This window comes from Suncus etruscus, chromosome 5 (assembly GCF_024139225.1).
Source record: "Suncus etruscus isolate mSunEtr1 chromosome 5, mSunEtr1.pri.cur, whole genome shotgun sequence".
Classification (NCBI taxonomy): Eukaryota; Metazoa; Chordata; class Mammalia; order Eulipotyphla; family Soricidae; genus Suncus; species Suncus etruscus.
In genome coordinates, this window is record NC_064852.1 from 100,460,071 (window position 1) to 100,600,253 (window position 140,183).

The 140,183-nt window shown below is 34.9% G+C and overlaps 1 protein-coding gene and 2 non-coding genes across 3 annotated transcripts; 2 read left to right on the forward strand and 1 right to left on the reverse strand.

Moving 5' to 3' along the window:
* Positions 1–29,183: 29,183 nt before the first annotated feature.
* LOC126010063 (small nucleolar RNA SNORA51) lies at positions 29,184–29,316 on the reverse strand. The gene has a single exon (XR_007496202.1). It is a non-coding gene; the product is annotated as a small nucleolar RNA SNORA51 (small nucleolar RNA).
* Positions 29,317–37,750: 8,434 nt separating this feature from the next.
* SCN7A (sodium voltage-gated channel alpha subunit 7) lies at positions 37,751–121,302 on the forward strand. Its single transcript, XM_049773378.1, has 25 exons — positions 37,751–38,089; positions 60,613–60,851; positions 63,730–63,841; positions 66,685–66,775; positions 69,681–69,809; positions 70,981–71,069; positions 75,609–75,815; positions 78,152–78,221; positions 80,341–80,482; positions 84,259–84,465; positions 89,337–89,439; positions 90,476–90,714; positions 92,697–92,870; positions 94,687–95,043; positions 96,644–97,081; positions 101,726–101,828; positions 102,815–102,969; positions 107,641–107,814; positions 110,464–110,571; positions 112,014–112,292; positions 113,223–113,276; positions 114,818–114,955; positions 116,235–116,339; positions 117,343–117,613; positions 119,904–121,302. The coding sequence occupies exons 1-25, from the start codon at positions 38,077–38,079 to the stop codon at positions 120,968–120,970; spliced, it is 5,064 nt and encodes a 1,687-aa protein (XP_049629335.1). The 5' UTR covers positions 37,751–38,076; the 3' UTR covers positions 120,971–121,302.
* Positions 121,303–127,295: 5,993 nt separating this feature from the next.
* Positions 127,296–127,459, forward strand: LOC126010662 (U1 spliceosomal RNA). Its single transcript, XR_007496678.1, has one exon. It is a non-coding gene; the product is annotated as a U1 spliceosomal RNA (small nuclear RNA).
* The last annotated feature ends 12,724 nt before the right edge of the window (positions 127,460–140,183 follow it).

The window sequence follows — 140,183 nt, forward strand, 5'->3', positions numbered from 1 at the left end:
ACTACTTGAGCACTGCTTTGCACAGGGCCAGTAAATAAATTCACCTAGACTTACTACTAAGATTGAGGTGATACTCTTATGCCCCTTATGAGCCTTTAGCTCAGCATATAGCATGTGCTCATTGAATGCTGGATTGTAATAATTGTCAAGACAAAACTGTTTTGAGTGCCTCTGCTACTGTGTGCTATCTTCTAATAAATTCACTTATCGTTTTTTAAAAATAATTTTTATTTTGACCCAAGTGGATTACAAATCTTTCACAGTAATATTTTAGGTACATAGTGACATTGAATCAGAGACATTCCCACCACCAATGTTGTCCTCCCCTCCACCCCTGTTCCCAGCATGCACCCCATATCCCCATCTTTTGCCCCCCAGGTTGCAAGTATAAGTGGTCCCCTCTGTGTCTAGCTTGTTGTAGATTGTGTATCGATTCTGTTTTCATTGGCTTTGGATTTGGAGTTTAAGTCTGATCATTTTTTATTTCTACTCAATGTTCATACGACTGTTTGGTCTTGGTACCTTCCATTATTTCCCTTCCCTCTCAATTTATGAGGCAGAACAAGATAGTTCAAGTTCTGTGGTTCTGTTTGAAGGAAAGAAAAAAAAGGAGGGAGCAAAAATCAAACAAGCAAAAACTGGAAGGAGTCCTTCTAGAGGCTATAAAGATCAATGTAAGAGAAGAACGGGAAAAAGGAAGAAAAAACATAACAATACAAAAAAAATCAAACAAACAAAAAAACGTTTTTCACCACAGCAATAAATACAACAACCAAACAATAAGCATAATCCCGAAATAAAAACTACAAAGTAAAAAAAAATAACATAAAAACTAATTTGTGCTTTTATTTATTTATTTTTTTGCATAGGCACAGTAAATATTTGGGAAATTAGAAAGGGAATTCCCTTGGTCTAAGAGATACAGGGTTTCTCAGCCCTTGAAGTATACTATTATGGGTATAACTCCCCTAGGTCCTCTTGTGGTGTCTGGAAACTTTCTGCTCAGTTGTGTATGATAAAATCAGGCCTCTGTAACTAGAGATCTTGGTATTTGCACAGGTCATAAGATAGAGCCTAAGATGGAGTCTTTCTTTATGGTTCTAGAGTTCTATTCCATCACTGTTTTAATCAGTATTCTAGTTGGTGGTCTTTGTTTTAGCACCAATCCTAGGATGAAGCCTAGGATAGATTCTTTTATTATGTTTCCAGAAGTTCTGCTCAGTTGCAGTTGTCTTAGTCAGACCTCTGGAATTAGAGATCTTGGTTGTTGTACAGATTATAGGCCAAAGCCTAGACTAGAATCTTTTTTATTGGTAGCAAGACACGTTCTGCCCAGTCATAGTTGTCATACTCAGTCTTCTGCAATTAACAATCTTGGCAATTGCACAGATCAAAGGATTACATGTCTTCTGATTTCATCTTATTGTTAGGTAGTGAGATAAAACAACCTGCTCTTAGATCAAGTTGTTGTGATTTCCTCATTATTAAAACTGGTGCATGTTGGTGTTTTAGCAGTATTAAGAATGTTCCTGCCAATCCATGAGCAGAGAGAGAGAAAAACACAGAATGGTCTCACTCATCTATGGGTTTTAAAAAAAATGAAAGACATTCTTGCAATAATAATTTTCAGACACAAAAGAGAAAAGAGCTGGAAGTTCCAGCTCACCTCAGGAAGCTCACCACAAAGAGTGATGAGTTTAGTTAGAGAAATAACTACATTTTGAACTGTCCTAATAATGAGAATGTATGAGGGAAATGGAGAGCCTGTTTAGAGTACAGGCGGGGGTCGGGTGGGGAGGAGGGAGACTTGGGACATTGGTGATGGGAATGTTGCACTGGTGATGGGTGGTGTTCTTTACATGACTGAAACCCAAACACAATCATGTATGTAATCAAGGTGTTTAAATAAAATTAAAAGAAAATGTTCCACAGGGAGTTTGGGTCCTGGAGCTTTTGTGGAGAACTGTGTCGGTTCTATGTCTGAGATCTAGGGTTCAGGGTTGGGCGGTCACTATCTAATCATTGGAGGAGTCTAAGTCACATGACATATGTTCAAGGTGGGAGATGCCCCTGTATTGTAAAATGTATGAGTTCTTATTCCTAGTAGATAAAAGCTTGATTCTATATGTAAAATTTCCCCTTTTATTAGTATGCCTTTGCAAAAAGAAATGGTGCTATGTTATATTGCTGGTGCATTTGGGGATGAGAGTGTCAGGCTCCGTCATCTCTGTGCCCTGGTTTTGACCTGAAATTTTATCTCAGGCAAGACTTTTTCTTGTAGATTTTTGTACCAAGAAGAACCAAACATATGAAGTTAAGAAAGAGAAGAAAACAAAAACAAGAGCAAAAAAAAAAAAAACCATATATATATTTATATACACACATATACATAAAGGAAAAATAAATAAAAATGAGTTTAAAAAAAGTAATTAAGTGAACAAAGTGATGCAGGAGACTACCTTACATTTGAGGATAAACAGATTAAGAGGTATTATTATAGAGGTCTTAAACTTATAAAGGAAATATTGACTTCCCCATTGTTTTTTGAGATATTCTTGTGGGGGGTGGAATTCAGGGCACATTTTCATCACAAACCCTGGTCTTATTGAGGTTGAGAAACGATTTGGGGCAAAAGGTCTCAGGTAGAGTTCTTTCACTGGGGTTCCTTGTCTTTTAAGAATACTCTTAAGAGGGGCCGGAGTGGTGGCACAAGGGTTAAGGCGTCTGCTTGCCTGTGCTAGCCTAAAACAGACCACAGTTTCACTCACACACACACACACACACAAACACACATACACACCACACCCGTGTCCCATATGTTCCGCCAAGCCAGATGCGATTTCTGAGTGTATAGCCAGGAGTAACCCCTGAGCATCACCGGATGTGGCTCAAAAACAAAAATACAAAACCACAACCACAACAACAACAACAAAAAGTATGCTCTAAGGAAGATCAGAATGAGAGTGGTAGCACAACCACAACAGGTGTAGGATGCTTGCCTTGTTCATGATCAAGACTGGGTCAATCTTTTATTTATTTATTTATTTATTTATTTATTTATCTATATGTTTTTGGGGGCCACTCTGGTGACGCTTCCTACTCCTGGCTATGCGCTCAGAAATTGCTCCTGGCTTGGGGGACCATATGGGAAGCAGAGGTTCGAACAGAGATCTGTCCTTGGCAACCTCCTGCAAAAGCAAACACCCTACCACTGCACCCCGCCTGGGTCAATCTTAGGCTGCCTACTATGATCCCTTGAGCATTGTCAAGAGTGATCCCTTACTACAGAGCCTGGAGTAAGCCCTGAGTATCATGGGGCGTTACCCCAAAACTAACAAAACATGAATGCTCTGAAAATTTTTGAAGGATTTTTAACTTGATTTCAAACATGTAGAATTGTATGTTTTTTTTAATAATTTTTTTATTTTGAATTATGAGAACAAAAGATGCAAAGGAAGAGGATAAGGTAAAGTTACAGTGGAAGGACAATCACCCATAACATAATTATCAGAAGAAGTCCCCTTGCTGATATCTTAACTTTGAACTTTCACCAAAGAAAGTTAAGATAAATAAAACAGAATCCATGTGCAATTACTTTGTCCCTCAAGTTCCCAGATTGTAGGACATTATAATATTTCTTAACAAGGCAATCTAAAGCCATCACTCTTACATAACTCCTTAAACATTAGAGGCATAGTATTTTTTACATTTCCATGTACATGCATATTAGCTTAAGTTAACCTCAAATTTTAAGTGGGTGCGTTTTAAGGATTAGAGTCAAAGGAGCATAGTAAAAACGGTGTTAGAGTGGCAATTGTTGTTTGCATAGGCCCACCAAAATATGAGAGGCATGGAAAGGAATAACCTTGGCCTAAATACAAAGAGATCCTACCCCTGAAGTTTCCTGGCATAAGACCAGCTCTAGGCCTCAGGCAAGTTATCGTTCGATCCAAGACATTGTCCGTAGCGCCAACACACTTATCACACAGTCTCTGTTGTTGGTCTCATGTTTCTGTATTAAAGATTCTGGAATCTGCATGTCCTACATTGAAGTCATGATGTGGAGTGCCTTCTCGTTTCACCTCACCATGAAAGGGCAATGCAGGAAGCCCTGTCCTGTAAGCAGGTTGTTGTTGTTAAGTCTTCTCAGTGTTAAAGGAAGTCTCTTTTGAGCAGGACGATGTCTGAGCAGTGGTAGGGTCTTCCGTGGTAGAGGATTGCTTCCAGGTGATGTTATAGACAAACCTCACCATTAAGGGGCAATACAGCAAGCCCTGTCCAGTAAGCAGGTCATTGTTCTTGTTGTCTTCTCAGTGTTAAGGGGTGTCTGTTTTGAGTAGATCGATGTCAGAGCAGCTGTAGGGTCGTCCCTGGTACAGGAATGCCTCCGGGTGATGTTATATACAACCTTGGATGTTTTGTAAATGTCTTCTGTAGATCAAGGGGTAAATGGAGAATGCCCATTCTTCTGAGGCCTGTGCCAGGTCTTTATGTCAATGTTCAGGGTGTAAGGTCTCATTGCACTACAAGATTTGTGTGTTCCCATTTCTATTAGATAAGAACTTATTGGTATGTATAGTATTTTCCCATGTTAGTGTGCCTACGCAAACAAGATATAAAGCCACGTGGTGCTATCAGATATATGGGGGCGTAAGAACATTTCCAACAAGACCCATGACTTGGTTCAAACATAAGTATTAAACTGAGGGATTCTTACACACCAAATTCCATATTGAGCAGTTCACAAAGAGAAGATAAAAGACATGGGGGGGGGGATCATCACTGTATAAGAAAGTATTTAGCAAAAGTTATAGCCGTCAAAGAAAACACCCATAAAATGTTGAAAAGATATGTGTCCTTTTTATCCCTTTTAAAATAGTTGGGTGGGTGTTAACTCTAGGGCACCACTTTGGTCTGTGACTTAGGACTCAACAGTACTTAAGTTAGAAAGGGTAAAAAAGGAGTAATGATGATAGGAGTTAAATAAGTTAAAGAGAAATATGAACTTATGAAGGGGTATGCAAAAGGGCAGAGTACAAAATGGACATTCTGCATACATAAAAACATAATTCAATGATAGTGAGTACTATTAATGTTTCTTGTGAGAGTACTATTATTGTTTCTTGTGAGAGTACTATTAATGTTTCTTGTGAGAGTACTATTAATGTTTCTTGTGCGCGCGGGGGCGATTGCCCACGCGCGATTTTGAAAATGTAGACTGGACAGAGATTACCAGTGCCAGCCAAACCTCCTCCTGCTAGACTCCCGGCTCCCAGGAAGGAGAGATCCTTCAGGAAGCTGGGAGACCAGAAGTTCAGAGCCCCACCCTGACCCTCCCTAAGGAGCTGCATGGATAGTGGGGGAAGGCCTAGGGTACCTTCAAGCTCCACCAAGGGACCCAGATCACCGGCTTGCCCAGGCGTGTGGCCCAGGGAAGCCCTGGAGATCTGTATTTGTTTTTTTGAGAATTGTATGTTTTAATGGAGGGGAGAATAGTGTCTTGCATTTTCTAGTGTCAGGGATTTAATTATTATGACCTTATGTTTTCCTTTTACTGTACATTCCAGAATCATTACTTAAGTAAAACTCTCATTGACTCACTGCATTAAATATTACAGAAGGATAGGCCGAGATGCCCCTAAACTCTAGGAATCAAGTAAAAAATTCATGATTCTTTGAAATTTCAAAACAAATGAAGAATAAGTAGATCATAGACATATATGAAGTGAAGTGAATAGTGAGAAATTCACTAAAATGGTAATGGTAATCAATTATTTAAGATGTCAAGCAATATTCTTTTACAAATAGCACTTTTCTGCTTATGATTTAAACATTATTTAACCTTTCTGCAATAAATTCCTAAACTAAGTCTGTGCTGATATATTGTATATGATATAAATAAACTTTTCAACTCTAAAAATTTTAAGTAACTGACTGTATGTGAACACAGATAATATTCTTCTGATACCTTGTAAGGTAGTTTTTAGTCAAATTATAGCATTTGTATATATGTAAAGAACTGCAATTGGAGGCTTCTCAAAAGATCAATACTTGGGCACTTATAAAATATAAATGTAGCTTAAAAAGCTTTTTTAAATAAAATTTGAAACATACAATTATTTCTGATGGCTAAAATGTTTTATTTTTTCAATTTGATATAAATAGTAAATTTTTGCAACTACCTTTTTCCATCAAAACATATCAATTTTTACTTATGTTCTGAGTACTAAGAACAATTTGTCTTATTTAAAAATTTTAGGACTAATTTTATATATATATATATATTGAAGTCTGCTGCCGTAGACTTCAATTGTGGAACTTTCCATGAAGCACATGCTGCTGTGACTATTTCAATGAAGTGAGTTTAATATCCTCCCTCCCAGGGCCAGAGTTGTAGCACAGTGGTAGGGTGTTTGCCTTGTGCATGACTGATCCAGGACAAACCCGGGTTCTATCCCCGGCATCCCATATGGTCCCCCGAGCCTGCCAGAAGCGATTTCTGAGTGTAGAGCCAGGAGTAACCCCTGCCCCCTGCCGGGTGTGACCCAAAAAACAAAAACCAAAAACCAAATACCAAAAAAAAATTTAAAAAATTTAAGCACTGTGATTTATAATACCATTATTTCTTTTTTTATTTATAATACCATTAAATGGTTGTGTTTTGTAATTAATGTTCTAATACCTACTCTCCACCAGAGTGTATACTTCCCTCCAATGTTTTGTCAGAGGCTTCTACAATCCACATTCCCTCAGGCTCCTTGTCATCAGTTCTTGTAGATTCTTTCTCAGGTTCTATTGTCATAACTAGTATGCTTATAGCTATAGCTAAACTGCTACATGATACTGAAATTTTTGCTTTGGTTAGAGTTTAGCCATCACATAGCACACACACACACACACACACAATCACTTAAAATTAAAAAGCTATTCATGGGGCAGGAAATATAGCACAGTGGTAGGGCATTAGCCTTGCACGTGGCTGACCCAGGACGGACCTTGGTTCCATCCCCTGGCATCCCATAAGGTCCCCCAAGCCAGGAGCAATTTCTGAGTCCATAGCCAGGAATAACCCCTGAGCATTACCAGGTGTGGGCCTCCCAAAATAAACGAACATACAAAAAATTTATTCATCATTAAGCTTCAAGTATACAGTGTTTTAACACCAATCTCCTCATCAATGTATTTTATTTTATTTTATTTTTATATAATTTTTATTTTGATCATAGTGGCTTACATATTGTTGACAATAATATTTTAGGTACATATTTACATAAAATCAGGGGGGATTCCCATCACCAAATTGTCCTCCCTACACCTCCGTTTTTGTCCTACCTCCCATTTCCTCTTCCCTCACCCCAGGGAGGCTAGAATATGTGGTCCCCTCTGTATCTAACCTACTACTTAGTAGTCTTGCACCTGTTTGGTCTTGATGCCTCCCTTATTTCCCCCTCTAACTGGAGGCAGGACTAGCTAGTTCAAGTTGCGTGGTTTTGCCTGAAAAAGAGAAAATAAATAAACTGGGGTAAGAGTCTAATACCCCGAAAATGGGCGGAATCCTTCTGGAGGCTCTCATCATCGATTTGGGAGATGAAGGAGAAAAAGAAGGTGAAACACTCCACCAGTACCAAAAGAAGTGTCAAATATCCAGTGAGGGCTCCAGCTATATCGATAAGCACCACAAAAAACAGACTAAAAAACAAAACAAAACAAACAAAAAACAAACGAAAAAAAAAAAACACGCCATGGTCTTGAAATGAGAAACATGGCATAGCATATAACGTAAGAAAAGAAAGGAAGAGAAAAAAGTAAGTATAATTGGGGACACCAATTTCAATAATCACACCCAAACAGAGAAATTGACCAAAATAGATAGGTAAATAAAAATAATAATAACAATAATAAATGAAGGTAATATATATATATATATAAATAACCAAGGCTTTGTGCTTTTTGTGTTTTTGTTTTTTCCCTCCTGCCCTGGCACAGTAAATATTGGGGTCATTTGAAAAGGAATTCACTTGGCCTAAGAAATATGGGGTTTCTCCGTCCTTGGAGCATACTGTCATGGGATCAACTCTAGACTTTGCTCAGGGTCATTTACTCTCCCGGTGGTGGTTTTTTTTTTTTTTTTTTTTTTTTTTTTTTTTTTTTTGGTGTGTGGAAGACTTCTGCTCTGTGTTTAGAGGTCTCAGTATCTGCACAGATCCTGAGGTAGGACTTGTGATGAAGTCAGTCTTTATGGTTCTAGAGGTTCTGTTACTTCAGTGTAATTTTAATCCATCTTCTGTGGTTGGTGATCTTGGTCTTTGCACTGAACCTAGGATGGCACCTAGGATAGCGTCTTTCTTTGTGCTTCCAGAAGCCCCATTTCGTTACAATTGTCTCTGCCGGACCTTTGGGACTGGGGATCATGATTATTGTGCAGGTCATAGTTCAAACCCTAAACTAGGGCTTTTTTGTTGGTCCCAAGATGTATACAGTCTGGTCGTGGTTCTAGCAGCCAGTCATCTGTAAATCACGATCTTGGCTTTTGGACCTACCAAAGGGTGCCAAGACTTCTGGTTTTGTCTTGTCGTTAGCTGGTAAGGTAAGGTAATCTGCTCTAAGGTCAAGTTGTTCACATTTTCCTCATTGTCAGGATATCATGTTAGAGCTGGCCTTTGTTGTTGACCCCGCAGTATTAAGGCAGTCCCAGCTGGAGTTTGTTTCCTGCAGCTGTTGTGAAGATCTGTGCCGTTTCTATGTCTGGGATCCAGGGTTCAAGGCTGGATGAATGGTATCTAATCATCTGAGGTTTAAGTTGATTCCACATGACATATTTTCAAGGTAGGAGATATCCCTGTATTGTAAACAACTCTGAGTTCCTATCTCTAGTAGATAAGAGCTCTTTTTTTTTATCTGTAAGATTTCCCCTTTATTTAGTGTGCCTTTGCAGGGGGAAGTGGTGCTACATTATAATGTCGGTGTATTTGGGGGTGGACAGAGGGGATAACAGAAACAGGTCACATACCCAAAAACGATAAAAAAAAGGAAATAAAAATGTATGTGCTCACAAATGTATATGTAGGACAAACATTTAAAAATTTAATTAATTAATTTTAAAAAAATAAATAAAATGAGTTAGCGAAGTTTTTAAAGGACCAAAGTGGTGCAAAAGACTACTTTACAATTGGGGGAGAGCAGGTAAAGAGGTGGTGTATTACAGGTCTTATGCCTATATTGGAAGTACAGTTTTTCCCATTGTCTTTTGGGTTTTTCTTGTGGTGTGTGGGTTCCCAGGCATCTTCCTATCACACCCCCTGACCTTCTTCAGATTGGTAAAAATTTGCAGCAGGGATGTCTTGGAAGAGTTCTTGCATTGGGGATACTTTTGGACCTAGGTCCGGTTTCAAAAAACAGTCCACGTTAGGGGGAGTTGGTAGGGAGGGCCTCGCAGCATGAGTCCGCAGGGGAGTTGGCTGTCTTTTGTTGCAGGAGACGAGGTGTGGGTTTAACTGGGTGTCCCCTCGCCTGGGTGCTGGGTACTGGTTCGTTGGGTAGGAGGTCGATCTTGATGCCTAATAGATTAAGGACTGAGGGTGAAGAGTTTTAATATGGTGGGAGATCTGGATGGGATTGAGGGGTGAAGGGATAGTTGGATTTCCGGAGGGGAGAAAGGGGAAGGTATATGGGAGGGGTATGAAGGGAGAGAAAAGAGAAAATACCTTAGAAAGAAAAGGAGAAGAGAAAGGGAAAAAAGTAAAGAGAAGAATAGAAAAAAAAAGTAGTGAGAAAAGAGGAGAGAATAGCGAGGGAATGCTGGTTTGGTTGAATGTGTTCGAAGAATAGAGCCTGTAATTTAAGTCTGTACATCGCAGGTGCTGCTTCGGTGGTCTGACTGGTCAGGTGCTTCAATTCCTAAAAGAAGGTATAACCTAGAGATAAAGTGTATGTTAAAGAGTTTTCTCGTGGCCATCTCGTAGTGCAAGCAAGGTATGGTATCTCGTGTGGTATCCCAAGTTGCCATCTTAGTTTGTCCGCCCTTTGTATCCAAGGGCGCCTGTGGACAGAAAAGCTGAGAGGTTATTTAAAATATAGTAAGATAAAGGCATTAAAACATAGTGTTATGGTATGTTGCATTGCAGTCCGTGATTTCCCGTGGTGTTCTATACTTGTGTTCCTGTATACGAACTCTAAGGGATTATTGTGGGCCTTTTTTGTAGAAGTCTGATTACATACCTGTTCTCTCTATGCTGCTGTTTCTGTTGTTGCTGTTTTCTTTGTGGTATAATGTGTAGTCAAGAGTTTGCATTGTTCCTTTTTCATGTATTTTGGACACTGCTCCCATGTATATGTTGACTATTACAGTGTTCGAAGTTTCTACCCTGTTAAACCCTGTTATTTGATTGTTAGGTATTAGTTGTGTATAAAATATATGTTCTAGGTGTTTCAGAATAGTGCTACCATTCTGTGTTTATCTTTTGTCTTCTGACTTACTTCGTTTAACATAACATGGTCTAGGTCCATCCATGTTGCTGCAAAGTCTGTGATTGTATCATTTCTGACTGCCATGTAATATTCCATTGTGTATATGTACCACATCTTAATGATCCATTCATCTGTTGTTGGACATAGAGGTTGGTTCCAAGATTTGGCTATTATACTGAGTGCTGCGATAAATAGTGGGTGCATACGTATTTTGGGATGAATGTCCTTCCATCTTGGGGGTATATGCCTAGGAAAGCAATTGCTGGGTCAAATGGCAGCTCAATTCTGAGTTCTTTGAGCACTCTCCAGACTTTTCTCCATAGATGTTGGACTAGGGGGCATTCCCACCAGCAGTGGATGAGAGTTCCTTTCATACCGCATCCCCGCCAACAAAGGTTGTTTCCATTATTTTTGATGTGAGCCATCCTCACTGGTGTAAGGTGGTATCTCATTGTTGTCTTGATTTGGATCTCCCTGATGATGAGTGAAGGTGAGCATGTTTTCACGTGTTTGTTGGCCATCCTTCTGTCTTCCTCAGAGAAGTGTCTATTCATTTCATCTCCCCATTTTTTATGGCTTTATTTGGTTTTGGGGGGCTCAGCTTTCTGAGTGCTTTGTATGTTCTAGATATCAGCCCTTTATCTGATATGTCGAGTGAAAAGATTTTTTCCCATTCTGTTAGCTGTCTTCTTGCGTTAAGTAGGGTTTCTTTTGCCATGCAGAAGCTTTTAAGTTTGATGTAGTCCCATTTGTTTATATTTGATGCTAACGTTCTTGCCATTGGTGCTCCATTCTCAAAGACCTTTTTGATATATAGGTCTTCGAGTGTTCTGCCTATTTTATTCTCGATAAACTTTATAGATTCGGGTCTGATTTCAAGGTCTTTGATCCATTTTGAGTTGACTTTTGTATAAGGAGTGAGGTATGGGTCGATTTTCGCTTTTGTACATGTGGTTTTCCAGTTGTACCAACACCATTTGTTGAATAGGCTTTCTTTGTTCCATTTCAGATTCTTGCCTCTTTTATCAAATATTAGTTGGCTGTATATCTGGGGGTTTATGTCTGGGAATTCTGTTCTGACCCACTGGTCTGAGGTCCTGTCTCTGTTCCAGTACCATGCTGTTTCAATTACTATGGCTTTATAGTATAGTTTCAAGTTAGGTAAGGAGATGCCTCCCAGCTTTTTGTTTTTCAGTATGTGTTTGGCTATCCTGGCTCTTTTGTGGTTCCAGATGAATTTTGTGATTGATTGTTCTATTTCTTTAAAGAATTGTGTCTGGATTTGGATAGGGATTGCATTAAATCTATATAGAAGTTTGGATAGGATAGTCATTTTGACTATGTTAATTCTACCTATCCATGAGCATGGGATGTTCTTCCATTTCTTTAGATCGTCTTCAATTTCTTTCTGAAGTGTTTTGAAGTTTCCCTGGTATAGGTCTTTCACTTCTCTTGTAAGGTTGATTCCTAGATACTTGATATTTTTTGATACTATCTTAAATAGAATTGTATTTTTAATCTCTCTCTCCTCAACTTCATTGTTTGTATATAGAAACGCTACTGTCTTTTGTGTATTGACTTTGTATCCAGCCACTTTGCTGTATTGGTTGATTGTTTCTAGGAGTTTTACTGTGGACTCTTTCAATGTATTTTTATTTGGATCTCTTTTACCTAGTACCTTTCAGGTCTTTTGGACAAATATATTTGCTAATTGCTTTTTCATAAGGATTGTCTTCTTTCCTCTGGGCCCCCAGTGAGTCTTATATTATTCCTCTGAATTTATCTTTAAGTTCTCTTTTTAGCTGCTCATTTATTTCCAGCCTGTTTCACATATTTTGCTTTTTCCTGGAGATTTTTATGCACCTTATCTCCCAGTTCACTGACTCTCTTTTAGAAGCTATTACACTGCTGGTGAGGCCTTCCAATTAGTTTTTCATTTTGCCTACCAAGTTTTCTAGTCTGTCTTTTCTGTTGAAAGTTTTCTTATTTCTGCTTTCATATCCTCTTATTCACTGTCCATGTCTATTCCATTGTCTTATGGTTCTCTGAGTTCCTCAAAGTTATTATTGGAAAGGTTATATAGCTGGCTAATACTGGTAGGGTCTTCCTGGCTACCATCTTTATTCACTAAAAAGCATAATGAGGTTCTCCATTACTTTCCACTGTGACTTTTACAGTCTGGAGTTTTCTTATATGTTATGTGGCATAGTGACTACAGTTAGGATGTTTTTGTATGCACACAGGGAGGTGTAAAGAAGTAAAGAAATGCAGAACATAGTTGAGTGGTCCTGCTTTTCTTGGGCTTATTGACCTGGTGGTGAATTGTGCTCATGTGTCACAAAGAGGACCTTCATGCTGAGATACCTCTGTTTCTTGGGATCCTTGTAGCAATCTCTTTTGATAATAGAATTGTTTTTATCTCTACCATTAGAAATTTTTTTAATTTTCTGAAGAACCTTCTATCTGTTCTCTTAATGATCTGATCACATTATATTGTAATTCTATTTATTTAGCTGTATCTCTCTTATGCAATTTTAATTATCATAAAGAACATAAAATTTTTATGAAGGCATAAGGTTTGCCTTGTGCCTATCACAATATCTGGAATGCATCAGGTATTCTGCAAATCTCTGTTTACAAAATTAATGAAGAATATTTTCTTTATGTTGGTAAGTGAATAATTAAAAATGGAAAAGATAGGGGCCGTAGAGATAGCATGGAGGTAAAACATTTGCCTTGCATGCATAAGGTCAGTGATTCAAGTCTCGGCATCCCATATGGTCCCCTGAGCCTGCCAGGAGTGATTTCTGAGCACAGAGCTAGGAGTAACCCCTGAGCACTGCCAGGTGTGACACAAAAACAAAAAATGGAAAAGATAAACTAGTAGTGGGAATATCTGATCGATAGGCCTATAAATCTTAGGGTCTTACTCTGGTATATAACTGAACAGACATGTATGATTATAATTGGCTGTCCACAGGCCATATGTCCATATTTTATGACCTGAAAATTATATTATAAACATACAAACATCCAAGGAAGAAAAAAAGCTTTGGATGGGGGACAAACCCTGTAAAGCAGGGGTCTCAAGCCCGCGCGCCCTCCATACAACATTTTGTGGCCCTCGGCCAGCCTTCAAATATAGCAGTATTCGCGATTATTCGCTTACCGAATATTCGCAATAGAAAATCACATTAGTAAGAAAAAAATCGCATTAAACATTTGCATACCCCAAACAGAACTGCTCGGGGTATGCGAATGTTTAATGCGATTTTTTTCTTACTAATGCGATTTTTATTGCGATTATTCGGTAAGCGAAATCCCTTATGCAGCCTTGCCTCACCCTGACTTTGCCTCCTGCGGCCCCCAGATAAATTGAGTTTGAGACCCCTGCTGTAGAGTTTTTATCACTATCACTCTGTAACCTTATGTTACTCTGACGAAATAATCATAAATTCTATAATAAGTAAGTTGAGCTGCATACTATTTGGTATTATTACAAGTTCTGAATATCTAATAATATCTGATGTCCCCTGTTCTTTATAATTAATCAGGACCTCATGGGAAAGACAGGCTAAATTAATAAATAACATCTTGGTAATTTATGTGAATATATATAGATATAGAAAGAGAGACTAAGTAATTAATGAGAGAATGAAAAAGTAATTGTATTAGGGGAGGAGTGAGACTAAAATAAGAGAAGGTAGAAAATTAAATTTTACATATGAATATAGTAAATTAACTAAAATATAATTATAAATATTGTCAAAATTACAATTTGGATGAAAGTACATCTGAATTAGTTCATTGTACATTATCTTTCCAATGCAAAAGTTTGAGAATAAAGGGAAAGTGTGTTGAGGGGGATGTAGACTTTAGAAATAATAAGGCTAATTTGAACACAAGGGGGCAGTACAATGTTTTCTTATTTAAAATGCCACAAAAGGAAAATTTAATTTGAAACATTTTAATCAGTCAAATTTGTTCAATGTTCACTACATGAAGAGATTATTGAAGAAGTGTTGGGAAAATTTTTATAATGAATGTACAAGTAAATAAATACACAGGTAATAAACATTTCAAATACAATAATTATAAAATCCATCATTTTATGCTAACTTGAGTCACTGCTGTCTAACTCAACTATAACCAAAGGAGCTACTGTTTATCTTGCAACAGCAAACTATATTTTTTAAAAAATAATATATAATTGACATTGTATTTATTCAGGTGTACATCAATGTTCTATATATAAGTATAGATATAAATATATGGGCATATGTATAACTTGACATGATTTTCCAAGACAAAAAAATCCCATATAGTTCTAAATTTTTTATGAAAATATTTAATATAAACTCTAATAGGAACTAGACTATGATATTATCTTTAATTTGTTAAATCAAAACTGATATATAATAATTTCAGCTGCATGACAATGATTTGATATTTATTAGTTATTATAATAAACCTAAACTTTTGTCACCACTCATAATTGCATTTGTCCTGTGATATGGACTTCTAAGATCTATACACTTAACTTTAAAATATGTAGTATATCATTACCTACAGTCACCATATCATCATATATCCTTGAGTTACTTATAATATCACTGAAAATCTGTACTTCTTGACATTTTAATTTTTAACTTAATCTACCTTTGTCACCAATCTATTGTCTATATCTATGAGATTGATCCTATTTGCTTGAGTTCTATATGTAATACAGTATTTGTAGTTTTTCTGCTTGACAATCTCACTTTGCACAATACTCTCAAGATCCATCCATGTTATTGTAAACATTAAAATTCAAGTTTTTCTGGCTGAATATTACTTTCTATATATCATATTTTGGGTTTACACTTACTTATTAATATTTAGATAGTTTCAATATCTTAACAATTGTAAAATAAAGCTGATATGAACTTAAGGTATAATTTGAGTTAGTGTTTTAATTTTCTTCAGGTAAATACAAAGAAGTAAATTGTTGGCTCATATAATAATTCTATTTTTTTTTAGGAACCATATGCTTGGGGGGTCTTGGTTGATTTGTGTTTTACTTTGGTTTGGGGGCCACACGGGCAATGTTCAGAGCATAGTCCTGGCTGGTCCCCCAAGCCTGGTAGGAGTGATTTCTGAACATAGAGCCAGGAGTAACTCCTGAGTGCTGCCGGGTGTGACCCAAAAACAAAAAAAACAAAATAAAACAAAACAAAAAGAATTTTAACTAATTCCTCTTTTTGATAATATATTATTAGTCAATAAAAATATAGCAATTTATCAATTGACTTTCTATACCAAATTATATACTTCATTAGGATATTTCTAACAAGTTTTTAAAATTGTCTCTATAATATAATGTTACCTATAATGATGAAGCTTCACTTTCTCTTGACCAATATTGATGCCATTTACTTTTTGGTTTTGTGTTTGGTTGCTTTATTTTGGTTTTTGTGCCACAACTGGCAGCGCTCAGGGGTTACTCCTGGCTCTGTATTCAGGAATCGCTCCTGGCAGGCTTGGGGAATCATAAGGGGTGCTGGGATCAAAACCAGGTCCATCCCGGGGAGGCAGCATGTAAGGCAAATAACCTACCACTGTGCTTTCACTCCAGTCCAATTTACTGTATTTTTCTATTTGTCTTGCCTATGATTCTGGCTTAGTATTTCAGTTACTTTGTGAAACAAAATTGACAAGTGTGTTCTTCATTGTTTTGTTCCTGATCTTAGAAGCCAAGCTGTTGACTTTCCACTGTAAAGACCTTAATTGATCTTAATTTATCTGATCTCATTTTTACTATATTGAGATAAGTTTCTTAAACTCCATTTAGAGATTTTATTGTATAAATGTTGAATTTTGTAGCATTTTGTCAAATATCTGAGTTTACCAAACATTCTGAATTTATCAAAAAATTGTATCAGTATTTGATAAGCATTGATATGTTTTCATTATTTCATTATTAATGTAAACAATGAAATGTTATCAATAATAAAAAACTGATATGTTTACCAAAACATACAAAAATTTTTTTATCCCTCATTGTGTTCTTTTGGTGTATCACCTGCTGATAAGAGTTATAGATGTTGAACCATAATCATGCCTTTATTTATTTTGATTTTTAAGCCACATGCAGTGGTGTTCAGGGGTTAGGTCTGGCTCTGAGCTCAGGGATTACTCCTAATAGGTTCAGGAAATCATATGTTATACCTGGAATCAATCCCAGGTCAACTGTATGTAAAGTAAACAACTTAAACTCTGCAGTCTCTCTGGCTCCTAAACCCTCTTCAACAAATTTCAGATAACTAGCATGCGTTGTTCTTTCAATGTACAATTCAATACAATTTGATTTGCTTTCCTTACTTGAAAATGTTTGTATCTAATGTTTTCAGGGATGCTGATTTCTTATTTTCTTTTTATATAGCTTCCTTGTTTGGTTTTAAGATCAAGGTAAGATTGGTTATATAAAATTAAGTTTATGTTAATAGCTTTACTTTATTGTTAACATAACAAATTAATAATAACATAATAAATTTATGTTAATAACTTACATACTATTAAGTTTATGTTAATAACTTTTGGAGAAAACTGAAAAAACTGAGAAAAAATAGTTTTCATTTTCTTTAGTTTCTATTTTATGAAATCTACTTTGATTTTTTTTCTAGGGATTTTAGCTTTTTTTGTATTTTTATTTATTTATTTAACTAGAAGTACTTATTTAGAATTTTCATGTTCTTAAGGTAGGAAGTTATCATTTTGAACTTTGATCTTCAATGAGAGCAAAGTGCTTAAACTATGTTTTCTTGAATAGAATTCTATTTCCTTTATGCGAATGCTACTGAATAGATGCCAATAACTAATTGAGTCCTATTTCTTCCCAACATTCCCAGTTCTTTAAATCAGAGAAAGAAAATGTGGGAGGTTTTATTTTCAGGAAATAGCTTATTCATGTGAAAAAATCCAATTAAAATTATAAAGCTAAAGGGCAGGAAGAAGCTTTGAAACTAACTAATCATTCTCACTATTCTTTTCAGACAAAGTAATAGGGCAACAAAAATGCTTTTCAAAGACCACACACTCCAATATGGTAGCCACTGGCCTCATGTTCCTTTGGACTTTGAGTAAATAAATGCAATTTTATAAAATTTATCAAGCCCTGACACTTTAAACATTAATAACCACATAGGATTATTTACTATATTAAACAGACTGCATGGAATATTTGTTAATTCAGGAAGCAATTTTAGATAACACTAGGCTATATAATTGGTATAAAACCAGGTGTCTTTTGTGTTTCATTTTGTTTTTTGTTTTTGGATCACATCCGACAACGCTCAGGGGTTACTCCTGGCTTTACACTAAGAAATCGCTCCTGGCAGGCTAGGGATCATATCAGATGCAGGGATTCGAACCACCATTCTTCTGCATGCAAGGCAAACGCTCTACCTCCATACTATCTCTCCAGCCCCAAAACCAGTTGTCTCTAAGATGATCTGCAAGACAATTTGAATTAGAAAATATGGCATCAGCGAACACAAAAAAAAACATAAATTCAAGAAACAAATAATAACATAACAAGGATTAGGAGGTGGAAATTTTGTGTCCATTGATTCTGGCATTAGTAACTTTTACAACTATAACTTCTAAAGTGCCCTTCTACTTCCAGAAAATTTGTTTGTTTCGTACTCGTTTTCTTTTTGGACTACACTCAACTGTTTCAGGGTTTATACCTGGCTCTGTGCCCAAGGATCACTCCTGGTGGGGCTCTGGGGACCATCTTATAATATCGTAAGATCTGAAAAAGAAAATTAGAAAAGAAAATAAAGTAATAAATAAAAGTATCTGGTTGATAAAAAATAATCAGTATAAAAATTTAACTTGTGTAGTGCAAACTTTGATTAATCCCAGTACTGTTTTAATATTCTTTATAAATTTATTTGTATTAAGATCAAAAGTAGGCAAAGTGAGACAGTGCAGTATAGAGCTTTAGTAATTGTAATATATTTGTTACATATTTAATCTTATACTTTTATTTTATACTTATAATGCAAAATTATTTTGGGGTTTTGTTTAAATTTCTTCATAATTATTTTTCTGACTTTCTTTCATTTCCTTAAAATATCTAAACTTGTTTCTGTAATAAGCCATGGTTTGGAGAAAGCCTAATTGCAATAAGAGTCTATTTCCTTTCACCTGTATATTTTGCTGTAAAATAGATATTTGGAAATTGTATTGTTGCTTTGTTATTGTTCTGATTATTAATAAATAATAAGTAGAAAATATCCCAATAAGAATAAACATAACATTTATTAAGAAATTACTATGTAAAAGAGCCCTATATTCCTTGCATAATTTAATAATGCCAATGACTTTAAAATTTGGTATGTTTTGCTAATTTTTTCTGTGTTGCCACTAGAGAAAACTATCTAATTTACCATTTATGAGCATTTTGGTGCTCTGAATAGATAATCAGCTATTTACTTATGTATTATTTGTTGTGTAAATTGGACCCTTGTCACCAGTATATGAATCCTTTTTCAAAGCCCTTTTCAAGAAGGCACTCTTCCAGCATGGCTACATAGCACTAATTAAACCCACATCAATTATTTTCATAATAAGGTTATATGAATTTAAGAAAAGCACTATAATCTTATCTCCTGGCATGTATTTATTTCATTTTTTCTAGAGGAAATACCTTAATAAATTTTCTGCCTTTTCAACTGTTGGCTAAGTATCCTAACACTGTTCAACATTTCAGTAAAATTCCATATGCATTCTACCTCCAGTATATAGTTTTTCTTGGAACATGCTGTTCATATTGCATTCTGGCACATTCATTCACATCATTAGAAAATGCCTCTGCATTTTTCACATTTAAATTCTTTTTATTGAATTCCAGAAACACGTTTGCATTGTTTCCTTTATAGCAGGGTCTCAAACTCAATTTACCTGGGGGCTGCAGGAGGCAAAGTTGGGGTGAGGCAGGGCCACAGAAGGGATTTCACAGAAAAAAATGTCCTCAAATGTCATTATTAACAGTTTTAATTATTTATTCTGAACATGAATAAAACATTGAGTGAAGATCATGAATAGTTCTTCTGAACATGGCATCTTTTACCTATTCCTTGCTGCCAGAGACTTGACAGTGCTTCTCACAAATCTGAACCACATTTGGCTTTAAAGAGGAAGCAGTTGAGACTCTCAGTATAGCTTAAAGATGATCATCATTAAGTCTAGAGTTGTACTGTTCAATGTGGAGAATAACTTTTCACACAAACGTGTGCTCCCAAAAAGGCACATGGTGCCTTGAACATTTGGGAAAGCTCAGGGAAGCTGGGGGGCAATTCTCTCAAAAATTGCCCATGCTTGTCTGCTTTTCCACTAATCTCCCTGAACTTGGCTTTGAGATCAGAGTTGCATTGCAGGTCAATGAGCTCCATTTGAAGCACAGGAGGGGCATCTTGCACATCAAAGGAAAAGGGGTCCACAAAAATTTGGAAAGTGGCTCTGTGCTTTTTGAAGTCTGCAAACCTGTGATCAAATTCCTTCTCTAGCTTAAAAATAGCATCACCATATTTCTCACCACTGAATGGTATGCCTGCATCCACAAGTTCCTTGCATGCTGGGAAATGGCAAAGGTTTGTCTGAGAGAGCTGGAATTTCCATAACACAAGTTTTGTGGAGAATGCTTTCACGTTGTCATAGGCAGCACTGATAAGCTGCCCTGTTAGTATATTCAGCTTATGTGTGATGGCAACAAGAAAAGCTAAGTCCATGAGCCATTTGTGATCACTCAACTCAGAAATAGCATTCCCATCCTTCTCCATGAAGGCTTTCACTTCTTCTCTCAACTCAAAAAATCTTTTCAGAACATTTCCCCTGCTGAGCCAATGTACCTCGGTGAAATAGAGCACATCTCCATATTCTGACTCCATTTCCTCTAAAAAAGCACTGAACCTCCTGTGCTTTAAGCCCCTGGATCTGATTTGGTTGATGCATTTCACAACAACAGACATCAAATTATCACTCGGCAGGCATTTACAGCAAAGAGCCTGCTGATGGATAATGCAGTGAAAAGCAATGGCCTTCTCTACACCCTCCTCTTCAAGTTTTTTTGAACAGGTGCCACCAGTCCATTTTTCCTCCCTATCATCGATGGCGCTCCATCAGTTATTATTCCAACAAACCTCTTCCATGGCAAACCTGCATTCTCAATGGCATCACATAGATGCAGAAATATCTCATTAGCGGTTGTCTGGCCATGTGTTGGAATTATTGTGAGCAGCTCCTCTGTCAATTCAAAATTGCAATCAACACCATAGACATAAATTGTGAGCTGTGCAGTGTCTGTTATATCTGTACCCTTGTTTAGAGCAAGTATGCATCAAAACATTTGGCTTTCTCACACAGTTGATAAATGTCACTTGACATGTCAGAAATGTGCTCTGCCACAGTGTTGGCAGAAAGGCTGATTTTGCCAAATTGACCTTTCTTTTCCAGACAGATAACACTTGCAGCCTGTAACATGCATTTTTTAACAAATTCTCCTTCTGTGAATGGTTTCCCTGCCTTAGCAATCATCTCACTAACCATGTAACTAGCTTCGACTGATGCAACATTCTCTTTGGTTGCTCTCTTGAAGAAATATTGTTGCCTCATTATACATGCTTTAAGACTGGCAACCCGCTTGGTTCTCTCATTTCCTTGATATTTTGCACATTCCTCAGCATGTTTACGGTATTTTCCAGTGTATAAGACGACTTTTGAAACAAAAAAGTCAACTGAAAATTGGGGTCGTCTTATACACCAAGTATATCCCGAAAAATGTTTCAATATGCCGCTAAACAAAAATTGTCTGAATATTGCCACAAAACAAATTTTCCAACTCAATCCTGCACCAATCACTGCAAGGCTGCTCAGACCGCCTCTCTAACTCAGCCAATCCAAGCAGGCATTTTATGCATGCAAATAAGACAATGTTCTGGACTGGAATCTACAATGTAAAAAGCCTGCTCAGATTGGCCAGAGTCAGAGAGGAAGTCTAATACAGTATAACCTTTGAACCTTTGCTTGTGATTTGCTCACTGTGGTACATACAGTTGCAGCACAGGAACATTCTGTCTGATACAGCGAATATAGGCCTAACCCTATGTTTTAACTGCAAAATTAGGGGGTCATCTTATTCGCCCTTTCACGTTGTATTCCTTGTGCACTGAAACTTTCTCTGAGCATATAAGACATGTGGGGATGCCCCTGTGCTCAACAAAGAAATACTACTTTTCCTGAAACTGTCTGTGCTCGTCATCAATCTTTCTCTTTACTGCAGGCTTTGATGAAGTCATGATGAAGGTATGACAAAATCTAATTCTGTAATAAACTTCTCTCCCTTCTCTCCCTTAGGCCTTCGATATTGCAAGGGATAGCAGGCAGGAGCAGTGGAAATGATGTCTGCGCTAGGCGCAAAGTATTCGTGATTATTCACTTACTGAATATTCGCAATAAAAATTGCATTAGTAAGAAAAAATCGAGTTAGTAAAAGAATCACAAAAAAATCACATTAAACATTTCCGTACCCCAAACGGAACTGCTTGGGCTATGCAAATGTTTAGTGCGATTTTTTTTCTTACTAATGCGATTCTTATTGCGATTATTCGGTAAGCAAATAATAGCGAATACTGCAATATTTGAAGGCCGGTCGCGGGCCACAAAATGTTGTACGGAGGGCCATAAATGACCCGCGGGCCGCGAGTTTGAGATCCCTGCTTTATAGGTTACTCATACTTTCCAATAATCTTGAGTAATAAAAACAGTAAATGTACAATATGCTTTTTATAAATTCTTTGTGTGGAAAATACTGTCTTTTGCATATTAGACTTAAGTTTTTTTTACAGAAATTTGAATATATCCTGCATTTCTTTCTGTATACCAAATATGTTATTTTAAATTCATTGACTAGAGATTGGAGATATAGTACAGTTGGTAGGATATTTTCTATGCACAAGGCCGACATAGGTTCAATTTTCAACACCTCGTGAATTCCCCAAACCCACTGGGAGTAATCCTTGAGGGCTGTGACAGCAATAAACTGGGTATGGTACCCAAACAAACAGAAATCCTTTGTCATTTAAGTACAAACTTTTTTATTTTAAAATTTAAATACATTAGCATAATCCCACTAGTTTTACTTCCAAGATCATTTTTCTACTTCAGAATCTAATACAAAATTTTACATTATGGGGGCCAGAACGATAAAACAGTGGTAGAGCATTTGCCTTGCACATGACTGACCCAGGACCAACCTGGGTTTGATCTCAGGCGTCCCAGATGGTCCCCGCAGCCAGGAGTGACTTCTGAGTGCATAGGCAGAAGTAATCCTTGAGTGTCACTGGGTGCCCCCCCCCAAAAAAAAACACCAAAATTCTGCATTAGGTTTATTATTGTCTGCATTATGTCTATTATTTTTATGTCATTATTTTTCTATAATCATTAGTTCCTTGTTCTTTATCTTTAATAATTATACATCTTTGGAGGCTGTAGCGGTTACACAAGTGGTAAGATGTCTGCCTTGCCTGCACTAGCCTAGGAGGGCTGCTGTTCAATACCCTGGCATCCCATATGGTCTCTCAAGCCAGGAGCAATTTCTGAGCACATAGCAAGGAGTAACCCCTGAGCGTCACCGGGTATGATCCAAAAACAAAAACAAAAAAAAATTCTACATCTTTGAGGAATAACAACCAGTTGTTTTGTAGAATAATATTCAAATTGATTTATTTTCTAGAATATCATAATTACTTTAAATATGTATATATAACTACTATAAAAGAAGAATTGATATATTTTGTACTTTTCATGAAGAGCAGTATATTTTATAGGTCAAGATCATTTAACTATGATCATTTCATGTTTTGACATTTTATATAATATTTTATGATACATTTTAATTAATATGTGTTTTATAACCAAATTTTTGTGACTCTGGGGATACCCTGTTTATCCCCAAAATATAATTTTAAAATATTTTATTGATAAAAATCATTAGGAAGGGAGTATAGAAAGTTACTATATTAAGCCCCAATAATTTTCCTGATTATAACTATACTATGTTAGTGTAATATTTGTTTTATAATAGCAAACTAATATTAATACATAGGGACTATGAACTAAATTTTTGTTTTTATTCTAAGTTCACATCCAAAGGTTCTCAGGGACTACACATAGCTTGGGGGTAGGGGTTGCTCCAGGTTGTGTTTGGAAGACTTTATGGTGCTGGATATCAATCCCAGGTCTCTTAAAATAGAAAAAATATTTATTTATTTATTTATTTATTTCGGTTTGGGGATCTCATTCGGTGGCACTCAGGGGTTACTGCTGGCTCTGCACTCAGAAATAGCTTCTGGCAGACTTCAGGGACCATATAGTATACTGGGGATCAAACCTGAGTCTGTACTGCGTCAGCAGCATGCAAGGCAAATGCCCTTGCCCTGTGTTATCGCATTGACTTGCACCGAGTCTCTTCTATGCAAAGCTTATCCACTAGAACTATGAACCATCTCTCTGGCCTCAGATTTCTTTAATTCTTATCCTAATATTATATTTTTTTATGTTTTGGTATCCCATCTAAACTGAAACATATATATTTAGTTGTTCCTGTTTTGATGTCCTATAAAGCTTTGAAAAGTACTTATCAAGTGTAGTGAAGGTTTCTTATTTCTATTGAAAGATGTCTGTTGTTACTTTTTTAATTGAAGTTAAAGGTTTTGTGGTGATGTTCACAGAAATACAGAGTCATTTGTATTAAGCTATATCAATATTGCATACTAGCATGTGACTGAGATGGTTATTGGTATTAATCTCCAAACTGAGGCTACAGTTTGTTGGGATACTCTATTATATGCTTTGGAAGAGTCTGTCCAGTTTCCACTTAAAGAGTAAAGTATTATACTCACCCATTTTTAGTGTGGAAAAACTATATAAATTATTTAGAATTCTACTGTATAGGAAATTTGTCTCTTCTCCTACATTTGTAAATTTATTCAATTATTTATGTCAGTTGGTCTCATGGATAATTTATGGTAGGGTTATAATACAGCATTCCTTTGCTGCTTAAATTGTTCCAGCTTTGGACATTACTAGGGTTTTATTTTCCTTTATATATTTTATTTTATTTTATTTTATTTAAACACCATGGTTACAAGGATGTTCAAAATACAGTTTACAGCTTCTTTTTCACAGAAAGTTGTTCATGATTGAGTCACAGTAATACAATGTACAGAAATTTTACTAGTGTGCATTTCCACCACCAATGCTCTAGTTTACCTCTTACCATCCTTGATGCCCTCTTACCTTCCACACACCCTCACCTGCCTGCTTCTGGGGAAAGCATTTTCCTACTCTCTCTCTCTCTCTCTCTCTCTCTCTCTCTCTCTCTCTCTCTCTCTTGCTCTAGCTCTTGCTCTTTCTCTTTTCTTATTTGACACAGTGGTTTTCAATACTGTTAATGAAAGAGAGCCATGCATTTCACTTTCCTAGTTGACCCTTCTCTACTCTAACTGTACTCTCTGCTCTTTGTGACCAGCTTCCTTTCATATACTGCTCGTCAGAATCCTCATATCTATTGTCTCTTGATATAATTTCAGCACTGTTTTTTTTATTTTCTAGATATCCCACACATGAGTGATATTATTCTATGTTTATTTCTCTCCCTCTGACTCATTTTACTCAGCATATTACTCTCCATATCCATCCATGTATAAGCTAACTTCATGACTTCATTTTTCTAATGGCTGCATAGTATTCCATTGTGTAGATATGCCACTGTTTCTTTAGCCATTCATCTGTTGTCAGATACCTGGGTTATTTCCAGATTCTGGAAATAGTGCTGCAATGAACATAGGAGGCCAGAGGGCATTTTTGTATTGTGCTTTTGATTTTCTAGGGTGTATACCTAGTAGTAGTATTGATGGATCATATGAAATCTTCAGTTTTTTGAGGACTATCAATATTGTTTTCCAGAAAGGCTGAACTAGATGCCATTTCCATAAATGAGAATTCCCTGTCTCTCCACATCTATATCACTCTGGTTGTTTGTGTACTTTGTGATGTGTGCCAGTCTCTGTGGTATGAGATGATAACTCATTGTTGTTTTTATTTGCAGCTCCTGATAATTAGTACTGTAGAGAATTTTTTCATGTGCCTTTGGCCATCTGTATTTCTTTTTTTAGAAAATGTCTGTTCATCTCGCTCCAGAGTGGGTTTATATGACACCCTCATAACTTGGTAACAGCAACAACCTGCTTTCAGGGCTGGGTTCTCTGCATTGCCACCTAATGGTGAGGTGAACCAGAAGATGTTCTGTGTCACCCTGACTTTGACATAGGATCTGTACCAAAACCAGGATCTCTATAGAAACCTGACCATGACAACCATGATTTTCCTGGGACCAAAGAGAAAGACTTTGGGGTTAGACAACTTAGTATGCCAGAAGCCTGTTGATCTTATGCTAGGATGCTTTATGGGTAAAGGTTTTAGGACAAAGTTTTTTTTTAATTTCTATTTTCCCAATATTTTGCTATGCCTATGCACAAAAACAAAAACAAAAACAAAAAAATAATAATAAAAAAAAACACTTCCACACACACTCGCCCCTTTTTTGTTGTTGTAATTCTTTTGATCTCTTTTCTTTTCTTTTTTTCTTTTTTTTTCCCCTTGGTTTTTGGGCCACACCCATTGATGCTTAAGGGTTACTCCTGGTTCTGCACTCAGAAATCAATCCTGGCTTGGGGGATCATATGGGACACTAGGGGATCAAACTTCGATCTGTTCTAGGCCAGCCATGTGCAAGGCAAACACTCTACCACTGTGCCACCACTCCGGTGCCACATTGTAACATAAGGCACCTCCAGATGTATCTAAAGATTTTCCTGGAGCCGTGAGATGATAAATCCCCATGAAATATTTTAGCCAGCATGCCCATTGGTGGACGTTAATGATACCCCCTACGGGGATTGCTGGCAATATTTCTGAAATTGGTGACAGATAGTGACATTACAATTTCTTATTATTTGACACATTCTCTCCCTTGTAAAAACTACGGCCTCAATCAATGACTCTGCTCAGGGAAATTTTTCAGCACCAAAAGTCTACAGTTTCCCTTCTGGTCAAATAAATCTGCATCTCAAAAGCCAGGCCAGCTAAGGGCCAGCAAACCCCCCTTTCTGGTTTCTGCTTCTAAGTGGTAAACAGTTTCTATCTTCCTTGCTAGTTGCTATCCGATCAGCCCCCAAATCATAGCAAAACAAGTTCTTCATCTTTTGTCATAAGATCCTCCTTTTTAAACTAGCCACATGCCCTTCTCCTTATCATGCTACTTCCTTCTTCCAAGCTTGGGATTCTTTTCACCTGTACTTACTGTTTTCTTATATGTATTTTAGGGCCTACTGTTATTGTGCCCCTTATTCTATGACTCCAGCCTTTTGTCAAAGTAGAAATTCCTTTCATGTCTGAGACTGGGTTGACTATGTATATATATTACCAACATGGGAGAGTAAAATGGTATCATGTCTATTGAAGAATCTGGTCCCCATACAATTTATTTTGTGTGATTTTATTATTTCATATTTCGCTGCCCATGCAACCCACTCTCCCTGAAGTGGCTTCAGTGAAACCCCACTGGTGCTGTAAGACAGAAGCTGCCTACAGCACTTTGGCCCCTCTTTTCTTAAATTAGAACTCCTGCCTTTTTCATAGAACCTTGGGATATGTATTACTTTGTTTTATCACATATTCCCGTATTTTTCTATAAAAACTAAGAGAAAAGAAACAAAGAAAGACTGGGTGTCAGGGGCCAAGAGGTCTTGTATGCATTGGCAGGGAAATAAATAAGAACAGAATTAAATTTCCAAGCAAAAGTCAACAATAATAGAATCAAGGGACCCAAATATTAATAATCTAAACTTAAAGAGGTCTATTATACTGGCAGGCCAGGAGGCAAAGGGTGGTGGTATAGGATGCACTCTGGGTCCATTGGTAGAAGGAAGTTGACACTGGTGGTGGGAAGGGTCCTGACTCATTATATATCTGAAATTCAATTATGAAGGACTCTGTAAAGCACAATTGTTTCAATAAAATAAAATTAAAAATATGTCTGATCTTTTCCCCTCCCCCCTTTTTTTGGTTTTTGGTTTGGGGCCACACTGGTGGTGCTCAAAAGTTACTCCTGGCTCTGCGCTCAGAAATTGCTCCTCACAGGTGTTGACACCATATGGGATGCCAGAAATTGAACCCGGGTCTGTCCTGAGTATGATGCATGCAAGGCAAATGCCCGACCACTGTGCTATCACTCAAGTCCCTCTCCCAACTTCTTGATGGGGTTAGAGGCTTTTTCCTAGTTAGTTTCTGACAGTACCTTATATATCTTAGATAATAACTTTTATCAAATGGGTATTGGGTGCCTAGTTTCTCCCATTCCATGGGAAGCTTTTGTATCCTAGTCATGTATCCTTTGAAGTGCAGAAGGTTATCAGTTTAATGTAGTCCCATTTATTTAAGTCTTCTTCCACTTGCTTGGACAGTGTTGCTTCCCCCTTGAAGATGCCTTTAGTTTCAATGTCATGGAGTGTTTTGCCTAATTTACTCTATGCACTTTATGGTTTCAGGTCTCATATCAAGGTCTTTAATCCATTTTTATTTGATATTTGTAAATGTTTTTTTTTTTTTTTTTTTTTTTGGTTTTTGGGCCACACCCGGTAACGCTCAGGGGTTACTCCTGGCTATGCGCTCAGAAGTTGCTCCTGGCTTGGGGGACCATATGGGACACCGGGGGATCGAACCTCGGTCCGTCCAAGGCTAGCGCAGGCAAGGCAGGCGCACCTTACCTTTAGCGCCACCGCCCGGCCCCGATATTTGTAAATGTTAAAGAGAAGTTTGTGTTAACTTTTTACATGTAATTAACCAGTTTTATCAATACCACTTGTTGAAGAAGCTTTCCTGATCCACTTTGTATTTCATGTTTGTATACCTGGGGGTCAATTTCAGAGCTCAATTTGTTTCCATTGATGTGAGGGACTGTCTTTGTTCTAATACCATACTGTTTTACTGACTATTGCTTTGTAGTATAATTTAAAGTTTGGAAAGTGATGCTTCCCATCTTCCTTTTCCCAAAGATTGTTTTAGCTATTTGTGGAAATTTATTGATCCAAATTAATTTCAGGAGAGTTTGATCTATTTATTTAAAAATTGTCATGTGTGTCCTTACAGAAGTTGCATTAAAACTCTATAATGTTTTGGGAATATTACTATTTTAATGATTTTGATCATCCCAATCCATGAGTAGGTTATATGTTTTAATTTCTTTGTGTCCTGTTTTATTTCTTGAGCAGTCATTTGCATAGGTCTTTCACATCTTTAGTTAAGTTGACTCCAAGATAGTAGATTTGGGGGGAGGGCACAATTGTGTGTGGGATTATTTTTTAATGTCTATTTCTTCTCTTTCAATATTTGTATACAAAACACCATTATATTTTGTGTTAATTTTTATCCTGACACTTTACGTATAAATCTATTGTTTCTAGAAGCATTTTGGTACAGTTTTGAGGATCCACTAATATCACTCCTGAAAATATTAAGTGGCTACAAATGTTCTGAGATTAACTTAAAAAGTGGATGTGAATGGAGAAAAAGAATTTAGAAAACAAGTTTTTAAATGTTACAGTTTTCATTTTTTTTATCCCCCAATTCACAATACAGACCAGGCAAAGGGCCTGTGTTGAAGTGTATATGGGATGCATTTACTGTACCTCCTCTTTCTATACAGTCAGTGTAAAGAACACAGCCTGTGGTAAGAATTGGGAGGCCTTATCTTTTCTTTTCTTTTTTTTTAATTAATATATATATATATATATATATATATATATATATTCCTTCACCAGTGCAACATTCCCATGACCCATATCCCAAAGTTTTCAATTCAGTATATCTTTTATCTACTCTATGTTTAATTTATTGCTCCAAACCACTATAATTCAAATTTTTTTGGCTTTCCCACAACCCCACTGAAGTTTTCTATAATTCAAATTTTTTAGAAAACATACTACTTACATTGAGGGTGAGGGAATTTATCAGGGTTGGATATAGCTGAACCTCCTGTGACCCATATTATTTTAAAAAAATTTCCTGTTTTTAGAAAACATACTACTTACATTGAGGGTGAGGGAATTTATCAGGGTTGGATATAGCTGAACCTCCTGTGACCCATATTATTTAAAAAAAATATTTCCTGTTTTCAGCACTTAATTTTGCCTAGTTGCAAGATAACCAGACATCTTCAATTCTGAAATTCTTCTAATTTTAGCACACAGGATTAAATTCACTATCATCATTATCATTCTTTATAGGCAGGTCTTTGTTTGCTTCACTTCTTCCTTCAGAGCCAGTGCATTCTGGTTGAGTTTTAGCATTGTTGACCTATCAATTGGTGACAAGGCAGTGTTGAAATCTCCCACTATTATTGTATGTTATTAATGTCTTTCTTCAAATCTATCACCAACTGTTTTAAATATTTTACTAGATTTTTATTTTGTTTTGCAATTTTGTAAAAAGAAACAGAAAAATAAGACAAGTAAGATATTTGCTTTGCATACTACTGAACTTGGTTCCATTTCTGCCACCCTATTTGATACCCCAATTCTCACTAGGAGTGATATGTAATCACAGAGATAGAACAACCTCAGTTGTTAGCAAAAAATAATTCAATTGATAGGGTTTTAACAGTGCTTTTGTCCACTTTTGGGCAATAGAGACTAATTGATCAATTTTATAGAAAGAACATATGGTCTAATATGTTCTATTGAGAATAGAATTGGTGAGTTTGAAAACAAGTTATATAACATCTCAAAACAAAACAAAAGGAAAAGAAGAGTCTTAACATCAATTAATAGAACATGGGGAAAAATCCTCAAAATAAGTGGACAATAAAAACTTTGGGGTAATTTCAACAGAAACAAATAAGAATAATTGGGGTACTAAGAGCCAGGAAGAAAATCCTATAGAAAAGGAACAGTCAAAGATATAATGGCTAAGAAGTTCCATCACCTCAAGAGTGCATGCTTTACAACCTGGATATCCAATGAGTACCAGCTAAAAGAGATAAAAAAAATCAACCAAGATACTTCCTAGTCACAATGATAAAAACCACAGATAAAGAATACTGAAATATTCTGAAAATACTGAAAATAGAATACTGAAAGCATCAAGATAAAAAATTACATACAAAGTAGCATCCTTATGATTTGCAGCAGATTTATCACAAGTGAACATTCAAGCCTAAATGAGATATAGTGAAAAAATCAACGAAGTGAATGCCTCACCAAAATTATTTCACCCATCTAGATATTTGTTCGAGTTTGAAAAAAGGATGCATAGCTTCACTGATAAACAATTGCTAGCATAACATACCAGTTAGTTTACAGCTAAATTTTTAATGCCTATGACCCAATTTTCAAAATTTAAGTTGCTTTTATAGATGACTGACCTTACAATATTGTTGGAAAAATCCCTTAAAGGCTGGAGTGGTAGCACAGCAATAGGGTGTTTGCATGAAAGGAATCTGACCCACAACAGATTAGATCCCCGGCATTCCATATGGTCCCTCAAGCTAGAAGCAATTTCTGAGTACAGAGCCAGGAGTGACCACTGAGCATTGCTAGGTGTGACCCAAGTTAATAAAAAAAGAAAAGAAAAAAATTCCCTTAAACATAAAGTATTACATAAAATGTCTTTATGTCTCTGACAATGAGATATTTTTTTTTTGGTTTATAATTACATATGAGTTTAAAATTTTCTTTATTTTAGGAAGAAAGGTCATTATTATTTTCTTTTCTTATAATAAGCAATTTAAAGTAATTACATAATTACCAATTATGAAATGTGAGTCTTATCATCTTTAGAATAAATATATTTATTCTTAAATTTTCAAGTCTGTTTTAGGCCTTGTATTTTCGGTGATAGTTTAATCAGTGTCCAATTTAATTGGCAAGTATACTTTACAAAGAATTTTAGTTCTGAAAAGCTCTTTCAACTTTGAAAAGCTTTACTTATTTTTCTCCTCTTTGCTGTTTTTTCTCAAGACATTCCATCCTCCATTGTACAATATCCCAATCTAAGAGAAGTCTTTCTTTTTATTAAGTTTTTAAAAAGTTTTGGGTCACAAAGTCTTCTCTTTTTTAAAAAAAAAAAAACCTTTATTTTTTTTGTGAACAATAAGTCACATGGAATTTTCTGGTCCAGAACACAGTTTATAAAATATTGCATCATTCAGTGGTCCTTATTCTCTGAAGAGCGTCAAGTGACTTTTGAAAAGAGATGGCCACTACAATTCCAAGTCTGACCTATATAAATTTCCAATGCTATTGAATCATCAGGAGATACACAATTAAAAAGTTGCTCATGATTGAGTTCCAGGCATACAGTGTACAACAACCTTCACCAATGCAGTTTCTTGCCACCAATATCCCAGATTTCCCTTCCAACCTTCATGCTGCCCTCTTCCCTGTCTGCCCTGCCTGTATGGCTCTTATCTCTCTCCTCTCTTCTCTCTCTTCTCTCTCTCTCTCTCTGCTCTCTCTCACTTTCTCTCACTTTCTCACACACACACAAACACACACACTTCCATTTTTTCTCTTTTAGACACTATGGTTTTCAATATTATTACTGCAAATGTATCATGCCTATACTTCTCTTCTTTCAGCATCCAGTTATCTTCCAGAATAATCATATCCAGCTATCATTTTCATAGTGTCATAGTGGTCCCTATTGTCATTGTGGTCCCTTCTCTTTCCTAACTTCACTGCCCCTCTAATCGTGGCAAGTATCCTACTATAAACTGGTCTTTCTGGCCCTCTCTCTTGTCTCTGAATCCTATTCCCATACCATATATATTTTTAATAATCCATAAATATGTGTGATTATTCTATATCTATTCCTCTCCCTCTAACTCAAATCATTCAGCACAATATGTTCCATATCTATCCATGTATAAGCAAATTTCATGACTTCAGTTTTCCTAACAGCTGTTTTATATTCCATTGTGTAGATATAACACAGTTTCTTTAGCCACTCATCTGTTCTTGAGCAATTGGATTGTAACTAGATTCTGATTATTGTGAGTAATGCTGCAATGAACATAGGAATGCAGAGGGCTTTTCTGCATGATGCTTTTGGGTTCCTAGGGCATATCCCTAGGACTCGTATTGCTGGGTCATATGGAAGCTCAATTTCAAGTTTTTTGAGGGATATCCATATTGTTTTACAAAAGGGCTGAACCAGTCAACATTTCCACCAGCAGTGAATGATAGTCTCTTTTCCCCCACATCCACACAAGCAATGGTTGTTCATGTTCTTCAATGTGTGCCAATATCTATGGTGTGAGATGATATCTTATTTTTTTTTTTTTTTTTTTTGGTTTTTGGGCCACACCCTGTGACGCTCAGGGGTTACTCCTGGCTATGCGCTCAGAAGTTGCTCCTGGCTTCTTGGGGGACCATATGGGACGCCGGGGGATCGAACCGCGGTCCGTGCGCAGGCAAGGCAGGCACCTTAGCTCCAGCGCCACCGCCCGGCCCCCGAGATGATATCTTATTGTTTTGATTTGCATCTTTCTGAAGACTAATAATGTGCTGCAATTTTTTTATGTGCCTTTTGGTCATCTGTATTTCTTGAGGAAATGTCTGTTCATTTCTTATCCCCATTTTTTGATGGGTTAAATTTTTTTTCTTCCTATCAGTGCCTGGTATATCACAAATATTAAAGCTTTATCAGATGGGCATTGGGTAAGCAGTTGCTTCTAATCCGTAAAATCTTATATCCCAGTCTCATTTCCTTTGAGGTACAGAAGCTTCTTAGTTTTATGCAGTCCTATTTGTTTATTTTTGCTTCCAGTTTCTGGTCGGTGCTGTTTCATCCTTGAATAAGCCTTCAATGTCATAGAGTCTTCTCGCCTACATTTTCCACTATGTACCTTATGGTTTCAGGTTTATTTCAAGGTCTTTAATCCATTTTGATTGGATTTTTGTGCATGGCATTAAAGGGCTCTGTGATCACTTTTTATGCATGTTTTTTTGGCATGTTGTTTGCCAATTTTCCCAACATCACTTGTTGAAGAGGCTTTCTTTGCACCACTTAGTATTTTTTTGACTCTTTATCAAAGATTAATTGATCTTTTACCTGAGGCTCTCTCAAAATATTTGTGTCCATGCCTTTATTCCAATATCATGCTGTTTTAATGACTACTACTTCATTGTCCAGTTTGAAATTGGAGAAATGATGTCTCCCAAAATTTTTTCCCAGGAGTTACTTTAGTATTCATAAAATTTTATTGTTCCATTTGAATTTCAGATGTGTTTGATCCTTGTGTCCTCTTTTCTATCTTGAAGCAGTGGTTTGTATATTTCTTTATAGGTCTTTCACTCTTTAGTTAAGTAAACTCCATGTTTTTTGATTTTCTGAGGCACAATCCTGAGTCTGTTTGTTTTAAGTGTCCTTTTGGTAAATAAAATCAAGCAAAAGTTCAGTCAAATAGGAAACTATTTTGTAGCCAGAAAAATATTTAAATCAATGAGTTATAGAAATATTAATATATATTTAGGGCCCGGAGAGATAGCACAGTGGTGTTTGCCTTGCAAGCAGCCAATCCAGGACCAAAGGTGGTTGGTTTGAATCCCGGTGTCCCATATGGTCCCCCGTGCCTGCCAGGAGCTATTTCTGAGCAGACAGCCAGGAATAACCCCTGAGCTTCGCTGGGTGTGGCCCAAAAACAAAAAAAAAATATTGATATATATTTATCAGTGTTTATGAAAAATAAAAAAAAACAATGAACAATTTTCATGTGCTATACACTCAGCTGACATGTCTACATTGCATATGCTCTATAGTCTTTTTCTGTACATTCTACCAGGAAGCACATCCTAGAAGGCATTTCTTTAGAAAATTTAGTATTCATTATTCTATAACCTCTGTTCTAAACACTTCTTTATTTTAGCAGAGTATTTACAATCTATGTTGTCATTCAGAATGTGTGTTAGTGGAAGAAGATAAACAATTGATATTCAACATGTTAAAGTTATTATTAGCTATGGCCAAGAACAAATTTGAGAATTAAATAAATGGAGGAAGAAATTATATTTAATGGATATTATATTCAAATAGTTTTTCATATTTAAAATGACAAAATTGTTTAAAATAATAACAAGGGTTAAGATGAAAGAAAATGTTAACTAGAAAAAAATTCTTAATATAAATATGTCAGAATACGACTGTTAAACTGCTATATTAGAAGATAAAAATGATACAGTAGATAAAGTTTTAAAGGAAGAGTTTTGATTTATTTGTATTTGGAAAGAATGGTTCTCTTGTCTTTTATCCCCCCTTCCTTCCCAAGGATAGATATTTTACCGAGAATAGACATGGAAATGTGGAGTGGGAATTAAAAACATAAGTCTTTGTGCTGTGCTCTAGCATGCATATTTTGAGGTTAGAATAAAAGAAAGTAATTCCTCCAGAAAATTAGGTAGTTCAATTACAGTTTAGGACAAGCATATCTAGAGTGTCTACCCAGCTGAATAAATACTTTGGAAACATCACCTTTACTTAATGACTAAAATTCTTAAATCAAGCCTTTGAAAAATGAACAACTTACAATGAATGAGAAATTCAAATGGGTTGGTCACCAGCTCATTTTTAGGAGTACTATAGTTGCCATTATTTTCAAATCCAAACTAGTAATATTATTTAATAGTGGTGGAAAAAAACATCATCCTTGAAGAAAATCAAAAAAGGGTCCACAAATCAAAAGATAAAGACAGTCTTATTGTTATTATTATTATTGATAAGAAAATCTTGGAATCAACTGTCTGCTAAACAGCAATAGTTTTATTTATGAAGAAGATAATTTTTAATCTTGAAAATATTTTTGTTATTCAATTTTAAAAATAACTATTAGGTTTGAAATTACTTTTTTTGTTTTGTTTTTAAATAATATCTTTATTTAAGCACCATGATTACAAACATGTTTGTACGTAGGATTCAGTTATAAAAGAACATCCCCCTTCACCAGTGCAACATTCCCATCACCAATGCCCCCCATTTCCCTCCACCCCTAACCCCTGCCTGTTTTCAAGACAGGCATTCTACTTCTCTCACTCATTAACATTGTCATGATAGTTGTTAATTTAGTTACTTCTCTAACTGCACTCATCACTCTTTGTGGTGAGCTTCATATTGTGAGCCAGACATTCCAGCTCTCATCTCTATTGTTTTTGGGTATTATTACAAGAATGTTTTTTATTTTTCTTAAAATCCATAGATAAGTGAGATTATTTTGCATCTATCTTTCTCCCTCTGTTTTATTTCACTCAGCATAATAATTTTCATGTCCATCCAACATATAGGAAAATTTCATGACTTCATCTCTTCTGACAGCTATGTAATATTTTATTCTGTATACATACCACAGTTTCTTTAACCATTCATCTGTGAAGGGCATCTAGATTGTTTCCAGATTCTGTCTATTGTCAATAGTGCTGTGATGAATATAGGTGAGAGGAAAGCATTTTTGTATTGTGTTTTTGTGTTCCTAGTGCTGGAGCATATGGGAGCTCAATTCAATTTCCAATTTTTGAGAAATCTCTATATTGTTTTTCATACAGGCTTGCAAAGCCTAGATCAGGACCAAAAGCAAGGAGGATAGGGACCCGGGATTTAAAAAAAAATATTTACAGATGCTTAGAGCTTTGCTGAGTGAGAATAAATAAGTCTGGTAGCTCCAAGAAGAAGTTATTTTTTTCACTAGAAAATTCAATTTTATTGACTTGAAACCACATAAAGTCACAAGGAGAACTGATCATCCATAAAAAATAAAAGATACTGGGCTTGAAAGATAGCACAGCTGTAGGGATTTTGCCTTGCATCAGCCAATTCTGGACGGATGGTTCGAATCCCGGCATCCCGTACGGTCCCCCAAGCCTGCCAGGAGCAATTTCTGAGCACAGAGCCTGGAGTAATTCCTGAGTGTAGATGGGTGTGACCCAAAACAAATAAAATAAAAAAAGAGAGATTCTTCACACTATGAAATTATTATTTGTAATTTGCAGGATAATATGGTATTCAATTTTATGTTCTTATTCAGAAATAGATAATGCATTTTTGGATAAAATCATATGATGTCTAGACTACTTTTAAATTAATCAAAATGGGAAAGTGGGTATGAATAGACCATAAGATAAAGTTGTCTACATATTGACGATATTGAGCAGCAGACATAGTTTATTATACTCTTTCATATTTGTATTTATGCTTTACAAAGTTTTCAAAACAATACGTAATTTAAGCAAAGAAAATCTATGCAAAACTATTCTGTGAACTATCAGTGAAGCCATCTGGTCCCTAAAATAGTTGTCTTAAACAACATTAAATAGCTTCGCTTTCTCCCTGTGTTCTATACCTTGAAATATAAAATTGGAATCTTATAAATATACATGTATCTTTTTCTCTAGTCGAATGGAATGCAGAAATCTTTTATAATGAAATTTACGTTTTCCGAACAAGATAGAGTTTGGGATAAATTTTCCAAATTCCCTTTGAGAAAGTAAGTCCAGCACCTTTTCACTTTCCCAAAACTACACCGCTGTGAATCAGAAAATACATCATTGATGGCTGTTTCTTGTGTTTCATATCAGTAGTGTGGAAATGAAATCAGTAGTTCCAGTCGTTCTTACACAGCTTCACATACACACACAACACACACACACACACACACACACACACACACACACACACACACCTGTCCAGATTTTAATGCTGGAGGTAAAGCAGAATTTGCTCAGCTTCACATACACACACACACACACACACACACACACACACACACACACACACACACACACACACACACCTGTCCAAATTTTAATGCTGGAGGTAAAGCAGAATTTGCTCTAAACGACCATCCACTCCTACTTCCACAAAGGATGGCAGCTCTTTGCCCTTTATTGCTTAACTACACCCCTACCTTTCTTCCTCTTCCTCTCTTACACTATCTGCCAGACCTTTCCCTACGCCCCCTCCTCACGATTAGGGCTTCTCGGGTCTCTTTCTTTCCCCGGCAGCTGCCTCTGCTCCCTCTGCTGCAGCCCCGGCAGCGGCTGGTCTCTGTCAACATCACCCCGCCCACGCCTGGTCTGGACGTTGAAGTCTCGCCCTGGCCGGGAGATGCTGGGGGAGAGGGTGGCGCAGCTGGGAGACCGGAGAGGGGGTGAAGAGGGAAGCTCACAAAAACAACTTGCAAGCAGCGGGCGCGGCTCCACTGCGCATCTGGCAAGAAGGGGTCTCCCGGTCAGTGTCCGGGCAGCCTCCCATGGCCACGGTTTCTAGAAGGCAAGACAGTGGGGTGCGTTTTTTTGCCTAGCCGCCCTGCTTTGGGTGGGATTAACTGGTGAAGACACACACCAGCCTAGCAACACCTCCTAAGCAACCAGAGAGATCTGCAAAGAAAGAAGCTCAGGAAGAGAAAAGGTCTCCAAGGAGCCCTGTTTCTCAGGGTTCTTGCAGGGGCTGGAGACCCTTCCCATGATGGCAAGTAGTAAGTATCCTTTTCTTGCTCTGCATCCAATCCTAGGATGGTGTGAGCAGCCATAGATTGGCTAGCAGTCTTTCCCACACCTGGTCTGCCCAATATGGTTTTAGGGTTCCCAGAAGGCGATTAGGATTCTGACCATGAACTAAGAGCTACTTCTGGAGTAGCAGTGGTCTGTGATGCTTGCTCTGACCTATGCATGATCAAGCTCAGTTTTCTCATTCCATCAGGTAAGCTCCTGAAGCCATGATGCTCTGTTAGTATAAAATTGCTGGAAACGTTGTACGGTAATGACTGTTAGATTACGTGACACAACGACAAACCTCCAGGAATAAAAGTTTATGCATGATGGAGCCTACTTCCTAGAAATTTTGTCTGGTGATTTAAAAAATGTTGCATTTCTTGTAAACACCCTCAATATAAAATCAGAGGCACGATGTGATGAAAATGTTGTTCTCAGTCCAAATAGCTGGGCTTCTTGGCTTTATCTCCTTCAACAGGTATGCTGTTGTTATTTATTTTCTTTATTTGGCTTTGTTAAAGGCAGATCTTTGTTAAATGCATGCTTTCTGTAGGTCTTCTTTAAAAATGAGATTTATTGTGGCTATGATTACATGATGCTTCTAACATTGATCGGTAGGGCACATGATGAAGGCATGCTAAACATTTCACTGATGTTTTTTTAAGTGAAGAGGATAGACTCAAGTTTGGATACTGGCCAGAAAAATTCTTTATAGTAGGAAAAGCATAGGTAGTACTTTTGATAGAATATATTTCATCTATTCAGGAAAGCAATTTATGGCAAATTGGAAGGAAGGTGGACTGCAGTAGATCAGGTGCTAGGTACCATATCTGCTGTGAGCAGCTCAATTTAAAGTTTCTGTAATCCAGCTCTGTGTTTTACAAGTAGAAATGTTAAGGCCCACAAAAAGTAACTTGATGACACTAACATGATAATCAATAATGAGCTAGAAGTTCAGTGAAGAAGCTTTAAGTATTTAGAATAATCAAATTTTATTTCTCTTTTCATGAAAATGAAGCAAATTATTTAACTTCTGATTAAATTGTTTTCTATTTGTGAGCAATTCACCAAAAAACATACATATCCTGGTAAAGTATAAGTGACAAAGATTACATAAAAGAGTTTGTAAAGGTACTATATATAACTGTTGCTTGTATAAGCAGTTTCACTGTTTTTGTCCACTTCTCTATTCTAGCTCTCATTTTGATTACCGTTTCAGTATAAAAATAAAAGGGTCCTTGACAAGCCTCTTGCAAAGCAACAGAGAACATGAAATTGCTTTAAGTGCATAATTTCTTCTACTTCTACAGTTTAGAGTCAGTTCTAAACTATGAATCTCTGTCCTCTCTAGATTGTGTTCTTTGGCAAATGAGTCATATATTTAAACATTGCTTATTCTCAAAATATACTATATTCTTTTCCTTGACTTAGTTTTATATTTTCTTTAAGATTTGTTGTCTTTTAGGATAAAATCATCAGATATATTGTATATCCTTGAAATAAGTTTTTGTTCATTAATAAAGACAAAAATAAAAATTTAAGCATGAATATTCTCGATTACAGGGACTTACTAATTTGTGCATTCAGGATACAAATACTTCTTTTCCAGTGCTATTTATCAAATGGTAGGAGGGAAACCTGAATTTGGACATAGATTGAGGAAGAGGAACTAACAAAACCAGATGACATGAACAGGCCCCTGGCCCCCTGCCATGCATCAGTCTCCTTTGAAGAGCAGGAGGGTGAACAGGATTCCTTAGAATTGGGCCTATGTCTCAGGGTCAAGGTTCTGCTGTGGAAGAGACTTTGGTAGGACAGTTGAAAGAAAAATCCCGTTAATTTTTCTAAGTGTCATCATTACTGATCTATGTACATGAAGAATGAAAGTAATTTCAAATTTTCGCCCAGAGAAAGTTTCCTAATACACCTCATTCCCAGATACCTAGTCATCTACTATCATATCATTGCATGGAGAGAATTCATTGCTCCTGAGTTAGTTTCCTTCTCTTCTATCAGTGTAAACTAAGGAGGACAAGTAAGGGTTCAGCACTGCAATACTGAAAATGAGACTCTCTTAAGGTGAAGAAAATTTTTATCCAAGGGATTTTAAAGTTGATTTTTCTGTTCCTTCAACTCTCTTGCCCCAACTGATTTAATTATTTCCATTTATTTGTTTAATCATTGTTATTTAGGGACTAGGTTTAATTTTAGGATATCCTATGCTTACAGGAGAAGCCTCATTATCCTAGCAAGCAAACATTCCTATTATAGATACAGCATCTCTGACTGGATTGACTCAGCCTATGTCTGGCTGGGGATAACTAGTCCTGTGGACAGCTCTCATTGTGCTGACATCTAGGTGTCAAAGAGACTATCTAGCATCCAACAAAAACTGGGAGGAAAATGCCAAAATTAAGACTCGGAGATAACTTAATTTAAGTCTGAGATTAAGAGATTTGGCATTTGCTTGAAAAATAATATACCAAGGATGCTGATTTGGGAATTGTATTCTCCTGTTGAATTCATAGTATTGAGAGAATATTCCTTACCTTCTGGTTCAAATGCCACAGCAAGAATCCTTCTACACCAGTCTCATTTTATTCTACTCTACCTGAGTATGGTGTGTGTGTGAGTGTGTGTGTGTGTGTGTGTGTGTGTGTGTACATGTGTGTGTGCATGCACGCGCGCATGTGGGGAGGTGTACTTGTATGCATGGGTTGTGTGAGAGAGAGACAGAGAGAGAGAAAGAGAGAGAACAAGTGGGGATTGTGCACACAGCCCCACATATCCACATATGTGAGGCAGGTATTCTATCAGGTATTCTATAGGTTAGCTATGCCTGTAATGTTAACCATTATCTCATTTTCTGAGTTCTAAGAGATATCTGGTCTAAGACTTTGAAGATAGGCTATAATTTTAGCTCTAGCCATATATATCTAGTTTCAGGTTAATAAATCATAAGTCATTTCTCTAGTTGTTTCTTTATTTGAAAACAAGTTTGGCTTCTGTGTTGGTTGTATATTTAAAAACTTAATTCTTAGGATAGGAATTGATTCTGGAAAACAAGATAAACTAAGAGACCAGGAGCAAAGGTAATTAGTTCTAAGAAACATGGAGAAGTCTACTGTATGTATGCATGTACTTTGTTCTGGAACTTTAAAGGAAATTGTTTTCTTCATACCTTGTAGCATCTAAAACTATAAGCCTAAGGTTCTCAAAACTGCTGATGAATATGGAATTTTATACATATGGGACAGTAGATAACTCAAAGGGCTGGAGTCAAGGGCTAGAATATTGTCTAGTTTTCAAGTTTGATCCCTGACACTACATGTCTCCCTGAACACCACTGGTTTCAACCCAACATGTTCCCCATTAATATCACTATTGGTGGACAATAGCATTGCTTGGTCCAACTGAAATAAGATCTCTGGCCTGTGCTTTGAACCATCCAGCTGTGAGAGTGTCCCCAAGGCTCCCTTGAGCAATACTTGGGAGGTCCTCTCCCAGACATCCCCCACTTCCCACACACCCCCCCCAACATAGAAGGAAAATAAATTAAAAGGATAACAAGCTCTCCTTTGTATTCCTCTAACAGGGGCAACACTACATTCCTCCCTCTTGAGTTCTTAAATGGCCTCTGGCCAGACTATTCTAGTTAAGAGTCTGACTAGCTGAACTAGGGTCACAAGAACATTTCGTTCTGGGAAGATTCTGGCCTTTCTCCAATATTCTTGTTTTGGTGGACCAGACAGGCACAGCTTGGAAGGTATTACAATATCCATAGAAACAAGAGACCCTGCTAGTGAACCATGAGGTTTCCATAGAGAAGATCAAGTGGGCATACAGAAAACCAAGGCAGTTCTCTTTTATGTTCCTGGAACACTTTCTTCCCTGCCCCATTATTTCATAATGGATCACACTGGTTAGATTCCTTTCCCACAGATTAATGGTCCAGTATCCTATAAGACACTCATAGATCACTGAGATTTCCTTAGGTTAACTATTTTTTTCTTTAAGTTGAAACCAGATGCTAGGATTGTGTCATATGAAACTGTTATACAGAATTCTTTCCTTTAGTATAAGTGGTGCCATTAAATGTGTGTGACCTGCAATCTTGTTCCCTGGAAATAAGATATTTGTTAAGATATCAGCTCCTGGTTATTTTAATGACCCATTGCTAAAATCCAAAGTTACCAAATATGGAGGAAATATAAGAATTTTTCTCTTTCAGTCTTTGCTGGTGCTTGTTCATTTGTCAAGGTTGTTTTCCTAGTCTTTGAATCTAAATAATACTTAGGTTACACTTTTTAAGGACTAGGCAAAACAAATGACAATGCATATTTTAAGGAGTTTCTTATTTACAATTTTGCTCTGCTAGAAGCATATTCTAAGAATGTGTTGGTTGAAATTATCAGAGTTATGATTTGAGTCCAAATTAAGTTAGTATATTGAAAGCCAAAAGTCTGACCTGGGAGCACAATACAGCTGCAGGCAGAATCCAAACCCAAAGACAAAGGACAAAAAGTCAATTAAGATTGGCAAATTAAACTACCACGGACAAGAAAAGGAGTAGGAGTCAGATAATCTAATCTAAACAGGAAGGAAGGAAACAACTCGAGTGGAAAAATAATCCCAAAGCAGAAAATTTAAGTCCTTTGAATATGGAGGGAAGAGACAGCTGCAGAACTCCAGGTGTTATTCTGGAAAATCTGCCCTTTATTATTAACCCTTCAGTTTGCAATCTTTCCATTTCTGGAATTAATCTTATGCATATGCTGTGAAGTATGCTTAAACAATATATCAGTGTTAACCATAAATTAACAGAATTTCTCAACACCATTCCAGTCTCTTTATAAACATAGAAATTTTACTTCAAGAGAGAAATTTTTATGCTTGCACTAGTATATATAACACTGCATGTAGCCCATTAATGCATTTTATTCTCAACACTACAACTGTTGTTATAAATTACTCACTAAATTTATTTGAGAAATGATGTGTCTGTCTCATTCTTTATTTCTAAATAAAGATCTATGTTATCAACATATTAGAATTTAGTGTATTATCCCTTAGAGTAGATTATTTTATTTAATCTAGGATTTTAATAAAAATATTTTGTGATTAACATATTCATTCTACTAGACTTTAAAATTACATAAGAATATTCATAGACAACTCAACTGATGGGATAAGGAGTAAATGAAGGGTTTTTTTTTTTTTTAGAAACTATTGTCAAATAGTTTTAGAAACTATTGTCAAATTGAAACCTCGTATTTATACTCTCAACTTCTCAACTAAACTATGTTAGTATACCTATTTCATCCATATTCCATCTGCCAAGATTTTGGGAATTTTAGCCTCATTGAGAAGTATCTCAATTATGTATTAATAGCTTTACTATTTAAATTGTTTTGATTTTACTCATTTGTTTCAAAATGTCATTAATTTTTTCATTATCTTTTTTCATAGCCAACTTAAATATATTTTAAATTAAATATTAAATATATTTTTGAATCAATAAACAATATATCTTATATGATTTGAGTTCCAATTTGTAAAATCACCCCACATATTGTATCTCCAACCCCAGGTGAACAAGTCTAAATCAGGTTTGCCATGAAATAAGCTAAACCAGACTGAAGGTGAAATACGTGTAGTCTATCAGTCTTCTACCTCGTAAGGAGCATCTGCTGCCTGCAAGAACTACCATTTTTATTGAGTATAGAGACCACCACCCCAAAGGTGGGGCAGCTATCCTGAGCCTGTCCCGCCCAGGTTTACATAAAAGACAATCTTTGTTTTGGATGAAACCAATTTGTAAACAAACAGATACAAAGAAACTAGGGATAAACTTTGTTTTAGGTAAAATAAGGTGTAACCTGGGGCCTGAGAGATAGCACAGCGGTAGGGTGTTTGCCTTGCAAGCAGCAGACCCAGGACCATTGGTGGTTCGAACCCCTGCATCCCATATGGTCCCCTATGCCTGCCAGGAGTGATTTCTGAGCACAGAGCAAGGAATAACCCCTGAACACTGCCAGGTGTGGCCCAAAAACAAAAACAAAAAAAAGGTGTAACCCAACACCAATTTCTGAAGAAATAAATATTATAGAGACCCTTAAGAGAAAATAATTTCCATCAGATAATTTAGTCACTGTAGAATGTGAGAAAGTTAAAATATACACCAAATATAGTTAATTATTATAGTGAACAAAATAATCTAATCCTAGTCATTTCACTATTGTAGTTTCTATAGTCTCTTTAGTACATTTGATGAAGGAAAAATTAATATATTTTATTTACTTTGCATATAGTGAAGTTAACTTGCTTATCAACTTTCATATTACTCATTGATTTTTTTCTTTACAATTATCTGAATTTCATTGTTACTATGGTCTTAGTTTATTATTCTTGTCTGATAAATATATAACTTTCATAATAGTTTGGAAAGTATGTGAATATTTGCCCTTTATTATGTATTCTATGTCAAAGTGAAGTTATATTTGGACATATTTTTCTATGGAACCATAGTCCAATTTTTTTTGCTTCATTTGAAAAATATATATCTTGATCTTGACATACACTCCTATAAAGTACCCTACATAAATTAGGTAAATAATATGAGGCAATAAATGTGTAGATATTATCTGACATAGAATAAGACATTTTACAGTTTTTTGATTGAAATTATTTTTCCATTCTTTATAGCTCCCCAGAAAACAGAGATTTATGAATTAGTTATTCTAAGCTTTAAATTCCTATGGTAAGAAAAGAATTAAGAAGGCTGTGATTGCCCTGGCCAGCAACCTTCTCTATGTGCATAATCTGGAACTACAGCCTGATTGCATTACTGGCAAACTCTGCTCTGGGAATCAGACGGAAGAACAGGAGAAGCAATAGGGCGTGGGAGGAAGGACAGAGGAAAAGCAACACTAACTTCTGGCTCCCTCCTTCTTCCCTGTTGTTCATTTCTCTAAGAAGATGCAGCTGCAGTTGTTGAACAGAATGCTATCTCCATAGCCTCTTCCCTTGGAACTAAAATACAGAGAGGCCAAGCATTGGTTCACTGATTTGGGTGGCCAACTCATTTATCATCTAACTCAGGATGTTTTTGAAAAGTAAATAGAATAGCATTAATAGTTCTGTCAAACTGTCCCTAGAACACATAATTTCTGGTCATGCTACTTCACTATGAGAACGTAGATGCTGGAACAAGAGGAAAAAAATAAAGGGGAAATGCAGGTCGGTTACCTTAGAAGGAACTAGAAACAACAGGATAAGGTGACTGTCTCAGCTGTTTCATTGATTTTAAGTTTTTGAGATGTTTTTCATCTAATATGGTGCATTTGGTAATTTTCAAAATGGCATCTAGAAAATGAGAAAATTCTAGAACAGGGAGAGGAGGTTTCCTTAGAGGTGAACAGATTGTGTATCTATTGCAGAACGGTGATCACCATTGTAATTATTTTCTTTAGCAATTCACCTCTTTTTAGATAAAGAAGAAAATGTATATGATGTAGAGATCACTGTTCTATTCTGTTATGGTCACTATTCCAGTCTTCTCCTGATTTTTAGATTTGACATATCATATCTAAGCAGCCACCAAGGCTCTTTTACATTGATATAACATTTGTGCCCATTTCAAGTTAATCCAGAGTTAGAGCCAGATGGTGCTAACAGTTCATACTTGACTTTCTAAGGTAATTCTTGAATTATCTCAGAATTCTTTCATTGGTCACAGATTTAGGAATCAATGATTTATGTTCCTCCTAGGAAGTTAGACAAAAATAAATTTTTAATGAAATCCAATAATTTGACTGCAGATGAGGAGGATGTTTTGGGAGATCATTGGGGTAAAACTGGTCCCCATAATTCTATGAAAAAAAAAAAACAGTTGAAACAGAATGTGAGATCTGATCTTCATCTCAACAGAGTCTGTCACTTCATGAACTCCACTCTAAAATTGAAGACCAATTTCTGAATCCCCCTGTGCAATCCTTTAGGAAGTGGCAAATGGTAATTTCATTCACTCGTTCAGAGCTAATGTCACTACTGATCAGGAATTCTTGGCCAAGGATCTAAAAAACTAGAAAAACAATTCTACCAGAAAAACAATTCTAATAACAGGCTCCTTAACAATGTGCTTATTTTGTTGGAGTAATGAGAGGTAATTAGTATTTCCAGAGCCAAATTCATAAAGCAATACAAGTTTTAAGAACATCTGGATAAACTTGGGACATAGAATGGTTTCAAATGTTGGATTAGAATACTTTCCCAGAGTCACTGGAAGGGAACCAAATTTTTGTTGTTTGGAAGATTTGAGTAGAAATATTTAAGGCAGAATTAGTTTTACTTCTAGATTCCTTACAAGTTTAATCTATTGCCATTTTAACTGTATCTATCTTATTTGATTACTATTTTATACATTTTATTATGTTATATATTATGGTATAAATGGTTATCAATTTTATTTTATTGATTATTTCTATAACTAACATAGTCATTATGAACTATTATTAAATACTATTAAAATTGATAGCAGGATGCTCACTGGGATCCTATTCCACGTGACCTGTATTTACTTTGGTATTCTAGTGGCCACAAACCTATCCCTCTGTTCATTTTTATTAGTAAATTTATGGTAAGGTTCTGGTAGGGAAACTTTGTTACTGATTTATGTATGTATGTATATATGTATATATATGTATACATATAAACACTCTAGTTATAGATTTCTGTCTCTTTTGTGTATATTATCTGTGCAATTTTGTAGCTGAATATCTTACACTGATCCTTTCTTTAGATAAAAGACAACTATTTTCAGGTATTGGGAAATGTAACAAATGCTAAAAATTCAGTTCTACCAGTGTTGCAGGTTATTTTATTTTCAGTCTCTGAAGATCTTAAAGTGTAATAATTTTCATAGAAGAGCAAAATTTCTTGGTTCTTAATTGTTTACAAATCTGTCTTTCATTGCACTTACATTTGTATCTACTACTGCAGCTTGTTTTCAGTTTATATATACATGTTCCGCAAAGGTTACATTTTTTATTTTAATAAATGAATATTAAAACAAACACCTTGCTGTTATCCCATGTTATTTATCAGACTTAAAGAGCAGGGTTTTTTTTGTTTTTTTTTGTTTGTTTGTTTGCTTTTTTGTGGTGGACTGCACTTGACAATGTGCAGGTCTTTTTTTTTTTTTTTTTTTTTTTTTTTTTGGTTTTTGGGTCACACCCGGCAGCGCTCAGGGGTTACCCCTGGCTCTATACTCAGAAATCGCTCCTGGCAGGCTCAGGGGATGTCGGGATTTGAACCACTGTCCTTCTGCATGCAAGGCAAACACCCTACCTCCATGCTAGCTCTCCAACCCAATGTGCAGGTCTTACTCTTGGCTTTTTGTACTCAAAGATCACTCCTAATAGTGACTGGGGAACCATATGTGGTGTCAGAGATTAAAGGTCAGCAAATAAAATGCAAGTGCCTTAACATCTATACCATCTCAGTCCCTATAATAACAATCATTTTTTAAAACTTGGAGCTTTTATATAAAATATATTTGCCATTAAAATGTCAAAATATAAAATTATAAATAAATAAATAAAAGTAACTATGCAGGGGAGATGGACAAGAGGCTAGTATACATGTCTTGCCTAAGACCTAGGCCCACTTTGTAGTATTCCATGACACCAAGATTACTAGTTGATGTAAGTTTATAATAAATAAAAATTTTAATATATTTTGTGTGCATATTTAAGTATATAATTTAAGGACTGGGAAATATTATAGCAGGAAGGCTACTTGCATTGCGTATGGCCAACTTGGGTTTGATTTTTCTCATCCTATTTGGTCCCCAAGCACCTTCAAAAATAATCCCTGAATGTGTAGACCCAAGAGTTAACCCTGAGCACCACCAGTTTGGGCCCAAAACAAATTTTAAAAATTATGTAATCATTTATGTAAGTGTGGAGAGATTTACTTGCTTATAATATCTTTCTACAAGATAGAATATGTCAATAATGGAACTCCAAGGACTATAAAAGGGAGCTAAGAGGATAGAGTTGAGCAATCAGGAAATAGGCAGTCTCCAAAAATCACAGAACTGGGACTCAGAATAGGTCAATCTATGGTCAGACACACATGTGGAGGAGTTTCAGTTCAACTGACTAACTTCTGGGCAGGACACATTTGCTGACAATGTGAGGACAAAAGCTGTAAATCAAAAATTATCTAAGGAAAAAATTAATCTCAGGGGAAAGAAACACATTGGAATAAAGAAAGTAATAGCTTCATTAAAATGATGAGATATAAACACAAGAAGATTCTAAGAAGTTAGTTATATAACAAATGGGTTTAGTGAAGGAAACTAGTACCAGACCATGTAAATTGGGTACTAGACCATGTAAATTCATTCAAATACATGGTCACATTTTACAAAATATTAAGTCTTTCCAGGTATTTACTTTTCAATCAGACCTTTTACAAATAAATATTTAACACATAAAATAGGTCAGCAGGCAATAATTGTGACCTACTTTGAGGTATATTTCTGAGAAGAATTGCATCAGTCCTATTGAAATCCTACTGAGCTAAGAATTTAGAGACTTATATTCTGCTATACTTATCATGAAGGAGTAATCAATCATTATCAATTTAAGCCATAAAACTATATTTTAGTAGAAGAAAAATAATATAATTGTCAGTGGGATCAAGAGATATCACAGAATGTAAAAAACATTTGCCTTATACGTGGTTGACAAAGGTTCAATTCCTGGCACCACATAGGATCTCCATAGAACACCACAAGTGATCTGTGGCTAAAATCCTCTTTTATCTTCAAAATGTAATGGAAGTAGGTGATAGAGAATATTCTTACAGTATTATTTTACAGGATTTTGGTAAACAACATAAAATGTACAGCCTGAAGGGTATTGTTCTCACTGTTCTAACAAAGAGATACACATATGTCTCAGCTTATAGTTGGCTCCACAAAAAAAATTTCAATGGGAGGTCAAATACATAACCCTATATATAGCTTAGGTGCATAGTAAGCTATAGAATCTAAATTTGCCTAAAAATACATTTACTCTATGACATCTGTGCAATGGATTATAAGAAATTGTTTAAAAATGCATTTTCAGTACTTTATTCAATATTTATTTTTTGAGAAATTTTTATTTTTAACACAGTGAATTAAAAATATTTCACAGTAATATTTTAGGTTCATAGTGACATTGAATCAAGGATATTCCCACCACCAATGTTGTCCTCCCTCCACCCCTGTTCCCAGCATGCATCCATATCCCCTTCCTTTGTCACCTGGGCTGCTAGTATAAGTTGTCCCCTCTGTATCTAGCTTGTTGTAGATAGATTATCGATTCTGTTGTTGTTGGCTTTGGATTTGATGTTTAAGTCTGATCATTTTTTATTTCTACTTGATGTTCATACAACTGTTTGGTCTTGGTACCCTCCCTTATTTCTCCTACCAATTTCTGAGGTAGAACACGGTGGTTCAATTTATATGGTTCTGTTAGAAGGAAAGAAGAAAAAAATGGGGTGGGGGGCAAAAATCAAACAAGCAAAAAAAATGGGAGGAGTCCTTCTAGAGGCTATAAATATCAATTTAAGAGAAGAAAGGAGAAAAGGAAGAAAAACATAACAAGAATACTAAAAAGGAAAAAACAAAACAAAACAAACAAAAAATACAACCCGAAAAGCACCACAGCAATAAAAACAACAACCAAACCATAACCATGGTCCTGAGATAAAAAACATGTCAAAGCTCAAAACAAACAAACAAACAACATCAAAAAAACAAGCAACAACAATAACAATAACAAAAAAATTAATTTGTACTTTTTTTTTTTTTGCATAGGCACAATAAATATTGGGGGAAATTAGAAAGGGAGTTCCTTGGCTTAAGAGATACAAGGTTTCTCCACCCTTGAAGTATACTGTCATGGGAATAACCACAGGCTCTTTACATGCTCTTATTCTCTCCCCTAGGTCCTTTTGTGATGTCTGGGAACTTTCTGCTCAGTCAGAAATAATATTTAATATTTATTCATTAACATTATATTATATTGATATATTATAAATATTAACTTGTTAATATTTATTCAATTTTTTCAGTATTTTTTCAACAAGAATCTTTAAGTGATTTTTGCCTGTAAGCAACATTTAAGTGAATATAGGCATGCACACATATGTAGAAGTCACTAAATGATTATGGAGTTAGAGGGACTGACTTCCAACTTCTCCCAACTTCATTTCTTATATTTTTATTTTAACCCAAATTTTTACAGATTACACAAAGTCAGTGCACATATATCTTGTATATGCTATGTACATATTATACAGGGTCAATTATTTAGACAATAAAATCATAACAAAGGAAATGTTATTAAGAATCAGAAGAAAGACCATATCAGATATCTATGAATATAATTAGAAACTTGGTTGTTAAAGTAGTACTTGTGTATTTATATTATAAAACATACTGTTTATCATTATAAAACTTCAAATTTCTACTTTGGAATAATTTATATATATGTATCCCAAACTCCCAAAAATAAAGGAATATCTGTTTATCCCTTAATTCTGAATCAATACTTTGCTCATATACTATAGTCTATATATAGTATAACAAATATATAGTCGAGAGAGTGCAGTCCCTCTCACTGTCATGAACAGAGGTCTATACAGTATACATTATTAAAAATACATTATTAAGCATTTTTAGGGATATTATATACTTTATATTTATGTACATATTTAAATTTTTTCTTGGCTCGGGAAGCATAAAAACTTTATAGCATACCTTATAAAGATAATTATGTATATATTTTCTTATCAGTTACATCCAAGATAAAGTTTACTGCATCTAATTTTAGCTTTTATAAAAACTATTTTGGGGCCGTAGGGATAGCATGGAGGTAGGCCATTTGCCTTGCATTCAGAAGAATGGTAATTCGAATCCCGGCATCTCATATGGTCCCCCTAGCCTGCCAGGAGTAATTTCTGAGTGTAGAGCCAGGAGTAACCCCTGAGCACTGCCGGGTGTGGGTTCAGTGCCAGCATTGAACAAATGAAGTCCAATGATTCAAAGCACTATTACTAATGCTACAACTTTTAGGGGCGTGTACTTGGCTGCCAGCCCTCCTGAAAGAAGAAAAATAAGGAGAGGGTGCCTTCATTTTTCCAAAAAGCCCTGGTGATATCAGCCCCCAAACCTGCATACTTGAAATTTGGTCAGATTGATATCCCTGAAGGGAATTGTAGAAGGTCAGTGATGATGCTGGGCCATCGGGGAATTCTGAGTGGTGGTAATTCTGGGTGATTGAGACAGCAGATATGGTTTAGGTAGGGTGAGGGCTTGGCCCGCCCTCTCCTCCCAAGATGGCCAGCTTTTTGCTGCATGGGACAATGTATACATGATCTTTCATGGCTCATTACATTTTGTTTGAGCAAAGAATGAGTCTATGGAGTTGGTTGGGTTTGAACATGGTGATCACATTTGTGGGCATGGTTACAGCTGCCAAGCTTCCTGGAAGAAGGAAGATATGGGAGGAGGGTGCCAGCACTCACTCCAAAAAGCCTTAGTGGTATCAATCCAAAAACCTGGTGTACCTGAGTTTGGTTGGATTGTTGTCACTGAAGGGGATTGTAGAGATTTAGTGATGAGGCAGGACCATCAAGATAATGGTGAGTGTTGGGTGGGGTCAAAAAAAAAAAAGATAATGGTGATTGCAAGTGATGGAGGCCAACGGGCATAATTTTGGCATAGTGGGGATTTAGCCCTCCATCTAATCCCAAGATAGGCAGCGTTTTGCTGCTTGGGCTGGTGTACCCATGTTTTTGGTGGCTCAGTTTTACATCTCATCTGAGAAAAGAGTCACTATGGAACTGGCCAATTAGAACATGGCAACTGTGTTTATGGGCACGGTTACAAAATTTACATACACTTTATTTTATGTTTTCTTGTTTGCTTTTTACACTCTAATTTTAACTGGTATTTAAAATTTTAAGATATCTAAAACATATTTGAAGTTAAAAGTGTATGGAGGGGGGTAGAGTGAGAGCGCAGAGGCAGGGTGTTCGTCTTGCATAAGGCTGATCCAGGATGGACCTGGGTTCAATTCCCTGTATCCCATATGGTCCCCCAAAGCCAGGAGCGATTTCTGAGTGCATAACCAGAAATAACCCCTGAGCATCATTGGTTGTGGACCAAAAACAAACAAAAAAAAGTGTATGGAGGGCCTCAAAAGATAAAACAGTCTATAAGGTGCTTTTCTAGCTTGTGTCATTTTAGTTTTGACCCTTGGCACTCTGTTTAGTTTCCCGAGTATTGCCAAGAGTGATCCCTGAGCACTGAGCCTGGAGTCAATCCAAAGTACCACTGGGTGTGCCCTCCAAACCAAAATCAAAACATTAAAGTATGGAAGCAAGAATAATCAAAACTAGCCGATTCTAAATCTAACTACAATGCTTCCAAAAGCAAAACAACAAAAATGTATGGCAGCAAGAGTAATCAAAATTAACTAATTCTAAATCTAACCACGATGCTTCAGGAACAATGAAGTACAAAATTAAAGAATTAAGTATTGAAAGTTCAATGTGCTGAGAACCTGTTTTGCCTGCAGTAGACTTAGGTTCAATTCCCCAGCGGTTCATGGTTCTCCATATCACAGCGCAACCTTTGAGCCAGGAGTAGTCCCAGCGCACAATTGTGATCCAAAACTAAGAAAAAAAAAAAAAAAAAAGAAGATGCAAATTCCACACTATCAGCTTAACTTAAAGACAAACTCTGCCAACACTCAAAATTCCTCATAAATAAAAGCAAGGGACTTGACAAATAGTTCAGTAAATAAAGAATTTGCCTTTCACATGGCAAACCTGGGTTTGATCCCTGGCATCCAATATTGTCTCTTAAGCCCACCAGAAGTAATCCTTGATCACAGAAGCAAGAGTAAACCCTGCTGTGCACCAATGAGTGTGCCCCAAACTCCAAAAGTAAGTAAATAAATAAAATAAAATAAAATAAAATAAAGTAAAATCAAATCCATATGCATTCTCATGTTCCAAAGGCTCTGTAAGAAATAGGGTCTAAATTTGATTTTAAAAGATTGAAAGCGAATGCTCACCTTAACGGTGAAAAGATTTGGCACACTTTACACAAATTTCTTTGTAGCCATTATTTTTATTTAACTACTCTGATTTGAAATAATCTATTAGATTTTAAGTAGATTTTATATTATGTCAATGTTTCAGGTTATGCTTAATGTCAGTAATAATATCTTCTCATGGGAAATAAAGCCACATGATAGATTAAAATTCATTGTCAGTAATCCTTAATCTGGGCATCCAGAGAATAAAAAAAGAAAAGGCCTATATGTGGAAAGTACTAATTTTCAACTAAGACTATAGAAGTTCTTTTGGCAGAAGCTGTCCAGAGGACATCAATAATTCCTTCACCAAAACAAACAAACACAATTAGCACTGGATAAGGCTCTGGTTCCATTGCTGCCATTGTTCTCTCAACTATTTAATTTTGAATGAAAACTGTTGAATTTTGCTAAAGCTTTTCTCCTTCACTTGCAAAATTGTATTACTTCTCTTTACTTTTGTGTCATTAAGTAAAAATTGAAAAATTTGAGTGCTACTTTTAATCGGGTTGTCCAATGTCATGAGATCACTTAGGCCCAAGAAACCTTGGAAAAGTAATTATTTGTATTATCTGGTCTTTTCTTCTCAGTTGCAGGTAAATTATCATTGTGAGTCATGAGTTACACACTGAAAGTGCATTTATCTATCTATCTAATCATCATTCTGGGCAGCACCATTTCTCAAAATTAGTGCCTGTTATACTAATTATCTTCAGTTTTACAAAATACTTGAGTTTAACAACATTTACATCAAACGGACTTCTTGATTGTCTCACATGACATCAATCTGTCAGCTACTCTAGCGATGCAGATTTGTAGGTAAATTATACTTGTACTATCACTGATATATAGATATGCAGAGTAGCCATACTGAGGTATTAAATATATGTGTCATAAAAAGCCACAACTTGAAAACCCTTTTTTGATGCCATCCAAATTTAGATTCAGATGTATCTGCGTTAACATTTGTTTTTATAATCCTACTATGTAGTCAATTCATTGATAGGATGATAGTGGAAATAAATAGTAAGTCTGGAAACTTACCAATGTTTTCTCATTAGTGAAATGGCAAGTATACAGATAATATGTGAAAATATGAGATAATGGAATTAGAAACCTTAAATTCAATGCCTTGCAAATGGTAGTGAATAAATATGATTTATGAAGTCTATAATTGGTATAATTATTTCAATAAATATTTTCCATGCTCAAATGCTTGAAATTACTTTGAGACTTTTTTTAATACCTATTTTCTTCACATTGATTCTGAGTCAACTTCTTACACCGGTATCCAAGAGAAATGGTTTGTACTTTATTAAATATAAAATATGAATACAGATGGAATTTGGTAGAGTCCAAGCCTAGTTGACTTTGATACAATTCTTGCCAAAAGCTTACTTTAGCTATTCAATTTTTCAGAAAGGCAGTCTAATGGACAGATTAACTATTAATCATTTATCAAAAAAAAATTCAGGTTTTAACTCTATTAAGATCACTCACTGGAAAGCATAGTGCATGAGCCATATTTTATAAATTTCCCCACAGAATTGTTTTTACTGAATTATTATTTAATGATTAATAATTCATAATCTGCACTTAGCTATCCAGAAGTCAGATGAAAGCCAGTCCCATCTAATTAATGTTTGCATTTCTTAGTCTCCTCAGAAAACAATGCCATCTATTCATTCATTCATTCATTCACCTAGTTAACAATCCAGAGTACTTTCTTTCTGGTTTTTAGGCCACACCTGGCAGCGCTCAGGGGGTCACTTCTGGCTATCTGCTCAGATAGCTCCTGCCAGGCACGGGGAACCATATGGGACTCTGGGTTTTGAACCAACCACATTAGGTCCTGGGTTGGCTGCTTGCAAGGCAAACACCGCCACTGTGCTATCTCTCTGGCCCCAGAGTACTTTCATTCAAAATCAGCATTACTAAGGAAATCTGGGGAATTACTAAATTATGAGAGAAAATTAAAACTGACAAATTTAGTACCATAATATAGGCTTTCTGTATACAATTTGTTTTAATCTTTATAACTTTTGGATATGAACAAACTGATATACGAGAAAACTTGGGTTTTATTTTGAGACCTAAAAGATTACAGTAAATACAAAAATGAGGAAGGAGATTATTGTGCTATAGAGCAACAACATATGCACAAAGAAGCCTATTTAATAAGGTTGATTGGCAAGTAAAATTTTGAGGATTCAATGTAATTAAACATTATAAAATATATTTTCATGAATGGCAGCATAATTGCATTAAGTATACAAATTTCCTTTGTACACAACTTTAAGAACTATACTATTTACATACACTTTTTAGTTTTGGAATGGAGCTTTAATATATAAGATATGAGAAGTAATTTTACTGTAATATGAAAAGATACATGTAAAATGTGCTTCAATTTTTTTTTGGATTTTTTTGCCCACAACTGGTGGTGCTCAGGGGCGGCTACTGGCTATGCACTCAAAAATCGCACCTGCCTTGGGGGACCATATGGGACAGCGGGGGGGTTCGAACCATAGTCCATCCTGGGTCAGCTGCATGCAAGGCAAAAGCCCTACCACTGCGCCATTGCTTGAGCCCTTGCTTCACATTTTTAATCAAATGTTACACAAACTTTAATATTTTCCCCATATCTTTAAGTCTTCTGATATTCTGTGAAATTCAGCCTAGAGATTTTTATTGGAACATTAAAAAATTATAAGAACTCAACCAATTAATATTTTCACCTTTTTAAATGATTCTATCCATTTTAGACCAGTTTGTGCTTTGCAGTTTCTGTTACATGGAAGTGATGTAATGTCTTATCAGATGGTTCCATTTTTTGACAACTATTTGAAAAGTGATTTAGTATATTCAGCCAAATTCTTTCTGACATCAGTTCATTGATTCTTGCTCATGTTTTAAATAATAAATAAACCTGATTTCTCTTCTATATGAGAATCACACAGATATTTGGAACCCATGGTATTCTAATATGCTTGAGTCACTTATTTACTTGCTTTATGTGCCATTTCCATTTATTTTGAATTGATAAATAGATGTGATTTGATTTAAATCAACATTCTTGTTATGCGTGAAGCTCCTCCAGTATTTGCACTTATGGTGTGATTATGGATTGCTGCAAAATAGAGAACTAGCTTCTTCATCTTTCTTCAGTACAGAAAAAAGTTATTTTTTTGGCAGACTTTCTTGGCAAACTTCAATCAGTATTGATCTGTATTGTAGTTGCAGTTAAGTAAAATTTCTTGGCAGTTTTTTTTTTCTGTGCAAAATTGCTTTTCTTTGGTGCACTTATATAGATGGGTTACTTGGTTCAAATGCAAAACTTATTGTATTCCTACTATATCTTATTCTGAGATTTTTCTATTCTAAGACAAAAGACTTTTATGACAATAAAGTTATATTTATCCACTCATTATATGCCAAATGCTATCAAAGAAATGTTCATTCACATTACATTATTTTATTTTATTTTATTCTTACTTGACCCAAAGATGAATACCTTCTTTTTTGGCTTGGTTTGGTCCCCAGCAGTGCTTGGGAACTACTCTTCTTTTTTTTTTTTTTTTTTTTTTTGGTTTCTGGGTCACACCCATCAGCGACCAGGAGTCACTCTTGGCTCTATGTTCAGGGGACCATATGGGACACCGGGATTCGAAACACTGTCCTTCTGGAAGCAAGGCAAACGCCCTACCTCCTGCCTCGGGAACTACTCTTGAACTCTGTTTAAACGTTGCTTCTGGTAGTTCTTGGGCATCATATGGTACCAGGGATCAAATACAGGGTTCCCACATGTAAATGGTGTACTCTTGACCTTTGAGCTTACTCCCTGACCCACCCTTGAATCACATTTTTATGATTATAAGTTTCAATATTATTAACTGAATTGAACGGGAGGGGATGGAGAGATAGCACAGTGGTAGGGTATTTGCCTTACATGCTGCTAACCTGGGAGGGACCCAGTTCGATTTCTGGCACCCATATGGTCCCCCAGTCTACCAGGGGCGAATTCTGAGTACAGATCCAGGATTAACCCCTGAGCACCACTCGCTGGGTGTGGCCCAACAATCAATCAATAAATAAAGTTAAAAATAAATAAATTGAACGAGACTTCTAAGAACATTAGTTAAGAGATTACAGAAGTCAATAAACATTACAAAGTTCATGCTTTTATATGAGTACAAATAATTCTAACAATCTTTTTTTTTTTTTTTTTTTTTTTGGTTTTTGGGCCACACCCAGTAACGCTCAGGGGTTACTCCTGGCTATGTGCTCAGAAGTTGCTCCTGGCTTGGGGGACCATATGGGACACCGGGGGATCGAACCGCGGTCCGTCCAAGGTTAGCGCAGGCAAGGCAGGCACCTTACCTTTAGCGCCACCGCCCGGCCCCCAATTCTAACAATCTTAATAAGTGTTTTTTCAAACTATTAAAAATAAGTAAGTTTTACGATGAACAATTTTTTAGTTTTATACTTTTAGTCTAAAAAAACTATAAGTAGATAACATGCGAGTTTTTCTGCTTTATATTTCTTCTTTAAAATAGTTTCGCGGGGAGGGGAAAAGAAAAAAAATAGTTTCGCACTCTATCCCTGTCATGTCTCTTGCGTGAACTAGGCAAAAGTATTACTATTATGAAATGTCTTTCTCTGGTTAGACCAAACCAGGAGAAAACTTATCTGAGTAAACATGATATGTATCTTTATCTAAATCAAAAGCTATAAATATGCAATTAGAATATATATTTAAAAATAAAGTTTATGGGGGGTTTTGGGGCCACACCCGGTGACACTCAGGGGTTACTTCTGGCTGTGCGCTCCGAAATCGCTACTGGCTCAGGGAACCATATGGGACTCTGGGGACCAAACTGCTGTCTGTCTTAGGCTACCATTGGCAAGGCAGATGCCTTATCACTTGTGCCACCTCTCTGGCTCCATTTAGACTATTCTTATGTGCGATCAAAGAGAGCCATTCTGTTGAGAGAATGTCGTAAAAATGAAAAAACTCAGAAAACTGTGATACCATCAGTAGCATTAAGGACTCATTCCTATACATTTTTCCATTCATATTTCTCAGGGCACAAAAATGATTCTATAGCATTTCTTTTTTATGTATTATATTTCTATTGGTATATTTATTAAGTATCAAATCTACTATTTACTTAAGCAAGTGGCTAGATTTTGATTCTTGCAATGATTAGTATTTCTTTATCTGGTCATATTTCTAACTTTCAATTTATCAAGGTTTATTAAATGAGCTAATTTTACCCAAAGTGGAAATTTTTGGAATAGAAAATAGAAAGTATATATATGTGTATTTTTTGTTTTAGGAACATAGAAAAAGAATTCAGACAAATCAATTGCTATAAGAGAAAAAAACACTCATCCAAAATATCAGAATATCAAAACAATTTTATTAAATAAATTATTTAATTGAATCATTGTGATTTGTACAGTTATAAAGTTGTTCATAACTGAGTTTCAGTCATACAATATACACCACCCATCACTAATGCATATTTTTCACCAAGATTGTCCCTAGTTTTCCTTCTGGCCCCCTCATGGCCCTCTTCCCGCCTGCCTCTGTGGCAAACATTTTTCTTCTCTCCCTTTTTTTTTTTGATTTAGATACTATGGTTTGCAATATTGAAGAGATATGATGCATATCACTTAATCTTTCTCAGCACCCAGCTCTTTTTTAGCGTGATCATTTCCAACAATCACTGTCACAAGGTACCTTTTTCTGCTTTAACTGCACTCTCCTGCTATTTGTGGCAAGCTTCCTATCATAGACTGGTCCTCCTGGTCCTCATTTCTATTGTATTTGGATATTATTACCATACTATATTTTTTTTGTGTGTGGTTTTTGGGTCACACCCGGCAGTGCTCAGGGGTTATTCCTGGCTCCAGGCTCAGAAATTGCTCCTGGCAGGCACGGGGGACCATATGGGACGCTGGGATTCAAACCGATGACCTCCTGCATGAAAGGCAAACGCCTTACCTCCATGCTATCTCTCCAGCCCCCATACTATATTTTTTATGTCCCACAAATATATAATATTACCATATTATACTTTTTTATATCCTATGCTATGAGCCCTCTTTCTCTGGCTGCTATCACTCAGCATAGTACTCTCCATTTCCATCTATGTATAGGCAAATTTCATGACTTCATTTTTCCTAACAGCTATGCAGTATTTCATTGTGTAGATATATCGTAGATTTTTTTTACCCACTCATTTGTTCTCAGACACTCAGGTTGCTTTCAGATTCTGGCTATTGTGAATAGTGCTGCAGTGAACATAGGAGTACAGAGAGCTTTTCTGCACTCAATTACATTTTTAAATCTTAATTGCAATAATAAATTTACAAAGAGTTATAAGGGAAATAAGTAGGAATTAGGCTGGAGAAAATTAGTTAAGGAACATTTTTTATGAGGGTAAAATACATAGTTCATTAATGGGAAGTTGATGCATGAAATTATATTCGATGAAGATTCATTTGTTTATCCTGTAGAAGGGTATAACTTTAACTATTCTGTGGAAAAGAGGTCTTTAAGGACTGCTAATTTAACATTGCCTATAAGCACTAGACAAAACATTATGGAAATACTTAGAAAATACTTGTATATGTTTGTCATGATACAAATAACATAGTGGTTTTTTTTTAATTATGACCAGAAGGTAGACTTTTAGCCTTGAAAGGGGGATGCAAATGCTTTAAGTTGTAAAATTGTTCTCATTGGTGAAATTGGTAATAGATGACAGGAAACAGTACTTTGGAAAACAAACTTGGTAGATATATGTTTTTTTTCTTTTATCTGAAGCTCCATATTTGCCTACACATTTGAAAAAATAAAAGATGAGTATAATTATGGGGAAGATAGAACTTAAAGGATGGCAAAGTTAAATTGAGAAGGAAAAATTGAGTCATGCAAATTAATCAGTCCTAGTCTTAATGAAGAAGAGATACCGAAAGACTGAGTTTAAGGAAGAAAAGTGTAGTCAAATAGTTAAATATAGCTCATAGTAATGTTGGATCTATCATCAAAAACCTGTAGGTTTTTAAAGTTCTTTCTTACAAGAGTAGAAATGATAAGTATTTTTTAAAAGTGTATTTTAATAAGAAAAGAGGTTGAGTAAATGAAATGAGTTGCTCAAATTAACATCTCAAATATCTACAAATCTCAGAAATATTTCTGAATGTATTTATCATATTATACACAATCATCATACAAACAAATTCAAAACATATTCATACAAAACATATTCTTATCTGTATAAGTTAAATATTTATATCAACTTTTATATAAAAATGAAGAAAATATTTTTTTACAGGTGCGAAGTTAGAAATGTCTTCACCAGAATCCAAGGATCTTGTGCCCTTTACTAGAGAGTCTCTTGAACAGATTAAACAGCATATTGCTAAAAAACATGGTGAGGAACACAAAGAAGATTTAAAGCCAAATGATAATTTGAAAGTTGGAAAAGAGCTTCCATTGGTTTATGGAACTCTTCTTCAAGAAATGGTATCTGAGCCCTTGGAAGATGTGGATCCATACTACAAGGATAAAAAGGTAAAGAATATTTCAACTTGTTGGCACTGAGTTTTAATTTTAACAAAAGTTAAATTAAATGGAAAATTTTAACTATAAAATTGGATAAGAAATTTCACACATACTGAGATATTTTAACAGAACTGACTACCTGGTAATTTGTTTGGGTTTACTTTACTTTGTATAGTCTATTCTGTTATGCTTTAAAGCAGTTTAAGAGTCTATACCATTGTGCTTTAATGCAGATTTCTTGGTGTATAGGAGCACTGGTTTCCTAAAATTATTTTCAAAATATCTATAGAAAATTTCTATGATGCAATAATTTTAAATGTTTAACTCGATAACCTGACAGTATTTGAGAAAACAGTCAATCTATATTTTGTATTGTTTTCATTTATTTATACATTCACATTTTAGCCAGAGAATGAATTGAGAAGCCTAATAAATATTTCAACAGTCCCAGAACAAACACAGAATAATAAAAACAGGAATAGTCTCAAGAGAAGCAGGGCTCTATTTAGAAAGAAAAATTTAGAAAAACATCTTCATTAAGGAAATTAAAATTAAATTATGACCTAGAAAACATTTCCTATTTTAACAATACAAAGGGGAGGTCTATGAAGCAAACAGAAGAGATTAAGTCTGAAATAAGGAAGAGACAAAGCATTGATTAAAATGAAACCCTACAGATGTGTTGCAAATTTCTGAAATAAAATGCTTATGATTGTTTGGAAGAGAGATTCAAAAGTTTATATAGAAGCAAGCAATCCAGTCTCAAATTTAGAGGTTTAATTATAGGAAGTTTTGATGGAGATACAAACAATAGAAGAAAGAGTGAGAATTGAAGACTAGCTAAAACAAAGTGTTCAGCTGGAAGAATAATGTTATTAACAAAACAGATAAAAATGTGGACAAAATATAATTTAATATTATTGGACAGCATTCACTGGCACTAGCAAATTGATGAAATGGGAAATATTTAAAGTCTAGACACGCACACACACACACACACACACACACACACACACACACACACACCGCCTCAGTATTTCTGTTAGCCTCCATATGCATTATGTAACTTCAGCTGTAAAACACTGATAAAAATCAGGGCTAAAGAGATAATGCAGTTAATAGAGTATTTGTCTTGCACTCAGCCAACCCAAGTTTGATCCCCAGCATGTCATATGATCCTTTTATTCAGTGCCAGGAGTGATTCCTAAATTCAGTTAGGAATAAATCCTGAGCATCACAGGATGTTGCTCCAAAACAAAAGAGGGAAAAATATAAAAATCTGGTAAAATCTTGAAAACACTGTAGTGAAAATGTCATCTTCCTAATGATTTCAATGTCTAAATTGACTGGTTGCACATAAATTATATATTGTGTGACATCTGAGATTGTTCTAGAAAATATCCTGAAATCATATTTTTAGTAAACAAATCTAGAATATTTTTTTCTTGGATTTAAAATGGAAGAAAAATAACTATGACACAAACAAAAATTTCCAGAGATTCTAACTATGGAAAGTTATATCATAATTTAATTTCATTTAGACTCTAAATTTTAGAGCATACATTGATAAAATAGCTATTAGTATATATTTGCATACTTCCTACAAACATTTACTATAGGTTTATGTAATATAAATACAAATATACCATGTTAACATCTCTGTAAGTATACAGTATAAAAACATTATAGAATATAGTAGAGTATATTTATATTACTATGTTATAATATCCAGTATTATGGTACATTATACTTTATTAAGTACTCTTACAGAACATTACTGTAACATCCCAGTAGCAGAATAAAACATTGTTTTTCTCTTATTCTCCTCTCTCTCTTTATCAGAGTGTTTATGCTATTATATGTTTCAGTTCTCTACAAATACTGCTGTATTTTGATCTTATTAATATTACTATTCATTTATGCACAAACCACAATAAGTGATTTTTCCGAATAGAAATGCATACATAGAAAAGTTATATATCGGGCCCGGAGAGATAGCACAGCGGCGCTTGCCTCGCAAGCAGCCTATCCAGAACCTAAGGTGGTTGGTTTGAATCCCGGTGTCCCATATGGTCCCCCGTGCCTGCCAGGATCTATTTCTGAGCAGACAGCCAGGAGTAACCCCTGAGCACTGCCGGGTGTAACCCAAAAACCAAAAAAAAAAAAAAAAAAGAAAAGAAAAAAAGAAAAGTTATATAGATGTGGGTGCACAAAAATTAAAAAATAAAAATATATATACATTTTATTGTATATACCAGGTATTAAAATGTGCCATTTCTTATCATTTTCTGATCACTTTTTGTTTTATTGCATTTTTATTCCAACATATTAATTTTACCATGTATAAATTTTGGGTTTATACAGTTAACATATAAGTTAATTATAAATTAATTATAAGTTAATGATAAATACATGCATGTGAATTCATATATAGATATATGTGAAGTTATACATAGATAACTACTAATTGTTATTGTAATATTTCTTTGAATCGCATTAGTTTTGCCATAATAAGTTCACATTTTATTTGCTTTAAAATATGGTTAGAATATTTTTTAAAATATTTTCTATAATATGATCTCATTACATACATCTTCACACATCATTTTGTTTTCTTCCCATTGCAATACTTCTTCAGGAAGAGTTGAGTATGATTTTGTGGCAAATGACTTTCTTAGAACAATGACCAAATGAAAAACAATTAGGTCTAATAACTTCCATTTCTGAAATAAAAGGCAAAAATTCTTTCATTTGATTTAAAGGTATGTCAGAATGTAAGAAAAGCAATCAGATTTCTCAGAATTCATAACTAAATTATCACTGACTATATGTTACATATTTATGTTATTATAGTGTTTAGTTCCATCTCATTTTTACACCTTTACAGATTTTTATGATTTTGAATAAAAACAGAACAATCTTCAGATTCAATGCCTCCTGGTGTACATTGTCTCCTTTCAGTCCAATTAGAAGAACAGCTATTAAGATATTGGTACATCCATATCCTTTTATATTGACTAGACTATTCTAATACAATGTAATTTTTTGTTCAAATATTGTCTGTGCCATATTTTTCTTTTAAAGTAATATCTATAAAGTGTTATACATTTTAAAAATACCTGTAAAATATTAATTGTATACATAATGTTAGTTAAAATGAACATTTTAACAAGAAATATTTTATATTTTACTAATAACGGAGCTTGCCTGTTTTGAAAATACCCTTTAAAGCAACATTTCGATATATGACACTTTATCTTTCCCCATTAACACATAAATACAGAATTGCATCCACACTGTAATGTTGGCTCAGTAGCATTCATTATTTAAATAAAAACTTTTGTCAAGGCAACATTTTATTAAGACATAGTTTTACTCAAAAGATAACTTGAGTGGTCGGGGAATGTGGCTAAGTGTAAACAATTGTTTTTCTATGTGTAAAGTTCTGTTTCAAGCTTTAGTAAGTAAAATAACGATATATATTGAAAAAATATTAAATGTGCATATATTTCTAAAATGTAATGGTAATATTTGGAAATATTATAAATATTTATAAAATAGTTTTCCATTGCTGCAGTTTGAGGATAATTAAACTTAACCCAGAATTTGGGGATTGAATCCCCCAACATAAATTTAAATTGGGGAAGGAACATTGAGATTTTCAGAACTTGAATTCTTCTCTATTTACCTAAGGACAACTGTAACAATGAATAAAATGGAAATATTGGTATTATTTTCTTAACATACTTAAGCAGTCAATCCAAAAGTAGTCATTTGGAAAAACCAAGCTAATTCTTTTCTGCTTAAATTATGGAAAGGACATGAGATTGACAACCTTAAATTTTCAGGAATCTGGGACAAAACTCAGTGATGAGATCCTTACCACTTCCCTGACAAAAAGGAAAGGTTGGGAGGAAGGAAGGAAGGAAGGGAGGAAGGAAGGGAGGAAGGAAGGGAGGAAGGAAGGAAGGAAGGAGGGAGGGAGGGAGGAGGGAGGGAGGGAGGGAGGGAGGGAAGGAAGGAAGGAAGGAAGGAAGGAAGGAAGGAAGGAAGGAAGGAAGGAAGGAAGGAAGGAAGGAAGATAAAAGGAATTAAGAAGGGAAATAATGAAGGAATGAAGTGAGGAAAGGGTCGAAGGAAGGAAGGCACAGAGAGAGGAAGGAAGAAAGGAAGGAAGGAAGGAAGGAAGGAAGGAAGGAAGGAAGGAAGGAAGGAAGGAAGGAAGGAAGGAAGGAAGGAAAGTAGAAAGGTAATGAGGGAGAAAGGAGAAAGTAAGGGATGTAGAAAGGTAATGAAAGAGGAAGGAGAGAAGGAGGGAAGGAGGGAAGGAGGAGAGGGAATAAAGGAAGAACGGGAAGGAAGAGGAAGAAATTAAGGAAGAGAGGAAGTATGAATAGAAAAAAGGGAAGGAGCGAGAGAGGGAGTAAGGAAAGTTGAAAGGTAATGAGGGAGGAAGGAGGAAGGAAGGGAGGGAGGGAGAGAGTAAGGAAAGTTGAAAAGTAATGAGGGAGGAAGGAGGAAGGTAAATAGGGAGGGAGGGAGGAAGGAAAAGGAAGGAAGGGAGAGAGGGAGGAAGCAAAAAAGAAGGAAGGGAGGGAGGAATTAACGAAGGAAGGAAAGGAGGGAGGGAGAAGGAAAGAAGGAAGGAGGGAAGGAAGGAAGGAAGAAAGGAAGAAAGGGGGGAAGGAAGGAAGGAAGGAGGGAAGGAAGGAAGGGAGGGAGGAAGGGAGGGAGGGAGGGAGGAAAAGAGGAAAGGAGGGAGGGAAGAGGAAAGAAGGGAGGAAGGGAGGGAAGGAGGGAGGAAGGGAGGGAGGAGGAAAAGAAAAGAAGAAAGGCAGGACTGTTGGTATTGTTTTGTGAGATCTAGATAAATACAGTTTTAAGGTCTAGTTGTAGTTTTTGTACCTTTTGAGACAATATTTGCTATTCTTTCTTATTTTACTGTTTCATTTGCCAGATTCTATTTCTTTATTATGTGGATTTAAAGAATATTCAATAATTTGAGGTGTTAGCTTTTTATTAGTTTGTTTACATGTCACTAAAGCAAAAACTAAAGGCACAGTTGTTCAAATATCTCTAGCTACCTTTAGAATGGTTAGATATTTAGGTGCAGGTCATTGTGGTTGTGAAACTCTTTCTACCAAGATCTGTTTCAGAGAGAGTTTTGTGGTGTGATTTGTACACCATTTGATTAAATATGGATCCAGGACAAGTTGTCATTCTGAAGCTTAGCCAAAGGGAATCAATTGGACAATAAAACTGTGCTAAAGCTGACATAAACTGACACAAGACATTGTTCCCATTACTTATACTGGAGTTCCTGGTGTAAGAAGTCTTCAGGTGCATGCATGGCATCTATACTTGCTCTAAATTGGCAGTCAGCCACATTAAGTGTGATGCCTATCACAAAGGGAAGAAAATAGGATTATTTTCTGTAGTCACAACTGTAATGTATTTTTGTACTGTAGATTATTTTTTTCTGAAAATATATTTGAAAAGATAAATCTTGGGCCCGGAGAGATAGCACAGCAGCGTTTGCCTGGCAAGCAGCCGATCCAGGACCAAAGGTGGTTGGTTCGAATCCCGGTGTCCCATATGGTCCCCTGTGCCTGCCAGGAGCTATTTCTGAGCAGACAGCCAGGAGTAACCCCTGAGCACCGCTGGGTGTGGCCCAAAAACAAAAAAAAAAAAAAAAAAAAAGATAAATCTTAATCTCATTGTTTTTCAATAACATTTGCATTTTGTAATTTGAAAAACTTGCCATCTAATATGTATATATAAATATACTATAGACACATATTTTAAGTATTATTATTATACATTACTCCTTAACCGTGTGCTACCTTATTTCGACTGTTCATTTTAATTAGTGTCCTGATCGACTGCACATTTATGACTATGACTGGCGGGCCAGAATGGCTACTAACATTACAGTAAGTTTTAAAACTTGACCATTTATCATCTGTTATAAAGATATATTTGTTATATTGTAATACAGTACTTTATATATTATACATTATACATTTTATCATATAATAATTACATATTCATATTTAATGTTTATACATGTATATTTTGTGAGGCTCTGAGCAGTGCTCGGGAGGTTGAGAGTCAATTTATGGAACTACTCAGCCATCTGGACAAGATGGCTCAGCAGAAGTCCCAAGATTCACCTAGGCTTGCCCGGAGTGATTCTTGAACACAAAACCAGGAATAAGCCCTGAGTACCATTTGGTACAGCCCCCAAACCAACAAACAAAAAACAAAAATAAAAGAAAAGTTCTCCAAATGCAGTGTTATGCCCCCAAATGCACTGACACCTCAGTGGTGTCCAGGGCTACCCTGTACAATGTGTGAAGATCATTCAGTGCCTGCAATTAAACCAGGGTCCTTCTCATGCAAATTGTGCTCTCTTAACTTGCTGTCACCTCTCATCAATCTCAATATTTATATTTTATATGCAATATTCACTTTACATGTTCATAAATGATAATTAGCCCCTTTAACAATTTTTTCTTTTTCAATATTCATATTGGATTTTGAATGCTTTTATTTTTCAACATGTCAAGTTAACACAGTTTAAAATTATTTTGTGGGGTTTGAGCCACACATAGCTCTGCTCAGGAGTTACCCAGGTTCTGTGCTCCAGGGACATTCCTGGCCATACTTAGGAGACACTATGGGATGGCAGGAATCGAATCTGGGTGAGCTACATGTAAGGAAAATGATCTATCCACTGTCTATCACTCTGGCCCAAATTAACATATTATAATTTTTGGTTCATGTGTAAGATTTCCTGAAAGTTAGGCATTGTATTTATTTATTTATTTATTTATTTATTTATTTATTTATTTATTTATTTATTTTGTTCTTTGGCTATACCCTACTGTTCTCAGAGATAACTCCTAGTTCTGTGTTCAGGGATCCCTCCTGACAGTACTGGGAGTGCTGGGGCATATGGAACCAGAGATTAAATTTAGGTTAGCTACTTGCAAGACAAGCCTTACCCACTGTATTATCCCTTCTACTTCCTAATAAATAGTAATATAATAAATAGTAAATATGTTTGAGAATTTGAGTTGATTTCTTTTGCTTTATGTTTTAATTATATTTCCTGAGGAACAGGAATAGTTTTTATTTGCATTGAGTTACAATGATAAAAAGATGCATTTACTTTTCTAGGAGGGAAAGCTTTCTTGATGCTATCTCTAAACTTTATTTGCTTTTGGGCCACATCCAGCTGCACTCAGGGGTTACTTCTGGCTCTGCACTCAAAAATCACTCCTGGCAGGCTGGGGGACCATATGGGATGCCTAAAATCAAACCTGGGTCCGCCCCAGGTCAGCCACATGCAAGGCAAACCCCCTACCGCTGTACTATCTCTCCAGCCCCTATATCTAAGTTTTGATCTTAGAACACAGAGAATTTGGTTAATATAAACAATATTGAGTCACTAATAAGTCACTGTATATGCATACAGCAAAGTATTAAATTTTGGAGTTTCAACTAAAAAGGCTAAGATTGTTGTGTTGAATGCAGTTAAACCTGACTCTACCCCTGGAATCAATCACAGCATTGGACAGTCTTCAAGCTTTGCCAAAAGTGACCCTTAAGCACAGAGCCAAGTGAGCTCCCAGAGCACTTTGGGTGTGGCCCAACTTCCACTCTATTCCCCAAAAATTTTACCTTGGATTAGACTTCCTCCCTCCTCTATACACCCCCTCCCTCCCTCCCTCTCTCCCTCCCTCCCTCCCTTCTCCCTCCCTCCCTCCTTCTCCCTCCCTCCTTCCTTCCTTCCGTCCTTCCTTCCTTCCTTCCCTCCTTCCTTCCTTCCTTCCTTCCTTCCTTCCTTCCTTCCTTCCTTCCTTCCTTCCTTCCTTCCTTCCCTTCCTTCCTTCCCTCCCTCCTCCCTCCCTCCCTCCCTTCCTCCCTCCACAACCAGCTGTTCTCAAGACTACCTTCTGTCTCTATGCTCAGGAAACACTTCTAGTGGGCTTTGACCTTATGTGATAGGGATAGCATCCAGGTAAGCAGTTTGCAAGGCAAGAGCCCACTTTCTAGTCTCTGGTTCAGCACTTTTGAAAAAAAAAATTATTAATCAAACATTTTGGTTAATGCCATAAATATACCCATCTTAAAGGCCCTAATAAAATCCTATTCTATGGTTTTATTTGTGTAAATATGTGTCATAAGAATAGGGACTAAATGCCTATTCATAATTAAGGTTCTAATTCATCACACCTGATCAAGTATAAATTCTACACTTAATCAAAGCCATTCAGGGATAAATAGCAACAAAAAGTACAATAAAAATATTTGCTGGATATGAAATATAAACATATGTTATCTGTGGATGAAGAAGTAGGGGGAGAGATTGAAAATCACCAAATGACAGAGAGAGGATCTTTATATCACTTGATTTATCTAAAACTTGATTCAAAATGTTGGAATAAAAGCAAAGGTACATAAAGTTTGAACCAACATACTCTAATGAATCAATCAGCTTCTTGGGATCCACAGGAGGTGGATAGACTACTTCATCAATATGTTTTCGATTGCAATAAGCATATGCTGTTGCTACATGCATAAATACTTCCAAATTTTTCATTTGTTGTGCAAGAAGAATAAGTTGTTGTGTAGCAATTACATTTAACTGAACAGCATCTCTGGTAAAAGAAAGTAACAATAAAAAATTAGGAACTACAAAAAAAGAAAAAAGAAAAAGAAACATCTTGTGCATGCTCTATTTGATTGGTTTGTGATTAGATTATCATAGAAATGCTATTTCAGTAGTGTATTATTCTCCAGTAAAATATTTCTATGAAAATATTTTTGCAGCAAAACTTTGCTTGGAATTTACGTTTTTGAAATAATTATAAAAATTGCAGCAAGAGGCATCGGGCTAGGATCTTTCTATTTCTTTGGTGATCCATGGACCTGGCTTGATTTCATCATAACTTTGATTGAGTGAGTATTTCTTTAGGCTGCAAATGTTTTAATATCTTAAAAACTGAATGGTGTTGGCTCATTATAACAAAGTTTTTTTTTAGCTGTGACTCTTCAAATAAGAATTCAAAAATTTATAGCATAGGGAGTTTCATTAGGCATTAAGTACAAACCAAACTTTTATGACATCAGCAATAAAAATGAAAGAAGTAGAATTTTTTCTACTTTTCTGTTGTCTACGAAAGTACTATAGGTTAATTTTTATACTTAAAAGTAATTTTTTTATTGAGCAGAAAATTTTAGGAAGAGTTAGGAGAAAATTCTAGCTTATTTTTTATTAAGTCTAATCTCTTTAAACTATTAAGTATACTAGATTTAAAAGGCATTTTACAGGCACACATACTTTGCTATGTTTATATATTTATTTAATGCCCATGTTTTATGTATAAATTTTATGCTCTAGGATATAACCACTGGTAGCAAACTACTGTTAAAATATTATTTTACATACATATTTTGGATATCCTTTTTAAATATATATATAGCCCTTATAAAGAATATAATCATTGCCATTTAAACAATAAAAATAGTAGCAAATGTCTTTGTAATTATTATCACTATAACTTCTATGATGTTGTTACTGTTAACTTATACTTATTTTGTCATAATATGGGTCTTATTATAATCTACACATTTAAAATAAAAGCCTCATAATTGAAAATTATTATCCCCATCTTACTTTTGAGGTAACTATAGCAAGAATGATTAAGATTGTTCTGTTACATAGGCAGATAGGCAGAGGGGTAACAGAGTCTGAACCCATAACTCCCATATACCACTTCTTTACTGTAATCACCATTACTCATCTTCCGCATCATGATGACCATAAACAAAATCATCATCATCATAAGTTTATATAACTTAAATAAAGCATATTTATTTTTCTTAGTTTATCTTTTTGATAAAATACTCCAGAGGATAATAAGAATTTAAGATAATCAAAAATGTAAGTCACACTTTATGTACTGTAGTAATTTTTATATTTTAATAATAACAAAACTCTTTATAAAATGAGATTTTAAAATCAAGGGAAATATTTGATACTGTTTTGATAAGTTCTTAAGAATGTAAAGAGCTAATGATAAATATTATAAACTTAATGATTTCTAAATAATTTTATTGATTTCCGCAGAATAGGAACATATGCATCTCATGGATTCTTTTCAGTATTCATAGTGATGAGAAATTTGAGAATTTTGAAAATCATTCCCTTAAACCAAGGTAAGAAGTAATAATTGAGTTACTTTGGTTTTACATACTTTCATGATTCACTTCAACAGCCATTATTGCTTACAGAAATGTGAAGCTGAACAATGTTTTTTTTTTTGAAATCAATGAATTATCTGATATTTAAATCTATTTTAGTCATTCCAGGAACCATGAGAAATAACATAGCATAACTGTTTTGTATTTGAGGTTGGCTCACTACTTATGGTAGCATACTCTAATGAGAATTCAAAATATAGTTTCTAGTTTTATTATTCATCTTTCTTATATATCAAATATAAACTTATAAAAATTCCCTTGGACTTTTAATTAAAGAAGTCTATTTGTATCTATCTTTTGTTTTCTTTTTCTCATTGCTTAAGGAAACCAAATGAACTGAACCTTGTAGATTAAAATAATAGATTCTTGGTGACCAGAACAACAGTACAATGGGTAGGGCTTTTGGATTGCATGCAGAAGACACAGTTTCAATTCTTCATACCCCAATGTTTCCCTGAGCCTTCTATGAGTAATCTCTGAGTTCACAGTTAGGGATAATCTCAAAGCACCTCCAACCATAGATAAAAGTGCTTGAATAAAATGTATCTTATATACTTGAATAAGGTGAGTTTCAATGTCACAAAATTGAAGGAGATTCTATTGAATAAGTTTAAGCTCTGACCAATAAAAGAAGAGAGCTTCCATCTAGCATTTTGAAGATATCACAGACTAATCACCAAATTCACCTAATTTGTTGAGTCTAAATAATACAGAAACAATTCCACTGAAAAAACGTTTTCTTTGGGGGGGCTGCTATGGATTGCAATTACTGTGAAAGAGTTGGGTCAATCAATTCAGGAGCAAGTATGATAATGCACATAATAAGATTCTTAGACAACTTTCATCTGTAGGAACACCATGAAGGAACTAATCCCACAATAAAATATGTAAACAATATTTTATTTAAAATGAACTATATTGGGATCAGAGCAATAGCACAGCAGGTAGGGCACTTGCCTTACACACAATGAACCTGGATTTGATCTCAGGCAACCATATGGTTTTACAAGTCCACCAGGAGTGATTCCTGAGTGCTGAGCCAGGATATGGTTCCAAAATCAAAAGAAAAAAGAAAAATAAATAAAATGCACTATAACTTAATAAAAATCCCTTAATGATAAAAGAAACTAAAGTTACAAAGGAAAGGTCAAATTTTGCACTGGTTCCATAATTTTAAACAAAGATGTATACTTAGACATATTCAGACATTATAAATTGTTTTAACTAGTAAAAATTAATTATAAAATATATGTTTCAAAAACCATACAAGGAATACAACAGAAGAACTCTATGTACTGAGTATGTATATGCTTTTCATATAAGAATCCTGGGTTCAATTCCTAGAGATGTGTTCCCTGCGTTTTTTAAATTGTGACCCCCTAACCTTGAGCCAAAAATAGCCCTCAAAAACTGCTGGGAACCAAACTAAGGATATTCAGGTATAACACAATTTATCTTATCCTTATATTATTTCTCTGACCCCAATTCTTAGACCTCTTGATATAGTTAAATATTAAGATAGAGCAAAGTTTCATAATTTAAGTTGAGTGTAAGCATAGAAGGAGGAGTTGTAGCAATAGTAGAGTGGCTAATGCATGCAATTAACCTGGATTTGATCCCTGGCATCCCACATGGTGCACTGTGCCCCACCAAGAGTGGTCCCTGAGTACAGACTGAAAAAACACAAACAAAGCAACCCTTAGACTATGAAAATTATGATGTTTACTTATGGGAAAAGAGGGAAGCAGAAGCAGGAGGAATGGTTAACAGGAATCATTTTGATAATAAGATGACACTAAAACTCTTAGTGATGGTGTGGTAACATTATTATGCATTAAAAGTTTGAAGATTTACTTCTGAAATTTATAGTATAAATCAATGTGAAGTCAACAAAATTTTTTACAAAAAAATACGGAATTAAAAATTCATACTCAAATAAATAGTGTAGCTAGGTCAAAAACTCTTCATTATCTTAAGAAAAACTGGGGAAAAAAAGAAAACTGATATGGGACTAGAGAAATATGAAAAGTTTGATTATTTCCTTATTCTATATAAAAGTATAATTTTACTCTTGCTATATCTAATAGATATTATTGGAGAGTTTTTTTTTTTTTGGGGGGGTCACATCTAGCAGCACTCAGGCGTTACTCCTGGCTCTGCTCTCAGAAATAGAAAACAAAACAAGGGGCTGGAGAGATAACACAGTAGTAGGGCATTTACCTTGCACGCAGCCTATCAGAACAGACCCTGGTTTGATTCCTGGCATCCCATATGGTCCCCCATACCTGCCAGGAGTGATTTCTGAGCGTAGAACCAGGAGTAATCCCTGAGTGCCGCCAGATGTGACCTCAAACCCCCCTTCCCAAAGAAAGGGAGCTAGAGAAAGAAAAAGAAAGACAGACGGAAGGAAGGAAGGAAGGAAGGAAGGAAGGAAGGAAGGAAGGAAGGAAGGAAGGAAGGAAGGAAGGAAGGAAGGAAGGAAGGAAGGAAGGAAGGAAGGAAGGAAGGAAGGAAGGAAGGAAGGAAGGAAGGAAGGAAGGAAGGAAGGAAGGAAGGAAAAGCATGAGAAGAATTTAAAAATTAAAAAAGCGGGCCGGGCGGTGGCGCTCGAGGTAAGGTGCCTGCCTTACCTGCGTTAGCCTAGGAGACGGACCGCGGTTCGATCCCCCGGCGTCCCATATGGTCCCCCAAGCCAGGAGCGACTTCTGAGCGCATAGCCAGGAGTAACCCCTGAGCGTCACCGGGTGTGGCCCAAAAACCAAAAAAAAAAAAAAAAAAATTAAAAAAGCATATCTAAAAATAAAATCGATTTGTAGAAATAAAATATCCGGTTAAATTTTGATTAGTGGAGACCTTAATATTACATCCAAATAAATTGACTATTTGCACAAATGCTGTATATAAGCTAAATAATGGGTAAAGTAAACTACTGCACTCTTTCAGGCTATTTCTTCATTGTATTCCAATGAGCTCTTTTACTCTGTTTTCTGAATTGAGTTTGCTCAATGCACGAATTAGCAAAATAGATACACCTAAATAAAACCTTTATTAAAATTGAATTTTTGTTTTCGTTTTGTTTTTGTTTTTGAGTCTCACCCGGAAGCACTCAGGTTACTCTTGGCTCTACACTCAGAAATCACTCTTGACAGGCTTGGGGGACCATATGGGATGCCGGGTTTCGAACTACCAACCTTCTGCATGCAAGGCAGATGCCCTACTCCGTGCTATCTCTCTGGCCCCTAAAATTGAATTTTTAATACGTACATCTTTTGCTATAAAGGCTGCCTACACATAACTATTTTGTGTGTTCTCACTCCATATTATTACTTAACTCCAATAATTTAATTATCAAAAATTGAAAAACTATTAGTAATGAACAGTGCTTATTAAAATAAATTTTTATTGCCTTGCCATGGGCTTATTATTTTTTGTATTTCAGGAACACAGATTCACAGCTTTATATGAATGAATATGCCTCACCCCAAATACTCCCAATGTTCCATTCACATTATAAGATTGACCCCTTTTTACCCTTTTTTTTCTATTCCTCTTCTTCCTTCCCTTTTTGACCAGCATGATTTTTGCAGTCTTTGAATCACTACTGTAATCTTTTAATAGCTTATTTGCTTTGGTTATTTATATTCCACAATGAATAAAAAATACAGCAATTTTCTTTCACATTTTTCCTGACTTATTTCACTATGCACAATCAACTCAAATTGTATTTTTATTAAATAAGGTACAGTTTTACCTTTTTTTTTAAATAACAGAATAGTATATTGAGTATATTTATTAGCAGGTATTTAGGTAGTATCTGTTGTCTTGGCCTAAAAATGGTTATGTTAATCCATTATATCATATTGTTTTGATATAAACTTATGGATGCAAATATATTTCTGAAATAGTATGCTTACAGAAAAATTATTAGAATTGTGTTTATGTACATTGCCTATTTCTGTTTACAAAATTTAGCCCTTTGTCAGACATAAGATGTGTAGATACCTTTTTCTATTTTATAGGTTGCCATTTTTGTAATGGTGATTTCTTTTGCTGTACAAAAGCATTTTAGTTTTAGATTATACCAATATCTTATTTTGCTTTTGTTTTCTTTGCTGTTGGAGTTGAATACCCAAAGACATCTTTATGGACAATCTGAATATTGCTACTTTTAAAGATGTTATGTTTTAACACTTGTGACCAGTTTTATTTATAATTCTAATAAGTATTAGTGATTGGATGAAATTAGTAACTAGTAGAATGAAAAAGCACAAGCACAAATAATAAATCTATAATTATGTATTTTAATTATTTTGTTGGGTATAATAAATTAAGATCAAGACATAAACCTCACAGATAATGTTGAATTCAATCATTAACAAAAATCTATCAATTTATATCAAGTATTCATTTACAATTGGAAAATTTTACCAATTCTACTAATAACTTTATTAATAAAAGTATTTTGGAATCAAAACAGCTCATTTCTCTTTTCAGGTATTAGATCTTTTGTAGAGATCCTGAATAAATGTGTGAGGAATCTTAGAGCTGTCATTATCCTAAATCTGCTTTTTCTGCACATATTTTCTATAATTGGGATGGATTTCTTCATGGGTCAGCTTAGGCATAAATGTTTGCGGTGGCCTCAAGAAAATGAAACTGAAAGCCTACACAACAAAACTGGAAGCCTATATCGTATTCGAGGTAAGAATCATATGTCAAAAAAAGGTTTCTATATGGTAAATTAGTCTTTACAGAAATACTAATAACCGTGACTAATTTCACCAGAAAAAATGTGTTATGCTCAAGTATTAATTTAGATCACTTTCATTTATTAGAAGAGCAAACTTCCAGGTTTAATTAAGTCATAGTTTATTCTTTACAGAATAAATATGGGCAAATGTTATTTGTAACTTCACCAGTACAGGATCTTTGTAATACTCTTTCTTCAATAAAGTGGTTTATTTAAAGTATAATAAAATGAAAGTTTACTAAATTTTTCTATATTAGTTATGGTCTGCAATGGAGACTGAAAAAGTAATACAGCATGTAAGGCATTTTCCTTGCCAGAGGGCAACTTGAGTTTAATTGCCCTCCTCCCACAGACACACACCTGATTTGATCCCGCCAAACACTGCAGGAGCGATCCTTGAGTGCAAGAGCCAGTAATAAGAATGAGCCAAGTGTGACCTACAAACTAACTACAAAAAAATAAAAAATCAGCATCATAGAAATTTATACTTTTTATTTCAATTACTGTTATTCATTTTAAACATGTTCAATTACATTTTGGTAATAATTAGGCTTAAATTGTCCACTGAAAATATTTTAGACTTGTAGACATAATGCTAGTGAATTACTTAATCTTTTATTCATAAATTCATTATAAACTTGATCACATATTTACCATAATCCTGCAGATGACATATAAATAATACCTGTATTAAACAAGTGTTAACTAACTTTCCTCCATCAATGTTTCTTAGTTACCCTCCCATTGCATTTTGGGGTTCCTGCTTAAAGAGTTGGTAGATATGTAGTTTAGGTATATAAATATAACATATCTCTACACTGTACAGTTTTATACTTTGAATTTGGTCAGATTTCCTGGCTCTACTACACTCAGGAATAATTCCTGGCAATGCATGAGGTGTGGTGGGGGGACCTTAAGGGATGCAGATGATTAAAAAAATGGTTGGGCCATGCTGACTACTGCGTCTTACACTTTGAACAAAGTTCACGGGAGTCTTAGAGACTAATGTTCCTCATAATGTTGTCTCCTTTCCTGCTAGTATAACATACAATATAGCCTCAAGAACTCTCTAATCTGTAAAATCTGATTCAGTACCTAGGCTATTAAGCTTTATCTCTGAAGGAAGCTTTTCTTGAATCTACAAGGGAAAGAAAATTAAACTTTTTCAGCACTGCTGGATAGTGTTGAATGAGGTGACAGTTTCAGGTAGCCAGTTTATCTTTCTTTGCTTAGAAAAAAAGTTCAATTAAGAAAAATAAAAGATGGGGCCCGCGAGGTGGCGCTAGAGGTAAGGTGTCTGCCTTGCAAGCGCTAGCCAAGGAAAGATCGTGACCTTGGTTCGATCCCCCAGCGTCCCATATGGTCCCCCCAAGCCAGGGGCAATTTCTGAGCCCTTAGCCAGGAGTAACCCCTGAGCATCAAATGGGTGTGGCCTGAAAAAACAAAAAACAAGAAAAAGAAAAGATATTTTTGCAATTATTCTCAGAGACAAAAGAGAGGAGGGCTGGAAGGTCTAGCTCACAACATGAAGCTCACCACAAAGAGTGATGAGTGCATTATAAATAACTACATTGAGAACTATCATAACAATGAATGAGTGAGGGAAGTAGAATGCCTGTCTAGAGCACAGCAGGGGTGGGGTGGGGAGGAGGGACACTTGGGACATTGGTGATGGGAAATTTTTTAATTGATAGGCTTTGGGGGCCATATGCGCCATATAACCAAAAAGAAATTTTAAAAAAATGAAAAGAAATTCACTGGAGTTCTAGATGTTTCTGTGCCTCCAAAGTCTCATCTCTTTCTCTTTTAGGTGTATAATTCATTCAGCCATGCAGCTATATACTTTAGTGAGGTTCTGTCAAGAATATGACCTCTCTCTCTCCCCTTCAACCAACAATATAGGTTTTCTGCCTCTTACCTTAAAAAATAACCAGAGGAAAAAAATCGGTCAAACACCCTGTGGTGATAAAGCTAATGCAAATTATAGGCTTTTAATGACTTTTCCCAGAATATCTGAGAGATATAATTTTAAATAGGATTCTTCCCTTTCAAGGCTGAGCTTTTTCACTTTGGTGACTATGGAAGAGTTGATTTCCAGAGATCTTTTAGTCTATTTATTGATGCAAAGAGAGTTCCTAGATTGAAACCAAAACAAGATTTAAAAAAAAAAGCCAATTAGGTTATATGGTCTTTCCTTCTTACTGCAGAGAAACATATTTATCTTTGTGTCAATCTAAATAAATTGTAACTATACTGCCCTTTTACTATTACCTTTCTTATTTTTCAGTAACAGAAAGCTTTTATTATTTGGAAGGAGAAACATCTGCCCTCCTTTGTGGTAACACTTCAGATGCTGGGTATGTATATGCTGCTAATGTTTTCTTCTATAAAATCTGTTTCACTGTTCAGTTATTTTTATTGAATTATTTTTTGCTCTTAATGGGTGCAATTGGATTCCACTATTTTTCCAAAACTGTGCCTAGAAATGTAACCACAGAATTAGGGAGAATTTTAAAGAGAAGAAAACAATACATTCTTTTAATTGATTAGAAGCTTTTAGAGAAAAAGATTTAAAATATTTTATTTTACTTACTTGATGACTTTTATATATTTGGAGGTATGGCCTTCCTAGCAGTGCTCAGGATTCTTGTGAGCCTCTCTTGGTGGTACTTATTTCACCTGGCCAAATAATTCAGTGCTCAAATACACAAATGCTTTGGCCATTAGAGCTATTTTAGTTATATTCTGGTGATTTTCAGGACCACATGTCACAGTGTTTGTGTTAAACTCTGCCAGGGAGCAAACTCAGATTCATGTCCATACAAAACATGGGCCTCAAACACTGGGCTCTCTGCCCCCAGGTTATGAATCTTTTCTGATGATATCTCATTAATTATAATCTTATTCTTAAAAATGTGTTTCTAGGGTAAATACAGAAGTATACCACATATATTGTATTTAGTATAACTGCATTAATTTAGTGGTCTAAATGGAAGATGTCTTGAGCACCCTTTGCTCCAGAGTAGATAGAGCAAGGAGAAGGAAAGAAACTGAGTGGAGGAGGAGAAAATAACTGGTTTGTTATAATCAGAATTACAGTGGATTTTTCCAAATGGAAAAAATTATGTAATATTTTACCAACCAGCACTGCATAGCAAACAATAACAAAAGTTAATGCTTGGGGCCAGAGTGGTGGTGCAACCAGTAGGGCGTTTGCCTTGCATGCACTGACCTAGGATGAACTGTGGTTTGATCCCCCGGCATCCCACACCCAATGAGACTCAAGGGTTACTCCTGGCTATGTGCTCAGAAATCGCTACTGCTTGGGGGACTATTGGGAACCCCAGGATCGAACCCAGGTCTGTCCTGTGTCAGCCACATGCAAGGCAAACGCCCTACCATTGTACAATCTCTCTGGTTCCTAAAATAAAAATTTTACCATGATTCTATGGGTTAACAATTTAGCAAACCTCAGTGCATAAATTTTTTGTTTCACATTGTATCACACTTGTTGACCACTAAGAGTTGTTTAAGGGGCCGGAGAGATTGCACAGTGGTAAGGCGTTTGCCTTAGACTCAGAAGGATGGTGGTTCAAATTCCGGTATCCCATATGGTCCCCCGAGCCTGCCAGGAGCAATTTCTGAGCATAGAGCCAGGAGTAAGCCCTGAGCGCTGCTGAGTGTGACCCAAAAACCAAAAAAAAAAAAAAAAAAAAAAAAGAGAGAGTTGTGTTGGTAAAACTAGACCCCAAAGTAACCTGGGCTGAAATTGCATAAAAATATGATAATGACTGACCATCAAACCAAATATCCCAGGAGATAAAGTATGAGAGATCCACGAAATGAAAAATATATCTTATCTGATTTTTTAAGGTGCATGGAATGAAAGAATATTTTATCTGATCAGTGTGAAGAAAGACATATGGTACCAAAGAATATGTATTGCTTATAAATAATGGGATTGAAAGACTTGAAATAATTTGAAAATGATCCTTAACTATAGTAGCTTAATTTGGGGGTAGAGGTGAGGCCACACTTAGCAGTGCTCAGGGCTTACTCCTGTCCAAATTCAGAGCTCATTCCTGGTGGGCTTCAGGAACCATATGGAATGCTGGCATTGAACTGGGTTGGCCACATGCCAACCCTTATAGCTTAATTTTTGCCTGTGTAATTTTTTCATCAGCTACACTTTCATCTTTTAAAAAGCCAAGTATCGGTTAATGAAGAATACTTTAAGAAATGAAAATAACTACATGTGAGGTCATTTTCTTTCAGTTAAATTAGTCATGTTCAAACATATGACCTTAAAAATTAGACTCATTTGCAGCTTTTCGTACTAGAATTTGCTTGAGGAGCTAATTTTTGTGGAAGAAGAAACCATTTATTTATTATTCATGGGCAGATGGTTTACCTTTGTGATATGGTCATAATTTGAAAGCCTCATAAGAGTAAGCAGATTTTTTTTGTCTTCTTTAGTCGGTGTCCTGAGGGATTTGTGTGTGTTCGAGCAGGCGATAATCCTGATTATGGATACACAAATTTTGACAATTTTTTCTGGGCCTTCCTTGCCATCTTTCGTTTAATGACACAAGATTATCCTGAAGCACTTTATCATCAGGTAAGAACATAGCGTATCTTCCCTGCACACAAGAATGGTGCCATAAGCACTCATGTAAAAATAATGGTCAAATGTAATATGGTATATTAGATATACATGTAGAGAAGAACTTGAGGACATAATGGAAAGTGAACCAAATTTACTAAATACCAACTGTATGATAAAAGGAGGCTCAAATATATAGTTAATTTAATGTCTGAAAAAAACATGCAACATGATTATTTTTATATTTGTAATGAAGATACTAATATCTGAATGACTTGATATCATTTCTTAATAGGTAGTGTCTGATTTATTTGAATATTTAAAAACTTGCTGTTTCCTAAATGATTTTTCCTCATAATTTCTCATTACATCGTTGCTCACTTTATCTAAATTTAAGCTTCTTTCTCTCATCCTTGCTTCCCAGGAGTCAAGCAAGTTTTTCTCTGAGCTTTTCTCCAAATTCTCCTATTAATTTTAGGCTTAATTCTACACTAGATTTTCTGAATACTGTTTCACTGATCTCCATTGATGGCTATTTTAATTGCACATTCCATTCTACTATTAAAAGATATACTACCTAGGATTTATATATATATATGTATGCATGTATATATATACACTAGGATTTATACTGTCTTTCTTTTGTTCTTAGTATTTAATGCATACATTGATTAATGAAAATTTTAGTAGGCAAATTTACTGAATACTTTTGAGTCATATCACTCTATCCATTACTAATTCTATTTTATTCTTTTCTAATAGCCCCAAAAGTACAATACCTATTTTTTCATTAGCATTGGTTTAAAAGGAATCTTTTCTCCTATCAATAAAATGAGAAATTATTCTTGCAATGACTTACCTCTAGAATTCATACAAAAACGACTGTATTTTCCGGCTTATAAGATGACTTTTTAACTTTTTAAAACATTTTTTTAACTTTTTTTTTCCCACTGCATCCCATCCAGCTTCCAGGCATCATCACTCAGTCCTCTGCTTGTCCTGATTAATCTTTCTGGGCACATAGAGGAGCTGAGTTAACGAGCACTGCATCCCATCCAGCCTCTGAGTGTCATCGCTGGTATGTGGCTTTCTGATGCTCAGTCCTCTGTTCAGCTTTTATGGAACACAGAGGAGACGCTCTGTCTTCCTCTAGCTGTCCTATTAATCACTGCACCCCAGACTGCTGCTTTTGGAGGAGTCCCCTCTCCCTCTCTCAATGTAGATCACAATTAAAAAATCACAGTCACTTGTAGCAGGACAGCCCCTGAAGAGGTTGACTGATGGAGGGATGGAGAATGAGGCCCTTTTCTTCCAGCTCGGAGCACGTGTCTGCCACCCTGTCTAGCCCAGGGTTCTGAGGTGAAACGGCGGGTAAACAGCTCGCAGACAATCAGGCTCGTGGAAATATTTGCTTTATTCGGATTTACAAAACTGAAGTCCAAAGACTCCGATTCAGTTCCAGCCAGCAAAAAGCCTCTCGCCTTCCACAGACCCTTGCTCTTATAGTCCAGAGTCAGGTCCCACCCAATGGTGGGATCAGATACCAACCAATGGTGGAAGCAGAATCAGGTCCTACCCTAGGGTGGGGGCAGAATGCCAGGTCACACCCTAGGGTAGGGCACAATCACCTAATCAGATTAGGGTGAGCAACATAGTAATCCCCCAAAATATTTACATACACAACAGTCACTCACTACAAATGACAAATGTAAAATGATTGTTGGTACTTCAAACTCTAGCTTTATTAAACATATACAGTTAATCTTAGAAGGTTCTACTTTTTTTCTCTTATGGTTTTTAATTTCTATTTGGTGTGCATTAAAAGAGAGATAGTCTTATACAGCAAATATAGCCCAAACCCTATATTTTAACAAGAAAAGTAGGGGGTTGTCTTATGCGCCCAGTCATCTTATACACTGGAAAATACAGTACTTCACTATTGCACTCTAAACTGATATTCACAAATGTAAATAAATTTTATTTTAACTTGAGCTTAATATGTGCACTAAACATTGTCTTATTCTGAACTGTCTATGTCTAGGGGAATTCAGCAATTATTTTCCCAAGAGTCCAGTTCATGTTTCAAAGTGTTCTCTTCTCCATTCATTAAACAATTGCATTCAAATTCTCATTGATATTCTATGAGAACATAAGTGATTGGAACCAGTGCCATCTTCATGAAATAGAGTTGTTTAGGAATAGATTATTACATATTTTATCCATGGACTAAAATTATCACATGCATTGTTTTATTTACTTTTCCTAATAAACTTGTAGGAATAAGAATTTGTTTTTATTTCATATTAAAATAAAAAGCTATATATCTGTATTTCACTATCCTAATAAGAGCTCTTATTTTCACCATCTACCACCTTCATATAGTGGTAAAACAAAATATTTGGATTATGATATTTTTACAGACATGAAACCATTGACAAGTTATTTTTGTTTGTTTGGGTTTTTGTTTGTTTTTTGTTTTTGGTTTTTGGGCCACAGTTGGTGATGCTCAGGGGTTACTTCTGGCTATGTGCTCAGAAATTGCTCCTGGCTTGGGGGACCATATAGGATGCCGGGGGATCGAACCGTGGTCCATCCTAGGCTAGCACAGGCAAGGCAAATACCTTATGCCTTGTACCACCACTCCAGCCCCTGATGAGTTGGTTTTTTTTTTTTTACATAGGTCTTTAACCGTTTTTGTTAAGTTGATTTTTTGATAATTATCTTTTTTTTTGATAAGCAATTATGAGTGGGATGGATGTTTTAAATCTCTCATCTGTTTCATTGTTTGCATATAGAAATGCAATGGACTTCCTTATGTTGATTTTGTAGCCTGTCATCTTATTGTTGTATTTTTTTTTCCCTAGGAGTTAATTTTAGGGCTTTTTTTTCATAGCCTTTAGGTTTTCTAAGTAGCTGTGTGTTTTGGGGTAAATGAAATTGGTAAGTGATTTTTTTTTGTTTTGTTTTTGATTTGTGCTCCATAAATATAGGTTCTCAAGGCTTAGCTCTGGCATTACACTAAATTAAAAATCAGTTCTGGAGGGACTTGGTTATTTACCACCACTCCAAGAAAAAAAAGCTTTCTGAAGGATTGATATGTGTTGTTCATTTCATTCCCTTCCAGATAAAATCCAAAACTTATTGCTGTTTCTGGTTTGTTGTTTTAAGTTCCAGAAATGGATTACAGGCAATTTTCAATGTCATGAGAGCCCTGCCTCTCCTCTGGCTGTAATTTAGAGTTCTATAGTTTCTTACTGCCTTCTACGGTTTTTTCTTTGGAATAGGTAGAGATGGATCTAGCAATGTTAACTTTTATGAAGTGCCTGAGAGTAATGAAGGATGTGCCTAGTCTGTGGATTCACTATAAGGTGTATAAATTTGTGCCCTGTGAGGTGTGTGTTAGAAGCCTTTACACAGCCATACAATTCTGGGAAACCTGGGAAATGATTCAACTAGGATAGGCAAAGATTCAGTCAGCCACTACCTCCTGGAAGAGATGCAATACTTCCAAATCATGAGCCAAGATGAAGAGGGGAAGCAGGACACAGTGTGTGGTATGGATGGACCACTACTGTATTGAGATGGAATTGCTATTAGGTGGAGGAGGTAGAAAAGTAGTTGACATAGTCAGGATTTGGTCAATGGTTGAATGTGGAAGGGACTAAGCACAGGTGTATTGAGCAAACTGCAACCTGGCACAGGAGGATAGGAGCTTAGGGATTTTTATTTTTTAATTAAAAGGAAAACTATAAGAAAATAAATGATTATGCTCTGTTTACATGTCTCCTTAGGTACTTTATGCTTCAGGAAAATCCAACATGGTATTTTTTATTGTGGTAAGTTTTTGGTTTGCTTTTTATTTGGCAAGTTTGTACTTGGGCATAATTGCTAAGACATGTAAAGAAGAAATGGAGAAAACTGCTGAAAGCGCTAAGATGGTTGGAGCAAAATTTCATCAGACCTTAAAAGATCATCAAGAAGAAAACGAAGGCTCTGAGGTAAAAATTTTTAATGCTTCTTAACATCACATAATTTAAGTTTTCTTTTGTCTTGAGGATGGTGCTTTCTACTAAATATACTGTGAGTAGTACATGATTAGATAATGACACATAATTTTAATAAGAGCTAGTTTTTGATACTACCTTTTCAATATAAATTGAGAGTATGAGGCTGAAGTTATAGTACAGCTAATAGGGCATTTATCTAGCTTATTATTGACCCAGGGTGGATCTCTGGCTCCCCATATGGGTACTTGTGTCCAGATAGGAGTGATCCCTGAACGCAGAGCCAGGAGTTCGCTCTGAGCACCACCGAGTGTGCCTCTGTCCCCAAAATCAATGTAAAGCAGTAAAAGTTAACAGAATTTTAAAGGGCTCTTTAATACATACTTTTTTTTCTGAAATGTGTATTGCTACTCTAAGAATAAATAGAATGCAGTTGGGGGGCTTAATTTTTTCCTTAATCATGTTTAATTTATTGATCCAGACTTGCTTTAGAGATAAAAATCTACTTAATTTTGAAACTTTTCTGTTGTACTCTAATATAGCAAGAAAATATATTTTAAATTTATTAATTTTTTGTGGAGCAAAGTAAGTTAAGTTTTATTGAATGTAATTTGATCAGAAAGATGTGAGAGGAGAGAAAGAGAGGAAATACATGTTTAAGAGTGAACATGGACTGGGCTGGAGAGATAGTCTATTGGGAAGGGCACTTGCTGTGCATGCAACTGACTTGGGTTTGATTCCTGGCCTCCTATATGGTCCCTTGAACTTGCCAGGAGTGATTCCTAAATGCAGAGGCGAGAGTAACCCCAAAGTATCTATAGGTGTGGCCCCAAAAAAGAGAGAGGTGAAAGAAACAGAGAGAAGTGAGAGAAATGAGAAAGAGAGAGAGATAGAAAGAGAGAGAGGAGAGAGAGAGAAAAGAGAGAGAGAGAGAGAGAGAGAGAGAGAGAGAGAGAGAGAGAAGTGAGAAAAACCAGAGAGGAGAAAAGTGGTGGGGAGAAAAGACCAAGATACAATGTGACATTATATGGAAAGGTGGCTAAGAACCCATTGAATAAAAAAAAAAGAGAGAGAGAGAGAGAAAAATTTAACTCATTTACCTATAAAATTCAAAAGTGGAACCTAAATAACATAACGTTGAATCACACCAAATGACTAGTAATCATTATGTCTGTGCAATGCAGAACATGCATACCATTGAAACAAGAAGCAATTATAAACTTCATGGAGAAAACATGCATGAAAAAGAGTCTATTGAGTATACCCATTATGTCATTTATGACTAAGTCACAGAAAAACAAATCACAAAAGCCTTCTGTCTCCAGAAATGAGTCGGGGGTCCTTCAGATTGGATGACTAGAGTCTAAATAGTATGTGGAATGTGTAATTTGTTTTGAAGTGGCATTTCAAATTTCAAGGCAATACAAAATGTATTCAAGCACACAATACTTCCTTTATCTCAAGATGAGATACCCTATTAATCCATTTCTGAAGAACTTGGAATATTTCCTGATTTCCCAATATTTCCATTCATTTACTACTATGGAACACAAAAGGCCTTGCTGGTTTTAATTTTAAAAAAATCTCTCAATTTAAGAGATTTGTTTTCCTGAAAGAGTACTAGAACATTTTGTCATGCAAAGGTTTTCTGAAAGTGGGAGTAAAAACTTACTTTTCCATTTTTTATATATATATATAAAGAGAACAATTTTAAATGAAACCAAATAAATGCCTTTAAGTGACTGATCTGATTTAAAATGGATTCTAGTTACAGTGCGAAAGTTATTGAGAAATTGTTCAGAATTTTTATATTCTTGTAATATGGGAAAACAATGAATCATATTATAAAAAGTTTGTGTTCATATTCTTAGTTATTTCAGACTAAGATATGCCAAACATATCAATATTTTTTATTTGTTTTTGTGTTGTTTTGAGACTAGACTCAGCATACTCAGGGCTTACTCCTAGCTTTTACCCTAAGGGTTCACTCCTGACAGGTTCAGGAGGACCTGTCAGGGATTTTGAAATTCCAGGGATCAAGGCAAGTATTCTACCTATTTCTCTAGTTTGGACTTAGACCCTCAGTAGTATATTTATTATAGATGATGACTTTGGACAATAAACACTTAAAAAATCAACATATTGCCATTAACCAAGTCTACTTTATTAATTATTTTAAAGTAGAGCAACACATTAAAATATCAAGTATATAATGGGTGTAGTGGTTCAATATATTTTTCTCTACTAAATAAATATTAAATAAATAGTGGGAAGTGTTATAAAAGAGAAAAGCAAGGTATTTGTAAAGGTTTCTCTGAGTTAAAAAAGGATAGTTGAACTGAAAGTTGTTGAAAATTTCAACGCTTAACAGGAGGAAGAAACAGGGTTTCTTAGAGGTTACAAAGGCAAGTGTGGCTGCAGTACAGAAGTGAAGTTGGGATCCAAGATGAGTCCTTTAGATTTTTTACTTGAAAAATCTTGATAGATGCTAGAAATGATGATTGGGCTTTTCTTGTAATCTATAGAAAAGTTAGATTGATTAGATAACAAAAATTAGTTGAAAAGTTGGGAGAGATATTATAAGTGCTAAAAATATATAAGATATTAAAATCAGCTTTGCACAGGCTGATTCCGATTTGATCCTCAGCAACACATATAGTCCCTGGACCCCTAACAGGAGTGATCTCTGGGAACAGAACCAGGCAGGAGTAATCCCTGAGCACCATATGTGCCTCCCCCCACAAATAAAGAAATGAAAGTTAGATGAATACTCTTAATCCCCCTTCCCATGATAATTTTAATCTTATTTTATATAAAATCCAGTCATCTACCGTACGTAGATTTTAAACTACCCCCCAAAATGTAGTTTTTGTTATGATCCTCTTAGTTTACATAGCAAATATATTTAAGCTAATGTTTAATATTGTAATATTTTAAAATTTAATTGGTATAAAATGCTATTAGGCAAATATGTAGTCAATTTATTTAATATTCTAAATTGTAGCAATATTTCAAGTAGAGAATATATTAACAACTACATAATTACTTTTTCAACTACTCCCTTCCTCCACCCTCCCCACATAATATTTATTAAATTGCTAGCTGGTGTGATTCCAATAAGCATGTCTATGTCAGAAGCCATCTATTTAAAGAATATAGTGAAAGGCATTACTTACTATATCAGAAAGTATCATCTTTACAAAGATATACCTAAAATTTTATGTCATGTTTTAACATCCAAAAAATCAGTTATTTTTAAACTCATATTAGTTTAGAATTATAGAACTTTGTATTGTAACTTGCAAATCAGCGAAAATATTTTCTGAAATAATCATGGACTAAATTAATGTTTGCCTTATACACTGAGACTTAATTTTCAACACACACACACACAAAGGTTCATATAGCCATAGTACTGTGGAATTTGCTTATGGAATTCAATATGTAGCATAGTTGAGTATTGCCACCTCTCCAGTTTTTGACAAAGGGAGCTTATCTGATCTTTAGACTTTACTATTAAAGATAATGAGATGTTAATATATGCATCGTTAGAAAATGCTAAGCAGAGTGTATTTATTGGTTGCAGTGAGTCTTGGCTACAGATTCTTTTAGTGATTAGACGACAGCACCAGTCAGTCCAATTATCTCGACTGAAAAAAAGTCCTCATCTTTTTATCAAAAATTAAGAATTAATAGTCATTGTCATTTTTTCATATGAAAATATAAAGACTGTTAAAAATGTTGTAAAGTGATAGATTATTCCCACTTTGGTCAAAATAAAAATTATTAACAAAAATATTAAATTTTTAATGAAAAAATTGTAACTGTCACTAGAAACATCTTGGACTAATCTTGTCATACTTAAAAATTGTCTAGAACTTGTTCCATGTACATTAGACTTAGAAGTACTTTAAGTACTTTTCCAACACAAGGATTCTTTTCCTCTTTCTAAGTAAAAAAAATCAGCAAAACAGAGATTCATTAAAATCATTATTTAAAGATATTGAAGTTTAGTTAAGTAATTATTTATGTATTTATAATTATTATTAATTATTAAAGTGATTTATAATACTGTTATTGGTTATTTACAGTGAACATAATCGACACACCACACTATTGCCAGAGTACCCACTTCCCTCCCCAAGAGTTCCACTGTTCATCTCATTCATCCCCCCCACCAACTCAATAAAACTATTAAAGAGATATTAGAAACTAAAAAAAAAAAAAGGCAATTTCTTTCTATATATGTTGGTACCAAGGAAATATAATTTTTCTCTCTTTGGTTTTTTTGGAGGGGTATGGGATCTTTGTCTCTGTCTCTGTCTCTGTCTCTCTTTTGTCTCTCTCTCTCTCTCTCTCTCTCTCTGTGTCTCTCTGTCTCTCACACACACACACACACACACACACAAATCCATTTAATTGCTTGATATTTGTCAATATTATTTCACCATTACAAAGTAGAAAAATTCTGATTTGACCAAGATAAAACATTAAAATTAAGGTATTCTCAATGGAAACAAAATAAGATGTTAGAGAAACACTGTTATTCAGTTGCCTGTTTTCCAGGTGCATATTCAACAAAATTCAACTGTACATTGAGTGCTTTATAAAAGATGAGTAATTCTTTTAGAACTTCCCAGGTTTCTTCTTTTATAGTTGCTCTCATAATGATTTAATTGAATTGCAGGTTATATATTTATTTAGCAAATAATCCTAAATTTAATAATACCTTTAGTATATGGGGCAGGTAATAGAGCACAAAAAGCCTCCTGGAGGTAAGAATTATTATTTTAAGAATTTATGAGCTTCAGGCAATTAAAATCTTGGATCTATGGAATTAGACTCACAAACGGTTTTCTTCTTAGACCAAGAGCACACAAATAGAAATGAAGAACAGATCTTCAGCTTCTGTGGTCACTACTTTGGATATGAGTAGTGTGGATGATGCTACTCTTCAACATGAAGGGGGTAAAGTAAAAAATATTTAGATATTATGGAAGGTATTATTTACATGATTTATACTTGAAGAAATCCTGAGTGCTTGTGAATTTACATTATAATAACCAATATTTAGGAAATAGCCTAAGAATATTAGAATGAACTATACATAAAAATTTCATGATCATGCTTCCTAAATATTGGAAAGAACTCCAGGGGAAACTAAAGGATTTATTATTTTAGTTGTTTAACTGTGAAATAATATAGATCTGCTAAGATTAAAAATGGAGGGAATGGTTGGGTCCTCTACATAGTACAGCAGGTAGGAGGACATATGTGTTGCACATGATCAGCATGGAGTTCAATGGCCAACATCCCATTTAGTTCCCCAAGTCCGTTAGGATTGATTCTTGAGCACTGAACTCGGAATAAGCTCTAAGAACTGTTGAGTGTGGTACCACAACAAAAAACAAACAAAAACCAGGAATTTCTGGATTTAGTACAACAGGCTGAGACCTTGCCTTGCCTACCCACAGCCAACCAGATCAACAATTCTCTGCAAAAACCTATGCCTGAAACTGACCATGAGCTTGGCTAGGAGTGATCCCTTAAGTGCATAGCCAGGAACAAGCCCAAAACATTGCTGGGTGTCCTCTGACATGCACCTCTCAAAGCAAAAAGATAGTGGATTATGTAGCATTAATATATTAGGTTCATTATAATGAACCTTTTTGTTACACATAACCAGTAACACCTTGCATGGACAATATAGAAAAACTTATAAATTATAACACATTCAATTATATTTTATATTAGTGTTCTTGAGAAATACTCTCAGGTTTTGCTTTCGTACACAATTTTCTTGATTTCTTTGTCTGACTTAGCCAGCTGAAACAAAAAAGAGGAAATTTACTTTTCTCTATGTGTTAATGTAATGTGTTTTACTATTTATTAATTCCAAAACCAGGAGTTTAATTTTTTTCATTTAACTAACAGTAATATTTTCTAATCATTAGAACCAAATTAACTTTTTCTAATGTTTAACTTTTCTCTTCTTACTTTTCAGAAATCAAAAAATCCAGAAAGGGATGCCCATTGTATTGGTATAAGTTTGCCAAAACATTTTTGATCTGGGACTGTTCTCCCTGTTGGATAAAATTAAAAAAGTTTACCCATAAGATTATAATGAACCCATTTACTGATCTTTTTCTTGCCATATGCATAATTGTAAACATATATTTTTTGGCTTTGGAACAGTATCCAATGAGTGATGAAATCAACAATATTCTAAGTATTGAAAACCTGGTAAGATTAACTTTTACATTATCTTCACAACTTTCTTCAGTCATAATTACTTCTAATATAGTAGTTTAAAACTGAAATATGGTACAGATATATTGTATGAGTACTGAAATATTGTATTCTTGCATCCCCACCCACACTTTACTCTGCAAGCATATTATTTTAATATTTGGATTTTAAATTTTTTATAGTTTGATTATAAACTCCTACCTAAATGCTAGGGAATTAGTTACTGACTTTCCATTTCTTATAGCCTATTTGATATGATTGGTTTGGGGACAAAACAGGGCAGAGGTGAAGAAACAGACACAAGTTTTTCACTGACAGTTCCACCTGACCTTTAAGTCAGATGTTTTCATCTTAGATTGAGGCTTATAATTTTCATAATATATTTTTGAAATGTGCCTGAATGTTTCAGATACATTTCAGAAGACAAAATTTATCTCTGTGAATTTAAAAATTAAAGCCTTGTATAGGCAAATAGCTTAAAGGGACAGTGCACATATTTTATGTATGGGAAACTCAAGTTTTATTCCAGCATCACATGGTAGTCCAGATACTGCTAGGAGTGACTCCAATTACCGAGACAGTCTTAGTCCCTAAGCATTGCTAGAAAAAGCCGCCCAGGCAAATAAAATAAAATAAAAACAAATAGCTCATTCAAACAAAATTTTCTTTCATTTACTTGCTTTTATTCGTGATATTGTTTAGTTGCTTAATACCAATACAACCAAACCATTACCATTTTAAATTATGTGTTGACATAATATAAGAGTAATTTAATTATTTTGCCAATGTTTTAAAAACAATGCACATATATTTATCTTTTATTTCTGAGTTATATACATATATACACTTGAATACATTCATTACAATAAAAACATACAATAAAAATACATTCATCACAATAAAAAACAATCTTCACGGGCCCGGAGAGATAGCACAGCGTCGTTTGCCTTGCAAGCAGCCGATCCAGGATCAAAGGTGGTTGGTTCGAATCCCGGTGTCCCATATGGTCCTCTGTGCCTGCCAAGAGCTATTTCTGAGCAGACAGCCAGGAGTAACCCCTGAGCACTGCCGGGTGTGAACCAAAAACCAAAAAAAAAAAAAAGAAAAAAAAATCTTCATAGTTATTCCTTATCATCTAGTTAAGACAAAAATATTTAAACACTCAAAGTCAGGGAGATAGCAAAAGTATAAGAGAACAAACTTAGCATATATGGAGTCTTGTTTTCACTCCCTGAACCGCATGTTTCAAGCATATAACCAAGTGTAACTGATGGGTCTCCAGCACTGCAATCTGAGCATCAACCAGCAGCTGACATCACAGGGCTGACTGTAAGGGAATGCCCAGGAATCCTGAGCACTGCTGGGTATGGTTCTGATAATTCATCATATTTAGTTCTTAAGTTTGACATTTTGTTGGGGGTAGTGTGAGGGGGTGGGGACAGTTACACCCAGTGGTACTTGGGACTATTGCTGATTCAGTGCTTGAGGTTTGCTCATTGCAGGAATGCTTAGGGAACCATGCAGTGATAGAGACCGACCCTGAGCTCTTGCTTACAAAACATGCACTCAACCCACTGAACAACCTGTGTCTGATATTAGGTTTTTATTGATTGATTGATTGATTGGCTTTTGATTTTTGGGTCACACCCAGTGACGCTCAGGGGTTATTCCTGACTATACCCTTGCAGAAATTGCTCCTGGGTTGGGGGACCATATGGGATGCCAGCTGATGGAATTGCAGTCCGTTCTAGGTCAGCCACATGCAAGGCAAATGCAAGGTCAATACCACTGTGCCACCTCTCCAGCTCCCTGACATTCGGTTTTTAAATAAAAATTTGTAAGACTATCTTTGTCACACAGACTCAGTAATTAATTATATTTTGTAAAGCAACTATGGCAGTGAAATAATATAGTTTGTGTAGGAGTTTCTGAGAGAACTATTGGAATAATATTCTTATGTTTTTATTTTTATTTAGATTTTTCTTGGAATTATAACAGCAGAAATGATTTTTAAAATAATTGCTATGCATCCATATGGATACTTTCAAGTACGCTGGAACATTTTTGATTGCCTGGTCGTGTTCATTGGTTTAGCAGACCTTTTTCTAGCCATTAATTCTGGTTTGCCTATTTTTCTAATATTAAGGCTGGTAAGTAGCATCCAAGACATAAATTTTATTTATAAATATTTATCTCAGTTTCTTAGACATAGTCAGAATCATTTGTCTATGAAGAATCATTAAAAGAACTAATAAATACAGCTATTAGAGTGGTATGTATAAAAATATAAACCATTGATAAGTAGAATATAACATATTAAAATAATTAAGAACAACTAAGTTTGATCTTACCCAAATAATTCTTTTGAAACTAGTCTTAAATTTACAATAGCTTTTAGTATTTGTTGTTATACAATTTAAAGATGAACCAAAATGGAAAATGTACAAAAGTATATGATAAAAGTTAATATAAAATCACCTGAAAGGCTCGTGATAGATTGAATATAGGATGATTAAATTTTGACAAACTCCCAACACCCTCTGAAAGAAACTGCCTAGCTGCATGACTGAATTTAAATAATATGAGCAGCTAAATCATTTTAAGTGGGACCGGACTATGGGCTGAAACCCCTGGGATATTTTCAGAATGGACTTAGGCTGAGATCTCTCACTGCCCCAGGCCACTAGAAAGCCTAGCAGTCTCTGACCACCCAGCCATCTTCCTGGCAGAAAAAATGACCCACTTCCTCTCCTAAGCTTCAAAATAAAATAATAGTTTCCAAATCACTTACATAGGTTGGTTTGAACAGCTACCTTTGAAACTTATAATGGGTGGGAGTAGATTCCTCGTTCTATCTGAAGCCACAGCAACCCATCCCCACAGTCTACAATACAGAAATAGCCCAGCTCCACAACTTAGCCTTATCAAAGCCAAGCCACCAAAATCGTTTCAGATCTTTAAATCCTAGACCACACAGCTGCAAGAGACTGCCAGACACAAGTCACCATAATGTCAGTAGGATCACAGGAAACCTGATGGGAAAATTACCTAGAAATTTACCAGGCTCAGTGCAACTTAAAAAATAACAGAAGGCTAAACTAGCACTGCCACAGCCCAACAAATCATCTAAATTTGATAATTCCAGTTGCCTTTGTGTTATAACAAACATTATAAAGTGTATTTGTGCCTGTGAGGGGAAATGGCTAAGATGGTGGGTGATAAGGTTATGTAGGTGGTAGTAATGGTGTTTGAACATTTAATGCATGAAATGATGATATTATGAATTACTTGGTAATTCACAGTGCTATGGTTAAAAAATTTTAAAAAGGTTTGTTTTACATGGATAAGTTTAGACCTACTTTCAAGCCCAGGAATCTAATTATGCATTAGAAAAATATGCAGCACATATAAAATGATGAAATCTAGTAAGAAATTGACTTCCATATAAGCAGCTAAGAATGTTAAGGTATACTTTTGTGCTATTTCAGTAGAATTTAGCATACTAATGGAATAAAGAGAAATTCAGATTAATAATAGAATGTTCTTTTTGTGTTCTAAAGGAATTTCCAGGCATCCTCAATATCATTCTATATTACATGTATAGGAGACTACTCAGTGTATTATGGAAGGCATAAGTGTCGCTTTGGACAATTTTAACAAAATTAGGATAGCTTTATTACTATAATATTGAATGGGAATTCACAGATCAATAGAATGGGATGTATAATAAAATTAATGTAAAACATGAATTGTGTTATATTTAGAATTGTACTTAAAAGAAATTTTTAGTAATGCTAATTTAGAAATTTAATAATGCTCAAGACTGGATAGATATTAAAGACTGCATAGTGAATGTGTTTAATACTAGAAACTTTAAATCCACTTCATTATAGTTGATAGTTACAAGAAGTTATTAGTTACAGGTCTTTGATACTTTTCTTTTTTATTTTCATATTTTCCTATTAGTTGCAAATTTTCAAGGTGGGAAAATATTGGCCGACATTTCAGCTTTTGATGCGCACTCTTAAGAAGTCATTGATGGCCTTGAAAGACTTGATCCTTCTATTGTTTGTGTTCATGTTCTTTTCTGCTGTTATTGGCCTGAAGTTCTTTGGTTCTAGTAACCAAAGTTCTAGCTGCAACATAAATATAGACTGCCAACACCCACGCTGGCACATGAATGATTTTTTGCACTCCTTCATGAATGTGTTCCGGATTCTTTGTGGAGAGTGGATAGAAACTTTATGGGACTGCTTTAATTTTGTAAACATACCGTTTTGCCTTTCTTATTACATGATGATAATTTTAATTGGAAACTTATTGGTAAGTAATTTATACTCATATATTTCTTAAAATTTTAGTGTAAAGTAATGAAATGTTATTTTTTGAATTTATGAGATCCCTTAGTCTATGTTAGCCATTATGATGACTCTAGACTCCTGTGGGTTTAATCAGTTGTAAGATGAGTAATACAATTTAAGATGTGCTACACATGTAAAATATATACTGTATTTGAAGACTTTCCCCAAAAATATAAATTAATTTATCATTATTTTATTTTGGACATACTTTAAAATAATAATGGTTCATTTACTTAAATTATAGTATGAATACAGTAAATTGCACCTGTAAAATTTTACATTAGTTTATAGGCTTATGAATTGGTTTATGCTCTTAAACATTTAAATAATATAGATTTAGTTAAATAAAGTACATTAGCAAAATTAATTTCACCTGTTTTACTTATGCATATATGATGTAGAATTTTGAAGATGATCACATTGCTTTTAAGTCGGCTACAAAAATGAACATTGCTATTATGTTATCATGTATCATGGTTATTAATGTGACTCTCAGACATCATTCTAAACTTATAAAACCTAAGCTTCTAGTCCCCCAAAGGACTGACTATGGCTGATGATGGTGAGATTCAATATAAGCATTTGTACATGCACACACACATATACAAAGTCCAAAATCATAAAACAAATGAAACAATCATATAATTGAATTAGTTTACTTAATTCTTAGGTCCATGTATCTTATTTCTTAGTCCTACTGATCAGAAACTTCAAGTCTAGAGGTAGCAGGATTTCAGAAACAAATGATATATATGAACTATTTCTGTTTATTTGTTTTTGTTTATTTGGGGGCCACACCCCTTGGTGCTCAGGGCTTACTCCTGGCTTTGTGCTCATGGATAACCCCTGATAGGACTTGACTCATACATAGGATGCTGGGTATTGAGCTCAGGTTCCTGTCCTACCCGCTGTACTATCACGTTGGTCCTTGAACTCTTATTTCTACTTGACAGATCATAAAATCGGGGTATGTTAAATTGTTCATTTTTTGGTCAAACCCAGCAGTGCTTAGGATTTATTCCTGGCTTTGTGCTAGGGAATAAACCTTGGTGGTAGTGGGGTGGAAACTATGAAGGGGCAAGGATCCAATTTGATATGGTTATGTGCAAAGCAAGAGAGATTAGGGCTATTCTTAGTAATATAAATAATAAAATTAGAAAATTATAATTCCCAAACTGTATATTATGTTAAACATTTAACAATATTTAGACACTTCTGTTATGCACTTCCAGGTGTTTTACCTGAGAAAAGAAAATACAGTTGTTACAGCATAATTTCTCCTTGTCAAAATCTTGACATAAAATGTACTTTTTCATTGGTAATATGGTTAGATTTTAGCAAATATTTAGCACTTGATTTGTGCTTTGTACTATGCTTTATCTACTTTAGAGAAAATAGAGTTCCTGATCAGGTTAACTTTATAGTCAGAAACATATTTTCCCCTATTTTCTCATTGAGCTTAAATAATAGTTAAACAAAGGAGCTAGATGAATGTTTTTTGAAACAAAGAATATATGTAATGATAATGACATGAACAAATTTTATTTTATTTCCTCATTTAGCTATTTTACCTGTTTATGGCGTTGGTGATCTCATTTACCTCATATAAGGCTGCTGCAACTGAAGTCAATGATGAAACAAAAAATCTCCAACTTGCAATGGCCAAGATTAAGAAAAGAATAAACTATGTGCTGTCTAAATTATTATGCAAGAATCAAAATCCATCAAAGAAGGCAATGGACAATGTAAATGAAGTGTATGTTAAGGAGAATATTTCTGGTCATACCCTTTCTGAATTGAGCAACGCCCCATCTTTCCTCAAAGATAAGGATAAAGGCAGTGACACAGAGAAAAACACCATGTCTCAAAATGAGAGTCAATCACTTATTCCCAGTCCTAGTGTCTCAGAAACTGTACCAATTGCTTCAGGAGAATCTGATATAGAAAATCTGGATAATAAGGAGGTTCAGAGCAAGTCAGGTGATGGAAGCAGCAAAGAGGTAAGTTATCTTAATGTTCTACTTATGGACTGATGATTCCTAACATTGTTGATAATGCAGTAAATCACTGCTTAAATTCCATTGAGATTGACCATTCAATCCTAGCAATGTCTGATGTTTTCCTGATATGAGAATAAAAGGATAAAAGCCACTAGTTTCAGTTGTACATCACCTAATGCAAGATACATTTTTTACTTAGTTTCTAAAAAAAAAAACATATTTCCTACTGAGCAATCTCAGTATCCAAATTTGCAAGCAACATATTTTAGTAGGAGTTACAGTGTGGTAGAAAACTGCATCTTCAGAGATCCCATCAGCACCATAGACTTCCTGTACTGGAATTCACTAGAAAATTATCTCGCTCTCTCAGTAAGGAATAACAGAAAATGTCCCTTGCAGAGTCCCCAAATTCTCTTACACTATTTTGTATACTGTTTTGGGGGGATCTTGGCAGCTCTGGTCTGTATTAACTTCTTAAACTGACCTTCTTAACTGGAGTTGAGTTTCATCTATTCGAAGTCATGTCAACTCTTAGTGAAGACATTTTTATTTTAATTAAACATATTCACTGCTTCTCACACCTAATGCTCTCAGGTTCATTTTCTTTTAATTAATACTACCACCATAAAAAAATTCTTGGGGCCAGAGAGATGGAGCCTTGTGGTTCAATCTGCCAGTGTCCCTTATGATCCCCCAAGCCAGGAGTAATTTCTGAGTGCATAGCCCCGAGCGTCACCGGGTGTGGATATGAAAATACATAAAAAATAACTTAATATATTTGTAAAGTTTGAGGTTTCAGGAATTATAATTCATGCAAACACTTTGGGATTCAATCTGTATGCATGTGCCTTAGGTTGTTAAACTACCAAATGTCAAAGGATATATAATCATATAACAATAAAATTAAAGTAAGGTTACATTTTAAAATGTATTTAAATAATTTAAAATGATAAAAGTTTAAATCATTTATAAATTTAAAAATGTATTTAAATCATTTAAAATTATTTTAAAAAATCACATTATTTGATAATTTAGAGAAGCATTGTTTTGTTCCTTTAGTATTTATATTTTTAGCCTTCTATTAATCTTATATATAATTATAAGGACCAGAATGATCATACAGCAGGTAAGGTGCTTGCCTTGCATGTGATTGACCCAGATCAACCCGTGGTCCCCATATGATTCCCATAAGCCCCCTGGGAGTGATCCCCAAAATCAGTCAAGAATAAGCCCTGAGCACTGATGGGTATGGCCCTTTAAATATATATACATATATGTATATAGGTTTTCTAAAAAAATCTAACTTTTTTCTTCATAATATAAACTATACCTTGGTCACTTTCTCATGAGAATATGTAAAATTTTACGAAATTTAATGATGAATAGTTCTGAATCTATTAATTTATAAATTAGGATAATATGTAATTAGAATTTTTATAACTATAACATCAAATATTTCATATTAAAATTTTTAATTTCAAGGTCCAACACCCATTCTTGATCAAAACTCTCAGCAAGATGGGAATGGAGGGAACCTTTCTCAATATAGTGAAGGCCATCTACCACAAGCCAGTGGCAAATATTATCCTCAATGGAGAAAAACTAAAAGCCTTCCCTCTAAATTCTGGCACAAGACAAGGCTGTCCTCTCTCACCACTCCTATTCAACATAGCACTGGAAGTACTTGCTATAGCGATTAGGCAAGAAAAGGATATCAAGGGAATCCAGATAGGAAAGGAAGAAGTCAAGTTCTCACTGTTTGCAGATGACATGATACTCTACTTAGAAAACCCTAAAGACTCTATCAAAAAGCTTCTAGAAACAATAGACTCATATAGCAAGGTGGCAGGCTACAAAATTAACACACAAAAATCAATGGCCTTTCTATACACCAATAGTAATAAGGATGAAATGGACATTAAGAAAACAACCCCATTCACAATAGTGCCACACAAACTCAAATATCTTGGAATCAACTTGACTAAATATGTGAACGACCTATACAAGGAAAACTATAAAACTCTGCTCCAAGAAATAAGAGAGAGCACACAAATGGAAACGTATACCCTGCTCATGGATTGGCAGGATTAACATCATCAAAATGGCAATACTCCCCAAGGCATTATACAGATTTAATACCATCCCTCTATAGGTACCCATGACATTCTTCAAAGAAGTGGATCAGACACTTTTGAAATTCATTTGGAACAATAAACACCCTAGAATAGCTAAAGCAATCATTGAGGAAAAGAATATGGGAGGAATTACTTTCCCCAACTTTAAACTGTACTACAAAGCAATAGTTATCAAAACAGCATGGTATTGGAATAAGAACAGGTCCTCAGATCAGTGGAATAGGCTTGAATACTCAGAAAATGTTCCCCAGACATACAATCACCTAATTTTTGATAAAGGAGCAGGAAATCCTAAATGGAGCAGGGAAAGCCTCTTCAACAAGTGGTGTTGGCACAATTGGATAGCCACTTGCAAAAAATTGAACTTAGACCCCCAGCTAACATCATGTACGAAGGTAAAATCCAAATGGATTAAAGACCTCGATATCAGCCCCCAAACCATAAGATATATAGAACAGAACATAGGCAAAACACTCCAGGACATTACAGGCATCTTCAAGGAGGAAACTGCACTCTCCAAGCAAGTGAAAGCAGAGATTTACAGATGGGAATGTATTAAGCTGAGAAGCTTCTGCACCTCAAAGGAAATAGTGCCCAGGATACAAGAGCCACCCACTGAGTGGGAGAAACTATTCACCCAATACCCATCAGACAAGGGGCTAATCTCCAAAATATACAAGGCACTGACAGAACTTTACAAGAAAAAAACATCTAACCCCATCAAAAAATGGGGAGAAGAAATGAACAGACACTTTGACAAAGAAGAAATACACATGGCCAAAAGACACATGAAAAAATGTTCCACATCACTAATCATCAGGGAGATGCAAATCAAAACAACGATGAGATACCACCTCACACCCCAGAGAATGGCACACATCACAAAGAATGAGAATAAACAGTGTTGGCGGGGATGTGGAGAGAAAGGAACTCTTATCCACTCCTGGTGGGAATGCCGTCTAGTTCAACCTTTATGGAAAGCCATATGGAGATTCCTCCAAAAACTGGAAATCGAGCTCCCATATGATCCAGCTATACCACTCCTAGGAATATACCCTAGGAACACAAAAATACAATACAAAAACCCCTTCCTTACACCTATATTCATTGCAGCACTATTTACCATAGCAAGACTCTGGAAACAACCAAGATGCCCTTCAACAGACAAATGGCTAAAGAAACTGTGGTACATATACACAATGGAATATTATGCAGCTGTCAGGAGAGATGAAGTCATGAAATTTTCCTATACATAGATGTACACGGAATCTATTATGCTGAGTGAAATAAGTCAGAGAGAGAGAGAAAAACGCAGAATGGTCTCACTCATCTATGGGTTTTAAGAAAAATGAAAGACACCCTTGTAATAATAATTTTCAGACACAAAAGAGAAAAGAGCTGGAAGTTCCAGCTCACCTCAGGAAGCTCACCACAAAGAGTGATGAGTTTAGTTAGGGAAATAACTACATTTTGAAAAGTCCTAATAACGAGAATGTATGAGGAAAATGGAGAGCTTGTCTAGAGTTCAGGCGGGGGTCGGGTGGGGAGGAGGGAGACTTGGGACATTGGTGATGGGAATGTTGCACTGGTGATGGGTGGTGTTCTTTACATGACTGAAACCCAAACACAATCATGTATGTAATTAAGGTGTTTAAATAAATTTAAAAAATTTTTTAATTTCAGAAATTGTAGAATATATATTATTTCTAGTTATTGAATTTTATTATTTATGTCCATGATGCAAAGTAAAATTACTTAATGCCTACACTAAAATAAATATATTGCTATCCTTTCTTTTGGAAAAAATAACTAAATGATGAACTAAAAACAATTTAGAATGATACAATAATGTTTTGTGAATAAAACAATAATATTAACAGTATTATAAGCCATAATGCTTCTAAAGAAAAAAAGTGAAAAATGGGAGAGAATGTTACAATTTTCCTCTTAATTGGGAAGGTATCAATTAGCCATATTTATTCTTTTCCATATTCCTCATGCCATTTCTTCATTCACTCCATAATAACCTAAAATCAGTTCTGTCTTATATACGTTACACAAGAGTTCCTGAACTGGTTTGACAATAGGAACTATATGTACTTTTGTCTACCTATCTTTAGCATCACATAATTATTCTAATATTGCTCATATACTTGAAATAACACAATAGAGTCTTGTGAAAAACTTCAAGAAGGTGTAAGACTTCAAATCTATTTGGAAATTGAAAATAGCTGCTATAAGAACAGTATTTTTATGTAATTAATTTTAATCTAAATTAATTTAATTTAAATTAAATATTTTAAAATAATATTTAAATTTGAATTTACAGGTTTTATATATATATATATATATATATATCTTAATCTCAATTGTTAAATTAGCCTAAAGTTTTTCAATCCTAATAGTATTTTCATATATATTTTCCTATTTCTAAAAAAGTGAAATGAATCTTTATAAAATAAGCAAATACATTTTAATCTTTGCAGTGGGCTTTTTCTCTTTATTTTAGAAGATAAAACTAACCAGCTCATCTGAATGCAGTACAGTTGATATTATTCTCTCTGAAGATGAAGAAATGCTCAATGAACATGAATTAGCAAAGCGTCTTAAAAGTAAGAAAAATTTGTTTGGCAATTAAAGTTTTCTTAAATATTATTTTAAGTACACATTTGACTAAATAACTTATTAACTTGTCTAATGAGTGGAAAGACACAAACATATGATCTAAGTGTATTGGCTTACACACTCTAAATTTTGGTAGAAATCCAAGAAATAACAAAGGGAAAAAGTTGACATTTCAAAAATAGGGAAATTAAATTTATCTTCTTGGGAACCTAATGCAGTAGTTAAGATTATCGACTGCAATCAACCAGTTTGTGTTTAAGTTCTAATCTACCATTAGCTTTTTATCAATATTTTTAGTGATGTCTTAATATAAAATGTAAGAATATTAAGATTTACTAACAATAAGAGAATAAGAGTTAATGATAAGACTCATGGGATTTTAGAAGAAAAGGTGGTGTATATTTAGCTAAGTTACTCAACATTCTAAACATTGAAATCACTGGAAATTGTTTAAATGAAAGATGGCAATTGCTCAATTTTCTATTTTTAGAATAAAAAGTATTTCATTTGTAAGATTAATTTTGGAAATTTCATGTCTATGGCATAGAAGGAAGCAATTATATTTTTTAAAACCAAAGATGACTTTAGGCAAAAATTCTAAAATACATTGATTTACAATGAAATTCATTTACAATTAAATACATTGGGTTTAAATTCTACACACCTCAATTCTTTGCTTTTTTCAGTGCCTTTCAAAAACTTGGAGTTATTTGTGTTAAATCTAATCACCCAAAGGTAAAGTTTAAGCCCACATAAATGTATACCATGCTTAATTTTTGCTTACCCTAAAATATAGTTCTTAAAATGTTTTAATATTTTAAGTTAAAGATAATTTACAAAGTTATTGATAGTTGAGTTTTAGGCAGAAAACATTTAAAAGGCAATTTTAACACTAGTCTCAATTCCCTCCACAGTAATCTCGTATTCCATCATCATCCACTGTTGTTTATTTTAATAAGTTATTTTTAAACAGGTTATGGACAGCAGTCTTCACCAGATCAAATCAATAAAGACACCAAGAAAGGAAAAATTTGGAAAAACATAAGGAAAACCTGTTGCAAAATAGTAGAAAATAGTTTTTTTAAGTGGTTTATTTGCTTTGTCACTTTGATCAGCACAGGTACACTGGTAAGTGAAAATATGTTACTTGTTTATGGGAAAAACATAGCAGAGATTATTTTATAAAGTCACCAACAAGGAACGCCTATCTCCAATACAGGCAGAGGTTGGAAGGGGGAGGGAGGGCATTGGTGGTGAGAACGTTGTACTGGTGAAGGGGGGTGTTCTGTTTATAACTGAAACCCAGCTACAGTCATGCTTGTTATCATGGTGCTTACTAAAGATTTTATATAAAAAGAAAACCAAGCCAATTATTTGCCCATGAATTCTTATTATAGCACCAAAATTTATATTGCAATTTTAATTTTAAGGTGCAAATTACAGTTAATTTGAAAGTCTTGTAAATTTTAACTGAATATTATATAATATAATTTTAAATATATGGAAAACAATAAGAAAAAAGGAATGTAAATAGATGCCTAAGTCATATTATAGTAAAATTTCAAAGTTTAATGATATACTTATACAAATCAAACTTATTTACTAGTACTTTGTTACCTATTGAATGGTATCATTGATGCATAAGTAAGTTTTAAGTTTTCAAGGGCCTTTAAATTACAAATTCAATTTGAATTACAATTCAATTGAATTCACCTTTGAATTACAAATGTATTTACCCATTGACCTAACAATCTTAATTCTTAGAAAGTATAGCATCTATATGTATTAAATATAATTACAAGGTTATCCATAGAAGAATTACAGAATAACAAAGAGTGATGGATGAACTTTGTATATTGATACCATATTAATACTATTGTAACTGTGATACTTAAACTATACAAATTATTTTTAATTGAGTTTATAATAGACTGTTTAAATATACTATGAAAATCATTCGAGACACTGTAAAACTAAAGATACAGAAATTATCAGCAAGTTGTTAAAAAAAGATGCTCAATAATGTTTGTACTGTAAAATTTGAGAAAGAAAAGGAATATAACTCATAATTGCTTGTGTTTTTATTAGCTCTCAGAAAGAATACACAGAAAATAGTTTATTGAGAGAGAGAATGGAGTATGGTTAGAAACAAGTCTGATAACGCCTATTTGAGGGGGGAAGTTAGAGTCCTATTTAGCAGTTTTCAGGGCTTACTCCTGGCTCTGAGTTCACAATCATTCCGGAAGGCTATATGGGGAGTAAAGATTGAACCTGGGTCTGCCACATGTAAGACAAGCCCCTACCCATTGTTCTATCACTCCAGACCCATAATGTCTATATTTTAAATCAATATTATAATGACATTAGTGAAAAATTATAAAATCATAAGATTATAGCAGATAAGATTTTTCACAAACTCTCCTGTGTAACTATCATTTGACTTGAGAAACGGAGCATTATCTATATACTTGACTATAAGCCGAGCTTTTCCAGCACAAAATTTGTGCCAAAAAACCCGAACTCGGTTTATTCTTGGGTCATACAGGTTATTTGATTCTGTGAGATCACTGAATCAAATGCGCTTAGTCTCCCGTCATCTTCTGGTATCTTCTGGAGGAGGCAGTGCTTCAGTTTAGTCCACAAGTGTGGCTGAGCTGAAGAGGTAGGCGGCTAAACTGAACTGTGTGCCACTAAACTAACCACACAATATTCTGCACTTTGTATGAGACGGACAGCAGTGATGATATCTGCGAACTCAGCAATGATGACAGTGTCTGTGCTGAGATCCGATACAATTGAAGTTCTGTTTGGACATACAGATGAGGAGGAGGAGGAATCCAGTTTTGTAGGATTTTAAGCTTTGTGATTTAGCTTGAGTACCTGTTAAGCTACGGTTTTCTGCACTTTAAATTTTTTGCATTATTGTTACTAGTTTACAGTTTTTCTTTAGCAATAAATATTGAAAAACATTTAACCTACTGATTCCTCATTATTGTAATTGTTTTTGGGTCACACCTGGCAGCACTCTGGGGTCACTCCTGGCTCTACTCTCAAAAATCTCTTGCTAGGCTAGGGGAACCATATGGGATGCCAGGATTCGAGTCACCATCCTTCTGTATACAAGACAAAAGCCCTACCTCCATGCTGTCTCTCTGGCCCCTATATTTTTATTTTTGCGATTTACCAGTGGCTGCTGCATTTTCCACCTCGGCTTATACTCGAGTCACTAAGTTTCCCAAGGTTTTAAGGTAAAATTTGGAGGTCGGCTTACACTTGGGTATATAGGCACTTAGATTCAAGGCTTCTTACAGGAGGCGAGAGAGAGAGAGAGAGAGAGAGAGAGAGAGAGAGAGAGAGAGAGAGAGACAGAGACAGAGACAGAGACAGAGACAGAGAGACAGAGACAGAGAGACAGAGAGAGAAGAGAGAGATCATATAGCAGAGTGAGGTTTGATCTTACTTTTTTTGTTGGTTGGGTGCCACACTGGGCAGTACACAGTGGCTACTCCCAACTCTGTACTCAAGCCCCCAATGGTGCTTGGGGATCCATGTGGATCTGGAGATGGAACCACAGAAATCTCGAGCTCCAATCCATTGAGATATCTCCCTTGTCCTATACTTTTTATATAGTTCCGCATTATTTTCTAGTCCAAAACTAAATATATGTAATAAAAATAAAGAGCTGGAAGTAACAGCTCACTTCATGAAGCTCACCACAAACAGGGATGAGTTTAATTAGAGAAATAACTGCATTTTGTACTATCCTAATAATGAGAATGTACGAGGGAAATAGAAAGCCTGTCTAGAGTACAGGCGGGGGTTGGGTGGGGAGGAGGGAGATTTGGGACATTGGTGATGGGAATGTTGCACTGGTGATGGGTGGTGTTCTTTACATGACTGAAACCCAAACACAATCATGTAAGTAATAAAGTTGTTTAAATAAAAAATAAAGATATTTTAACATAACTTTGGATATTTCCAATTTCCTTGGAGACACTTTATTTCTGTTGAGCTCAATTCAAATATATATATATATATATGGAGTGGTTTTCTAAGAAACACATTCTTCTTTATATGTGAATAATTAATCCTGACTTTTTTACCTTTACTTTGATGCAAGAATTCTTGAGATTTCTTTCTTGCATTTGATTGATTTTTTATTGGTGCTAAATTAAAGTAAAATTTACAGGTTTCAGGGCTATGACTCAAAGGGGTTAAGGACATACCTGGAATATGCAAGATTCTGAATTCTTATTTATAGCATGGCTACTAGAGCAACAATGGATGTGGTTCTTGTGGCCCACTAGCACTGCTAGTGTGTCTTTAATGGCCCCCAGAATATCTTGGAGAGCGCTGAATCAACAGTCTAAGTTACCCAGGAGTGATCCTGGATACTAAATATTCTTGGTAGTGCTCTGAGGATAAGATACCTATCTTGTAGTACCAAGTGTTAGACCATTTTTAAAATATGTAAATTAAATTTGAAAAATACTGAGAAACTTTGGAGAAATTATAGATTTATTTCCATTTCACCCTTTTCCACTTGTCTAATTATTATTTTTTTCCTTTAATCATGATATAGATTCTTGAACATACTGGTATTTTAAATTTCTTTTTCTGGGGCCAGAGAGCTAGCATAGTGGTAAGGCATTTGCCTAGCATGTAGCTAACCCAGGATGGACCAGGGTTCAATTCCCAGCATCCCATATGGTCCTCCAAGATTGCCAGGAGTAATTTCTGAGCGCCACTGAGTATGGCCCAAAATACCCCCCCCATTTTTCTTGTTTTTTTTTTTCACAGTGGTATAAATCTTTGAACTGGTTACATAGAATTAATGATATGTTTATTAGACATAATTAAAATTCCATCTCATACTGAGTTATATTCACTGATTTGAGAGACACCAGATTACTTACTAACATACATATAAGAACAAGTTTAGTATTTATAAGAATAAATTTTATGGGGGGCCGGAGTGATAACACAGCTGTAAGGCCTTTGTCTTGCACACGGCTGACCCAGATGGACCTGGGTTTGATCCCTGGCATCCTGTATGGTCCCCCAAGCCTGCGAATAGTGATTTCTGAGTGCAGAGCCAGAAGTAACCCCTGAGCACCACTGGGTGTGACCCAAAACCCCCCAAATTTTTTATGACAAGAAAATAATTATAATACTAGCATTTAAAAATTATAAAGACTTCTGTAGTTATCTGGTTCAGGCATATATCATTCATTTGTTCATCAAAACATTTATTTATGGTGCTAGAGAGATTGTACAATTGGTAAGGTGCTTGTCATGTATGCAGCCAATCCAGGGTTGATCTCAAGCATCCCATTTAGTCCTTGGAGCATAGCCAGGAGTAATACCTGAGTGAAAAGCCAGGAGTTAGCCCTGAGCATAACCAAATGTGACCTCAAACCTAAAAACCAATCCCACACAAAACCCAAATTCATTAATATTTATTTATATTTTATAAATAGTATTATCAGTCACTCAAATCCCATAAGACAAAAAGCTGATTACAAAGGGCAAAGGTCACTTTTTAATTTTTTTCAAAGTAATTTATATACAATAAATTAATCTGTAATGTAAAAATGAAATTCTACCGTCAATTAATGCTATTTGGTACTGCATTATCTCAAAATAACTCATATTAAGTTATATGGATAAGTGAATTAACACTTAAAACAATAACATATCACATAATTTACCAAACAGAGTTGAAAATTTATTACCCCTTGCCAAGATAAATTTTGTCTAAATTACATGTACACTATTTAAAAATTTTTTTACCTACAGGCTTTGGAAGATATTTATATTGACCAGAGAAAGACTATCAAAATCTTACTAGAATATGCTGACATGATCTTCACTTATATCTTTATTTTGGAAATGCTTCTGAAGTGGATGGCATATGGATTTAAAGCCTATTTTAAAAATGGCTGGTACAGACTAGACTTTTTGGTTGTCATTGTACGTATTCAAAAACTTGTAAAATGGTTATTTAACATATTCTTCCTTATTTGTTCTTAACCTCTAACTCTTCTGTTAACTTATATCTTCATTTTCTTTCTCTGTATATTTCCAGTCACCCATAATCAATGTTTGCTATTGAAATGTTTAACATCTACTTTTTTCTTTTTATAAATTTTAAAAACTTGAGCTCTTTATTCCTGAGTTATTAATACTTACTAATGAATCTATATTTGCAAACAAATATTTTTGTTGCCCAATGTCTTAAGCTGCATCCATCTTAAAGTCTTTATGTTATTTTGCCACAATTTTAAAGTGTATATTTAAAATTACGTGTATTATCACATTTGCTCTAATCCAAGTCCTCCCAAGTTCTCATCACTGTCACTGAAGAGTTTCCTTGTGAACATGTCTGCTTCTATCACTGAACATAGTCATTCTATTTCTGAAGAGCAATCAGAGTTAATGTAAAATGGAAATTGTTTTTGTTATTTTTCCTCTTGAAATTCTTTAATAATGAACACATTTTATGAATACAAATGCTACAATCAATGATCTGCAAATATTTAAATAATGCAGTTTTACAACTTGAAATTCTCCTTATCCCCAGCCCTAGTCCCTAGTCCCTCATCTGTTCCATGAGCACTGGGCTTCTGAAGTGTAGATATGCTAAGTTTACATTACCTCAAGAACTTTGCATTTCTTTTTCCTTCCACTTGGAATTTTTGCTGATTCACTTCATTTATGTCTTTGATTAAGTGAAAATGTTGAAGTTCGGTTTCTTGTCACAACTCCATTAAACTTTGCAGTCACTCCAATGTTTTTCTTTCATTTGCATTCTTTGTCTCCCCAAAAGCCATTATATTAGATGATATATTTTTGTATTTTGCTAATTGCCTGTTATTTAGCACTAGAAGATAAATTTTATTAGGACAGCATTTTTTCTCACAAATTTCCATTTTTACCCACTGTACCAATTGCAATTCTAAATGTACAGTATCTCCTTATTCACCTAATTCACTGAATTTGCCTAATTCATTGTACCTAAAGCAATTACAGTATTATTTTTAGTGAAAAATAATAGCCTATTTAATTTATGCAGTGATTCAGTATGTAATATTGAATATATTTAATCTGAAAATAATGACTAACAATATTTAATTTCTATCTTTGAAATTTATACTTACAAATTAATCTCCTACTCTAATTAAACTACTATATCTGGTACCTACCATCTTGTTTTTTGGTCACTGTTTCTTTAGATGCTCAGGGCTTACTCTTGGACCTGTGCTTAGGGGACCATAAAAAAGGAATTGAGGGGCCGGGTAGGTGGCGCTGGAGGTAAGGTGTCTGCCTTGCAAGTGCTAGCCAAGGAAGGACCGCGGTTCGATCCCCCGGCGTCCCATATGGTCCACCCAAGCCAGGGGCGACTTCTGAGCACATAGCCAGGAGTAACCATTGAGCGTCAAACGGGTGTGGCCCAAAAACCAAAAAAAAAAAAAAAAAAAAAAAAAAAAAAAAAAGGAATTGAATCCAGGTTAGTTACTTTATTGGCAAGTGTCCTATCTACTGTACTATCTTCTATCTCTCCAGCTCCTGGTCATTGCTCTTATATATCTATTTTCCTCCATGTTGATGTAAACAAAACTCACTTTAAAACATTATAAAACCATTTCTTCAGCACAAGATATACCATCTTCATTTGGAGATCATTTATACAGGAAATATTAAGAGAAAATAAGAAATATTATTTACTTTGTTCAATCTCTATTAACACTAATAATTAACTTTGAAGCAATTATACATTTATATATTCTAAAAATTATCCCTTGATGCCTTTTCTCTGAAATTCTATTTTCTATTTTATTTTAACATTTACACAAGGGCACAACTGTAAAGATGTACAAATTTTGTTTTGATGAACTATCACTATAATATTACTCTACTTAAAATAATCATACATTTAGGGCCAAAGAGATAGCATGGAGGTAGGGCATTTGCCTTGCATGTAGAAGGATATTGGTTCAAATCCCAGCATCCTATATGGTCCCCCGAGCCTGCCAGGAGCTATTTCTGAGCTTAGAGTCAGGAGTAACCCCTGAACTCTGCTGGGTGACCCCAAAACCAAAATAAAATAAAATAATCATAAATTTGATCCTTAGTTCAGGCCTAAAAATAAATAATAATAGGGGACAGACATATAGTATGTAATTTACAGTGCTTGCTTTGCCTGCAACTAACTGTGGCTTGATCCCTGATATTGTGTATGATCCCCTCAACATTGGTATAAGTGGTTCCTGAGCACAGAAAAGGAGTAGGCCCTGAGCACGGTCAGGTTTGGCAAACTTTACCCCATACCACACAATTTAAAGAAGCATTGTTCCTTTATCATTGTAATGTCAATGTTTTAATCTCAAACATTTCTATGATTAAAAAATGTTGTTGTTTTATCTTTATATGATAAATTTTAATGCAAGATTCTCATATCTGTAGATGATTATTAAAATATGATAAAATATTTAAATATTTTGCAAATATTCCATTGCATACCTTTATTGTATTTTTAATTAAATAATTTTAATAAGTTGTTTTTATTATTATTATTGAAATTAAATCAGATTCCCTCTTGTTTTGTGTATATGTATCTAGGTATTTTGTGTTACCTTAATAGGCAAAACTCGAGAAGATCTCAAACCACTTGTTTCTATTAAATTCCTTCGGGCACTCAGAGTTCTATCTCAGTTTGAAGAAATGAAGGTATAACAATGTTAATAATTCTTAACTTTGTGTTTGAATCACTAAATTTTTACACATTAACAAGGTTTATTGTTTGCTATATTATATTCTTGACAACATTAGTACTATAAGTTTTTATCCTGATTCTTTAAAATATAAAACTATTTATTAGTTATGCTTATTAAGATTTGAGGTTTTATTTGCTTTTCAAAATAAAACTAATACAGAAAAGCAGAAACTCTAATAATGAAGAGAGAAAATATACTTGCAAATGTATTACTGTTCTTCATTGTAATGATAAATTTACAATATATAAAATTGTCAAACCATTATTTTGTATGCCAGAAACTCAACAGTGTTGTTGGACATGTATATATTACAAAAAAGAAATGCCATTATTACTCACATGGATATTTGTGATTATTTTAGTTTTCTAAAATATTAAAAATGTAACTGATAGAAAATTTAAAAAGGTTTTAATTTTATGATAAATTTACTGTTTTTTAACTCTCACAGCACATATTGCAAATTTACCAATCTCCTTTTTATATTTCATGTTAAAGTTCCACTCTACAATATGAGGTAAAGTGTTAGGATGAACTATAAAATTAGCAATGATCAATTATTGGAGACAATAATAAAAATCATATGTAACTAGCCAAATTTGTAAACAAAAGAATAATTATTGAAGGGCCAGAGAGATATCACAGCGGTAAGACGTTTGCCTTGCATGCAGAAGGACCGTGGTTCTAATCCCAGCATCCCATATGGTCCCCTGAGCCTGCTGGAGGCGATTTCTGAGTGAAGAGCCAGAAATAGCCCCTGAGTGCATCCGGATGTGATCCCCCCCCAAAAAAGAATAATTATTGAAAAACTGTTTATAATATTAAAGACACAAGTTTAAGAAATAGTTTTTACAGAGTATTGCTGTTTTAAAGTTGAGGTAATAGACAGTTCTCAAACTTGCCATACCACTTAGGAGGTTTGATGATTGAGTGGTACGTATAGGCCCATAAGTTGTTTGTTTAGACAATTTCTTGGCTTGCTTTATTGATGTACCATCTTGTGATCCTATTTTGATTTTCCCCACCACCTCTTCTCTCTCTCCTTGTATGTTTAGGATCCCTAAGCTCATCCTAGATGCTTTTTAGATAATCTCAAACATACACAATGGGTTCTTAGTATATATACATTCTAATTTGCTCTATCTTCTTTTATGAATTTAGTGTAAAAAATTTAACTATATCTGTATTTTGATCTTTATTTTTATTGAAATTTAGATTTTATTTAAATAATTTACAAATCATATGTCAACAGATCTTTCAGAGTTGAATATTTTTTTACTTAAAGTAGTTAACGTAGTAGTTAATGTCACTATAACATTAAATTAATTTTTTTGATTTAACTAAAATAATTTCACATTTCTTAATCAGTGTTTATATTTTTGTTTTTTTATATATTAGGTGGTTATCAGAGCTTTGCTAAAAACAACTTTACCCATTTTGAATGTGTTTTTGTTCTGCCTAATGATTTGGCTGACTTTTAGTATCATGGGTGTATACTTATTTGCTGGCAAGTTTTATAAATGCATAAACCCCAAAAATGGGAAAATATATCCTATATCTGATGTCATGAATAAAAGTCAATGTGAAAGCCTTATGTTTAATGAGACAATGTCATGGAAGAATGCAAAACTGAACTTTGATAATGTTGGAAATGGTTTTCTTTCACTGCTTCAAGTAGTAAGTATATTTTTGATTTTTTTAAATAAATTATTTGTTCACTCTACTGTAGTTTAATGTAAAGACATCATGTGAATAGTAAATAGCTCTGGTCATAAAATATTTAAATATTGTTAGTAGATACATGCTATGTTGGTTACTATAAAATCTCATTTGGAGATAAAAGTTATATGTAATTCTGACTGTGTTAAGAGAAGGAAGAGGGAATGAAGATAGGACTCACAGAGAAAATAGCAGATACTGTTAAAAATCTTTTGTAATGGGGCCGGGCGGTGGCGCTGGAGATAAGGTGCCTGCCTTGCCTGCGCTAGCCTAGGACGGACTGCGGTTCGATCCCCCGGCGTCCCATATAGTCCCCCAAGAAGCCAGGAGCAACTTCTGAGCGCATAGCCAAGAGTAACCCCTGAGCCTCACAGGGTGTGGCCCAAAAACCAAAAAAAAAAATCTTTTGTAATAATAACTGAATAGTTAATTGAGTTATAGTTCTTTGGTTCAAAAGCACCAAAAATCCAGTTATTTCTGTGCATTTGTTGAGTTATTTATTGTTTTGTGGGCCTTATTATTATTTTGGTCTATATAGTGATTTGAGGATTGCTCCTCAATAGTCCAATATGAGAATTACTGTTATCTCCTCCTTTGTAAAGAACATGTATGGTAGTTAATGTTATAATTGGGTTGCTTAGAATTTATTTTATCATTTATATCTCCCTTATATTTATCTGATATCTTAAAATATGTTAAGTTAATTAAACTAAAACTTATTAATGGCTAGTACAACACAAATGCAATAATGAAAATGGTAAAGATCTCAGTTATACAGTATACTGAAAATATCAGACTTACTGATATTTTAGTATATGAATAACAAATTGTTGTTTTCTTCATTTTCTGTGAAGAATTTCCATAAAAATAATACTTGCATTTTTATAGGCAACATTTAATGGATGGATTGATATTATGAATTCAGCAATTGATTCCAGGGATGTAAGTATAATACAAAATTAGAGCCAGTATTAAGATTCAAACTGTCATATTTCTTTTTTTATCATTTTTATTGAAAAATTAACTTCCATCACTTTACTTTTAAAGTACACAGCTTGATTTTTAGATTTACATATTTTATGACATGATTGCTTCATTAAGTTTAATTAGCATCATTTTATGTAGATAATTTTGCTTTGATTTTTTTGTCTTCTGGGGGAGCACCTCTCAAATGATGCTTGGGGGCTCAGGAATCACTCCCAGTTGATACTCTGTCAACAATGCCAGCAGATTCCACTTGAACATTTTGGATTGCCAAGGCCTCTTGCTAGTTCATTGAGGCCTCTAGGACTGCACTTAATGATTTTAGGAAACTCAATTGCAGTACTTGGTAATCTACTGGTAATGTGCTGGAGATTATTTAGGTCAGGATGAATGTGCCCTTAGAGATTTTAATAAAGCAAAAGATAAAATTATCTTTATAATGAAAACTGTCAATACTTTCTCTCAGATGTTTATATGGAACCTCGGCAGAGCTCCCAGTAATAGAGAGTGTAAGAGCCTTGTGAATGCAAGATATATTCTCTACTCCTTATAATTACCACACAGCACCTCAGGATTTACATACTTAAGAACTTTCCAATTATCATATAGCAATGTTAGCTATAGATTTCATACTGTATATTACATCCCTAGAGCTACTTATCTTATTTATAGACGTTTCTGCCTTTTGACGATTTTCCTCTATATCCCTCTTTTATCGCCTTTTGCATCTGGTAACCATATTTTTGGTTTATATTCAAGAGTTTAGGATTCTTTTGTTTCTTTGCTTTTGTTTCTAGACTTTATATATAAATGAAATCATACATTATTTTTCTATATTTTATTACTGGATTTATAACACCTACAAACCAATGAAAAACATTTTTAATTTAAACAAAGTAGTGGTATTTCTTTATAAAAGAACAAATCAGGCACACTAACAAATTATTAGAGCATTGTTAGTGTTTCTTCTAATTATTTTATTAACCTTTATATTTTAAAAAGCCAACACCAATATTTTGCTACTTTTTGCTAATATATATTTAAAACTATTTTAGAGCATTTCAGAAAAATATAAAATATTATAGGAAGCTTCAGAAATGCCTTTTTATCATTTTGCTAACACATGTATAACTTTCTCACTTATTTGGATCAATCACTGGAACTACATTTTTTTTTTTACCTGAAATCAACTTACAGCAGCCAGGAATGTGGCTCAGCAGTAGAAAATATGCCGTGTATGGATCAGGCCTTGCGCTCTACCAATACCAAAAATTAATAACAACAAAGCAGGATCCTATATTCATGCATCACAATATATTACTATAAATATATTACTACAAAAAATATATTACTATAAAGTTTTTACTTAATGACGTGTATTCTGTAGGCTTGAACAAATGAGTCTTTATCATTATAATATTATGTCGAATATTTTCATTACCCTTATAAACTATCTGTACTCTGACATTTTGTGTTTATTTTTTAATTTAACTTTATAGGAAGAAATGCAGCCTTTCTTTGAAAATAATATATATATGTATTATTACTTTGTTATCTTCATTATTATTGGATTATTTCTCCCTCTGAGTATGCTGACTGGTGCTATTGTTGCTAATTTCGATAAGCTTAAGATAAAGATAAGTATATTTATTCTTTTTATGTCAGTTACTAGAGTCACTCATTTTGCTTTTAATATTTAAGTTTAATGTATTTTTATATCAATCTACAAAATGAAATAAACTATTAAAATGATTATGTTCATATTGTTTTCTATTATTAAATTTATGTTAGATTTTTAGTGTGTCTGTGTATATTTATAAATATTGATGTGGTTAAAATACTATCTATAGTTACTTTGCTGAATAAAGCTTATAGGTAGGAGTGTTACACATTATTTTCATTCTTGTATCCCATTTCATTTTCATTTTCTGTATTTCCATTTCAGTTAACAATGGAGATAATGGTACTGCTTTAAAGAAAAGCTAAAAAAATTTAAAAAATAATATTGTTCTGCATCTGCACAAATATGTAAAGAAGTTTATGCTTGCCTTGAATGCAGACCACATGATTTTAAGTCCCAGCACCACAATCCCTGGCACCTAAGTCTGCCTGGATTGATCCTTGAGCACAAAGCCAGGAGTAAGCACTAAGCACATCTGGGTGCGACCAAAGATAAACCCCCAAGCAATCAAATTTGTGGCCATTTTGTAGGTAGTATCAAGTCCTATATAAAGATATGAATGCTCACTTCTTCTATATCGTATCTGTTTTGTAGAAGATACTGAAGTTGGAGTCAGAGTGATAGCACAGTGATAGGGCACTTGCCTTGCATGCAGTCAACCCAAGATGAGCCAGAAGTAACCCCTGAGCACCACTAGGTGTGGCCCAAACACCAAAAAATAAAACAAAACAAAACTAAAGTTATTCATCAATGATGAATGATGGAACTGTGAAGGTACTATGAAGAAGTAAACACATTAATAGTGAAAAATAGTATTTGAAAAATAAAGTGATATGCAAACATTTAAATAAAAATAGAAGTGATTCTACTTTTCCCTGATTAATGAAGCAAATCTATTCTACCAACTCTAGTTTTCCAACTTTAACCTTTCTAAAGTAAAGTCAGATATCCCCTTGTTGTTTCTGCTTTGTCTCTAACAAAATGCAGATCTCATTATAAAGTTTTGAAAGTGGGTTGATTTTTTCACAAGAACAGGCACAGAGAGATTGCTTATCATCAGTCATACCTGTATATATTGTAGATGTGTGTTATGTAGATTTTTGTATAGAAAGTCTTATATATTCAAAGAAGATTTAGTTCATTGCTGTTAAGCCTTTTAAAAAAGATTAAATAATTGTCAAATTTTCTAAAGGTTGAATTTAGACTAAATTTGATTTGAATATATTCTCTTTTACCAGGAAGATTCACAAATCTTTATAACAGTAGGACAGAAAAAGCAATACCGTTCATTGAAGAAATTGATTCATGAGGACTATGAAAAACCAGTACCTCGTCCACGGGTAAGAAAACATCTAGTTTTTTTGTTTCCTTGCTTGTTTATGTGTTTTTAAACTTAAAAAATATCTCCTATGTATATATTCTCTCATAGAAATTAAAATGTTTATAAAATTTTATTTTGGTGGGGAGAGGGAAATCTCCCTTGCAATGCTTCTAGAATACGTAGAATAAACTACTCTTACAGAGCTGGTACCTGGGTGCTCCACCCTAGTGTCATAGTAGTTGCTTAGGCCCAGCAGTCTTTGGCATTTCTGATGGCATTCCCTGGTCATACTCAGGAAATCATGCAGTGTAGGGGATAGTCCTCAGTCCTTCAAATGCACTCTAGTCCTTAAAGCAATCCCCCAGATTTTGTTTCAAAAAAGTCTTATAATAAATGACTTTTTGTAGGATGGAGCAATAGTTCAGTGAGTAGGGTACTTAACTTTCATTGGCTGACCTGGGTTTGATCTCTACATCCTCTATGATCCCCCACTTTCTCCATGAATGATCTCTGAGCATTGCTGGGTGTGTTCCCTTCAAATAAATTATTTTGAAAAACATTATTAAATATGTTCTCTGACAAAGATTTTGATGCTATATTTATTGCTTTACTAAACTAAAGTTAATAGTTTTAGTTTGTTTAAACTTGGGCATTCATTTTCCTATTTATGCTAGGTGGAGAATGATAAATCTAAAGACATGTTCATGTACATATACACATGTGCATATATATGTGTGTGTGTAAAGACCTGGGTACTTTATTTATTTATTTATTTATTTATTTATTTATTTATTTATTTATTTATTTATTTTGGTTTTGGGGACACACCTGGTGGTACTTAGGGGTTTTTCCTGGCTATGTGCTCAGAAGTCACTCCTGGCAGGCTGGAGTTGCAGTGTGGTATATTGGGGATTGAACCTGGGTCAGCGTGTGCAAGGCAAATGCCCTACCTGTTATGCTATTGTTCTGGTGTTTGTACTTATTTATTAATAAGATTATTGTATCTTTTTTATTCCCCACAGAACAAATTTCGAGGTTTGATTTTTGACTTGGTAACAAGTCAAGCTTTTAACATCATTATTATGGTTCTTATCTGTGTCTACACAATAATATGTATGACAGAAAGCTATGATCAGAGTATAAAAATGGATACTGCTATAATGTGGATTAACTTAATTTTTAATTTGTTATACTTTGGGGAATGTGTGCTGAAGATCATCGCTTTCCAATCCTACTATTTCACTAGTAGATGGAATATTTTTGATTTTATGGTAGTCATTCTCTCCTTCATAGGTAAGATCTTGTTTAATCAACTTTTCATTTATAGTAATATTAATTCAGCAAGCATTTATAGTAAATGTTTCCTGACATAATGTTTCTTCATAACTAAAATATACAGGGACTATTTTTACTTCCAACAAATTACTTCACATTTTGTCATTAAAAAATACACACATATACACCTGACAAACATGGTATTCAAAACTATTTATTAAGCCAAATACATAGAGTATCACCATGTAAATGGCTAATTATCCTTCTATGAATACATCTCAAAAATATATTGTATTTTAAATGACACTTTTAGGCTCACTATAATTCTTTCCTTTTACCATTTTACAGCATATTTACAACTTTCATAACATGAGAGCTTTAGAAATTATTTTGTTGCTAACTTGCTCTTACTCTAAAAATACCAGTATTTTATTAACAAATAACTTTGATTTTCTTCTTTAAATAAATGTTATGCTATTTATACATATATGAAAGTATTTAGGTATACATAGTTATATAAGTTATTAAATATAATTTATAAATGTATAATTTATGTTATCATAGATAATTTATAATGTACTTAAAAATACAAGCATTTAAACAGTACATTTTAATATTGTGCTATTAAGTTTATGATAAGGGATAAATCAGTGTACAACATCAACACAACAGAGTGAGAATATATCTAATCAATAACTAGGGCTCAGAAAAAAACACAGAAGGGGCCGGTGAGGTGGTGCTAGAGGTAAGGTGGCTGCCTTGCAAGCGCTAGCCAAGGAAGGACCGAGGTTCGATCCCCTGGCGTCCCATATGGTCCCCCCAACCCGGGGGCAATTTCTGAGCGCTTAGTCAGGAGTAACCTCTGAGCATCAAACGAGTGTGGCAAAAAAAAAAAAGAAAGAAAGAAAAAAAATACAGAAGAAGCAAAACCTAAATAATAACGTATTGGATAAAGAAGTTGCCAAGTTTATTATCTAGTATCAAGTGCTTTAGTTATAGAGAAGTTTATTTTCTGCCTCACAATAAACTTATATATAATGTGAGATAGTAAATAGTCCCAATTTGGGGACATTTATAGAATGTTAAGAACTATTTTCTATCTTCAGTGTAAAAACTAAACTGTGCCCAATTGTGTTTCATTCTTGCTGTTCATAGTGGAAGGAATGTAATTAATTACTGATAAATGAGGATTAGCAACTTGATAGAAAAGAGTTTAAATATTGGAGAGGAGATTAGGGGAAGAAAATTAAGGAATGGGACGTCAAAGAGCCCTGCTAAACTGAAATGAGAGTCACTTATAGGAGAGCAGGAAGGAAGAAGCATCGCAGTCAAAGAGAATGGTTTGGAAATTTAAAGCTCAGATGGGTTTGGCATTTGGCCATAATAGTGCATGACTAAAGTAAAATGAAGTTTGAAATTAAGAACACCAAAGACTAAGACTCTATCTCCGGAATGTATTGTTAATGTTGGGCGTTGCAATGGAAAGTGCACTAGTCAACTACAGACTAATCTCCAGTGAATATGAATAAGAGGGACTAAATAGGTCATAGAGCCAACAAACAGTGGTACTTTTAACAGTTGAATGTCATGATCCACAAAGTTCAGAATTTTTTTTCTCATAAAAAAATGATTGTAAGAAAAAGCATTTGGGAATGACAGTGCAAAGACATTTATATCATACCTCCTGTCCTATTTCTCTAGCACTAACCTTTATAGGAATTTCTTAAAATTATATTTTCATTTTGTGTTATAGTTATGTCTCTTACCCCTCATTCTCATATGACAGAAAAATGCCATCTACTCAGTTCATGTTCAAGTTCCTAAGAGTCCAAATACTACTAACAAAATAATCTATAAGTTACTGAATATTAGGTATTTTTGTTCTTACAGCTACCAAATAGACTTTTCTGTTCTACAGTATAATTAGTTCAGATGTCTGCTTCTAATATGGATTATTCTGTCTCTTCAAAGACACAAAAATATAATTTGTATTTGAATTAAAATAGTACATGTATAGCAAACATGGAATCAAAGTAAATTGCTTGATCCAACTGCAGTCTCAAAAATAGAAGTATTTGATCTATGATATGCTCATAATGGTATAAGGAATCCTCTTGAAGATTTTCCTAGCTATAATAAACATGAACAAAATTTATATGTATCTATATTAAATTTTCAATATCAAGTAAATGTTATATGATAGTATTAATAAAGCAATCTTAACATGAAATACAAATGACATGCATTTTTTCTAAATTGAAGATATTTAAATGATTCTTTTTCTTATTTTATTTTTTCTTAACCTTAGGTATATTTGCAGCAGATGTAATAGGTCTGTATTTTGGATTTTTGAATCTGGCACTTTTGTCGAGGATTCTCCACGTCCTGCGTCCCACAAGAGGACCAAAAGTTTTAAATCAGCTTCTGCATCCTTTGCTACTATCTCTCCCTGCACTGTTGAACATCAGTTTTCTCATCTTTCTGGTCATGTTTGTGTATGCAATTTTTGGAATGTATAATTTTGCGTATGTTAAAAAGGAAGCTGGAATTAATGATGTGTCAAATTTTGAGACTTTTGGCAGTAGTATGCTCTGCCTTTTCCAAGTTACAATATTTGCTGGCTGGGATGGGATGCTCAATGCAATGTTTAACAGTAATTGGTCTGACTGTGATCCTGATAAAATAAATCCCGGGACTCAAGTCAGAGGAGATTGTGTGAACCCCTTGATTGGGATTATTTATTTTGTCAGTTACATTCTCATATCATGGTTGATCATTGTAAACATGTACATTGTTTTTGTTATGGAGTTTTTAAATATTGATTACAAAAAGAAGGCCAGAACATTGAGTGAAGATGATTTTAGAAGATTCTTTAAAGTATGGAAGAGATATGATCCTTATAGGACCCAATACATAGACTCTAGCAAGCTTTCAGATTTTGCAGCTGCTCTTGATCCACCTCTCTCTATAGAAAAACCAAACAAGGGCCAGCTGGTTGCCATGGACCTTCCCATGGCTGCTGGGGACAGAATTCATTGCCTTGATATCTTACTTGCTTTGACAAAGCGAGTCATGGGTCAAGATGGGAAAGTGGAAAAAGTTCTTTCAGAAATAGAATCAGAGTTTATGTCAGCCAATCCTTTTAAGATCACATATGAGCCCATTACAACTACTCTGAAACGAAAACAAGAGGCAGTTTCAGCAACTATAATTCAACGTGCTTATAAAAGTTACCGTCTGAGACAAAATGACAAAAATGCATCAGGTATATCAGGTATTCATATGATAGATGATGACAGGAAAGTCCAAACTACCAAGGATGATGCTTGTTTGGACAACATTGAGGAAAATGCAGCTATTCAAAGTCAGATTTAATTGCATTTAACCTTTACTATCTTCAGATCTCCCTTAAATGTTAAAAGTATAAATAAGAAATAAAAGCAAGATGAGAGCAACTAAAGATTTTAGTAAAGAGCATTGCAACTCATGAAAGTTGAACTTATTTATAAGTCTCCATGTCAAATTTATGTTTTGTTCTTTTATACGTAGTCAAAACAAAACATACTCCTATCAAAATAACTTCTTAATTTCTTCAGTGAGTCAGAGTGAGTTAAAATTGCTTGTGGATAACGCAATTCTTGCTTTTCTGACCTAGATAGGTTGTGTCTTTTCTGAAGCATGGCACAGTTGGATGTGTAAAAAAGGCTTCTTTTATTCAAGTCACCACTAATAAAAAATAGTTACAAATAGACAAGCATTTTCCTAAAATGGAACTGTGTTTCAAAAAAATAGTGCAATGCCATTTAGTCCTAAATTTGCCAAGTCAGATGCTAACTGGAGAAAGAGGAGAGGCAATTACTAAAAAGTGCCTTTGTGATCGATCAATCATGGAGACTTTTAGTTCTAATTCAGACTGGTCTGAAAAAAAAATGGAACCTGTTTTGTTTTTGTTTTCCCTTGTTTATATTTAGAATTAAATTCTGTTTCAATGTTTTGGATAACTGGTTTCTCATCTTTTAGGCTTGTTTCCACCTAAACAATAGTTCTTCAACAGGAAACAATCCTAGAAATATCATAAAAGGAGCTATAGTTATGGTCTATGTCGTATTTCTCCTTTTCTCATTTACACATGTTCTTTTAAAAAAGTATTTACTAGAATTATATAATGAAAATTTGTTAATAGATTGAAGTAATATCTTATAAAGTTGATATATTTTAACCATCTATCCATAATGTCACTGAGTATTTAAATTGGTAAATGCATGTCATAGTGTGATTTAAGAGAGTCAAAGCTGAAATTAAGACTAGCAATTTTCATAATGATTTGACTCCTCCTTGAAAAATTGGTCACTTAGAATTTATATTCACTGTATTTTATGGATCATCATAATTTAGTGAAATAGCTTGATCATTTAAGGGGCCCTATTTTTTAGTACAGGGGGTAAAGTGCCTACTTGCATGTGATATCTATGGGTCAGTCTCAGATATTAGATGTGATCCCCTGAGCACTACTGGGAGTGATCTCTGAGCACATAGCCAGTAATAACCCCTCAGCACTGCCAGATGGAGCCCAAATGCCAGCCCCCAAACTAAAATAATCACTTAGAATTGGAGAAATAATATAGAAGGTAGGGTATTTCCTTACATGCAGCGGACCCAGATTCAATCTTTGGCATTCCATATGGTCCTCTGAGCATTGCCAGGAATAATTCCTGCTTATGGAGTAAGGGGTGGCCCCTGATCATCTCCAGGTGTGACTCTATAACAAGCAAAAACAAAAAATTTACTCAAACTGAGGGGTTGTGAATTAGATAAAAACGTAAGTTTGTATCTCATGATATTTTATATTATTAATACATACTACTAATATTTTAATTACTTATTTATCTCATCACAATTTTCATTGCTTTTTCATATACAATTAATTTAAAATATTAACAAAGTTCATTTTTTAGAAGTTTGAACATTCTAAATTTTAATTTTAAATATTAAAATTGTTTTTAAAAGGTAAGACAGTATAATCTTAATTCTTAATAAAAGCATAGAACTAATATCCAAGTAGTTTAAAATCTGTTATCTATTTTATCTGTGCAATGATTGATTTTAATGTGCCTACAAGTTTCTAAAGGATTCAGAAAGAAAAATTGTATGCTGTTGGCTTAAATGACAGCTTTAAATACATTGTATGGTATTATTATCACTTACCTATCAGTACTTGTATTATATTATGAATGCATGATCCTGAGCCTTAACTCTTATAATTAACAATTTATGCTATTCAGAAATGTATTATACTGACCAAGATGCCTTTGCAGAAGACCCTAAGCAACTGTAATTTCAGGTTCTGCTTAGTTCTACAAGTGTTCCTTCCCTTTCTCCTCCTAGTCTCCATTAAGCAATGAGGACCAGTGGAGAATCAGTGTTAACTTGGTGACGTGGCAACAGTTGGTGCTTTATTGAAGCTTCTGTTTTTCTATTTCTTGAAAATGCTTTAACATAGAAACTGCTTCAGTTATTTAAAATGATTAATAACTTTTTTCTTAATACCATAAAAACTATTAACAGATTTTAGTTGGAAATTGTAACTTTAACTTGTAAACAATGTTTGCCACTGCACTTCCAAATATTGTGTAGATAATTATTTTTAATGAAACCTTACAATGTATTATACTTTTTAGATACTGTAGAGGAAAATAAACATAACCTGGTAACTGCTTATGGACTGGTTTTTGTTTTTAATTAGTAAGTTATTGCACAAGAGCTTAGAAAAGTCAGTCTTATATGAATCTTATGTACTTCGGATCAAAATAAAACTAGAAACATTTGTGCTTTCTTTAGAGAATTTTTTGGGGTGAGCATTTTAAAATGTGGAACGCATTCTTAAATGTCAGAGTCATCAACTCATTGCCTTATCTAAATACACTTACATCTTTGAAATCACATATTAGCACAAATGATTTTCTTAAAATGTTATATTCACATTGACTAATAAGGAAAGTGGGTAGAATGGTTCAATTTAATCCAAAACCTTAATAAAGAGGATAATCATATTTTACTACCAATCTAAGAATAAAAGCCTATGAAGGGTCACTTCTGTTAAATTTCATAATCTGAAGATTAAAAGGTCATGAGTATCAAAGTTCAAGGGCAAAAATAGATGTTCCCACCAAAATAGAAATAGAAAGAACTCACCACTGTCAAAGCTCCACATTTCACTTCTATTAGGGTTCATTAAGGTTAAGATGATACCCAATTTGCTAAGTGAAATTATTCTTCATTTAATATACCTACTTAAATGATCACCTCTTCTACTGGCATGATTAAAAAATAATATTTATCATCTCTGTAGACCCACCTCCACATCTCAGACCCTCTGCTTGCTCCTCTAACCTTCCAGGTGAGATTAATCTCTCAACTGACATCCTGCAAACGTTTTGGAATAGGAAATAGATTCTCTTACCTTCCATCAGACTCCAAAGAGCCTCCACATCTGCCTTCTGTCATCTGAGCAGGTCCACCTCCTCTTTTGACCAGGTGGCAACTTTGCTTAACATCTCCCACCACTCACATTAGCATCTCCTGTCACTGAATGAAGACAAACAGTGAATAGAGGGACACTCATCCTAATTCCTCTGAGAATCCCAGGGTAATTAATTACAAAGATTCATCACAGCAGGAACACATCAAACACAACAGGGAAGAAGTGGAAAGGCTACCAAACTCAAAGATCTGAAAATAATAATTTGGAAGACTCCTACACTCCCAGATTCTCTGAGAGATCTGTAAATTCTGTTGCAACCACTTTAGTGACATTATGTTGAGGATGTTTTATGAGCTCAAAGAAACAAGTCAGCAAAACAAAAGAAAGCCTGGGAGGGTAAATGAGAGAATTGTAACCAGAAGTGAAAAATAAAAAGAATATTGTACATGTTATAAAAATCAATAGAAAGTATGAGCAGCAGGATGACAGAAATTTAGGAAGAAATTGCTATGCACTAAATGTAGGAAACCTCTATTAAAATAACAGAAGATAAAATGTAGTCTAAATAATGAAGAGCACAGAAAGAAATAAATTCATATGGAAAAATATGAGTCTAGCAAGGAAGGCAACTTCAATAAAAAAATACTAGTTAAAGATATCCTAAAAAAGTATTCCTCAGAGTTGAAGAGAGCAAGCACCAAGATTCAAGAGGTCTAGTTTTCCCTTTTTAATTTTATTAACTTCTACTCATTATTTTTCCCTTCCTGCTCAACTTATATTCATTTTACATTTATTTCTAATGTGTTGAAATAGAAAGTTGGATATTTATGTAAGACCCTTGTTTATTACTAATGTGTTATACTAAAATAAAATAATTAAAAGTAGTTAATGTTGCAACTTACATACATAAAGTAAATAAAGGTAACACAGGTATTTCATTGCTATCACCATAGAACTTGGTATGGCTGTTGATCGCACACTCAAATTTGCACAAAATGAAAGAAAAACAATTTTCACTTGTTTCAAAGCCTTTTGAAAAAATGATGTTCATTTCTGCTTATGTTTCAATTCTAAAATCTTTTAATTCTTGACTGAGAAAATAACTTCTTTGCTGAAAACAGCCTATGTAGAAACTTTAAAAATCTATCACAAAGATAAATCTTAACTTTCTCAAAATTTACCATCAAAATAAATTTCTGAAGTTAACATTGCTCACTGTCTTCTGAGAATTTAAATTATAGACAATTTATCTCCATTCAATTGTGTAAAATATTGCTGTTAGTAAATGTAAATTTAAGTGAAATAAAGGTTTATACCCTATCATTAAGAAGACTGCGGAACTAAGTCTGATCCTAAGTTTCACCCCAATCAGGGCTTTTTCTTCTTTTCTACTCTTTTTTTTTAAGTTTCTTTTCTTTTCTTTTCTTTTCTTTTTTTTTTTTTGTTTCTGTTTTGTTTTTGCTTTTTAGCCATACCCAGTGATGCTCAGGGGTTACTCCTGGCTATGCACTCAAAAATCACTCCTGGCTTGGGGGACCATATAGGATTCTGGGAGATTGAACCCCGGTCCGTCCTAGGCTTGAGTGCACAAGGCAGACACCTTACACCCTGCACCACTGCTCCTTCCCCCCAAAAGTTTGTTTTACTATTTATAAAATGTTACCACTTTATTTAAATACTGTGGTTCACATAGTTGCTCATACTATGTTTATTCCTGGCATTTCATTTTCCAATCAATACAATCACCAGTGTAAAATTCCTTCCATCATTGTCACTGTATTCTCACCCACCCAAAGTCTGCCCTTTTGGCAGACACAAAATAATGTATATATTGTTTGGTTATAACTAAGTGGTAATGAAATTATCAAAAAGAACTACAGCAAAAAATTTTAAAAATTACTGTATTTCGGGGTGGAGAGATAGCACAATGGTAAGGCCTTTGCCTTGCACGCGGCCAACACAGGACAGAACGCAGTTCGAATTCTGGCATCCCATATCATCCCCTGAGCCTGCCAGCAGTGACTTCTGAGTGCAGAGCCAGGGGTAACTCGTGAGCACTGCCAGGTGTGACCCAAAAACAAACAAACAAAGAATTGTATTTCACTATAGGGTCATTAAGTCATTGTCTGAAAGGTTTAAACTTTTGCTAGTTAATCGTTACTGATTTTGTTAACATGAGGAATCTTCTTTGGAGGCATCTAATTTGGAGCATTATTACTGGGGTGTCAGTATTGAAAAATTTGTCGGTGTTGAGTGGCCATGTGTGTGGTTGAGTGATCCAGTTATTTGAAGTTCAGTGGCTTACATTGTGGTGGCCATTAGACATGTCTGTGGCTTCAAAGGCTTCTGGAAGATCTAGAGATCTTAGCCCAGAATACCTGAAGTTCGGTGTTGTTAGTGTTCTCTGCAGACGACATTGATAAAATAAATAATAAAGCTAGATCTATATTTTGGTGAAATTTGCAAGTTGTGGATGCAGTTACAATTTTAACAGGGCAGGGACTTGGCCTGTACTTCCTCCCCAGAATGCCCCAGTTTTTAGCCTTGAGACTGGTGTGTCTATAATTTTTTTAAAATCTCATTTAAGAATAAAGTGAATCTTTGGAGCTGGCCAGAACAAACATGGTAACCTCTCTTCTATCCTGAATAAGTTTTTTATTTCCTGTTTTATTTTGTTTTGAGTCACACCTAGTTGTACTTAGGACTTACTCCTCATTCTACACTCACTCTTGTCATGCTCTGGAGAGCATATAGGTGCTAGTTATCAAACCCAGATCGTGCTTATTTAAGGAAAGCATTTTACCTTTTGCACTACTTCTCTGTCCCTTAAAACTTTCTATTCCTAAAATAAAAAAAAGTAAAATGAAGAGAAGACTTTATGCTAGGAAGAGAGACATACATGTTAGGGCACTTTTACAAACTGCAAAACCTGATTTGGTCTCTGGCATCACAAATGTTGCCCAAATATGACAGGAGTTATTCCTGAGCTCTCCAGGATGTGACCCAACAATAGATAAATGAAATCTAGAAAAAATAAGACTGTACATTTCAAATAATTGCTTGCTCTATGATATTTTTTCTAAGATTCTCATATGATGATAGAATTCCTGATTCTTAGATGGTCTCTAGAATAAATATACTCATAACCTGTTCTTCCAAATAAAGCTGACCATTTATATGTAATATTTAAATATTTCTCCCATTAGAAAATAGAAAAAGATACTTACCTGGCAGGGGAGATACCATGATCACGATGGTGGTTTTCCCAGGGTGAGGCTTATCCATTGCACTCCGGATGTGCTGACCCCTGCGATTTCCCCAAATGTGGAAAACTCGACGGCATAATTTGTGGTAGTGGGGGACTGTGTTCGTGCTCTCCCCTGTAAAAAAAAGAAAGAAAGAAAAGAAAAGAAAATAGAAAAAGAGGTGGGCTATTCATTAAGAAACAAGCCATGAATCAATGAATAAAACAATAAAACAAGGGCTGGAGCAATGGTGCAAGCGGTTGATGTTTGTTTTGCACGCACTAACCTAGGATAGACTGTGGTTTATCCCTTAGTATCCAAACTGGTCCCCCAAGCTAGGAGTGATTTCTGAGTGCAAAGCCAGGAGTAACCCCTGAGCATCACCGGTGTGGCCTAAAAAAAGAAAAATAAATAAAATAAAACAAAAAAATCTTAAAAACAGAAAATAAATTTTGTCATCTTCAATTAAATTATTAGGGAAAAAAACAAAGATCTTGAAGTAACACTAAGATAATGTCTCAAAAACTTTTCCAAAATTTTTCAAAAAGCTATACAAATATTTAAAAAATTCTACATTATTCTAGTAATCTAATATGCTCTACTATTTAAACTGAATGATTATAATGAACATTAAAACAGAGAGCATCAAAACTTAATGGAATGTCCCAATAAAGAACAACTTATTAATCCTATGGGTGTTACAAGCAGTAGTTCCCGATGCTGCATTGACTTTTAATTTTTGCTCAACAAAAAATAGTTCTAAGGGCTAAATAGCTAAATAGAATAGCAGTTAAATAGTAATAAAATGATCATAAACCGATAGAAAAATACAATGTGAAGGCAGAGTGCCTATTTGGTCATTGGGTATATTATAATGTTTCGGTATGAAAAAATTATTTTTCTGCATAAATAAATATAACTACACTATTTTTGTTTGTTTTGTTTTTGTGTCACACCCAATGGTGTTCATGGGTTACTGCTGGCTCTGCTTTCAGAAAGCTCCTAACAGGCATGTGGAACTGTATGGGATGCTGGGAATCAAACTGGGGTTTGTCCTGGGTTGGCCACATGCAATGCAAACACCCTACCGCTGTGCTATTGCTCTGGTCCCTTATCTACACTATTAATAGTTTAATTGTCTAAGTGGAAAAAAAACTCTAAAATGAATGATCATTCTATATATTAAAGAAAGGCATTTACATACTTAAAAAGCAATAGTAACACCAATTTGATTAAAGGCATTGTGTTTATTTGTTTTATTTTACATCACAGAACATACATAAGAATCATATCTAAAATGTATGCTTTCTTGTGAACCTTAAATATTAAATGTATTACATGTCTTCAGTTTGCTTTCAGAACAAAGCATTTTATCCCTCCAATGCATATATTTTATACTGAATTGTAACCCCCCCCCCAAAAAAAAACAGACAAAAGGTCAGAGCAGTGGTGTAGGTGGTAGGGTATTTGCCTTGCACGGGCTAACCTAGGACTGCCCAAGGTTAGATTCCACCCCCCATCCCTGGCATCCCATATGGTCCCCCAAGCCAGGTACGATTTCTGAGTGCATATCTAGGAGTAACTCCTGAGGGTCACTGGGTGTTGCCCAAAAACAAGAAATTAAAACCAAAAACAAAAACAAACAAAAATACAGACAAGTGTCTAATGGGATGTCTGTTGCTTCAGAGTTTGATGTACATTAGAAAAGTCTTATGAATAACGTGCAATTATAAACAGGTGAGCCCTATCAAGAGATCTTCACTTAATGCTTTTCCCAAACACACTCTGAGGAAAGTAATTGTATACCTTCACTAGCAATTGATCTGTACAGGAAGAAAGTATGATTAAAAGCCTTGCAAGGCATCGATTGCATGTGCATTAGCTTGCATTGACCCACATTCTTTTCTATAGAAAACTGATGGAAATTTTAATACTAACAAGAAGGTAATCTAAACAGAAATATAAAAACATATTTAAAACCTGAGCATGAAAACCTAGAGCAATTTTTCCATTGCAAATATGTGAAAAGGCAGCCAATGAGGTCACTACATAATAGAGAAGTTAAGTGCTAGTGAGGCAGATATATTAGGGCTGGAATAGCTTATAATTTATGAATTTACTCTAGTCTAGTTTCTTAACCTCAGTGACAAGAAATGTCAGCAGTTCCAGTAATGCTCCTGGAATGACCATCACTTATCTTCAATATAAACACATGAGTTTTAAATAAATAAAAAGGCCATTTTCATCCAGTCACAAACTATGTGCTAAGCACATGATACTACAGTCTTTGTGAATTTCTATTAAGTAAAATAAAATAAAAAAATAAAGTACATAGACCTCAGGTGATTAGATACCATTCATCCAGCCTTGAACCCTGGATCCCAGACATAGAAACGGCACAGTTCTTCACAACAGCTGCAAGAAACAAATTCCAGCCGGGACAGCCTTAATACTGTGGGGTCACCAACAAGGGCCAGCTCTAACATGATATCCTGACAACGAGGAAAATGTGAACAACTTGACCTTAGAGCAGATTAGCCTACTTTACCAGCCAACGACAAGACAAAACCAGAAGACTTGTCACCCTTTGGTAGGTCCAAAAGCCAAGATCGCGATTTATAGATGACTGGCTGCTAGAACCATGACCAGACTGTATATATCTTGGGACTAATAAAAAAGCCCTAGTTTAGGGTTTGAACTATGACTTGCACAATAATTATGATCCCCAGTTCCAAAGGTCTGGCAGAGACAATTGTAACGGAATGGGGCTTCTGGAAGCACAGAGAAAGACGCTATCCTAGGTGTCATCCTAGGTTCAACACAAAGACCAAGATCTCCAACCACAAAAGATGGATTAAAATGACACTGAGGGAACAGAACCTCTAGAACCACAAAGACTGACTTCATCATATGTTGAATCAAATAATTAACGATGGGGCTGGATGACGATGGATGGAGGCCTTTGTGCTTAGGCCCCAGCCACGTGGCTTCATCCCCATCCAGCCGGCCGGGTCCCAGGCCCAGGTAATCGGCGTAATCAAGACTCACTCACAGGCAGGCTTCAGGAAGAATCATCTTTATTCAAGCCCTAGCCACCACGTGTGTGTGGCCTATTCATAACCTTTTAAGCACTAGTTATTCTTGGCCCTGCATCTAAACTCCTTTCAGCCATCTTTCCTTTGGGCTCCATGCGGCCCCAATATTCAAAAGCCAGGGAGCCGAGCCGGGCCAAGAGAGGAACGGCCAAAAGGCAAAAAGCCAAAAAAAAGGCCGAATTCCCTTGGTCCCAGCCTTATCTACCTTTTTCCAAACCCCTCCCCTAAATGGGAGGGGCTTGCAGGTAAAGTTACACCTACTATCCGGTTCCCAAGACCCCTCCCAGAAATGGGAGGGTCTAGGGTCTCAAATGGGTACACCCACATTTCCTCCTTTTATTAATATTTTTATGCACCAACGTAATAGAGTGAAAATTAATATACCAGCCCTTTTCAAAAACATATTTTTGCAAAATATACTTTACACCTGTAACCTAAAACTTTATTAATGCTTTTTTACCAAGCACTATTTTGGAACTTTCATGTTCCTATACTTTTAAACTATATTGGGGGAACTATTTGTTCCTATAACTTTTATATACACAAGTACTTCAGCATACATGCATAACATACATTTTAAAAACAGGCTAAGTACATTAAAATACACAGTAAAACATTTTGCAATTGAAAATATTAACTTTGAAAGACAACAAAACACATTTAAATAATAAAGAAAATGACTAAGACAAAGATGCAGGTGGTTAGAAATTAGATGTTAAAATGGGCTAATCTGTATTACCTGCCTTATATTTTTATTTTTTAACCACTAACTAATTAAAACTTATCCCATCACCAACTATGAGTAAAATATTACTACCCACTAATTTTCTACACCTAAAACCATAGTTTAGATTAATTTGTTCCACGCTGATTTCACCACGTGGCTTTTGTAAACTTTTAAAGTTCAGATGTTGGTTTGTCCCACGCTGATCTTACCACGTGGCTCTCTTTTATAGTTTCAGGCCCCGTAGACGGTTTTGTAGACCATGAGGTTGCCGGTTTCGCTGCCCGCTGCCGGTTCGCTGGAGGGTGGATTCCAGGTTTTTCGCTTTTCCGGGCCAAACTGAGCCCAGCCAAACCGATTGCAGCCGAGATCCCAGCCGAGATACCACGAGCCGAGCCCAGCCGCTTTTCCCCTCTGGGCATCACTTTGGATGTTCAGAGTTGCAAGTGATTTAAACTAAAAGTTCAGTCCGAAATTTCCAAAGTCGAAATTCAAATTCAAGCCAAAGGTCATTCTCAGAAAATCAGTCCATTTTCAATAGTCTTTTTTCTCCTCCTTTTCCAATTTAGACTTTTAATAAGTTTTTGAAGAGGCCCAGGTTTTTGTTTCTTGTAACAAAGTTTCAGTTCTGGGCCTGGGCCTGGGCTGGAGGTGATGCAAGCTTTCACCTCTTTTGTTTTAATTGCCCTTCTTTTCCTAGAAGGGGTCACGGCCATGTTTGAACATGGCTTCACGTGGCCCAGTGTTTTGGGCTCAGTGCACCCGAAAAAAGCCAAAATGAAACAGAAGAGCAGAAATCTCACCATTTTCGCTGTTTTGTTGGGTCCAGGATTCAGGTCCCTGTTCGGGTGCCATTTGTTGAATCAAATAATTAACGATGGGGCTGGATGGCGATGGATGGAGGCCTTTGTGCTTAGGCCCCAGCCACGTGGCTTCATCCCCATCCAGCCGGCCGGGTCCCAGGCCCAGGTAATCGGCGTAATCAAGACTCACTCACAGGCAGGCTTCAGGAAGAATCATCTTTATTCAAGCCCTAGCCACCACGTGTGTGTGGCCTATTCATAACCTTTTAAGCACTAGTTATTCTTGGCCCTGCATCTAAACTCCTTTCAGCCATCTTTCCTTTGGGCTCCATGCGGCCCCAATATTCAAAAGCCAGGGAGCCGAGCCGGGCCAAGAGAGGAACGGCCAAAAGGCAAAAAGCCAAAAAAAAAGGCCGAATTCCCTTGGTCCCAGCCTTATCTACCTTTTCCAAACCCCTCCCCTAAATGGGAGGGGCTTGCAGGTAAAGTTACACCTACTATCCGGTTCCCAAGACCCCTCCCAGAAATGGGAGGGTCTAGGGTCTCAAATGGGTACACCCACAATCATAAGTCCCACCTCAGGATCCGTGCAGATACTGAGACCTCTAGACACAGAGGTCTGATTGTATCACCCAGGACAGGGCAGAAGTCTTCCACACACCACAAAAGCACCACCGGAAGAGTAGATGATCCTGAACAGAGTCTATAGTTGATCCCATGACAATATACTGCAAGGACGGAGGAACCCCATATTTCTTAGGCCAAGTGAATTCCTTTTCGAATGACCCCAATATTTACTGTGCCAGGGCAGGAGGGAAAAAACAAAAATACAAAAAGCACAAAACCTCGGTTATTTTTTTATATATTATTTTTTATCTTCATTTACTATTATTATTATTTTTATTTACCTATCTATCTTTGGTAGATTTCTCTGTTTGGGTGTGATTATTGAAATTGTTGTCCCCAGTTATACTTATCTTTTTCTCTTCCTTTCTTTTCTTTCTTTAGGTGCTATGCCATGTTTCTTATTTCAAGACCATGGCGTTTTTTGTTTTGATTTGTTTTTGTTTGTTTCTTTTTGTTTTTGTTTGTCTGTTTTTCTTTGTTTTTTGTTTGTTTGTTTGTTTTTTGTGGTGCTAATCGATATAGCTGGAATCCTCACTGGATATTTGACACTTCTTTTGGTACTGGTGGAATGTTTCACCTTCTTTATCTCCTTCATCTCTCAAATCGTTGATGAGAGCCCCTAGAAGGATTCCACCCATTTTCGGCATATTAGACTCTTACCCCAGCTTATTACTTTTCTCTTTTTCAAACAAAACCATGCATCTTGAACTAGCTAGTCCTGCCTCCAGTTAGAGGGGGAAATAAGGGAGACATCAAGACCAAACAGGTGCAAGACTACTAAGTAGTAGGTCAGATACAGAGGGGACCACATATTCTAGCCGCCCAGGGGTGAGGGAAGAGGAAATGGGAGGGAGGACAAAAATGGAGGTATAGGGAAGACAATCTGGTGATAGGAATCCCCTTTGATTTTATGTAAATATGTACCTAAAATAATATTGTCAACAATATGTAAGCCACGATGATCAAAATAAAAATTATATTTAAAAAAATAAATAAAGTACAGTAAAATAAAGCTAATTGCTATTAATGGTAGAGGGGGGCAATAGACCCCCATGGCTCTCATATTCTGGAGATATAAGTTTTTCCTCTTTCACACAAATAATATTTAACAAATAAAATAGAATTATTGTCTGATATCATGAATGAGTAATTATAGTAAGTATCTATAGACTTTTATGATATGTCAGTGTTTTTCCTATTTTCAGTTTTATTTTGATGTCTATTATTAACTTAAAATTATAACTTTATTATAAAATTATTAACTTTTTCTAATAACCTTTTCTCTCTTAAACTGGAAGTAGATATTTTCCTAAGTTCTATGGAAATTTTATGTTGTTGATTTTATGTATAAATCTTTATTTATATTATTACACTTTTATAGTTGTATTCTAATATATCTTAGTTATTTCTATTTATCTCATTTAGTTTAAAATATGAAAATTATGCATGCAAAATGGAAGAGAAAACTAAATTTCTAAGTTGTCATGATGAAATTAAATTCTTAGAAAATATAACTTTGTTTATTTAAAATTAAAATTGAGTCCTAGGATTTTAGGACACAGAAATTTAATCCCAAGAATTAGGAAAAAATATGACTGTAGAAATTGCTATCTCATTGAAAACTATTAGAAATAACCACAAAATAAATAAAAATAATTTTTGAACTTCATACAATAGAAGCACAGGATTAAAATCTGACAAAATCACAAGAGCCCTTGCACTTACAGTTTTGTGTCTAAAAACACAAAACATCATGCCTGAATTATCTCTCAAAATCATAAGAAGTCATGGGACTGGTGAGAGAGCACAGAATTTGATTTGCATGCAGCATACTTGAGTTCAAAACCTTATATGGTGCCCCAAGTGTCTCCAGGAATATTTACTAGAGCAGAGCCAGAAGAGAGTGTCAGCATCACTAGATGTGAAGTTCCCCCCCCCCCCCCGCCCAATATTACCTGAAAATCTGTCTTTGTAGAATTGAATTGTTCAAAGTGACCCAGCTAATACTAATCTGAAAACAGTTTAGTTTAGTCAGGTCCTGTCAACTCCCAGATACATAAATAAATTCAACATAGAACTGCAATGCTACCTACTCAATTTCAATAAACTACTGACTCTGGAAATAAATTCTTACTATTGTCATACATTATTTTTATAATCATAAATATTTGAAAGAGTACAAAACAAATTTCACTGAATAAGTATTGTCACTCTTCTATACCAGACACTATACTAGGTGATCAGTATCAAGTTGATCATCAAAAAAACTAAAATATTCCTGTCTCTTATGTTTATCTCTGCACACATTTAAGGATATATCATTTAGGAACAGACAAATCAGAATAAAATTAGGGGTGATTGGTGGAGGAAAATGGAAACTGATGAGAGGATTAGTTTTGAAGCATTGTATTGTTGAAACTGAATCATGAATAAATTTGTAATTTATCGTGACTTAATATAAGAAAAAAAATTAAAGAACAATTATAAAGAAAATATACACTAGTGGGTTGCCTGAAGAATAGGAAGAAAAGTAGGTAGTTGGGGAGGAGAGGGAGAAAGTGAATCATGGGGAACAAAGTCATTGTACAAAAAAGAAACAAAACCCTTGATCTTTGGAGAGATTATATTCTACTGAGGGATATAGAAAAAAACGTGTACATATATGTATAATCTGTGAATATGTGTAGACATGTTTGTCTACAAGATATTTTAGAGAGTGAAAGTTACCTGAAAATCAAGCAAAACAGTATATTAAAGGCTAATTGGGAAATAGATGTTAGGTATGAAGTAGAAAAAGGAGGAAGGGACATTATGGTGTAATTTCAGTATAGATTTGAGAAGGGAATATTTGTGTGAGTACTTAACTACAAGAAGTAATCACTATGCTAAAGTCTAAAAGTAAATCATTCTAGGAAACAAAACATCAGCTCTAACTAAAATTCGACTGGAGTTATATTGAATTATATTCTACAAAAAGGGATGTTTGAGATTAACCCTCATTCTGTATATATATTTGACCTTATCAATATGGTCTTTGCAAAAGAAACTAAACTGAGATGAGAGAATAAGTGGTTGGATGGACAAATAGAAGGTGCTTATAAGACAAGAGGGACTTTTAAGCACCACATTAAAACATACACACACACACACACACACACACACACACACACACACACACACACAGGGAAAGCACCATGAGAAGACAGAAACTATGAGATGCATGTATGAGCCAAGGGGCACTAACAAGCTTTGGCAACCACTAGAAAGTAAGGAACCAAGGGTCAGCTATATAATAATATTTGCTTTCACGAGTCTTCAAAAGAGATCACTCCTTCCACATACTTTGATTAGACATTTTTAATTTTAATTTTATAAATCAACCATTAGCATTAATGCTGTTACATTCTGATCTGAATTATTTTCACAATGATCAAAGTTTAAGTTCAAATAATCCAGTCTCAAGGTTCATCAGCTTGATAGATTTTTCAATTTATCAATTACCTGGACACCCTGGGTCCCTTGGTTTGTTAATTATGTTGCAGTATCTAATGGACTTAGACTCTTTCTTCCTTCTTGCGGCCACAACTTCTCCCCAGCGTAGCATACCCAGAGCTGTCTGATGATCAGCTGGTCTATTCCAAGTGGCTCTACGGAGCCAACTTACTTAGGGTCAGGACTTTGATTACAGATTTCTGACCTAAAAAATGAGTGTATATAGTTCTATTCTTTAGAAGCAACTGAGTTTTGTTACTTTGTCAGCCTTAAGAAAAACATATATATATTCTTAAGAAAAACATATATATATGAAAGAGAGATGAGCAATGTGTCGATTATTATGATGGATATAGGAATTCTTATATCTGAAATATATTGATTCTTTAATCTGAAAGATTATCAATGAACTTGAATATAGTAAAGGATACAGATATAATAAGAGATAGGAAAGGATCCCCATCATTTAGGAAAATAAGTTATTTTTTGAATATGAAGCAGGCAGACAGGTAGGGGAACCTTCCCCAAAGCAATAAATCTGTGGTATGTGATAAAAGTTCTTGGAATATAATAAAGCCAAAATATGGATTTGAAGATGTTATTTCTTTTAAGATAAGCTCTTTAACTGGAGCCACTGTAGGCTCAGAGAAGACTGAACTCCCTAATTTGAGAAGCTCTAGGAGGAGCAATGGCCAGGAAAGGAATATCAAAGAAGACCATTAACTCTTCACCCTGACAACCACTCTAGCAAGAGGAATCTTTTTTTTTCTTTCTTTTTTTTTGGGGGGTGGGGAGGGGGGGTCACACCCGGCAGAGCTCAGGGGTTACTCCTGGCTCTACACTCTGAAATCGCTCCTGGCAGGCTCGGGGGACCATATGGGATGCCGGGATTCGAACCACCGTCCTTCTGCAGGCAAGGCAAACGCCTTCCTCCATGCTATCTCTTCGGCCACAGCAACATGAATCTTATCTAAGTAGAAAGCCCTGTGTGTGGGAACAGATTGTGAAAAAGCCAACTTAGAACAAAGGAGGTGAGCCCAGGTGTGTTGGTTGTCCATGTACATGATGTTTACATGCATATGTCACCTGCATTGCCACTCTAGAGATGTATACTTTCACACTTTAAATCTGGGATGTGTACTGGGGCTCTTTCTCTGCTCTTGGAGAAGCTAGCACTCTCCGAACCCTCTCCCTCTCCTTCAGAATCTCTAAATAAAACCTGTTTTTACTTCACTGTCCATTTCTTCCTGAAATTCTTTTCTGAGAGAAAGGCAACAAAATTGGAAGATCTGGGTTAGCTGTAGGACTCACTTTTCTTTCTGCAAAGAGCAAAGCCCACAGTCCTAGATCTCCCCACAGAACAATTCCTGTGTGGGTAAGGGGCTAGAGAAAATGTGGCAGATTCCCTTCTCAGGGGCTGCTACCTCTTTTCTACTTCAAAAAGCTGGTGAGAAACTCATGCCAGCATCACTTATAAAGGTAAAGAAAGATGAAAATAGTACTAATAGAAAATTTTTAAAAAGCATAGAGAAATCAAGAATAAGTCTAAGCAGGAAAGTATTCATTACAAGTATTCTTTTCTACTTGTTTGAATTGGAAAATAGATAAAATTTAAGTTCCCTGGCATCCTATACACATCTTCCCATGCTTATTTCTGCCTTAACATTTTAGTTTTAGTTTCATTCTTTCTTTGCTTCAGGTAAAAGTCATCAAGCACATATAATTATTTTAATGCACTATTTTATTCTGACTTTCTTTCAAATGCAAGATGTTTGATACAATATGTCTCACCCCTCACTAGTCCCACAATTACTTATCTACTTCATGTAATAGTTGAAATTCTTTTACGACATTCATTTACTCCTTTTATAGGGCTCTGACTTACTAGGTAGACTAAAAATAATTAGTAGGTAGACTGAAAATAATTAAATTAATAACTTATTTGTCAATGTGATGAAAGAGAAGCTCAATGCATAAGGTATAGAACAGTGAAGTTGAGAATTGCTTCAAATTGAGAGATAATAGATGAAAAATGTTAGAAAAGGCATGAAGATGGTTTCCAATTAAAAATTGCATCATCTTAAACAGTATTTCATATTCAAGTGACTTAAAGTAGTATTTACTTTTCCACTCTTCTATCTCTTCCTACACCCTCTATGCTCATTTTCGTCCCTTCTTTCCTCCCATTTCATTCTTTATTGTTATTTTCACTCAAAAGAAATGTTGCATTGTTATTTATTATTTGTGTATAAAGTCATTTTCTTAAGTCCCTCTATATTTATCTGTCATACAGAAATAATAAAAACACATAGTTCCTTGACTGTAATAAAGATTTATTTGTTTAAGTGTCAATTAGCTAAATGTGAAGAGACAAATGCACAAAATACCTAAATAGTAATTATTTCTGTATTTTTGAGCATTACTAATATAAGTTATATGCAAGCCCAGTATTATAGTTTTTATATCTAAATACATGCTTATGCACTCACATAGACTAATGTAATCATACATATGGCAGGTATTTTTGTTTTTACAGCTATTCCTAGAGATACTACAAAGTAAGAGTACTAGAGAAAAGCTGAGTGATTGAGAAAAAATGGTAAAGTCAAAATGGCTGTCATTGTGTGTTTCATTCTTTGGAATAATATCCTCATAAATTGAGCTCAATGATACATATAACTTTCTAATAAATGGAAGGCATCCAAAGATCTACAGGATAGATCATTAAAAGCTATAATTGCCTAAACCATAATTTCAGCCTTCTATTGCCATTCATTTCCTTTTCCAATTCCCTGAGGCTGAAGCAGATGGCAATGTCTTTAAATATAGGCCAGGAGCTTAGGAGGAAAGAAAAAATATTTATCAATTCTCAGTTTGCTGAGAACTTTCTCTGGTGGTCTGATTCAATACTTAATTTTTGTTTTTTTTGTTTTTTGTTTTTCTTGGTTTTTGGGCTATACCCGGTGACTCTCAGGGCTTATTCCTGGCTATGCACTCAGAAATCTCTCCTGGCTTGGGGGACCATATGGGACACCAGGAATTGAACCCAGGTCCATCCTGGGTCAGCCACTGTAAGGCAAACATCCTACCACTGTGCTACCCTTCCGGCCCCATTACTTAATTTTTGAACTCTGAATAAATCAGTAGTACATTTGATTGTATATCTATCTTCAATTATATACCCTATTTCCCTTTTATTCAATAATGTTATTGAAGGACTGATGTGACCAGTGTTCTAATAAAACATGAAGTGCAATGTACCTGTGCTTATTAAGATCAGATATTTTGTGCATAATGTGAGTTGAGGAACATTCCTTGTTTTCATTTTATAATATCTATGGAGATAGAATCTCCAGACAGATAGTTGTCACAGCTGACTCATGACATGATAGGTCTGTGATTGTTACAAGTCTATGAGTTTTCAACTGTGCTCAACTTCTCAAAATAGGAGATTAGCTCTTCCTGCTAACAGTTCTATAATAAATCTCCACCTCTTTTGAAGAGTTCTGCATTCTCCACTTGTCCCACATTTTCCCCATTTTTTCCTGGTTTCCAATATTTTTACTCTCTGAATTTCAAGGAAAAGTCAGAAAAAAAATGGTATGGAAGGCTTAAAAGTATTTTCTTCAAAATTATGGAAAATTGACTACTTTCTTCAACATTCTCATATAATATAGATAAAAATTAGAGATAATTAGAAATAAAATTGATGTAGAAAGTTTGAAAATATAGGAATCACTGCTGAGACGAGGGTAAGGAAACAGTAGAAAATGAGTTTAAAAAGCAAAAAATTGTAACAACAACCTCAATTAACTAATGGGAACTTCTAATTAATATCCAGGAAAAGAGACTAAGCTTTATATCTTTACGTTAGCCAGTCATTGGTATTAGGTTTTTTTTTAGAAGGGACAAATCTTGAATAAACTAAGCCCTTCCATGACTTGACTTTTTAGCCAATCCTGTAACTCTCATATGACTACTTTCTCCTCTTCTTCCTCCTCCTCCTCCATCTTTTCTTCCTCCTCCTGCTCCCCTTTCTCCTATTTCTCCTATGAATCAGTTGTAATCAGGGGTTACTCCAGCCTATGCATTCAGAAGTTACTCCTGGTGGTGCTCTGGGA

Coding starts and splice junctions, on each gene's coding strand:
- SCN7A (XM_049773378.1), top strand. Junction 89,440..90,475: donor TACTCTTCAACATGAAGGGG/GTAAAGTAAAAA, acceptor CTTACTTTTCAG/AAATCAAAAAATCCAGAAAG. Junction 97,082..101,725: donor GTGATGGAAGCAGCAAAGAG/GTAAGTTATCTT, acceptor TCTTTATTTTAG/AAGATAAAACTAACCAGCTC.